The sequence below is a fragment of the Macrosteles quadrilineatus genome, unplaced genomic scaffold, assembly GCF_028750875.1.
Source record: "Macrosteles quadrilineatus isolate MER2022 unplaced genomic scaffold, UCM_ALF_1.0 Scaffold_3__2_contigs__length_128488019, whole genome shotgun sequence".
In the NCBI taxonomy this organism is placed as follows: Eukaryota; Metazoa; Arthropoda; class Insecta; order Hemiptera; family Cicadellidae; genus Macrosteles; species Macrosteles quadrilineatus.
In genome coordinates this window covers 98,973,700-99,096,316 of record NW_026542596.1, presented here as the reverse complement: position 1 = coordinate 99,096,316, position 122,617 = coordinate 98,973,700, and the positions used below count along the sequence as shown (strand labels likewise).

Here is a 122,617-nt window from a genome sequence, read left to right as displayed (position 1 = left end):
TTATAACTAGGAGACAAGTTATTATTTTTAAAGGAGGTTTTAAATTACTGAAATAACAAAAAACAAGTTGTAAACAAAACACGACCTCTACAGTGCACCGGACAGAACTAACAATAAAACTGGCCTCAGCTGTTCCTTAAGGATGAGAAATTTACTAAGGGAGTATGCTTTATCTATGCTAATACTGTAGGTCCAAATTACCTGCGTCAAATTAGGTAATAACATTTAGACTTCCCATGTAATGTAAACATTTGAAGCAAAAAAAAAACGTCGTGCAATCTGTTGAGATGGCTGTATTAAGTAATCAATCAATCAGCTGGTTGCTATGATTCTGCATTGGTTTTAATTAATACTACTGTACATCTTGCTCGAAATCGAGCAATCACAAAGAAGTAAAGGAGTTATTTAAAAACAAATAACTTATTTAAGAACAAAAATATAAGTCATGAATTCCGATGAGTTTAAAAGAGTCAACTCAAAGATTACGTAACTAATGAATTTTTCAAAAGCTGATCTGGCTTTTAGTGTATTGCAGAAATGTTTCCCACTTATAGCCCAATAGGCTGTCCATGTTGGTCTTTGTCAATGATAATGTAGTCTGCATGGTATCACCCATTGTCGCCAGTTCGTTTAAAAATTTCAGTTTTTATTTTAATAGCACCAAATAACCATTAACAACCTGATTTTCTGCATAACCTCTCTGTCACAATTTATCAATTAACATATGTTCTTCTTCTCACTTTTTCTGACAACAGCTGGAGTTTTATAACAATGGTTGTTTCCCATGTTAATTTTACGGAGAAATACGAAACTTTCAAGGGCCCCAGGGCCTCACTGTCTAATTATTTCTCTAAAAAGAAAGTTTCCTGCACAACTTCACGTTACGCGCTTTCCAATGACACCAAAAACATGTCAATCGGTTCAGTAGTTTCGGAGGAGTAATCGTCACAAAAAACCTGCATAGATTTAACCCAATACACTAGTAAATTCTGGTGAGATGGTCCTAAACTTCATCTATTTTCTTGGCTTCAAACTTTTATATCACACGGGGAGTCTATTTTGTGTATAGTCGTAATACTATAATCAATTTCATTTATTTTTTTATTTTGATGAGCTAAATTTACGTCTAATTTAAATGTAGAATTTTCAACGCCATCGGTATTTTTAGTTAATAAGCGTATTGTCCAACACGGTTGTGTTGCCAAACTATTCATTAATCAACCAAATTACAAATTGCATCCGAGTTTAAAACCAATCCCACTTAGTGTGGAACCAAGCACTTAAAGATTTGAACAATAATCACTAACCAGCCAATGACAATCACCTCATTTCACAGAGCCATAAAGGAACCAAGCTATCAAAACACTGCTTCACTTTACGCAGACCAGTCAATCCGAGGAACCTGAAAGACTACAATCGTCTAAACTTGCTCCATAGCTTGACACTATGCTTCACAAACCTACGCCCGATAATCTACCATTTCCCAATTACCTTTCAACGAAAACACCAACCTACATACAACCAAAGCCTATTGAGTACGATTTTCAAAAATGAAATCCAAATAAAACTGATACACAAAACCATGATCCTCCTACTCTTTAATACTTTCCTAGGAATGGCGAATAGTACATTTAAATTACTTTGTATGGACAAAGTAGGTATAAAGCCAAGTATGAATGGAGATGATTGTACAGTAGAATCAGAGGCGCGATCTTGTAGTCTTGTTAGTGACCAAGGCCGACATCCCTTAGACACAGCTGTCAATTAATAGCCCATCTAATGGCAAATGAACTTGAAAAACAACTTCGTCAAAATCGTGAATCTCCTAAAACAAGCGTTGAAGAACGGATATTTATTTAGGAGGAACGAACAAATAATGAAGGAGAACGTAATGGTTTATTTAATGCAATTTAACGAAGGTAAACACTTTCTTGAGTCAGGAGGAGAGTGACAGAAGGTTATATTCAGTGTACAGTACGACTCAGCCCGTCGGACGGTTCGATACAGTGATGCGCGGAGGAATTGTGGCAGTATACTGCGCGGCTACCCAGCTGATAAGGTACCATCTACTATGCTCTACTTCACGACATTCTAGTAAACTACACACGTACTCACAAGTATTTAGATATTCACTAGTGAGTGCACTATGTAAAAAGTCCATTGTTCAAGGTTGAAAATATATTTCTCGAAGTTCTCTAAGTATATTATGATCTTGCTAATTTGATGAATGTGAAAGTTTGTGTGTATGTATGTTTGTTTGAAGTTCAACCACGCATTAACTACTGGCCGGATTGAGCTGAAATTTGGTACGATAGCTTACGTTCCCGATTAACATATAGACATACAGCTGTGTCAAAGATCCTTTCGGGCTCCACCTCAATGGCTCTGGAGATTCCCACGTTAACCTTATCAGTATTCATTTTTTTAAATTAAGAATTTTGCCAGCTGTTTCAACTAGAAAGGATGGTTCTATGATATTCAATAGCATTAAACATTAATAGGGTTTACCAATAGGGTTCAGCACTATTATTTTTTACTTTCTTCCCCTATGCATAGTTTGATACATAGTATAATATAGAGAAAGTATTGTCTTCGTCAACATTTTCGAGTTTAAGTTTTGAGTGGATATCCATTTTGACAACATCCATTCGGACAACCACACCTGTTGTCCGATTTTGATGAAATTTAGTTTGTAGGTACTAATCCATGGTACCTCCGGGCGTTTTTTTTCATTTTTTTAAAATTGTGATTTTTAATGGGGATTTCCCCATAAATAACGGAAAATTCAGATTTTCTCGAAAATGCCCGAACGATTTTGATAAAAATTCAGTGTGTTATAGTAATTTAGATTCTGAAAAAAATTGTACAAATCCCATTTCCGTAAAAATTACGGTTCAAAACTTATTGTAACTTATGTTATTTTCCCATTAAAAATACCATAAAATTACGAAAAAATCGCACGTTGGAAAACCTCGGTTCTGATTAAAATTAATGAGTAATAGTCCTTATAATTCTAAATAAAATCATGCAACCCCCATTACTGTAACGATTACGGTTCAAAAGATATCGCAACTTTTGTGATTTTTCCTACAAAATTGTCATAGTTACTCCCACCCATGATAAAGGTTGTTGACAAGCTTATGGGTGAAAGTATGTGTCAGATTACTGATACCATTTATTTCCTTTATGACAACAGCTAATTGGAACCAGGCAGCAACAAAAAGCTGTGATACACAATGGGAACTGACAAAAAAGGAGTTTTTATAGTTATGCTTTTGTTTTTGATTTATAAATAAGTTGTAATAGGCCTATTGTGAGAATATTTGGTAATTTACTTTTTTCTGTTGTTTAGGTTCAGTGGTAGGGCAGTATTATGGCTATGGTAGATGTTTTATACTATAGCATACAGCAAATTAAAAGAACCAAATTTTATCAATCTGTGTCCTCCCCCATTGCAAACACAAAGCACGAGTATAACTGCAATAAGCATTTTATACTTACACGCCAACCCCGTACGAAGGACGGGTACTCTGCTAGTATTACTAATATTGTAAATGTGAAAGTTTGTGTGTTTGTTTGTTTGTATGTTTGTTGTTTATGTTTGTGAGCTATGTTTCAAGTATCTAGCTCATCGGGAAGTTAGTTTAAAATTGATTGCAAAATGTGTACCGGATTAAGAAAGCTAGCTAATAAAATCGTTTAAAAAAGTAGCATATTAAAATTCATTTATCTATACTGTTTATATTAGCCTTTTGTTAAACATTAAACTGTAGGCCGAGGAACAGCTGTTAAATTACAATTCACATGTAACCGATTTTTAGAAAGTTGTTCAGCAAAGCTGATCTTTGAAAATGGACTTTAGAAACAAATTAAACATGAGGTGCAAAGCATTAAGGGAAATCACTTTTTGAACCACTAGGTGAGCTAGATCATAAGCTTTAAAATTATACCTCAGTCGTAAAAATTGGTTAAGTAGATCGGCTGGGAAAGGAATGTAACAAGGAAACCCCTGATTGTATTAGGTATACGGTATACTGTACAGTTTAGGTATTTAGGTATTGATACGCATATCGGTCCTCCAGAAAGCATGAATCAGCCGGTAAACCCACAATGGTAGGGGACAATACACAAATGTAGCAGTAGCGTGAGTTGTTCAGTTTATAGTTGGGGGAAAGTTATGTATTTTTGCTGTGTGTTACATCCTTTGTCAGTTTTATAGCCTAATAACCTTTTTTCAGCCCCTTTCTATGATTATTATTGTAGCAAAATATTACAGTTTATTCGATTTTTAATCATAATAATACCATTTCGTGGGATATTTTAATCAGTAGAGTTTTTATTTTATTTTTAAATCTTTTCTATATACAGTAGTTTAGGTTTTTGTGTTTTCTATGTATTATTTTGTTTGACAACAGTAAAAAAGTTTGAATTACTTCGATAAAAAATCATTCTGTGTCGCTTCTGTGTTCATATTTGTTTTAATTGTGAACACACCAGCCAGTACTACTTTTTAACTTTGAACGAACCACATCCCATAACTAGTAAGAATATTAAATATTTAAATCATCAACTGGACGACTAATTTCCAATAAAAAAATCCATCTGATTTATGGACATTTTACAAACGAACACACAAACTATTATTGTAAGAAAGTACAAAATCCTTGTGTTTGCAACCACAAATGCGAACTCTCACAAGAATCGATCATCGCGATGACGTCAAACGGGGTCGGTTACATTATAAAGTATTTGTTTGATAATTCGCGTTCGTGACGATCGCTGTGTCGTTTTCATTTGAATGCAGTAGGCACAATCGATGTGGGACATAAAGGAACCAGCGGCAGTGATTCGGGCTTTACGTGGGTATCGCACGCGAACCGATCAATCCGGTGGGTTGGTAGACCTGCTCTGGACAATGCCTCATCAACAGAACAGCATAGAGATATAAGATTAATAGGACTAACAGGTTGGTAGACGTGCTCTGGACAATGCCTCATCAACAGACCAGCGAAGAGATATAAGATTAATAGGACTAACAGGTTGGTAGACGTGCTCTGGACAATACCTCATCAACAGACCAGCATTGAGATATAAGATTAATAGGACTAACAGGTTGGTAGACGTGCTCTGGACAATACCTCATCAACAGACCAGCAAAGAGATATAAGATTAATAGGAGTAACAGGTTGGTAGACGTGCTCTGAACAATACCTCATCAACAGACCAGCATAGAGATATAAGATTAATAGGACTAACAGGTTGGTAGACGTGCTCTGGACAATACCTCATCAACAGACCAGCAAAGAGATATAAGATTAATAGGACTAACAGGTTGGTAGACGTGCTCTGGACAATACCTCATCAACATACCAGCATAGAGATATAAGATTAATAGGACTAACAGGTTGGTAGACGTGCTCTGGACAATACCTCATCAACAGAACAGCATAGAGATATAAGATTAATAGGACTAACAGGTTGGTAGACGTGCTCTGGACAATACCTCATCAACAGAACATCATAGAGATATAAGATTAATGGGACTAAAGGTTGGTAGACGTGCTCTGGACAATACCTCATCAACAGACCACCATAGAGATATAAGATTAATAGGACTAACAGGTTGGTAGACGTGCTCTGGACAATACCTCATCAACAGAACATCATAGAGATATAAGATTAATGGGACTAAAGGTTGGTAGACGTGCTCTGGACAATACCTCATCAACAGAACAGCATAGAGATATAAGATTAATAGGACTAACAGGTTGGTAGACGTGCTCTGGACAATACCTCATCAACAGAACATCATAGAGATATAAGATTAATGGGACTAAAGGTTGGTAGACGTGCTCTGGACAATACCTCATCAACAGAACAGCATAGAGATATAAGATTAATAGGACTAACAGGTTGGTAGACGTGCTCTGGACAATACCTCATCAACAGAACAGCATAGAGATATAAGATTAATAGGACTAACAGGTTGGTAGACGTGCTCTGGACAATACCTCATCAACAGAACATCATAGAGATATAAGATTAATGGGACTAAAGGTTGGTAGACGTGCTCTGGACAATGCCTCATCAACAGACCACCATAGAGATATAAGATTAATGGGACTAACAGGTTGGTAGACGTGCTCTGGGCAATACCTCATCAACAGACCAGCAGAGATAATAGATTAATGGGACTAACAGGTTGGTAGACGTGACAACTCAATACCTCATCAACAGACCAGCATTTAGATATAAGATTAATGGGACTAACAGGTTGGTAGACGTGACAACTCAATACCTCATCAACAGACCAGCATTTAGATATAAGATTAATGGGACTAAGAGGTTGGTAGACGTGCTCTGGACAATACTTTATCAACAGACCAGCATAGAGATACAGGGTGGGGCAATGAGAACGCCACAATTTGTTTTAGCTGTCACATGTTAATTGTTGCAACAACGAATGATCAGCTGTGCTTAAAACATCAATTAAACTATGCCATTTTAGTAAATATTATGCCCGAGGCTATTAACACTGAGATTTTTATGTGCAAACCTATTTTTAAAATAGTGGTTCTTGTGTAAAACCCCAGAGATTGTTTGGACCACATTTCATCCTTGGTCAACATGGCACTGTTCCAGATTGGAAAACAATGGCGAACTGGGTAAAATTATTTAGGATAAACGCTTAAACCTTAAAAATAATCGGTGGGTGCCGCAAAACTCTTTGTACACCAGCAAATGTTGAAAGAGTGCGAGTCGCAGTAACTCAAAGTCCAAAGAGATTTGCCAGTAAGCTGTTGTTGTTGAAAGCTTTACGTTGGCTCCTTTTTTTGGAAGGGGGGGGGGTTCTAATAAGCTACTTGAAGTTCGAGGTTTTTCAATGTCACCCCACAGATTTCCTTGAACCGAAGCTAAGAATTGTCCAAAAACTAAAGTGATTCCTGAAGAAATGCTGGAGGAGTATTTGATGGAGTTTGTAAGTGCCTAATGTCAAGTACGACAAGGACGTCACTTGCAGGATTACGTTCTCAGAAAATGGAAAAATGACTTTGTTAAGTTAAAATGGCAAAAGATAAGCTGTGTTTTGATGTGCTATTTATATCCATAGGGTGAATATTATTGAGTTTGTACTGCTTATAAATTGGGGCGCTTTCATTGCCCCACCCTGTATAACATTAATGGGACTAGCAGGTTAGTAAATCAGCAATTTGTCATATGAATCTACAGCAAGTAAATAAGTACACATACATCTGAACACCCCGTATGCAAATTTGACTGATTCGTCATATAGCTGTCTCACTGAAATAAACTTGCATGGTATCGTATTGTACTCATCAACTCAAAACATTGAACTGCTCTGTAGTGTAAAAAACAAATCCAGAACATGTGAACAAGATTCAAAAGTATATTTAGAACTACTCCAGTTTATTTTGTTAAAGTAAAACATAGCTACGCGATTCTTACAGCAAGCTCTCAATAATTTTCTTTACAAATAAGTTCTTGGCAAACACAAACTGTAATCACCTTAACCCTATTCGAACATGCAAACTGTGTTGATTGATTTCAGCACAATCAAACGACCTTGAGGCGTTTTGAGAACCAATTTGTTGTCAGTTTTTCTATTCATTACTATACAGGCTTACTTTATTACATTACAGCTTAAATGTCACTTTAGACATGATGCAAACTCACTCATGTCATATTTTATATTTATCACACCATAAAGCTTTCTATAGACTTTCATTAACTTAGGCCCACAAAATTCCTTCGGCTATTAAGTTAGCCCACATTGAACTCCAAGTCATTTCTTTCTTAATAAAGATAATTCCTAATTTGTGTTTTATTTCTGTCTAATGAGGTAAGTCTTTATCTTAAATTTATAAAATATGAATAATTTTAACAATAAATAGATTTAGTAGGTTACAATATAAAATGTATTAATGAAATACAAGATAAGTTATTGGTTGAATTAGCTACAGGGTAAGTTAACAATGGTAAATTTTCAAAATGGTGGGGTTTCCAAAGTGGATGATATTATTCTAGGCTTATATTGGGTTGGATTCTTCTGAAGTACTAATTAATATTTAAATAGGCTATGAGCTCTTAATCTCAGGGAGGGGTGGTCGTGCCGGTTCGAATGATATATTAGGCTTATTTAAAATGTAGATAATTTAATTAAGTTATTGTTCTGAAATGCTAGGTTCGTGATGCTATTAATATAATATGTTGAAGTCCAAAGAAAGATTCCAAATGGTTTCACTGAATTTAATGAAATAAAATAGAATTTGAAGATTAAATTTTGAATAAAAGTTCAATTTGAAATATGTATTTCTTGATGAGTTAAGTTAATTGGGCCTATTAGGCTATGCTGATTAAATGTCCAATGAAGATTAAATTTGTCCTTAGTTAAATAAGATGGATGATGGTTACCAAATCTGTAGTGTCTGTCATCTTAAAATTTGTTACTCTTCAAGGCACTTGTACTGAATACTTTTAGATGATAAGAAATTTAAAATTTAGATTAAGTTCATACTTTTGGATTATTAATTTAGTTCAAATCAAACACAATGTCCAATAAAATGATGTTCACACTGTGAAGAGTTGGCAGGATCTGGGGAGAGGCAATGGTAGAAGCTCAGGAAGTCCATGTCCATTGTTGAAATGATGCACAGCTGGTTAATTCACATAAATGACACTTGCCACAGTAATTTTGATTTTCTTTGGATAATTTTGAAAAGTGATACTATATTTAAGATAATATTAATATATTGCAATTTTCTTACAATTATATATTATTCTAAATAAATGGTTATTGTTGGTTTTTGATAAGTACAGGGTAGATATGGTGAAAATTGGCATAAATATTATATTGTAACATAAAATAGGATGATGTTTCTGTGGGGTGATGGGATATTATATAACATTGAACAAAATTGGATAAAATAACACATTAACAAGGAGAAACATATTAAATAACTGATAATACATTATCAGTGGCATTAACAGACATTATGAGAGAAAATATACAAAATAAAAGAGAAATTAATGTTAATGATGAATGAATGACATGTAATATTACAAATTCATACATACAAATAGATTTTCCCTCGTAGAAACGATTGGAAATACAAAAAAAAAAAAAAAAAACAGTATTGAATACGTTACTCAGTAACGGATTAGTTTAATTTTGCGTAAAATAAGTTACTAGCTTTCTAAATGGGTTCGAGTGAACCAATGTAATATTATGTGGTAGTGTACTGATGAGTCTCAAATCAAAAATTAAAGGGCCATAGAAGTTCTGATGAATTGAAGTAAAAAAGAAAAAAACGGCGACTCCAGACGTGGAACGACTGACATATAAGATAGTTATAACCTATAACAGCGATAAGATCTCGGGTAGCATCAGCATAATCTCGTGTTCCTCGCTAGCACCAACTCTCCCAGGTCAACTTCGTTACCAGTACATCCTACTGAATCTTAAATCTCTTCATTTTGAACAGATCCATAAATTTAAAATGATGCGTATGTAAACCAACGAAATAATTTTAAAAAACTTTGGAGAAATTAAATTACAAAACAAAGCAACCAATTAGCAACCCCAAAGCCAATCTAAGGCACGTGTTGCATTACACTCCTCCCCTCGGTTTAACGTCTTGTTATGACGTGTAAATTCATTGTTTGGCGCAATAAATAACACAAAAGTTTCTCTATCACTTTGCACACGCGACCGACCCAACACTCGGCCGGACCTCACGCAAACTACGGTGCTATCATACCCCTTTAATTGTTTAATGTCCATTGATCGTGTGGAGAATCGATGATATAAGTTATCAAAGGTGGAATTAATAATACTTTTAAATGAAATGGCGACCATACAAAGTATAGGTATTTTAAGCCAAATTGACGTCGAGGCCAAATAATACGACTTAAAAATACACACACTCCTTTCAGTAGTTTGGTAGGTAGCTGGTTGTAGTGCATAGCAATTAGAAGGTCACCTTAGGTTAAAGCCATACATAGGTCCAGCTGTCCTTGACCATTACGATTGTTTAATAAATGGCCCACGCTAAGGGAACAGCTGGTCTATTTTTTTAAAATAGTAATGTAGTCAGTAACATACGTTTTTCGATGGTCAGTGAAATAAACGGTATCAGCATTCTGACACATACTTTCTCCCATAAGATTGTCAACAACCATTCTCATGAGTAAGCGGTGAGAGTAAATATACGGAAATGGGATTTGTACAATTTTCTTCAGAATTTAAAGGACTATAACATACTAAATTTTTATCAAAATCGTTCTAGCCAATTTTGGGAAAATCCGATTTTCCGTTATTTTATGGGGATTTTTATGGGAAAATAACATAATTTACCATAACTTTTAAACCGTAATTTTTGCAGAAATGGGATTTATACCATTTTGTTTAGAATATAAAGGACTATTACATACTAAATTTTTATCAAAATCGTTCGGGCCATTTTTGGGAAAATCCTATTTTTCCAGTTTTTTATGGGGTTTTATGGGAAAATCCCCATTAAAAATAAAATTTTCTAAAAAATGACAAAAACTATCAAAATTGTAAGGATCATAACATACTCTGTTAAATCAAAACCGGATTTTTGTCTAAAATCCTATTTTTTGTTATTTTATGGGGGTTTTATGGGAAAATAACATAATTTACCATAACTTTTGAACCATAATTTTTACAGAAATGGGATTTGTACCATTTTGTTCAGAATTTAAAGGGCTACAGCATACTAAATTTTTTATCGAAATCGTTCGGGCCATTTTTAAAAAATTACGATTTTTCAAGTTTTTTATGTGTTTTTATGGGAAAATCCCCATAAAAAATCAAAATTTCAAAAAAAAGAAAAAAAACGCCTGGAGATACCACGGATTAGAACCTACATACCAAATTTCATTGAAATCGGACCACAGGTGTAGTCCCTAGCTCTGTACACATCCAGACACACAGACACACACACACAGACATCACTTCGAAAACCACTTTTTTGGGTCCAGGGGGACTAAAAACGAATATATCCACTCAAAACTCAAACTCGAAAATTTTGACGAAAACAATACTTTCTCCATACTATGGTATAGGGGGAGAAAGTAAAAATAGATCATCTCACTCACTGTGCATTCATACTTACTTAGCAACATAGCTAATTATAAAGCGAATGTGTCAACAAGGACTTCAGCAGCTTCTAGAGGTTTAATATTTTCTTATCTTTTCCCAACTAACTTAATTTAGGCGTTAGTATTTTTACCAAAATATATGTATTTTTACCAAATTGATCTAATTAGGCCCATTCAGGCTCTCATGGATTGTCACTCATCTCACGTTTCCTTCACAAACTCAACCCCTTTTTAAGAGTCTGCATGTATGAGTTAATCATTAGACATCAATATTCATAACAAGAGTAGAAAGTGAGTCATTACACATTTGAGACCATGTTTGAAGAGCGAGATTTATCGAGCACTTTAAATATGGCCGAGAATATGTATAGACCCACCTTCACTCGTGTTTTGAACGTTATTTTTCGTTACTTTACAAAGACAAGCTATTTTCTTGATTAAAACAGACATTGGATATTTCTATTTTACAGTTAGATACATTAATAACAGCATTGTTTAGGTTATGCCTTCAATTTAGAGGTTAATATTTACATTGGTTGTACTACAGTTTTGGTTTTTGCAAATTGGAACAGTTGACAAAACAATAACAAATGTTTTTTTGTTTACGTCGGCAAAATAAAAAAGATGGTAAACAATATTGAATATCATCACTATTAATATTAACCGGTTACAAAGTCTGCTTATTTCTAAACGTCATGGTATTTTAGGTGAGGTCAATACTTCAGTATGATAAATGTTTTTGGGCATCACTCACCTTATTGAAATCAGGAGAACACAGTCCTTGTCACAGTTCATTACACGTACACACTGATAAAAATACAAAAAAAAAAAAAAAATAAAATAAAACTAAATATAAAATTACAGACTAAAGTTCTCAACTCCGACGTTTCGCCGCACCAATAAAAACGTGACAAGTCGTGGTAGGCGCTCACAACGTTACGTGAGAAGACAAAATAACTTTGAAAACACCGCACGTTTTTATTGGTGTGGCGAAACGTCGGAGTTGAGAACTTTAGTCTGTGATTTTATATTTAGTTTTATTTTTAATTTTATATTTTTATCAGTGTGTATATGCAATGAACTGTGATATGACAAGGACTGTGATTCTCCTGATTTCAATAAGGTGAGTGATGCCCAAAACATTTATCATACTAGTCTGCTTACTCGGTATCAATTAGTAATTAAAAACAGCGCTATCTGTTGTTCAACTGCGTCAAAACTGACGACAACTTCATGGAGATGGAATGTTCCATCAAAAGTAAACAACTAGTGCACCTGTTGCTCGAATTCGAGCAATTGAAAAGTATTATACAGGTGTTATTTCAAAACGAATAACAGTCATAATTTCCGATGTAAAAGAGTCAACTCCAAGATAATGCAATCAATCACTCCACTCCAGTTATTGAAACTGAAAACGAATGCTTTTGTGTGTATCATGTGTTTACTATGAACAGCTGTAATTAATACAAATTATTCGTCAGTTTAATTATACAAAATATCCTATACTCTAATACGAGCAATGTTTGCTTGTATGTATGTATGCTTGCTTGCACAAAGATCTCGAAAACGGTTCCGACGATTTTCTTCAAATGTTGTAAATAGTTTAATTCTGGCCTAAAAACGAGTTTATTGCAGTTAGAACTGCCAACAAAAATCTAATTACGTAGAAAAATGAAACTGAAAATCACATTTTTTTAACATTAGTCTTATGGGTTGCTAGGTAACCTTGTTGGCTGAATTAAATAACAAGGAAAAAGTAAACAAAAGACTTGAAGTTGTAGCATGTGTTCATAATAAGCCAACTACCCACAGTATACTAGCAAATTACAAATACAGTACAAAAGGAAAAACACCATTTAGCAAAGATTATACTGAAGATTACTCGATACATTGTCTATGATTGTAGTCAAGGGTAGCAGTGAGAAGTCTGGGATCTGTTTATGACGATTAGATAAGGGTATGGGCAATCCAAAAATGCTATGGGAAGGGAGGGAAACAGGTCAGTGACGTAGGAAGTGGTGAAGGAAGTAGTCAAGGCGAGCTGTCCGGAGTGTGGGAACTGTTTATGACGATTAGATAAGGGTATGGGCAATCCTAAAATGCTATGGGAAGGGAGGGAAACAGGTCCGTGACGTAGGAAGTGGTGAAGGAAATAGTCAAGGCGAGTAGTCCGGAGCGTGGGAACTGTTCATGACGATTAGATAAGGGTATGGGCAATCCTAAAATGCTATGGGAAGGGAGGGAAACAGGTCCGTGACGAAGGAAGGTGTTAAGGAAGTCAAGGCGAGCTGTCCGGAGTGTGGGAACTGTTCATGATGATTGGATAAGGGTATGGGCAATCCTAAAATGCTATGGGAATGGAGGGAAACAGGTCCGTGACGTAGGAAGTGATGAAGGAAGTAGTAAAGGCGACCAGTCCGGAGTGTGGGGACTGTTTATTACGATAAGATCAGGGTATCTGCAATCCTAAAATGCTATGGGAAGGGAGGGAAACAGATCCGCGACGTAGGAAGTGGTGAAGGAAGTAGTCAAGGCGAGTAGTCCGGAGTGTGGGAACTGTTTATGACGATTAGATTAAGGTATCAGCAATCCTAAAATGCTATGGGAAGGAAGGAAAACAGGTCCGCGACGTAGGAAGGTGTTGAGGAAGTAGTCAAGGCGAGCTGTCCGGAGTGTGGGAACTGTTTATGACGATTAGATAAAGGTATGGGCAATCCTAAAATGCTATGGGAAGGGCGGGAAACAGGTCCGTGACGTAGGACGTGGTGAAGGAAGTAGTCAAGGCGAGCTGTCCGGAGTGTGGGAACTGTTTATGACGATTAGATTAAGGTTTCTACAATCCTAAAATGCTATGGGAAGGGAGGAAAACAGGTCCGCGACGTAGGAAGTGGTGAAGGAAGTAGTCAAGGCGAGTAGTCCGGAGCGTGGGAACTGTTTATGACGATTAGATAAGGGTATGGGCAATCCTAAAATGCTATGGGAAGGGAGGGAAACAGGTCCGTGACGAAGGAAGTGGTAAAGGAAGTAGTCAAGGTGAGCTGTCTGGAGCGTGGGAACTGTTTATGATGATTGGATTAAGGTATTTGCAATCCAAAAATGCTATGGAAAGGGAGGAAAACAGGTCCGCGACGTAGGAAGTGGTGAAGGAAGTAGTCAAGGCTAGTAGCCGGAGTGTTGGAACTGTTTATGATGATTAGATCAAAGTATTTGCAATCCAAAAATGCTATGGAAAGGGAGGAAAACAGGTCCGCGACGTAGGAAGTGGTGAAGGAAGTAGTCAAGGCGAGTAGTCCGGAGTGTGGGAACTGTTTATGCGATTAGATTAAGGTTTCTACAGTCCTAAAATGCTATGGGAGGGAGGAAAACGGGTCCGCGACGTAGGAAGTGGTGAAGGATGTAGTCAAAGGCGAGCTGTCCGGAGTGTGGGAACTGTTTATGACGATTAGATTAAGGTATCTATAATCCTAAAATGCTATGGGAAGGGAGGAAAACAGGTCCGCGACGTAGGAAGTGGCGAAGGAAGTAGTCAAGGCGAGCTGTCCGTAGTGTGGGAACTGTTTATGACGATTAGATTAAGGTATCTGCAATTCTGAAATGCTATGGGAAGGGAGGGAAACAGGTCAATGACGTAGGAAATGGTGTAGGACGTAGTAAAGACGAGCTGTCCGGAGTGTGGGAACTGTTAATAACGATTAGATTAATTTATCTACAATCCTAAAGTGCTATGGAAATGGAGGGAAACAGGTCCATGACGTAGGAAATGGTGTAGGACGTAGTAAAGGCAAGCCGTGTGGAGTTTGGGAATGGATCTATGTGTCTCCAATACAGTACTAAGACTGCTTTCAGAGTGGACTAATGATTTCCCCCGAGTAAAGCTCGGTCCCCAGGTACTTTTCTTTAATAAGAAGAAATACATTGGGATTTTGATGGCCTGTAGGGCAAACCCCGAGGACTTTTATTACAGGAATTGGTGAAAGGGGCATCTACACAAAAAATACTTTATTTTGACACGTAGTTTGTAAAAATCTCTTCATTATCAACGGAGGAGTAGTGTTTCGTAGAAATCGCCTTCACGTATTATATATAAGGATTCTACACTCTCACCGTGCATAATATTTACAAAAGTACACAGCTGTCTTACTGTAGGCGAAGTTGGTGTTTTACGTATGTTTTATTCATGATAGCTATTACAGCCTCTATTTGTACGTATATAAAGGTATTTAACAAACCGCTGCTACAAGAAGAGAGCAGCTGCCTAGGCACCGTACACTATACAGTAGTCTCAGCACGATACACTCCCACGACCACAATCAATATACCGATATCCGCGACCTCAGCATAAATTATCAACGCTGCCTCGCCTTTTACCCATTGACCGGAATAAAAATAGAGAGCCTCAGCTGACATACGTCGCCATCTTGACAGCTGACGAGTTAGGAAATATCGAGCTTGAATCAAGGTTAGCTTGTTGCGCTGCAAAACTGAATCTTTGGTAAATATTTTTACGATTAAGGTAGAATCAATGTCACAAGTTGACTAAAGTTTGGAAGGTAGTCCCAGAACTTAAAACATATAGTTATAATACCATCAGTGATTATAGAATTCTAATTTTGTATGCTATCCTTGACGTCATCATCGATTAAACAACCTTTTACACAGTTTTACAAAATATCCTATACATTATAGTAAAACTGTACAAGTCAAACTGTTCCTGTACATGTAAACATTAGTAATCTGGTAAAAGGGAGTCGCCTTCCCGAACAGGAACTGATTGACACTCTACAGACATTTTTCGGGTGCTTGGGTGTTTAGGATATTTGGGGTAAGCAATAAATCGACAAATGAAAAGCTTTGTGGCTTCGTTCGGTCCACACCTGCCAGATAGGATAAGACAAGATAATGGAAACAACACGTACATACTTATTACATACTAAGTACACATTTCTTATTATTATAACCTATTATTATTCTTGTTTTTGGTTTTACTAGGTACGTATAGGTTTTGTGAGTGGTTTTATTGTTTTTCCGGCCTCAGCTGGGGTTGTTTACTGTTCTTATAGCCCTATTTTTTAAACCCTGTCTCATCTCAACAGAATCAGATTAAGCTGTGAAAATTTTGTATATTACTGATCTTGATGGGAAATGTCCGTAAATATTCTCTTGGATGACGTTTTGTTGCCAATCAGTTATTATGACGACGTGGCTAAGGTAGAGAGAGTGCAGAGTGCGTGTAGCTCTGGCCCGTGGTCAGTCACCCCTGTGTTGTTGTTGTGGTCAGTAGTTCCTAGCAGCGCTAGAGACGGTGGCCGAGGTAGAGAGAGTGCAGAGTGCGTGTAGCTCTGGCCCGTGGTCAGTCACCCCTGTGTTGTTGTTGTGGTCAGTAGCTCCTAGCAGCGCTAGAGACGGTGGCCGAGGTAGAGAGAGTGCAGAGTGCGTGTAGCTCTGGCCCGTGGTCAGTCACCCCTGTGTTGTTGTTGTGGTCAGTAGTTCCTAGCAGCGCTAGAGACGGTGGCCGAGGTAGAGAGAGTGCAGAGTGCGTGTAGCTCTGGCCCGTGGTCAGTCACCCCTGTGTTGTTGTTGTGGTCAGTAGTTCCTAGCAGCGCTAGAGACGGTGGCCGAGGTAGAGAGAGTGCAGAGTGCGTGTAGCTCTGGCCCGTGGTCAGTCACCCCTGTGTTGTTGTTGTGGTCAGTAGTTCCTAGCAGCGCTAGAGACGGTGGCCGAGGTAGAGAGAGTGCAGAGTGCGTGTAGCTCTGGCCCGTGGTCAGTCACCCCTGTGTTGTTGTTGTGGTCAGTAGTTCCTAGCAGCGCTAGAGACGGTGGCCGAGGTAGAGAGAGTGCAGAGTGCGTGTAGCTTTGACCTGTGGTCAGTCATCCCTGTGTTGTTGTGGTCAGTAGTTCCTAGCAGCGCTAGAGACGGTGGCCGAGGTAGAGAGAGTGCAGAGTGCGTGTAGCTTTGACCTGTGGTCAGTCACCCCTGTGTTGTTGTGGTCAGTAGTTCCTAGCAGCGCTAGAGACGGTGGCCGAGGTAGAGAGAGTGCAGAGTGCGTGTAGCTCTGGCCCGTGGTCAGTCACCCCTGTGTTGTTGTTGTGGTCAGTCACGGTGGCCGAGGTAGAGAGAGTGCAGAGTGCGTGTAGCTTTGACCTGTGGTCAGTCACCCCTGTGTTGTTGTGGTCAGTAGTTCCTAGCAGCGCTAGAGACGGTGGCCGAGGTAGAGAGAGTGCAGAGTGCGTGTAGCTCTGGCCCGTGGTCAGTCACCCCTGTGTTGTTGTTGTGGTCAGTCACGGTGGCCGAGGTAGAGAGAGTGCAGAGTGCGTGTAGCTTTGACCTGTGGTCAGTCACCCCTGTGTTGTTGTGGTCAGTCACCCCTGTGTTGTTGTGGTCAGTAGTTCCTAGCAGCGCTAGAGACGGTGGCCGAGGTAGAGAGAGTGCAGAGTGCGTGTAGCTTTGACCTGTGGTCAGTCACCCCTGTGTTGTTGTGGTTAGTAGTTCCTAGCAGCGCTAGAGACGGTGGCCGAGGTAGAGAGAGTGCAGAGTGCGTGTAGCTCTGGCCCGTGGTCAGTCACCCCTGTGTTGTTGTTGTGGTCAGTAGTTCCTAGCAGCGCTAGAGACGGTGGCCGAGGTAGAGAGAGTGCAGAGTGCGTGTAGCTCTGGCCCGTGGTCAGTCACCCCTGTGTTGTTGTTGTGGTCAGTAGTTCCTAGCAGCGCTAGAGACGGTGGCCGAGGTAGAGAGAGTGCAGAGTGCGTGTAGCTCTGACCTGTGGTCAGTCACCCCTGTGTTGTTGTTGTGGTCAGTAGTTCCTAGCAGCGCTAGAGACGGTGGCCGAGGTAGAGAGAGTGCAGAGTGCGTGTAGCTCTGGCCCGTGGTCAGTCACCCCTGTGTTGTTGTTGTGGTCAGTAGTTCCTAGCAGCGCTAGAGACGGTGGCCGAGGTAGAGAGAGTGCAGAGTGCGTGTAGCTCTGGCCCGTGGTCGGTCACCCCTGTGTTGTTGTTGTGGTCAGTAGTTCCTAGCAGCGCTAGAGACGGTGGCCGAGGTAGAGAGAGTGCAGAGTGCGTGTAGCTTTGACCTGTGGTCAGTCACCCCTGTGTTGTTGTGGTCAGTAGTTCCTAGCAGCGCTAGAGACGGTGGCCGAGGTAGAGAGAGTGCAGAGTGCGTGTAGCTTTGACCTGTGGTCAGTTACCCCTGTGTTGTTGTGGTCAGTAGTTCCTAGCAGCGCTAGAGACGGTGGCCGAGGTAGAGAGAGTGCAGAGTGCGTGTAGCTCTGGCCCGTGGTCAGTCACCCCTGTGTTGTTGTTGTGGTCAGTCACGGTGGCCGAGGTAGAGAGAGTGCAGAGTGCGTGTAGCTTTGACCTGTGGTCAGTCACCCCTGTGTTGTTGTGGTCAGTAGTTCCTAGCAGCGCTAGAGACGGTGGCCGAGGTAGAGAGAGTGCAGAGTGCGTGTAGCTCTGGCCCGTGGTCAGTCACCCCTGTGTTGTTGTTGTGGTCAGTCACGGTGGCCGAGGTAGAGAGAGTGCAGAGTGCGTGTAGCTTTGACCTGTGGTCAGTCACCCCTGTGTTGTTGTGGTTAGTAGTTCCTAGCAGCGCTAGAGACGGTGGCCGAGGTAGAGAGAGTGCAGAGTGCGTGTAGCTTTGACCTGTGGTCAGTCACCCCTGTGTTGTTGTGGTCAGTAGTTCCTAGCAGCGCTAGAGACGGTGGCCGAGGTAGAGAGAGTGCAGAGTGCGTGTAGCTTTGACCTGTGGTCAGTCACCCCTGTGTTGTTGTGGTCAGTAGTTCCTAGCAGCGCTAGAGACGGTGGCCGAGGTAGAGAGAGTGCAGAGTGCGTGTAGCTCTAATCTGTGGTCAGTTACCCCTGTGTTGTTGTTGTGGTCAGTCACGGTGGCCGAGGTAGAGAGAGTGCAGAGTGCGTATAGCTCTGGCCTGTGGTCAGTTACCCCTGTGTTGTTGTTGTGGTCAGTCACGGTGGCCGAGGTAGAGAGAGTGCAGAGTGCGTGTAGCTCTAACCTGTGGTCAGTTACCCCTGTGTTGTTGTTGTGGTCAGTCACGGTGGCCGAGGTAGAGAGAGTGCAGAGTGCGTGTAGCTCTGACCTGTGGTCAGTCACCCCTGTGGTGTTGTTGTGGTCAGTCACGGTGGCCGAGGTAGAGAGAGTGCAGAGTGCGTGTAGCTCTGACCTGTGGTCAGTCACCCCTGTGTTGTTGTTGTGGTCAGTCACGGTGGCCGAGGTAGAGAGAGTGCAGAGTGCGTGTAGCTCTGGCCCGTGGTCAGTCACCCCTGTGTTGTTGTTGTGGTCAGTCACTGTGGCCGAGGTAGAGAGAGTGCAGAGTGCGTATAGCTCTAACCTGTGGTCAGTCACCCCTGTGTTGTTGTTGTGGTCAGTCACGGTGGCCGAGGTAGAGAGAGTGCAGAGTGCGTATAGCTCTGGCCTGTGGTCAGTCACCCCTGTGTTGTTGTTGTGGTCAGTCACGGTGGCCGAGGTAGAGAGAGTGCAGAGTGCGTGTAGCTCTGACCTGTGGTCAGTCACCCCTGTGTTGTTGTTGTGGTCAGTCACGGTGGCCGAGGTAGAGAGAGTGCAGAGTGCGTGTAGCTCTGACCTGTGGTCAGTCACCCCTGTGTTGTTGTTGTGGTCAGTCACGGTGGCCGAGGTAGAGAGAGTGCAGAGTGCGTGTAGCTCTAACCTGTGGTCAGTCACCCCTGTGTTGTTGTTGTGGTCAGTCACGGTGGCCGAGGTAGAGAGAGTGCAGAGTGCGTGTAGCTCTGACCTGTGGTCAGTCACCCCTGTGTTGTTGTTGTGGTCAGTCACGGTGGCCGAGGTAGAGAGAGTGCAGAGTGCGTGTAGCTCTGACCTGTGGTCAGTTACCCCTGTGTTGTTGTTGTGGTCAGTCACGGTGGCCGAGGTAGAGAGAGTGCAGAGTGCGTGTAGCTCTAACCTGTGGTCAGTCACCCCTGTGTTGTTGTTGTGGTCAGTCACGGTGGCCGAGGTAGAGAGAGTGCAGAGGTGGCTGTGGCAGAGTGCGTGTAGCTCTGACCTGTGGTCAGTCACCCCTGTGTTGTTGTTGTGGTCAGTAGTTCCTAGCAACCTCCTCCCCACACAACACTCGTGCATCTCGGTAGCCTAGGACTATTGGCGATGGAGGTGTTCAGTGACATGGGTAGGTTTATAGCTTGTAGAATTGAACAATAATGATATGATTACGTGTTAGTTCAAATAATTTAATTTATCAAATTACTAAAATGAATTTAGGAATACGTTGGCACTCGATGATCCGTTGATAGTCTGATACACTGGGTAATCTGACGCTGTAATAAATTGGTCACTAACCGATTTTTTTGTTCAATACTTAACTTCTTGCATTTTTTTTGTCGCCGTTCCCAGTTCGGTGCGGCGGTCAATACAGTAAAATATGTTCATCACTACTGTATATAGTTCGTTTGGTTGTTTCTCAGTTCAGTTTTAGCAGTAGGCCTACTCAAAGACCTTTTGTAACAGTTAAATCTATATAATACAGGTAGGCCTAGTTGGATTTAAATTATATAGGTAATACCAAACCTTATTTAGGCCAACGTGGTCAGGACATCACATTTAATAATCAGATTACTATGTTAGAGATAAAATTTAGTATCAATTTTGCAATCTATTCGTTTTTGTACTCCAGCATCCTTCTCGGTCACGTAAATATCACATAACTTCCCGATCACGTACGTGCCAGATTACCAATCACTCTCTTGGTCACGAGAGAAAAGAATTAATTAATTAAATAAATACGTCTGCCTTAAAAAATAAGGTTTTTAATGACACACAAAAATATACACTTAAAATAATGAATGATTATAGACATAAACAGCTATAAGACTGATTAAGTTTGATGTTTGCCATATAAATTATCCGATCACGTAAATAATGCATTATCAACTTTCCGATTACATAAATATCAGATTACAACTCCCTGATCACGTAAATGTTGGATTATCAATAAACCCTTGAGGTCACGTAAATGTCAGAAAAAGGCTATTGGTTGTTTGGCAGGCGTTAGACTAAAAACTACCTTCAAAATTTGTCTAATTATACCTTATTTCGGATTTAATCGAAAAAATACAGTACTTATTAATGAAGAATGTGTTCTGTAATCAATATTCTCGTTCTTATAATCTGTCAAATAAATCATCTGGACTTGACACACAAGCTCAAATAATTATGTACAATTATTTTACTTGTTTTTGTTACAAAATAGTAGGACAGAAACGTCAATGTTTGTTTTATCAGAAAGAAAAATAAACAAAGATTGAAAACTAAACCTTACGAAAGTTCATGAATCTGAAGTTTACAGTTCTGGTTTTTCATTTGATAAGTGAAGTGAGTAAAGTGTTTGATATAAAACAATACATCCCATCTATTGCCTTTCACAGGTAAATTAACTTTGAAAATATGCTTCTGAGTTTAGATGATAGCCTCAAGAAATTAGATTATCACAAATCTAAAGAATTACAAGTTTAAAAAATCCTAAATATCTTTAAAAAACTGTTGTTTAATGACTGTTCTACATTTATTTGTTTGTCGTCAGAAGTTGATGGGGATTAATTATTGAACAAAAGAGAGCAACACCTAGTGAACTTAAAACGAAAGCATGAAAATTAATCAATCTACTAATCTACTATTTAGTCAGATTCCAATTGCACTTTTGAAATGATCTATAGTTATTTAAGTTTTGATTTCTACAGCATAATGAAAGTAGCAGTTGGAAAATACTACTTCCTTATTGTTAAAGGAGGTAAATTCTCTAGGGGCCTACATCTAAATAGCTTTAATGGTCTTTATTTGGTACATTTTGCAGCTTAATAATTAGTTTCATTAGGCTATATTATTTGTAAGGCATCGTATTCGAGAAATAATATAAACTATAACTCAATAACTCAATAACTCATTTATTTAGCAAGATTAACATTACAAATGCATTAGCCAAGTCAAATTTACTAAAAATAACTATTAACTAACTTTTAAAATAATTAAAATTAAAATTCATGAGGACTGTCCGTCAGCGAGAAAGGCGCGGACACTGTAGTAGCCTTTACCCACGAGAAATGACCTCAAGTGCCTTTTGAAGCATCCCGGATCTGATGTGGACTTGATTTGAAGTGGGAGAGCATTGAACAGTTTGATGGCATTATAGTTTAGATGTCTTTCAAAGAATGTGGTTGAATGGGCTGGAATTCTCAGATTGAAAGTATTGCGAAGCAGATACGAGTGGGTGGATGTGGTGTGGAAATGAGAATAATTTGACTTCAGAAAAGTGAGGACTTCTAGAATGTATATACAGGGAAAAGTTAGAATTGCGGATGATTTAAATACAGCTCTACAAGTTTGTTTGTAGGGAAGGCCGTGAATTATTCTGATAGCTCTCCTTTGAAGGCGAAAAAGGAAATGGGTTCTTGTGCTTTCACCTCCCCATAGTGCAACTGCATATATCATGTGTGGATAAAGTACACCGTAGTAAGCAGTAAGAAGTACATCTTTGTTTGAAAATTTTGCTAGTTGGCGCAGAAGAAAAATTCCTGAACTGATCTTTCTACAGACAGAATCAATGTGGGGTTTGAAACACAAGTTCTCGTCCAACAACAAACCCAGGAATTTTACTTGAGCAGTGGTTTCAGTTTCAGTGTCGTCCAAAATAAAATTTTGTTTGTTTTTGGTTTTCCTAATTGAGAATTCAACGAGCTGAGTTTTTGTTGGATTGATTTTGAGGAGATTTTCGTCGAACCACTGCAACAAGCAACTGGCTTGTATAAAGGCACACATGTCTAGTTCGAGTCGGTTTGGGCTGGAGACAGCGAGAGAGGTGTCGTCAGCAAAAAGACATATTTCACCCTTTTGAACAACTGATGGGAGGTCGTTAATAAAGAGGAGGAACAGTACCGGACCAAGAACCGACCCCTGAGGCACTCCACTGACGATCGTGCCAGTAGAGGATCTGTGAGGGCGTAGACACCCAGTGCTATCCACTGCTTTCACCTCCACATATTGACTTTGGTTGGCAAGGTAAGACGAGATCCATTGTAGTGACAGCCCTCTAATTCCATAAGAGTGTAACTTCTGCTTGAGAAGGTCATGATCCACTGTGTCGAATGCTTTGGTCAGGTCGAAGAAAAATCCCAAAGCTTTCTCACCTCTATCCAGTGCACTGACCACAGTCGATACAAGGTGATAAATTGCGTCTGTTGTCGACCTGTTTTTTACGAACCCAAACTGTTTACTGGTGAGTATGTTATTTTTATGTAGAAATTCCAGCAATCTTTTTAGGAATAATCTTTCAAAAAGTTTGGAAAACGTTGACACAATTGATATTGGCCTGTAGTTATCGCACAGACGATCATCCCCCTTTTTATATATAGGCTTAACAACAGAGAGCTTTAGAGTATCAGGAAACTGACCAGAAATAAAAGACGAATTAATTAAATGAGTTAGAGGTGTCAAGATTACATCTCCTATTTCTTTTAATAGCCTTGGGGATATTTCATCTGTGCCGGCTGAACTCTTATTTTTCATCAACCTTATCTCAGTTGCAACTTCTTTTTCAGTTGTTGGGACAAAGGAAGAGGGAATTTGACACATGCCTTGTACAGCTGTTAGTACCCTTTTTATTTGACTGGCTGCCAATCTCAACAAAGAAATTATTAAATCGATCAGCTACTAATTGTGGATCTGTGATTAAATAACCTTTCTCATCGAGGAGGTGGGGTTCCTTAAATTGTTTGTTTGTTCCATTTTTATTTTCATTAATTGTATCCCATATAGCCTTGCTTTTATTTTCTGCCTGGTTTATTTTACATAAATACAGTTCAGATTTCTTTTGCCTCACAAGTTTTCTAAAATTGGATTTTATTCTTAAATAATATTGTCTCATGTAATGTTCGGAGGGAAGATCTTTTGTTCTGTTGTATAGGTCAATCATTTCTGTCCTTTTTTGGCACATTTCTTTGTCTAAAACTACACGACCTGTGTTTTTCCTTTCTTTTACTTTCTTTCTTTTCAATGGAAATGCTTTTTCAAATATGTGGCGTAACTGGCTTTCAAAATTGGAAAATTTGTCATTCATTGTTGTTGCGTTGTACACTGATATCCAGTTCTGTTGCTTAAGTAATAGCTTAAAGTATTGCTTTGTATTATTATTAAATTCTCTGGAAAATTTATATTTTATTAGATTATCTCTGTCATTCAGTGAACAGTTTATGGAAGCTAACTGGGCGTGGTGGTGGTGGACTAGTGTCCATGTTGCTCGAAATCGAGCAATTGCTAAGTATTACAGGCGTTATTTTAAAACAAATAACAGTAATAATTTTTGATGACTTAAAAAGATTCGACTCAAAGATTATGGAATACTCAAGATGTACATAACAGATCGATATAATCAACATTTTTTGTAAGTACCTTATCATTTTTCAAAAGATTTTTTTAGTGTTTTCTACATATAACCTTACTCATAGCCGCATTAGGTAGAGAAATGCAAAACTTTAAAGGGCCCCAGGGCCTCACCCTCTAATTATTTCCCTAAAAAGAAAGTTTTCTGCACAACTTCACAATACGCTCTTTCCAATGACACCAAGAACATGTAAATCGGTTCAGTAGTTTCGGAGGAGTAATTGTCACAAAAAACCTGCTTGCGTATTAAATAAGTATATATAGATTATTAGTAAAAACCATGTATTTTAAGTTATATAAGTTACTTTAAGATACAGCTATGTATTGTCCACGCAGGAACACATAAAGTTTAGGTACTTGTCCAGGCTAACGAATCACTGGGTTTATCCAACATGGAAATGCATGTAAATAGACTCATGAGTTGAGGGTGAATGTACGGAACCATGTGATGCTACGCTACCATTAGGCTGAGAAATAAAGAGTCTGCTGATAACCGTGGCGTGTGGCTAACAGATGTCGTTTGTCAGAGCAATTGCAACAAACGTACGGTTGTGTTGAATACAAACAATGTACTTTTTCCTACAGTTACCTAACAACAATGCACATGTTCTGTCACTGATTTGAGAAAGCAAAGTGGCCAATTCGCTCATCAGTGAGACAATGTTAACATTGTCTCACTCTAATTACTTTGTCTCACTTCACATTTCCAACGTGAAGGCACGAAATAGTGAGCGCGTAAACATGTAGACAAGGTCGTATGCGCGCGGAATACGTTGGCAGCACCGGCTGTAAATCAGCTGGTCAGCTGTTGTCCTGTTCACATTAAATGTCATTATAAAAGTTCACTTCTGTGTAAAAATATGTTACGTTTATTTACCAATTTTTTAGTTTTATAGTAACTGTAGGTACCTGTAACAGTAGGTAGGTAGGTAATATAATGTGCAACTCGAGTGCAAAGTGCAATTATTGCCTCAATCGAGAGGAATCCTTACTAATTGTTTCTCTCGATTGAGGCAATTGCTCACTAGTTGCACATATAACTAAATGTATTTTGCTATGCACAGTTCAGCTTATTATACGAAAACTGGACCCAGCAGTATTGATCATTGGGCTATTAATAATTTTTTTATTCAACCCTGGTGTGACTTATCATGAATATAGGACTAGGCCTACTCTAATCCATCGTAAAAAAGTAAAAATTTAAAAACTATTATGTAGTCTACTGAGGGTATCTTTAAAAGGTGGTTTTAGAATAGCTCAATTAATGTATGGTTTCAAACTAAATAACTTACTGCAGCCATGCATCTATTCCAGAAACCATTCTTAGTATGAAGATATATTTTCTACAACTAAATAGTTCAAATACAATCAAGTGTGACATTTTGGGCACAGTAAAATTTTTGTTAAACTATATTGTGCAGTAAACATACAATATTAAATAAGAAATATATAATTCATAGTCTACTACAAGTTTCAGCGTCTGTAAAACCCCCCATAGAAATATTTAAGTCCCGGTAGTTCATACATTGTTGCCCCTTCAATTCCAAACACGCAATTTACATGCTGTACCCAGATTGCCTATCCCAACTGTGCGTTGTTGATTGAAGGGGTAGGAAAATCCCGGTGGGGAAAAATACAATTTTGATAATGTTTTGTAACACCAAACAAAATATCAAACATAATATTGTGTTAACTAATGTAGGACAGATGCCAAAGAAATTAAAGGAGTATGACTACAACATGATTTCAGTGTAATAAAATAGGTATAGTAAAATTAAATTTATTATTTTCAATCTTTTATACCTAAAACCTTTTCTTGTATTATTTTACTGTTCGTAAAAACACTTAAAATGGAACCAATCAAGATTTGTTTAGTAGTTTCCAGAACCTAAAATAATTTCCTGAGAAGACCTAAAATTACAACTGTCCTGGTGATTCAATGACCAAACTGGTATTAAAATAGCCTAAGTAACAAATATTACAACTTATTAGACTTCAAACAAAATTTGACAAAAACTGTAAAAAGTTTAAAATTCATTCCCTGGTACAGCCTTGTGATTTATTTTCTCCTCAATGGCCTACACATTTCGATGCTGTAGACACATCATCATCACGTCACACAAAACTTGAAGAAATTGAACCATTATTGAGAAGGTTACGCCAAGACTCGACACCTGTTATGTACATGCTAGTTAATGTAAGCCAACAGGGTTTCATTCTTTTTTTCAATAAAATTTTTTGGTGCATTTTTATATGTTTATATGTGTTTCTTTCAACGTAGCCATCTCTACAATGTTTTAATTTCTTCAAGCTTTCCTCAGCATCAAAACGCGTTGTCTATTTGAGGAGAAAATAAGGAATCACAAGGCAGTACCAGCAATTTTAACCTTTTTTCAGTTTTGACAACGGAATTTAGGATGAAGAACACAATATGAATATTTAACATTTTATATTCTTTCAACGTAGCCATCTCTACAATGTTTTAATTTCTTCAAGCTTTCCTCAGCATCAAAATACGTTGTCTATTTGAGGAGCAAATAAGGAATCACAAGGCAGTACCAGCTATTTTAACCTTTTTACAGCTTTGACAACGGAATTTAGGATGAAGAACACAATATGAAAATTTAACATTTTATATTCAAACATTGCATTAGATATCATTGCTCATTCGTTTCCGGTATGTTGCAGGTCACATTGAAGTCAGAGAGTGAGGGACAATATGACGAGGCTCGCAGGAGATGGAAAAGTATGAAAGCATCGGCGTGGTCGGGGAAGGATCTTATGGCATCGTGATGAAATGTCGGCACAAAGAGAGTGGAACCATCGTGGCCATCAAGAAGTTCATAGAGACAGAGGACGACCACAATGTGAGGAAGATGGCGCTGAGGGAGATACGCATGCTCAAGGTAACTTTTGAAAATATAGCTTCAGGTATTGTAACCTTTTATCTTTGAATTTGGGATACCAAAGTAAACTTCCCATCTTTAAGGAACTGAGTTAAAATATGTTTTTTGTACACAAAATACTACCGTATATGTCACTGACAATACTCGCAGAATGATTCAAAACCGAGGGAGAATTTTACAGTAGACCCCCTGTTAACCACAAAAAAAGGGTGGAGAGCCATTTTGGATAACCAATTTTTCAGTTAACCCGTCATATGCTAAAAAAGGTCTATATAATACAGTGTTTTATTTCGGTTACAAAAATGTTACAATGGGTTAGAAAATACTTTAAACTAAACAACTGAAGGTACCAAAGCATTTTACATTACGTATTATAGAAACGGACTTATATTTTAGCCCATTATTATTTTATAGAACCGTTTCGAGTTCTACCAAGGTTCTACTGTATATTGTTGTTTTTAGAAGCTGCATCACGATAACCTGGTGAACATGATCGAGGTGTTCCGCCGCAAGCGACGGTTCTACCTGGTGTTCGAGTTCATGGACCACACAGTGCTGGACGAACTGGAGGAGAACCCTAAAGGTCTGGGAGACAGAGTCACTCGGCAACATATGTTCCAGGTCATCCGAGGCATCGACTTCTGCCACAAGAACAATGTAATTAGTAGAAAAAGTCGTAGAACCCTACTAGTTAGACTTTTTGGAATACCCTACTTGTAATGACCATCCCCTGTGCTTCTGCTTTCCATCTAACTGTAAAAGTCCCAACAATAGTCATTCATGCTCATAATTCATAGTACTAATAGTTGTTTAATATTAGCGGGTAGATTTCACAGTTCCTTAATGTCATAAAGTCATAGTTTCTTGTTCAAGTTAGGGACTCCACCTTCAAACTTTTCTTCATCCAAAAATGTAATACCCCATTAATTGTATAAAGATCCATACTTAACTTGTTTAATCTATAAATAAAAAAATTAAACAAATATTTGTTTGTGAAGGGTTAGTGCTTAAGCAATTAAAAATATTCATTAAAAATTAACTGGATTTTGACCTTAACAATAAATCTAATAATTTATGATACAGATGTTAATATTGTTTCTCTAATTTACTAGATTGTACATAGAGATGTGAAGCCAGAAAACATCCTAGTGTCTAACCAAGGTGTGATCAAACTCTGTGACTTTGGTTTCGCTCGCCTTGTATCGTCAGGAGGAGAAACTTATACAGACTACGTTGCTACAAGGTATATTAGTTCTGTTCCAGTAATATTATATTATTTAATATAAGCTCAATTATAAGATTCTGAATAGCAAGAGCTTCTTTTTTTTAACTTAAGTTTTGTACACCTTCAAATCTAAATAAGATAGGTTTTGTCTATTAGTTATGAAGTGATGGTAAAAAATGTGTTTGCTAGGAAGGAATATTTCCCCAAAAATATTTCATATTGTTACAGCACATTCTGACCATGTAACCTGGAGAAACTGGAGGCTTGGGATCCTTCCTTATATAAAATCAAATTTAAAATGTGCCAAGCTCTGAAAGGTTTTTGAAGATTGCCTGGACAAATAAGGCCATTGTAAACTTTTTAAAGAATTCTTTTTTTTACTGTCATACATTGCAAATGTTTGTGAAGGATTGTCTTTTATTCTGACCCCTGGAACAAGATACCGGTTTACCCCTTATTGAAAAAATCTCATGGGAGAGAGGAAGACTTAGTGTTGAAAAGAATAACGTCAGTAGAGGACCTTTGGGACGACGGAAACTCTGCTAGCGAGACCAGGTGGAGAAGGTAGAATGATATGAGGAAGAAGAAGTAGGTAGTGGAACAGTGAATCCAGCTTGTTGGCAAAACCAAAAACCTTTCATGGTTCAGTTGGACATCTAAGTTAAGTAGGTAGGTAAAAGAATATTGAAAATTTTATGTAATTTACTCCACAGATGGTACCGAGCCCCTGAGCTGCTCGTTGGGGACACGAGGTACGGTAGACCTGTAGATATCTGGGCCATCGGCTGTCTGTTTGCCGAGCTGATGAGTGGCGACCCTTTGTTTCCAGGGGAGAGCGACATTGACCAACTCTACCAGATAATGAAATTGCTCGGTTAGTAATGTAAATTTTCCATCATCATAAAATCATTACGATTTTAATAATTAGGTTAATTCTTCATCATCACATGTTGATATTACACAACAAGTAATCATGCTATCTGTAAGAAGGTGTTAAATTATAGTGGCCAACAAAACTCAATGGTATTTTCTTTCAGTCCCTTTCAAACAATAAAAAACTATTGAAGCACTGTAAAGTGTTAAAAAAGAGGGTAAACTATAGGTGACAAATTTCAAATTAGCTGTACAAAATAGTTCCTAGCTGTTATTTAATGGCTGGCCATAATAAACAAAGTCCGTACTGATGTGATCTGGATTAACAAGGACTGACTGTACAAGTTTAATGTATCCTTTCTTGATGTATGTCTTTCAGGTAAACTATGCACAAGACATCAACAGCTGATTGCGAAGAATCCTCTGTTGAAGGAAATGAGAAAATCCAACATAGAATACGCAGATGAGTTGAACCCTTCCAGGTGCCTTTATAAACTCTTCCCTTCGTGGCCTAGTTTGACTTTGGAAATTGTTGCATTGTGCCTTAGGTAAGTGTAATTTATCAAGCTTTTGAAATCCACAATGCAATTCACATGACTTTCTTGGGTTCAAATATTATTATGAATGAAGTGTTGATCCTATTTCACATTTCCTGCTAGTAGTGAATGCAATTTAGATAGGATACAGAAAAAAATATTTAAAGAGAATTTTTAGAAAGATAATTCAATTGTTTTTTTACCATCTCTTTGTAGATATTGTTTATAATTCATTTATTATTTCATCAACACAATGTCACGTTCTGTGGGTAAAAAAACCTAGTTGTGCCCTCATCCCAATTGGTAATATACTGGTAATTAAACTAAAGGTGAGTTTATTCTACCAGGTTGGACCCATCCCAGCGCCCGACCAGCTCTCAGCTACTGCAGCACTCGTACTTCACTCACGATAGGTTCGCAGAGTTCTTTGCTCCTGAACTGCGAAAAAAAGTGGAACAGGAGTTTCAAGGGAACCCTCTGCTGAGTAAAATTTACCTGCAACTTGTGGACACAAGCCTGGAAAAGAAAGGTGATGCATGAAAAATCATTTAACAGTTGTTAATTTTGTTAGCTGATTTTCTAGATAGCTAAAGGTAAATACATTTTGGTGTATAGGGGTACTCTCTCATGCCAAAATATTGTGGATTAATGATAAAAAAAACAAACTATTTAAAAACTTGTGTTGGTGGATGGATACTGATAAGTGGATACACAAGCATAATGTATAAGCAAAATGCCTGATTTTATGGGCAACATACATGGAATCCACCCACATGCCAACTTCCAACCTAGCCAACCATGACACGGAGTGAGCTCTTCATGAGGTGGATATCAGACCTAACCATATAAGTAACTTGATCTACATTGATCACTCATAACACCTAATGGTTTAACTCACTATAGTTCGGCCGCTTAGAAAGCGACCTCCTCCAGCATTGGTTTAGCATTAGCGCGCAGGTCGTTTTCTAAGCGGCCGAACAATAAAAACACTGATCAACCAAAAGCCCAGACACAGCTGTTCTAAACTAGACTCTTAGATCACAGCATATGTCAAAAGTAGATTTTAACACGTTCGTGGCGGCACGTCAAATGGTGGGCGTATCCCAGTGCGGCGCAGCCCTCAGCGTCAAACAAACCCGATTGCCGCGTGTGATTGGCTTTGCAATTTTGGTCTGACCAATAGCAAATAACGTGCGAGGATGTCCTGCTTTACAACAAGAGTCGACGTAGTTTGCTAAACACCCACAGATAGCAGCACTGCTTGGAACATAGCCGGTCCCATTGGAATTGTATTGCCAAATGGAGGGAAAAAGACGGGACAAAAAGTAGATTTTTGAGATTGCCAGACGGGGATTTTACGGGGAAATTTACTACCAACCTACTCCACAACAAAATACAGTATACTATTGAGCAGTGCTGTGCGAGGTTTCAAGTTTCTAGCTCTAATCCTGGCTTAAAAATAAATCATTTCGTACTGCATTGCAGCTTGGGAGCAATGGCACCCACCAGGATGGCATTAGGGTTTCATATGGGAGCGATCGCTCCCATGCCGCCGCGAACGTGTTAACATTGTTTAGTCATTCTTGCATAGATAAGTGGGAGTGCCTAGGTAAATGGGAATTTGCTCATGTTACTCTAGTGGCCAATATAATTTTAGGGTCTTTGTTTATAGGGTTGAAGAGGGGCTTGCTTGGAGTAACGTTGCATGTGATTAAGTTTCATACAGTAACAATTTTTGATGTTACTTCTATAACACAAATTAATAATTACACATACAATTTTGAACTAACCCGTAATATGTTGTCAGGTTCCGCAGAACTCGGTCCTCCCAGACGCTCTAGCCAGGTGGAGCCTCCTAGATGGAAGATGAACTACGGAGGAAACACATCCATGGTGGAGAGACAGCAGACACTGGTAAGTTGCATTGGATGTTTCATTAGATCAGATTTCTACAACCAACACATCAGGGTGTGTATATTAAGAAGATGACTAAAGGGAGCGTTTTCAATTAACGATATGACATGCACAGCTTTGTTACTGACTCAGATTAGCTGGTTTTTTAGAATTTTTTTAGAAAATTTTATAATGGTTTCAGTTAACCAGGGTTTTGGTTTATCAGGGTGCTAAAAGGGGTTTTACTATACCTGTGCTGTAGCCTGAATACAATAACAATACCTTAACCACTGTTTCCACAGAGAGATCTAGACGGCATTTCCATGGGTAAGCGGCTCACCCTGGACTGTGGGTCTCCTATGGAAATCGGTGGAGATGATGACGTCGGTGAGAACAACAACAACGTCAAATTCCTCAACAAGTACTCTCCATTGTTGGGATCTCTGAAGCCTCTCCATGACAATAACCCACAACATCACTCTCTCACCCCCACCACTCTCTCGCTCCACACCGAGCCACAGTTGCCAACCCCGCAACACTCGCTGCATCCGGCCGTCACTGTCAGCAACATTAGCCTCAGCTACAGGTGGGGTTCGATGTGACTATTCTCCTTTTTATGTAGGGAAATGTATTATGCATGTATCTACCCATGATAGGTGTGTTAGACACCCATTAAATCCTTTATGGGTCATGAGGAACCAAGCAGAACTCTTAATCAGATGTCGTCATCTAAAATGTGTTCTAATATAACACAGAACTTACATAAAGTAACTCAGGGGTCATTTAGGCAATCCTTATCTCGCTTTTAACTGTCTGCGCTGATAGATTTTCCTAAGAAAAATCACAAACACTCCAAATGAAAAGTGTTCCACGCAGCCATAAAATTTTTATGGATATTATTGAACTTGTCATTGTCAAATTTAATATGGGGTAAAATGAGACAATTGATATTCCCTCTTGTTTTTTTTTATTTATTTTTTTTTTAATTCTTGTCTGTACGAGCATGGCAGTGTCTTGAACAAAACAGCTTTTAGATGTAGTAATGTTCCAAAGTAAGTTGCAATACTACAATGTAAGAAACTATGGTGTCCAAAATGATTATAGGGGTTGGTTGCAAGCCTAGAGTGATTATCGTCTGACACTTTGGTTCAAGTGGTGTGGATTTGATCTCTTACATATCCCTAAACATTTAAGATGTATGAACCCTTAAAGGTTTGTGCGACAAAATTAGAAAATTTCATTGCGGCTGACATAAGACAAAATCAAATTTGTGAATGTTGTTTGATTTCAAACATAGATATACGTTCTCCTTTTTTTCAGATAAATAGAGAAAATTATTACACTACTGTATACTGTATAACTAGTAACACCTAGTTAACAAAATCATGTGTTTTCCCAGGAATGACAACAATAGCAAGAAGTCTATCGGACCTCCCAAGCCAGGGATGGGAGTCGTACCTCGGGCTCCCGTCGTCCGCAAGCTGGAACAGAGACTCACCATGGACATGGAGCCTAGGCCCGCGTGGAGACCTCGAGGACCTCTCGATGACTTCTCCCTGCCCAACCTACCTGGAGGTAAAGAAATTATCTCTTAAAAATTTGTTTTTGTTGGAAAGATCACTTGGCTTAGGAACACACCCAGAAGGAAAGAATGGATACATAACTAAATAACCCAATAAATAAGTTCAAGGGGATGGTTCCATTCTACTGCTTCCTTCAGATGAAGCCATTTGCCTCAGGGGTACAAATTAATCAGAGGGGTACTTTTGGAGTTGTAGACAGAAATTTTTGAGTATTTTTCTTGTGAACTTTTTAGGTGATATCAAGTGCTTGGAACTTTGTAGTTGGACAGTTTGGATGTGTATCCACTTCTTCCTTAAACATTTTGTCATATAACAGATAAAGACAGTACCAATTATATTTCTGTTTGTCTTATAAAAAGGGTCTTTTGTTGTTTACTTTGTGTTTGTTGCCATTTGACCAACATGAAAATGGTGTTAACTTTACAGTATGATAAGGTATATTTGTTAACTATTGTTTGTCCTCCGGTATTATGAACAAAGAGTAAACTACAAAATAGTAAAATCTACCTTAAAATAAGAGAAAAAGGAAATGCTTGCAAAGGTATAGTACAATAGGGAAAAAAGTTGACTTGATCTTCATTCATCATTTTAAGTCAATTGTACAACATCTGCTGTAGTTTTTATGCAGGAATATCAACAAGCTGTTGTTTCAATCTTGAGGTCATGATCTGTGTGTTATATTTTTTTTATTTTAACCTAGCTATCTTTCTTCATTATGTAGAAAACAATTAAAAACACGTGATTGTATTGAGGTACTCACACTGACAGAGAAATCATGGCTCTCATTCCTGTATTTTTCAAACCTGTAGTCTCTAACTTTACTCGTTTTAAAAATAAACTACCATTATGAGAGCAATGGTTACTCCTGTCAAAGTCCATATTTGTAAAAAATGAATAATTTTATGTTTCACAGTTCTTGTTCCTGTCATCTTGCTGAAGGTGTAGTTTTGGTTTACCACCTATTGTAGGAAAATTATCACTCTCGAATTGCTAAAGAAAAATTATCTATTGTTATACTTTTTATACTCATTGTCTTAAGATTCATGTCTTGTTTCAGCTTCTCTCAGTCCACATAAAATAAACAAGAAGAAATTGAATCCAGTCCATTCCCATGGAAATGTGGATTCGTTCATTTCGCCTGTAAGTCCGTAATGGTTTTAAATATGTAAGAATGCAGAGATAATTAGATTCTAGTAAAAAAATACCCCCGTCGCAGCAAACCTGCAGACAAAGCAAATTTCCAGATGGAATTCCACTAAATTATTCCCTTCAAATTGTCAGATTTATTTCATCTTTAAATGAGAGTACTTAGGTTTGCTGCTACAGGTAAGATAATAATTAAGGTGTTTTTTAAAAATTGAAATATTGATGTTTACTTCCATGTCTTAAAGTCAATAGTTTTTTCTACACTTTACAGAATAAAACATTACAAATCAAATAATCCAAAGAATAATGTTTACAATATTGATTTGAATGTAGAAAATTATATTTTTAGTGTGAACAATTATTAACTTGGGTATTACTTCCAACACTAAAAGAGATTTTTATGCAACATTAACCTTAAGTAATCTGACATTGACATTGACATACCGATAATTTAAATGATACCTTGGTACGCTCTTTTTACAGCACAGCAAAATGCAAGCTTCTCAATAAAGTAAACAAATCATCCCTTTCCCACGAGATTTTTATGCTTAATATTGTTTTGTTGTTTCCATTTAACATTGATTTGATTTAACAAACAACAGTTTTCAATAGCTTTAGCACTCAAATCACAAAATATCATTTGCACCAGCAGTTTTCAGGATGGAAAACCAATAAAATAAACTGAGCTAGCTAAATTTTTGTAAACACTTTTATTTATACCTGAACCTTAAAATATTTAATGATAGTGTAGGATACATTTAAGTTAAGTTTAATGTATATTGTGCATTTGTATAATAAAGGATGTATATCTGAATTTGCATTTGAACTAAAATGTTTATTCATGATTGTAAAATTTGCTGAGGAAGCTGCATGAATCGCTATGTATAATTTATGTCTATGATGGTTCAGTAAAAAGTTTGTGCTCACACTTGTTGTCTTGCATGTATTTCTTTTCCTTCTTCAAATGCTTAACAATTTGTAAACATATTTATGAAGGAATACCTAATCAAAACTGTAGTTGTAGCCTAACGATTCCCAAAACATCAATGATCACGTGTGCCAATAAACTAAGAGTAAAAATTTAAAAGAAATTTAAAAAGTAAGTAACCTTTTTAAAGCTTTAGACGGATTAATATGTTAAAAAAATCGGTGTAATCTATTTAAACTATAATTCCAGTACCTGTGTAATCACTATTAATGGAAAAAAGAACGAAAAGTTTAAATGACTAAAAAGGAACCTCAAACATTTTAAGTTCTGGTAGAGAGACCAACTGTTAGAAAGGCGTCAAATGATTGCCTTTGCAGAGCCTAAGTTTTTACACTAAAACATAACCAAACAAAAAAACAACACAATTACACTTGCAACGGGTGAACAAGTGGAAATTTTTTAAAATAATAATCTTTTTTAATGGGAAACTGATATTTCGGCACATACATCATCAATGATGGTAGTGATAAGTACAAAATATTGATAAGTTTTACCGTTTAGAAACAAAAGTTTGATTGTAAACGTTTTTGGAAGAGAAATCCATTTTTAGATAGCTCCAAATTTAAAAAAACACATTTAAATAGTTTTAGTTGGAGGACGTTCCCCTGAACGAACCAAGACACTGGTTTTCCCCCGAAAACATTTCCTGCAGACTTTCTTATTGGCTTTGTAAATTATACTATGGCAATTAACACTATTTTTGGGCTATTAATAATTGTCAAACTCTAAGTAAGTGTAAAAATAAAAGATAACCTCTTTCAGGCAATTTTACATGCCAATCCCAACAAGATGAGGTACTGGATAAGGCCAGCTAAATGACATCAAAGCACTCTGACCTAGGTATTCTAAGATTATGTACCTGCATGTATCCCATGCGCCTTAGCTACGCTTGTGTCAAGCTGCATGCTACTATATCATAGTGCATGTTCAAAGAAAATTGTAAATTACCTTGATTTTTTGTTTTTCCAAATAAATACATATATGTGATGTTTTATATTTTTTTAATAACACTTAGGCCCCTATTAGCCGTGAGCAACATGTGGCGCAGCTAGTGGAGCCGCCGGTGGAGCCGCCGGTGGCCCACAGCGTTTTGGAACCTAAAACGGACACTAGTCGCGCAACACATTCGTAGCTCGCTCAAACAACAGAATTCGCCACAACACTCTAGTGTCAAACATGACGTTGAGTGACTGCATCCACAATTTGCACGTCACTATTAGCACTGGACATTGTTTATCTAAACTAAAGACAACTAAAAACGCTAATGACACAAAAAGGAAAGAATACACGGTTAAAAAGGTCACTGGTAAACAAAGTGAACCGAAGTCACTAATGAATATAACAGCAATATGGCGAGGCACGTCTCAATCGCTCAAACCACGATGTAGACTGTGTGACAGGCTTCGTTTTCACGTTAAAAGTGCATGCGAGCGCAGTCAGTGGCGTCGCATGTTGCCCACGGCTAATAGGCTCCATATACTGCAATGCCCCCCGACTGCCTGGACACTAAAACGGTCGCGACACATGTTGCCGGGCAAAATCACTCCCGGCAACACCTCGGGCAGCTTTTTCGGTGGCGCCACCGGTCTCCCCGCGGCTAATAGGCACCATTTGACTCCATGCCCCTCTACACGTCCAACACCGGCGGCTCCACTAGCTGCGCCACATGTTGCTCACGGCTAATAGGGGCCTTAATGTTATGTGCATTTGAACTCTTGTCTACTAAAACATTCCCATTACCTGTTCGGATATTTTGTTTGGCAAAGGGATATAAATAGTATTTATTATATGAACCTTATTGAGATATGAGATGTTTGAATTTTAACAAGTTTAAAGATTTACTATGTAATAGGGTAATAGTGATTACAAATTGTCAAGTAAACAAGGTAAAAACAATTTAAATACTTAAAAAGCACTAATTTAATATTTTTTTACCTTAACACTTTTAGGAATAATATAGCTTCAAACTTTTAGAAACTACAACTGCACCGATATATTTCTAGTACTTCAGATCTGGATATATTACAGTACTTCAGATCTGGACTACGTAGGAGATTTTTTTCTTTAGAGTTTATAGAATGTTTATTAGTATCTGATATTGTGACATTTTATGTTTTCAGATGCAGAAATCAAGATCTCCCTCCATAAGCCCACACTCCAGAGTGGTCAATAACCTACCATTTGTGTAAATACTATTGGCCACTTAATGTTGAAATTATTTGTAAATAAGCCATTGTTGTTGCCCTATTTCGACTTAAATTGTAAATATAGCTTAGTGTTTGTGATAAAACTATTTAATAAAGCTAAATTGTTGTGTTACCAAATTGTTCAATGTTACTCCACCTTTCATTATAAGTTACTGTTTATGCCTTACTTCTTCTATGGTGCATTTCAAAGTCGCAATGTAATTACGAACCTTTTGCAATCAATAATAACAATTTTTGGCCTCTTAACCTTGCATTTGCCCATCCATATAGATTATTTGTCCGTGCGTAGAATGTATACAGCAAAGCAAGGGGTGAGCCGGTACAATACAAAGATGATCTGTGGAGGCCAAATCAGGAGTGTGTCATTATTCGACCCGACCCATCTCTCAGGCAACATATTGTTAAGTTCAGTCCTACTAAGAGTAACATTCAAATGAAACCATTTTTCTAAAAATTCAAGCACCACTTGCCAATAGAGTGGATACTTGAAGGATCATCGTTAAACCTGGTTCTAAAGTGTCGTTGTACACTAATAACATATTGGTGATAATCCAGCATACATAAAGCTTTCTTGTCTACAAACTCAGCCATTACACAACACTTACAACAATTGACATGATAAACAGCTGATATGCACACAAATCAATCTAAATGGAACTTTATAAGTTTTCGTTTCCACTTGTACCAACTAAAACAGTCTTAAAACAAATTATCCCAGTAATATTTACTAGGTGGCGTTCGCAGATGCATCCACAAAATTGAGCGGAGTCATCAAGGGTTCATATTAGCCTATATTGTTTTTGTCATACTACAGTAAAAACAGTCGTCATTGATGCATGCGTTGCGGGTCTAAAGTAGCTCTTTTACTCTTTAGGGAATAAAATTCGTTTTTAGCCTCTATGGAGTAAAACTCAGCTGTTGTCAATTCAGTTGTAAATTTCTATTGTAAACGATTGAATACGTATCGAATTATTTAACGATTCGTGCTTCATAATCATTTGAACCTACAGTCTACAGTCTCTTCCCATAGCATTTTAGGATTGCAGATACATTAATGTAATTGCCAAAGACAGTTTCTACACTCTGCACTGCAAGCCTTACTAATTCTTTCACCATTTCCTACGTCATAGACCTGTTTCCTTCCCTTCTCATAGCATTTAAGTATTAGATACATTTATCTAACTGCCCAAACGGTTCCCTCACTCTGCACTGCCAGCCTTTACTACTTCCTTCACCACTTCCTACATCTTAGGGCCTGTTTCCTTCCCTTCTCATAGCATTTTAGGGTTGATGATACATTAATCTAACTGCCACAGACGGTTCTCACAATGGGTTGCCGGAATTTTACCCCCAGGGCAAAGCTGACGTCACTATGACGTAGTAACCTGAGTGGCCAAAAGTTTGTTCGCGGCCGGAATTTTAACCCCGCGGATTTGGAAGTCTAATGAAAATAGCCAGAGCGTGATTAATTAGATTAGCGATAAAAACCGGAATTTTACCCCCTGTCCATATAACTAGCGTTTAGGCAACTGAAGATGTACGGGCCGGATTTTTACCCCCGGAATTTTACCCCCGGATTTTTACCCCCCGGAATTTTACCCCCTGGCCGATTTAAGAAATAGAATGATGGATTTTCTTATTTACGATTTAATTAATTGTAAACATTTCATTATTTAGGAGCCTATCTTTATTTATTTTTTAATCTCAACTAAGTAAACAGAATTCGCTGTTTTATTTTGATCATATTAACCATCAGTTGGCTTCAAAGATTGAATCCTCATACTCGAATCTCAAAATAGTTAATGTTACAAAAAAATTAAGATAGGCTACAGTACTTAATAATAAAATGTTTACTATTAAATTAAAACTGAATGAAGTTAATTAATAATTCTCACTTATTTATATATCTGGCCAGGGGGTAAAATTCCGGGGGTAAAAATCCGGGGGGTAAAATTCCGGGGGTAAAATTCCGGGGGTAAAATTCCGGGGGTAAAAATCCGGGGGGGTAAAATTCCGGGGGTAAAATTCCGGGGGTAAAAATCCGGGCCGTACATTCTAGGTTTTTATAATTTGATGTGTTCTGATTAAATTCACAACCGTGAAAATATATGTTTAATTCCGCGTGTAATCCATCGAGCTGATGTCGCGAAACTCAAAAGTTCGCGGCCGGAATTTTACCCCCTGGTTTGTGACGTCACGTTTGCCCAGGGGGTAAAATTCCAGGGGGATAAAAATCCGCTACCCCCTCACAATATGTTCATACTTTACTATAAAAATCTGTTTCCTTCCCTTCTCATAGCATTTAAGTATTAGATACATTTATCTAACTGCCCAAACGGTTCCCTCACTCTGCACTGCTAGCCTTTACGACTTTCTTCATCTCTTCCTACGTCACGTACCTGTTTACCACCCTTCCCTTAGCATTATTGGATTGCAAATACCTTAATCTATTGGTCATAAACAGATCCCACATTCCGGACAATTTGAGTTTACTACTTCCTTCACCACTTCCTACGTCACGGACCTGTTTCCCTCTATTCCCATAGCATTTTAGGATTGGAGATACCTTAATCTAATCGTCATGAACAGTTCCCACACTCCAAAAAACTCGCCTTTACTGCTTCCTTCATCACTTCCTACGTCACGGACGGAATGATAATGTTCCCTTAGCATTATTGGAATGCAAATACCTTAATCTATTGGTCATAAACAGATCCCACAATCCGGACAGCTTGCCTTGACTACTTCCTTCTCCACTTCGTACATCGCGGACCTGTTTTAATCCCGTCCCATAGCATTTTAGGATTGTAGATCGATACCTTAATCTAATGGTCATAAACAGTTCCCATACCGGACAGCTCGCATTGACTATTTCCTTCGCCACTTCCTACGTCGCAGACCTGTTTTCCTCCCTTCCCACAGCATTTTAGGATTGCAAATACCTTAATCTAATGGTCATAAACAGATCCCATACCCCGAACAGCTCGCCCTTACTACTTCCTTCACCACTTCCTACGTCACGGACCTGTTTCCTTCCCTTCCAATAGCATTTTAGGATTGCAGATACCTTAATCTAATTGTCATAAACAGTTCCCACACTCCGGACAGCTCGCCTTGACTACTTCTTCACCACATCCTATGTCGCGGACCCTTTTTCCTCCCTTCCCAATAGAATTTTAGGAATGCAGATACCTAAATCTAATCGTCATAAACACTTTCCACACTCCGGACAGCTCACCTTGACTACTTCCTTCACCACTTCCTACGTCGCGGACCCGTTTTCCTCCCTTCCCATAGAATTTTAGGAATGCAGATACCTTAATCTAATCGTCATAAACAGTTCAAACACTCCGGGCAGCTCGCCTTGACTACTTCTTTCACCACTTCCTACGTCACGGACCTCAAGCTAGTGTCGTCATTTGATTATATTTATGATCCATACCACCGTTTATGTTCTAATATCTGTGGAATAATGCTATCAGCTATTTATTTATCTACTGCATTCAAAAGTCAACAGCTGATCATATGTCTTTGTTTATGTGTCAAATACTGCTTCCATAAGGATTACATTGAAACTTTGAGACCCAGTGGGGCGGATTCCTGAGAGACTTTTTTAACGCCATATAGATGTTGGTACTCACCGATATGGTCTTTATCACCATGCAAAATTTGAAAACTATTGATTCAGCCGTCTAGGAGGAGTTTGCGTATTACGAAATGCATAAAAGTCAACGTATAAGAGCTTCGCTCGCTCCGCTCAATAATCAAAATCAGGAACATCATTTGTAATAACCCTGTATATTTCGGCTTTAGCCTTCTTCAGGCACAAAACAAAACAAATAATGTGTTTACCACTCTGTATCAGTTTTGTTTTGTTTTGTTCCTTGTGCAAAAATATATTGAACTTTTTCTTGTTAACAGTGTGTGAATAGTTTATTTTGTATAAATATAGTAACACTTCAATATTGTTGGCTTTGTAATTCAAATATTGTAAATCTTTTATTGTTTTGTCGTTGACTGAACGATTCACACCTCTAATAAACAAAGGTGTTGTTAATTAAGAGGAAATATAGGAAAACATTTTCGGTTGAGCTCTGGCCGATACGACAAAAGAATCCCAAGTATCCTCATAGTATGGAATCGCGCCAATTCACACCTCAGATTGAGAGTTTCAGTTATATCTAATCTAAAATATCCAGAAATAATCCAGAACAGTAATAGGACTTCTTACGAGTTCATCCCTAAATAAAACGTGTACAGTTCTGATAATAAATATCAGTTAACATAATACAGTTCAAGTAATCAAATAAAGTTACATAAATTAACAAAACAACTTTCAAACAAAAAAACTATACAGGATAAAATGGAGATAAATTAAAACAATATTGTAGAAACCAATTTTTTGTCTACATTAAGAAATCGACTATGGCATATTTTAAACTGTATTTTCAGTGACACAAATTCAACAACTTCAACAAATTGTTTACCACTCTTATATCTGCAGGGTAGTTTGACACGATACCAAAAAAAACGCGAGAACACGTGGTCCAAATGCATGCCTCAACACTACACCAAATAAGGATGTTCTAGCAATAACATTGTGAGTTTTGGATTTTGATTCGAATAAGCTTTAATTATGATTTCAATATATAGGTCGGCCGCTTAGAAAACAACCTCCTCCAGCATTGGTTTAGCATTAGCGCGCAGGTCGTTTTCTAAGCGGCCGAACTATAGTACATTCCCTTTAATTGAAAAATAAGTTTATAGCAGAAATTATTTGACTACTCGGCCAAACCTACACGTAACCGTGTTCTAAACATTGTAAAGATAATAGTAAAAAAATCCTGCAGATTTGGAATACCAGAAAACTGAGCAACACAAGTTCAACAGTCAAACAAAATACTCTATTGTAAGATTACATTTTATTGTTAAACAACTTTGGGCGTTTATTTTTTTCTGTTGATAGTAATCAGTTACAAGATCACTGAAACACAAAACGGATACATATCAGAAATAATGCAAAACCTATACCTATATAGGCTATATATCTGCCAAACCCCTGTGGACGTATAAAGACGAACCAGGTTACACATCTAAACCCGGAGACAACAACTTGTAAAAATAACGATAAAAATCGCACTTGAAATCTCTGAAAACTATGCAAACGCAAACACAACAATCAGAGGAAGTCCATTTGTAAACGCTGCATTTGCTGTCAGACCACGCGGAAACTATTTTTTGACAGATGCAAAGTTTATAAATAAGAAGCGGGCGTGCGCGACTGCTGGCCGGGTCAGTCTAGTTGAGTCAGTTCGCTCGCTAACCGTACGACCGACATGCCGTCCCATCGCCTGCTGAAGGGGCCGACCCTAGCCCTGGATCTCCCCACCGACCACTACCAGCCCCTGGTCAACTGGATGTACCTGATGCCTGAACACGAACCTATGCCGGTCAGTGCCCAGTGATAACCGCACAGCATGCAGCAATATGTGTAGGATAAGATGTGTGCAAAATATCGGTAATGGATACTAATAAATTAAAATAAAAGGTTAAAAAAGGCAGTCATATATTTAGCGCTGTATGACAGATGGTTCCGACCTGCAGGTCTTTTTAAGTTGTACACCAAGTTGTAAAAAAATCCTCTTTTTGATTTTTATTTTCCGATATTTTAACGTTTTGTAAGGGAATGATCCAAAACCTGGTCTTGAAGACTAACAGCATTATTAATTGATACCCCAATGGCAAAATGACACCCAGGTCCAGAATACATCTAATTTGGAATCTAACCAGCACCAGCCCCCTTCAAATTTGATAGCTAGCACTACTCGACTACACTACAACAATAGTGTCATTGAATATCAATAATTTAAATTAAAAGTTGAAATACCTGTAGTATGATCCCATTTTCACTCTGTTTAGAACACCAAATTGTTTTTACAATTTCTTCTTCATATCTGGGACTGTAAAGATGAGTTAAATACAAACACAGACACGAAAACAGCAATAAAAATTTTGCCAAATTATGTATGCATTCGTGATGACTTTTTACAAATTAAGTGATCTATTTGCTATTTGCGATGAATATGAACTTATAAAATCATTTGCTGTTCAGCCTGACGAACACTTAGGTTCAAAACCATTGATTGTCTAGCATAGAAATAGAATCAAACAGTAATTTTAGTCAATTAATTTCATCAAAGTGATCCAGAGGCAAAAATATCATAATACATTATTTTTGAAAAATAAAAATGTAGGATTGAAGTTGTTATTTGGCGTTTAGGCCTAACATTAGATTTCGTTAAAACACAAATCTACCCTAGATTTAATTCACGATAAGTCTGCGGGAATTTTGTATCACTACTGGTAAAAACGTCTCCACGAAGATTCGGAACAGAATCAAATCCCGTCCTCGAATGGAATAGCCTACCAGATGATCTGTATCAGATAAACACAAGTGAGCCACAACTGGGAATCAACACATATCAGTCCTAGAAAGTAATTTCTATTAGCCATTGTATGGACCAGTAACATTAGATGTTTATACGAAAGTCAAACTACATTATGTAATACTGATGAGCAAATAATATAAATGAATAAGAAAAACCAGTAAAATCACACCTAGATCAACAACAACGGCCATGAGAAAAAAAGATAAACAAGAAATGTAACATATAAAACATCAGCATGGATAAATATTATGAAGTATGTACATAAAAAGTAATAAATTAATTAATAACGTATTGCTAAGGAATGTAAAGTGATACGGGCCAAATACAACAATGAGAAATGGGAAACGTGTTCTAAACTATGTGTACGAATGCAAAAGGATGAATAAAAAGGTAAATGCATTGCCAAAGTCATGTAAAATTACACTGAAATAATACGACTATGACGATACAAAAGTAACCTGTTCCAAAGTTGTATATGAATTCAATGCAATAATAAATTGAAGAAACGTATTTCCATGTCACAGACAAAAAAACGACGACAGTACATAAAACCCGTGTACTCAAGTTTGTACTCATGCAGGTAAAAACAAGGGATACAAACAAGGTAAATCAATAACCAATGACATTAAAGTCATACAGGCCAGCGAACACCATAAATGCAAAAGATACATGTTTTACATGGGTAAAAGAGGCCAACTTGCAACGATGATTCATATGAAGTAGGTTGTAAATTTTGCAAAGGGATGAATACTAAAAGGTCTCTGTTGTCCAACAACTACTGTTAATAATGCATTCTAAGCTCCTTAGATTTGGGACATGATTCTGCCAATTGAAAGATACTGTTGTAACAGGGGTTTGGCAGCCAGTGTAGTATTTTAATTTGCAAGGACCAAATTGATAGTTAATACCAAGGGAATTGATGCCAAACTATACACCAGCCACGTTTTAAAGCTTATTTCTCAAGAAGCGTTGAAAATAATCCCAATCAATTGTTGGCCTAATTTTGATAAAGTAGAGTTTGTTCAAAAAATCTGTTCCTTATAGTACCTATGTGTTCAAATAAATTCTCTAATTAATTTCGATGTAAAAATATACAGTTTTGTCAGTACATTGCCACTTACCAAAACGAGAATACTTTCTATTTCTGTCTGTCTGTTGGTAAAATACCAAGTACCTAATTTGTTCATACGGGAAATTGTTGACGTCACCTTTTTCAGTGTTCTCTTTATATACACGAAAACTTGGTTTATATTTGTTTGCAACACACAACGAAGGGACTTCATTGTATTATACTTGTATAGGAAGGTTTTAGGATACTTTCATTTTCAAATCCATACTATAGAACTTGACATCCATAAGTTAAACATTTTTCACGCTATCCTTTTACAGTAGTGACAACTTTTTAGCTTTAGCCATTTATTTTGTATTCAAACTGAACTTAGTTGAAAGAGTATCATTTAGTCAAACCTATACCACTGTCAAAGTATTATTTTTACTTCCCCCCCCCCCATTTGGATAAAGTATTGGTTTCTTCCAAATTTACGAGTTTGAGTTTTGAGTGGATATATCCGTTTTGGGTCTCTCTGAACCCAAAAAAGTGGTTTTCGAAGTGATGTCTGTGTGTGTGTGTGTGTGTGTGTGTGTGTGGATGTATGTGTACAGACCACACCTGTAGTCCAATTTTGATGAAATTTGGTATGTAGGTACTAATCCATGGTATCTCCAGGCGTTACTTTTTCATATTTTAGAAATTTTTATTTTTAATGGGGATTTTCCCATAAAAACCCATAAAATACCGGAACAATAGGATTTTCTCGAAAATGGCCCAAACGATTTAAAAAACTATTTATTTTATTATAGTCCTTTAGATCTAGAACAAAATGGTACAAATCCCATTTCCGTAAAAATTACGGTTCCAAATTTATTGCAACATAGGTTATTTTCCCATAAAATAACTACAAATTTGATAAAAAAAACTGGTTTGATTAAAATCAATGTGTTATAGCCCTTAAAATTCTAAACAATAGTGCAAACCCCCATTGCTGTAACAATTACGGTTCAAAGGTTATTGCAGCTTTTATGATTTTTCCTTATGAAATGTCATAGTTACTCCCACCGCTTAATCCATGATAAAGGTTGTTGACAAGCTTATGGAAGAAAGTATTTGTAAGATTGCTGATACCGTTTTTTCCTAAGTGTTTAACACTTATGACATTAAAAAATGCTTTTATTTCCAGTGAGTTGTTATTTTAGTTCACCATGATTGATATATGACTGATACCAGTAATAGTCGTCAGCTAGCTATGTTGGTGGTTGAATTCAGCTTATTATTCCGTTTATTATTCTAAATCTAGCTACATCTTCAAAATAGGAATGTAATGTCTAGTTATATCAATATTTAGAGGCGCAGTACTGTAATCACAAGTGTTCGCAGGCGTTTTTACGGTGAATATTTTATAAGTATGCTCATATACTGCTGCAAAGCCAGGTAAAGTTAAAGCTAATACCGCAGTACTGGACTAACTTACTTGTGATTGGTTCTCAAAGTTTGTGGAAAACAGATTCAATTGTTATCTTATTTTTGTCCCATATACAAGAGTGAGAGGGCGAAATGCCAGACTAGTGTTCGTCGTCGCCAAATAATGTGGCGTGCCGCGAAGAGCATGTTTTCTCCTACAGCTTATTGTGTTTAGCGAATTACAAAAACCTTATTAACAATAACATGTTGTGAAATTGTCTTATAAATTGTACGACTGCGTGCTAGTTAGCCAACTATAGGCTGAAAATGAGTGTTTACTATTTTACGCATTCAATCTAGCTGGGTTTGAGATTGAGTACTTCAACAAGGTCATCAATTCGATCTTTAGAAAATTCAGTAAATTTTGATGGTGAAAAAAGGCCCAGCTGTTTTTGATGGCTGGGATTTTAATAAGCGATTTTGACTAAAGAAACAGCTGACTAAGTAACAAAGCTATGCGAGACATATGCTTACCAGCCTTGCATCCATATCCAAGGCTTCATATTTATAGTTCTGTACAGTACATGAAATGAGATTAACATCTTTGTCTGTTTGAAATCATTGACTTTGTGTATAAAGTCAATGTTGAAATGTATCCATCTCAACTTTGTGAAATAAAAAAAAACCACGTCACAGTCTTGAAGGACATCGAATGAAAAGGTTTTTTTAAGTTTATTCTTAAAAATGAAGATAATAACGAAAATAACATACCTTTGATGGTATAACATGTTAAACTGTGCCACAGCAAAATAGTAGTACGTTGTAACATTTCACGAAAACAAAATTATTGCAATAGGCCTAATTGCATCACTATACTTCAAGTAACCTCATAGCTCTTATCATTATGATACCTATATGTTTTGCTTAGTTACATTTGGTTAATATGTGGTTTTGTATTTTAGTTTGTTTGCTGGTAAACTGCATGAACTATTGAACCTAGGAGTTGAAATTTCACACTAAGGGACAAGAATCTAGAATATTTAACCAACATACCATTACATTGTCTTCATATATCACTACTCTCGTGAAGGTCCATGAAGTTGGAACTTTTGAAAAGTATATTTTTGTTTCAATAGTGGTAAACAAATGACTAAATAATCATATGATACTTCAATAATTTGATCATAGAATACTAGCAGCCTGCATCACTTCGTGACTTCAAAATCCATTATATATGTTTTATATATGGTTAATAAGGCTGAAACCGATTTTTTCTCATCATATCCCTATATTTGCATTGCGTGCCCTATTATATTAATTGCGTGCACGATCTCTTCGAGGCATCTTAGTAAAACTACAAATGCTAATGAAACATAATGAAAACACAAAATCTCTTCTTTACATTTTAAACAAATAACATTAATTCCAACGTAGGGCCTAAGTCATTTTCTTCTTTACATTTTATACAAATAGAATTACAATATTTCACTTGAATTCACTGAAACATCACCATCTACAGAAAACCCATTTTTTCTATGGATGTAAACAAAATTGTACTAGCGATCTGTTTTGATGTAAACAAATGAAAAAACTTGAAACAGTTCAGATGATTGACAACAGAATTCAGCACATACTCTGAAATTTTTAAAGCCAGGACGAAGGGCTTTCACGAGATATCATCCTAACCCGAAAAAGGCACATCTAGAGGATAAGAGCTTTAAATTGATACCTAATATGCCTATAAAAATAAATATTTAGGGGTCGATTTGCTGCACAAAAATCCAACAAATTCTTTTAATAATATAGACTAAAAAATAGTTTCGAAAGTAACTTTAAGCTTTGTCGTTAGAGGGAGAAAAGATCACTACGTATCACCTGACTTATCATAGGAGTACACAACAGTAACATCCTGTCGTTTTAGGAACATTCTTTCCAAGAATGCTTCGTCGCGCGGTTTGTGGCAGCACTCGACAATTTTTACTTTCAGCGTATGTCTTGGTCATATAGCTTGGCCAATAAGTCATGTGCTTCAATAATTGCTGAGAGTGTGTTTTTAACGAATGAATTAAAAATAACTAAAATTTGCGTTTCTGTTACACGTGAGATTTTCAGATCAAAACTGTCAACCGAGAACAAAATTTCAACCGGCCAAATGTTCTACTAAACTTTTGCCAAAAACTTGAACTAAACAAAAACAAAATACTTTAAATTAAACTACATTTATGACCTTTATGAATGCTATTCAATGTATAGTAGAGAAGTGGTTGTGTAGGTTTGTAAATTTATTTTTGACTTAGAAGTGTATACAAAATATAATGTATCTGTGAGGTTAAGGAGTAAAAAAAAAACTAGAACTTTTCTGTCTAATCAAAGGATTTTTACTCATTTATAGAAACAAAAATGATATTTTTACAGTTTGAAGCTAATTGTTGACACCTAATTGAATTAACCTATGAATGTGCTATGAAAAATAAGCTGTAAAACTTATACTTTATTTATAACTACAACTATATTTATTTTGCTTTCCAATTTAGATTTAAAGAACATTCTTTACTGCGTCCTTGTTATATCAATAACCAATGACAGATTCAGTCTAACTATAGGTTGACGTTACAGTCTCGGGTTTATAAGCCCGTTCTAAAAAGTCAAGACAAAAGTAAAAGGTGTTAATAGCGTATTCAAGTTACCGGAGATTAGTTAATACAAACCAACGCCTGATGTGCACTACGATGCCAAATATACATCAAACAAAACCTTCGTAAACCAATGGAAAAGAAGGTAAATATTTATAGCTGGATATAGTGGTATGGTAATCAGTTGGTGGCCGATTCCATCGTGAGAAAAGTCAGTGACTGTTTTGATTTTTCAATACTGGACTCTAGCTACATTTGATTGGGCTTTTAATAAATGTTTCTGACCTAAGAAACAGCTGGTGTAGTGACTAAAAACCCCACACAAGACATCTCACTGCGCCCAGTTTCGAATACATTTTAAAGTGCAACAACAATTTGGAACTAAAACTGAATAAGGGGGAAATGTGAAGTGAGCTATAACAGTTTTCAACTTTCGCACGTGTGGTAGCCTCTGGTCTAGTGAGGTATGCCAATATCTGAGTCATTTAGTCACTACGATCACGGCGGCATCGTGCCAACTGAGCTGCCTCAACACTAAATAACACAGCTCAACTACCAGCATATCGTGGTTATTAGTAGGACTATCGTGGCAGACCGTCTGGAGCAAGGTTAATATAAGATTAGGAAATGCAAATATGATTTCCTATGAAAGGCATTAAACATTTAAATTTTAGATTCGGTGGTGTTTCATTTGCAAAACTATACAGTCAAACAGACAATATCAGTTCACAATAAATTATTGCAATTTTGTTACAAATAATTGAAATTTATTAAACGCTGTTAAAAATATGTGATCACTTAAACCAATATACTAACCCACTACACATGTAAATACCTTTTTACAAAGCAATCCTTAGAGGATAATTTTAATTTACTTTGGCAAATATGTATTTAACCTCTTAGGCTATTTATAAATTAAGTATTGAAGTGATCTGGATAACAACGCTTAACAATTATGAATAAGCGTAACTAAAATAGTTTTTTTTCAAACCAAAATTCATAAATCTTTTCTATAATCGCTTGGTTAGTTTTAACATGGAAATCTTTAGAGACCGAAGTGGAATGGATTAAAATGTCCTATTTAAATAAGTATCTTCTGTTAAATAAAATATTAGCACTATGAGAAATTTGAAACCCAGAAGAAAAATTAGACAGTTCTCATTGCGAATCGGCTCAAGACAATATCTACACTGGCCGCTAGCAACCGCAGAGGTTAACTATTTAGACATTTGTGTAACAATTTGCTCATGGGCCGCAGCTGCGTCGCTTGTGTTTGGAGACACTTCACAGCTGACTGATAACTTGTTGATATAAACAGCTGATAACTGATAAGTGTCCCACGCTCGAGTGTGGCGTTAAGTGACAAGATGTTTTGGTAAAGAATCCTTATCACACAGTGTGTTGCTGCTAAGGCAAGGAAGAAAGGGAGATATTTTTGATAGATACATTGTTGAGACAAACAATTGAGGAGAATAATATACAAAGGGTTACAATGTTGATCAATAAACTTGTTGTATTAACGGATTTCTATTGACTCTGGACTCAACAGAATTTCTTTTTATCAAGAACTAAGCCGCATAATTTGAGCTCATTTGCAGACAGTGGTAAAACAATTGGTTAACTAAAACAACAAAGGACCTAGCTAGAGGTATTATTGTATTAAGGGGAGAAGTATAACATATTTTTCATTTTTGAGACTCTTGCTTATTTAAAAAAAATTGAGATAGTGGAAAACATTGCTAAATTTATGACTCAGGCCTATTTGTATAGTCGGGTTGACAGGATTAAACAATTACTATACAGTACATTTACAATTCAAGCTCTTTTACAGTTATAAGGATAGTGTTAAAAAAATGTATACCTCTATGATTCAGGCTCAAAAATATGTTTTTCAGCACATTTAGGTCTCAGGCGTATTTATAGTATTTTCATCAGTGCTAAAATATTTATTTGTTAACTTTATGACTCAGTGTTGTAGCACAGCATTTCAGGAGGGGTAAATATTAAATTAGCTCTACTTCTCAGGTTTTTTGTGGTTCTTTCATTAGGGGTAAAATACCTGTTAACTCAGTCTTATCAATAGTACAGTAGTTTTATCAGGGGTGAAATATTATGGATTATCTTTATGACAAAGGTCTCCTGTGTTTATTTTGATTCTAGTTAAATTGGAGTGGTTTTGGCTCATTTAACAGCAATCATCATACCATCATCATAATCATTATCAAAACGTGACAGGGGTTTTTTATTTCACAATTAATTCTGAATCACCACTGAGGGATTTTCATGATTTGTGTGTTGAAAGAAAGATAATTTTGTAAACAAGGGAATGTAAAACTATAATTTGAGTTGTAATTTTTTTAAGTCTAGCAGCTGACGCTAACATTCTAGACTAGCCTTTGGTATAAAACCATTTGCTTAACGTAACCGCTGTAAACTCAGCGTTTGTGACAAAAACTTAGCATTTGGATAAAAATGAAATTACATAAGCAGGGTTGACTTATTTATATTATTTGTAATGCTATAATCATTTATAAGTTCATTTATTCAGTAAGGGGATGATAGATAATCTAAATACACATAGTAAAATACTAGATGTTCTAATTTATTTTTAGAGCAGTCTTAAAAATCTTGGATTCGTTTTAGTGCAATATAATTTGTTTGAACTAAAAGCTGGATGAATATAAAAATATTCTATTGAACTGCGAGGTTATTTGATTTAGTCATTGGAAATAAGTAAGATTAGTAGAGATGAGTAGACAACAGAGATAAGTATACCATTGCTGTATACAAATCGAGGCTCTGCCCAGGAGTCTTCAAAGAAAATCCAGTGATAAAGGATGGATGACATGGATCATATATATTTATTAATATACAATGTTATCATGGATATAGGATACTGCAAGTAGACTTTTAAACATTTATTTGAGAGGGTGACTTATGATTAGTGCAACAATAGTTATTATAGGCATACAATTTAATTAGGACCAGTCAATTTCTATGGCTGATCTTCCTACAGGGCTTGCATTAGTATGAGAGTATTAAAGTATTAGTTTTTTTATTTAATTGCTGTCAGCCGACATTACTCACTCATTTATTTTCTATCCAAGTCAGAGTCTTACTACTTTAAATCCATAAGATATATTTTTAGTTCACATCCTTTGGGAAGAAGAGGATTTTTTTCTTACACTTACATAAAAATAAATATTTTTAGAATGAATGTTATTTAAAGCAAAATTATAACTGTAGCGAATAATAATAAAACCTTTTTAACTAAAACTTAGAACCAATTTAACTATGTTGTATTCCAAACATCCTGCAACAAAATATAACTTTTGAAACTTGGTCTAGTCTATGGAAACCCTTTGGAAATATTTAGACCATCTTATTAATGAAATATTCAAAAAATTACATTTCTAAAATTTCTATACGTAAAAACTGTGTAAATCATTACGTTCAGTAAAATAAGATGCATTTGCCTTAGCACACAACAAGTCTTGAAACATGAAGATCTTATTAGAATACTGGAATACATCATTATTCTGCAAATAATAAAATAATTTTTACTAGTGATTCTGCAGGAAATTAGTCTTGCATATACTCCACTTTAGTTATTTCAATTTTGCAAAGATTTATGTAGCACAGACTAATCTCTGGTTTCAGACAGTTAAAAGTTTAAACAAATCTGTGTGGCGTATTTTCAAAAGAAAACGTTTTTCCTTCCAATTTCTATTTTCTTGTGATTACTAAATCTTGTATAATCCTGAAAACATAAACTTATACAATAAGTTTAGATATATGTTATATATTATTGTTTATTTTACAGTTTAAAAATACAAACAAGTTTTACAATAATTACAATGACTATAAATTAATTGTAACATTTGACTTGATCATTTAATTTGAAATTTGTTAAAATCTGCAATCTCCAAACTATTTTTTTGAGTCTTTGGGTAACAGAGAAGCTGCTGTCTTATCAGAGGAAACAGTAGTTGGGACACAACTGCAGACAGACAGTTGCCGAACTAAACGCTGAGTTTTTAATTTTGCTGATAACTGACAGGAAACACGTGTGGTTCTTGGAGCTGAAGCATCACAGGAGCGACACCGCCATGACACTGCATCAGCATTCGCCCTCCAACATCCTGTCCTGCCTCAGTCCTCAGTCTGTCTTCAGCAGTCAACTATTCTGGTTGCTCCTCGGTAGCTTAAGTCTTTTTGCGGTTTTGAAATGGTGTACGTCAAAAAAGGTCCAAAAAAGAAGCAAGGGGTGCATATCGTGATGAAGGGCTTGGAGGAAGAGATCCACGATGTTGTGATAGATCACTGGTATCAGTGGAACGGGTGGAAAAATAATGTAAGATTACTCTTGATGTTAAATTTTGTCAGTTAAAAATGCATTTAAAATAAGTTAACTGGTAATTTGTTATTCTTCGTTCCGTACAATTTTTTTATTTGCAGATTAAAGGAAAAACTAGAAAACATTTTTTGAGCTAAGCACTTAAACATTTGTAATTATAACACATTAATCATCCATTCCATTTCACTCTGCTTATTCAGCTTAAAATATTAACATTTAAACATTTTTTACCGTGTATTTTACTGTGCGGTTATAATATTAGCACTGACTATTTTATACTGAAGTAGACCATCGAATATGGGTTGACAAAATATTTCATTAAACAAGAACTCTGTGAGCCAGTCACATAGTGCGCTAGTTTCAAAAAATTCGTTTTCTATATAATTTGTTTTACAGTTGCATAAGTTATTCCTTGGTAAAAAGTTTGTGTATTCGACAGAAATTTAGATTAGAAATTTAGATCAGCTCAATCTGTTCGATGCTCACATAAAGTACGGCGATTTTTATAAAAAAACTGGTGACAACTTTAACATGGGGATGGAATGTCTAGTTGTATCAATATTTAAAGGTATTAGTCAGTAATGTTTTGATGGTTTGTAACTGGCCAAACTATTCATGACCATTGGGCTTTTAATAAATGTTCATGATGAAATAAACATCAGCTAGTTGTAGTCAGGAACTCACTCCATTATACACAATTCTTTATTCATATTTGGATTACAATACACCCAATTGTATCCTCACCTTAATTATAATTTTATACAGGGTGGCGCAAAAAGGATGGTCGGATTCGAACTGCGTAGTATTAGTAGTTGGGGGAGGTTCGGGTCCACTACCTGCCATCTGTAAGTCGACCATCGTACCCAATTTGCAGCGATATGGTGCAGTGGACGGTCGAACACTGCATTTTAGCTGTGGAACAGTTTTTTTTTTTTCAGAAACAGTGAATCGTTTTTTCTTTGTAACGGCTGTTTCGACAACATATCACGTCGGGTGACTGCATCTCGGACAACAGGGTCCGTCATGGTAAATCTACTGGATGGCAGTTACTCCACAAAACATGGAGACCGTATGAGCGTCAGTACTTAAAAGTCCGTTACGTTCTATTTATAAATTAAAAAAAAAATTTTTTATGGTTTTATTGACATAGCCTACTAGCAAATTTGCAACTTACAAGGTTATTTTTTGTAATAAGGAGTTTGAAAGTGTCCAGAAACGTAAGTCAGTAAAATTTATGCGAAAATCATTTGTGTTATGTTAATTTTAAAACCGACCATCCTTTTTGCGCCACCCTGTATGACCTATCTTCACATTCTAGGATGCTTGGCTTTGGTCCAGAACCATTTTACACTTCAAGCTGAGAGGGTTGTGGTCTTGGTATCATCAAATTAGCTGAAATTCATTGGTGATTGACGGAATTTAAACACAGAACCTTGGGAACCATAAGCTCTACCCCAAGACCAGAATTGATAATAATAATATTGTTTGTTCACAGTCGAAGGTGATCCCCAACCTGTGGGGCCCGTACCCCTCTACTGGCTATTCCGCCCCCGCTTACCAGCCCATTCCACCCACCAAGTGGCCATCACAGCCTGATCCCATTGGTTAGTAATACAGCTATTATTATTAGCTAATAAGTAGCTAGTAGGGCTAAGTATATTTCTGTTTTGTTTTAGTAGTAAGAGTATTAATGTTTTTGTTTGTTCACATAGTATATAATAAGATATTTTTATAATCGATGCTAAGTGAGCAATGCTTTTTAGAAGTAAGATCACATGTTTCTTTTCATTCAAACCGTAATATTAACCACATGTTGTAAATTATTGTTTGTCTATGTTTGATTTTATCATTTAAAAGTAAGTAAAAGCTTTGAGTTTTTTTATTTGTTTTATTGTTTTAAAATGCTTTTTATGTAATGGTAAGTTAAAAGTTTTTGATTGGTACATTTATTGGAATTGAATCTTATTTTACACTGTTTTTAATTTCAGATTTCAAAAAGCACCATTTAAACATACATCAACCCCGGCGACGGGTACTCTGCTAGTTACTTCTAAAAATGACAGGATAAAGTAGGACAATTCCACACTACAGACTTTATAATTAAATCAACAAATAAATTCTGATTAAAATTGTAATTATGTTTTAATCTTTTTAGTTGAGCTGACAGAAAACTTGGCGGAACTGAGCTTAAAACAGAAGTCGACCAAACAACCTCCTGCAACATACCTGTGCCATCTGTGCTTTGTGACGGGGCATTACATCAAAGACTGTCCGATGGTAAGTTACAAGCAATGAGTCTGGTTTTGTATACAAGGAAGGTAGAATGGCTTGAGAAATTAAGATTTTGATTTCATACTAACATTATGAAACCATTCAGCATTTCTTAAGTCCTAGTTTTATTCGAGGTTCTATGTATCAACAACGGACTTGCTGTCCACTGAGTGAAATAATTATTCGTTAATGTTCTGCAACTGTTGCATACACTTATCATTGCATAAGGTTCTTCTGATTTTATTTGATACTCACTATAAGTGCTGAGCACACTATGTTACAATAACTATTACAGGATCGTTATAATAAAAACTTGAGTAAATGACCACTGTTCATGTATTACTTAATAGCTGTTATTTTAAAGGTAAGGGTTAAGTGGAGGGGATCTATTTCTTCCCCTAAAACCGCCTAAATATTGTGAACAAATTATAGTGCACTCACCCTAGTTTAATTTAGCTACAGCTGTTTCTTGACTTAAACTTACATCTAACCTTCCTCTTAACTACTATTGCAGAAAGTTGTGTACATCTTCAGGTCAGGATGTCAAGCTAAACAAAAACCCCTCATTCATTGAGTTAGTCAGAATTCTCAAATTAAAAGTATCATCACAATACAGCACGAGGGAGTTTTAATCAGCTTAGTCTGATCTGAAGATGAGCTTAATTTAATTTCTGTATCACAAAACAGCTGGGATTATATTATTACCAGATCATTCTGTTAGCTACAGGTAACCTAAAAATGTGTTTGTTCTTTCTATTGATACAAAGATGAATACACTAAATAATTCCTTGAACAGCATTGTACATGGAATTAAATTTTTCCAAGGGTTACGGTGTTAGACATATTTTTATTTACTTTCTGTAAAGACAAATCCATCAAGAAATAACATTGTTCCATCGTTTTAAACATTTTAATAACACAAAATACTTGGTTTTCAGGCGAGGCCTAAGGGAGAAGGCCTCACACCATACCAGGGGAAGAAGAGATGTTTTGGTGAATACAAATGTCCAAAGTGCAAAAGAAAATGGATGTCCGGGAACAGTTGGGCAAACATGGGACAGCAGTGTATCAAATGTCACATCAATGTGTATCCACACAAACAGGTAAAAATACCAAGTCTTCCAAAACTTGAATAATGAGGTTTTAAAACATTACAACATTAATTGAAAATAGTGTTTAAAATGTATTATTATTTATTGCCTTATCACCAAACAACAATCCTTTGCTAGATGATTTGGAAAAATCTAGTACTTCCATACTTCACATTCACCCACAAAGAAAATATATAAATGTTTCCATACAAATTTAAATTGTGATGCAGGGAAGCTAAGGCAACACATAAGTGTTATAAACCTAAGATTTGGACTTCAAAGAATCCTTTATGAGAGTACAAACTTTTCTTAAAATCCAGTTGGTCAGTCTCTTTTTCAACGGGGTTTGACGGAAAATTACATACTTCAACCGGGGGCCTGTTGATAATTTTACAGGCCAATACTGGATAACGGTTCTCAGCTTAACTTAAGCGACATCATGGGATGTTTAGGATGGTTTGAATGCCAAGCTGATCAAAAAGTGGATGACAATGTACTCTCAAGTCATCATTCTCACAGCTTTCTTCTGCATAGAAAGTAAAATGAAAATGAAAATACTTCTTTATTGAGGCGAACAAATTATCCTCATGATCCTTTCTCACAGTTAGCCTCTAGAAAACGAACAATAAAAAAAAACATTACAAAATGAAATTAAAACAACAAAGTTTGTCATAAAAAAATATCGCAAATAACATAGCATTTTGTTTACTTCCCTAACATACACACACACCCTCTGATGCACCCAGGCCTAATGCAAGCCCTCCTACCAAGCCACGGCCATCTGGTTAAGGTAATATTAATTCAGCACCACCATCAGTCGGGCGCTCTTGTTTCGGGGCAAACAGGGAACCGGTGTCTTCAGGATTTGCATGGACATCTATTATGTTTTATCAAATTATTGTTGACATTTTCCATAACGATTATGGAAAATTAAAAATAAAGTTTTGACAAATGTTAGAACTTGATCCGTTACTATTTGATGGTTCGAATTTGGAAATAGCTGTCCTTGATCATTGGGCTTTTAATAAATGGTCATGGCTAAGAAAGAGCTAGTCCTAGTCAGAAAAAAAAAACTACACACATTATATCTCACTTTATTCAATTTCTACCCCATAAAACCCCCTACCAAAATCGGACAAAAATTACTCAAGTTATCGTGTTCAGGGACCTATATACATATATACAAATTTTAACGTATATTGTTTTTGGCCTCTAGGGATATCAAAATGAAAAAGTATATCAGTCCGGGCTCTAGGTCTTATCAACTACTTTCCTATAAAGAAATTTGCTAAAATGTGATGGATGTCATGATGTGCCATTTGTGATATTATGGTAACAAAGAACCTCTGATTCCTTGGAGTTTCAGAGACCTCTGGAGAAGCCTGACGGCCTGGACGTGTCTGACCAGTCCAAAGTCCATCCTCAGCACCTGTGTCAGAAGTGCAAGTATGTGGGATACTACTGCAGGAGGGAACTGCCTCTACAATCCGCTAGACCAAGCGGATAGACACTGGCTTCCTCCTTAATGTAAGTTTCATGCTTGATCAGTTATCCAAATATTAATCTCTGAGTGGATTTGAACCACTAATGTTTTGGTAACATAAATCTCATCTTTAAGGACCAGCTATAGCCAATTTTTACTTTATCGGGGCTGTTACATATAGAGAAAGTATTGTTTTCTCCAAAATCTTCGAGTGGATATATAACCGCTTTTGGGTTCCCCTGAACCCGAAAAAAGTTTTCAAAGTGATGTCTGTATGTGTGTGAAGGTGGATGTGTACAAAGCTACGGACCACACCTGTGGTCCGATTTTGATGCCATTTGGAATGTGGGTGGGTAGGCTACTAATCTATTGTATTCAATATATATTTTTTTAAATAGTAATTTCCTCATAAAACCCATAAAATAAACGGAAAATAAGATAAAAAAACAACTTTAACGATTTTGATTACAAAATTATAGTCCTTTTAACTCTAAAATGTTACAGCCCCCCAATTGATGTAAAAATTAGATTAAAAAGTTATTGCAACTTTAGTGATTTTCTCCATAACATAGTATAACTCCCACTGCTTACATAAGGATTGTTGACAAGCTAATCGGAGAAAGCATGTGTCAGATTGATGATACAATTTTTAATTTGTTGTGTATTTACATAATTTTCATTTCTTACATTTTAATATAAGTGATGTTCACATCTGCAACTGTGGTCCTGTCAATTAATGACCCAATGACAAATATCATCTGGGTCCAGAATTGACTTGATTGGAATAAAACCAGCAACCTTCATATTTGAAGGCTAACATTGACAACCACTCGGCTACCCAGGCAATAATATTTTCTAATTTCCTAGACAATTCAAATTTAACCAAGTTTAACAAGCCACAGACTTTAAACATATTACATTGTCAAAATCATAGTTTCTCCCTTAGGTTTTGATACTATTATATTTTATTTTACACTAAAGATGCTACAGTTCACAATTCATGGACTTTCGGCTTTGTCCAAAAGGTGTACTCAATGTAAATCGTCAATTGCATAAATTTGTTTATGATCGTTATTATCTCAAAACTGACTATCATTCTTTAAATGGCTCATTCAAATATTTTCTATTCGGAAAAAAAACATTAGCTACTACTGGTATCCGAAAGTCAATAGATCTGGTGTTAAGTTTTATTTTACAAATATACGATTACAAAATACCAACTATATTATATTGTTTTCATGTTAGGTTGTGCTTACTGTTCACTACTGATGTTTAGTTGGCAGACTATTAAAAATACCATATTTTATCCTCAACAGTTTCCAATTGACTAAAGCGTTCCACACGCGAGGACACTTGTCTAGGCCCAACTTGCAGCTATTAATATCCGGCTCAGTCCCACTTTCTGTGTCAAACCTCATTATTGACATGAAGCTTTTGTTGATGTGAGAGTAGAGAAATTTATGTAGTGGGCACAAATCATAGACATAAAGCATTTGGATATTAATTTTTGTAAATTGTTGTTTATACGCTAAATGTTGTTAGAAATAGAAAATTTGTTTTACAATAAAATTATTATTATTGCTACTATTGTAATAATAAATAACAGTATTTTAAAGTTCACTACCCATTTTAAATTACATTTTTTATTCCGAAGTATACATGATGTCTTTAATATTATTGATATATACATAATTAATAATCGTAAATTAATATAAATAATCTGAATGAATTTCAACTTTGTTTGATTTTTATTTCTTCTTGTTTAAATTTTCTAAACACTATGTTTATTATTTATTTTTTAGTTTAACTTTTTTAAATATTGAGTTTAGACTATTAATGCTCATGTTAAGTATATTTTTAGGAAGTTCCTAGTAGTTAGTGTTTAAATTTAAATTAGATCTTTCTCATGCTCTTCCATTTCCAAAATGTTATTTATTCATGTTTATTTGTTCATGATTTTTTTCATGTAATGTTCAAACTAATTTTCAGTTATTAATTTTTGTATACCTACAATTTGAATGTAAAATAGGCTACTGGTATTTTACTGTAGTTAACTCAATAACTTTTTATCCTAACTGGCTACAACGTAACATGGAATGAGAATGTAAATTCAATCTATATCATTAGTTAAATTTAGTAATATTATGTACATTATACAATACGTAAACCCACAAATAATTTTCCTCTGCATCTCTAATAATAAGACCCTAGCCATTAAAATGTGTATGAATACCAAATCCAATAATTATACCATTTGTGCAGCACGGAAAATTACAAAATAAACAAAGACAAAATACTAACAACTGATGGTTTATTACACGGTTTTTATATTTTTTGTAGGTTCGGATTTTTGTCTACAACAGTGTTCTAACCTACTATTTCCTCTACTCAATTTGTATTATAGTTTTTATCCATTTTAAATTTCCAATTACTACCTGTGTATGTTGTAACAGTGTGACCACTATTCACCAATGACTTGTCTACCAGTATGCTGCTGTTACAATAGCGGCCTGAGCTCCAATACAACAACAAAGTTTACAATCGAATCTTGGTTCCCAGATGGACATAATTAATTGTCGCTATAATAATAGACGTAGGGTAGAGTGAGAGAATGCGGCTATTCTCCCAGCTTGTTTTATATTTAGTCTCCAACAGGTGATTCATACATTCCTGCTAATCTGGACCCTCCTGCCTTCAATTTTAATTTCTCAATATTGATTATTATTTTCTTTTTCAGATGCGATCAAGAAAAGACATCGACGCAGCTGGACTGCTCTTTTTTACACATTTTTTTACTCGATAAGTTTTACAATTCCATCCATTATACATTTTATTTTTTACAGATTTTTTATTTTGTTTAGTGTTAAACAATTTTATTTCTTGTATGTGGCGCATAATGCGTTCAAGAGAAATCTACTTTTATATTTTATGTACGGTGATAAACCCGTCTAAAAGTGTATACCTTATTTGATTTAATAAATATTTAAAAAGGTATTTAATGAGTATTTTTACATGGTCCTTATGTACAAAAATTATGTAGATAATTTAAACCTATATTAGAAACCACATCGATGATCTCAGGAAAAATTTTGATTTTAAAACAATCATTGAAGAGAAAATATCTATTGGATTCTGTTTCATTGCCATCATTCTTTTCTTTCAATAATGGTGGTACTTGTATTTTTGACTACAAATTGGAATTTAGAACCAAAATATAGACATTACCGAGGAGGAAATAATAACACAATTTTTGGTACAGGCTCGTTTATAGAGTTTACTTTACAAATATACTCCTTTATGTTTACTATAACTGCTATAAAGAAGTCTATACCATTATGTACAACATTCTTGAATAGTAAATTTTGGTTTATCTTGTTATACAAGAACATAATATACCGTATATAGGGACAAACAATCTAAATCATTAATATTTACATTCATTAAATGGAATGGTACCACCATTAACAACAAATAAAACAAAAACTACAGTAAACACATACCACAGTAACAATAATCTTTTGGCCAATTCATAAGTAGTTTTTTTTTTTTTTTTTTTTTTTTTGTCCTAGGACGCTAGGCACGAGCCCGGAATTGTTTTTCACATTACTTCAGGCTAGACCTAGGGGTTGCGGCATTATCACATAGATAAAATCCATTGGTGATTTGGCGGGATTTGAACCCGGGACCTCTGGAACCGAAGTCCCGTGCTCTAACCACTAGACCAGCTCGCTCCCCGATTCATAAGTAGTTTATTGGAATGTATTGTGTTAGTAGGGAAGTACTGAGGAAAACACTTGAACAAAAGTAGGGCTATAAACATCCTTGGCTAAAAAATTCTAAATTAAATATAAAATTTTAAAATTTTGACTTTGTAATTTAAGTAAGTCATAATACTCATAGTGGTTTTTTTTTTATTAAAAAGGACGAATATACACGCTAAAACGTATAAAATTCAATATAAAATATAAAAGACAACCGTTTTATACCAAGTAAAACAACCTCGTATTTAAAACACTAATGCCATTCAAAGAATATAGGTAGGTACAATTAAGTGACGCTAGTATATGTATTTTCATAAATGTGATTAGGTACAATAATATTCAATATAATATACATTATTATTAATGGCAAGCCATGAATTTCAAAATAACATTTTTCTATAACATTCCTCACATGAAATGTTAGAAAACCAACATTTCAAGTTCAAGCTTAGTCAGGTACACTGTGAATTTCAAAACTGGTCTTTTGATAACTATTGTAATTGACATTCTTCTTTTCATATACAGCGTAAACAGCTTATTTGGTATCCACCAAAGGTATCTAGGAATTATTAGGTTCATAAAAAAACTTGTTGTGAACTTAACCCTATTCTCATGTATATTTTGTAATATGGAGATTTACTAGGGAGTTCTTACAAAAATTCCAATTTAATGAGATGGTTTCAGACTTTATATGCTGTTCATCTGTCCTTTATTTAAATTACAAATCTATCAATTTCAAAGATACAAGCTGTGAAAATTCAATATTTTCTCTATAAGAAACCAGGGGAGAGAAATGATATATTTTGATGGTAGACTTGTATAACTTCCTAGGTAAAAATTTTTGAAAAAGTTGACCGCCACATTTACGCACATATTTTTACAAACATTAAGAAGGAAAAGTTCCTAATTTAAAGCTATTGCTAAATCTAATAGTTTCTAAGATACCAATGGTGGCTCACTCAAGCGGTTTACTTTGTATAACACTATATATTTCACAGAGTGGGGGTGAGAATTTGACTAGAAGATTGTGCTTTACATAATGTTAGACATATTTTACCGTATTTCAAATGCAATCAACAATAACAGAGTAACCAATAACAACATTAACCTACAGAGTTGCTCACAATTAAGAATCCGGAGGAGATATTATGGGCAGAGAAGATATCACTGTGTTTTCTAAAAGTAGACCTCCACCTACGACAAAGATGATAAGTGTAAACTATATAAAACTACAATAAAAATAATTTCAGTGTATTTCTTTAATAGGATTTAAATCTTTTTTGCCACAAGCTGAAGCTAAACGACCGATGCCAAGGTCGGAAAATTATCAATAGTTGAAAAGACAGTTTACCCCATGTGACGGAAAATTCTATCATGCTATACCATTCTTTAGCTAACTAATTCCCATGAAAAACCTTTATATATTAGATTGTTTGTCACCAGTTAGCTCCAAAGTTGGCTCCCACCTTGTTTTGCTATACAGTATTCATAGTCGTTGCGTTACTCATAATACCATCAATGCAATAAAAAATTAAAATCGCTGAAATATTTTTATATTATAATTAGTGTATATGGAACTCAAATTTGTACCTTCCCATAGGCTTCATGTTTTAATGTTAACCTAATGGAACAGTATTTTATGGAATAGTTTCATTATGTGTACCGGTAAATAATTAATGTGTTATAGTAAAAATTAAAAGAATAATAACTAAGAACTAATTTATTAGTTTTGCTGCAGTGACTCACCAGAGCTAGATGGAGGGGAGGAACTTTGCGTCGTACCTTGAGGTTGTACCTGGAAACAAACTTTCATTTAACACTATCATGTGCTTGTATACACTGCAACCTACTAGAGTTTTGAGAGTGGTATTATTAAGAACTCTGATACTGCACTGAGGGGTGATTGTGATGATCAAAGGTTGAAATGAGGGATTACAAGCCATCATGGTGGAGAGATTCACATAGTTAGAAACCTCGCTACAGTAATTTTAACTTAACTAATAATAAAAAATAAAAAAATAAAAAAAAACGGCTATACCTGTAAGTTAATTTAAAAAACTAACAGATTAGTAAAAAAACTTTTCATTAGATGTGCACAGTTAGTAAAATACAATGGTTTCCAAACAATGAAGAAATACAGAAATAACATCTGTATGCAGTAAATGGCACTATACCTTATCACTATGCTAGTTGCTCATTCAATACAATATTCTATTTGAGTAAAAAATAATTACAGCTGATAATAGATGGAATGTATACTTTAGTATCCATAAGTCAAAGGCTAGAGAACATGTGGACAAAAACTAGGTTATGTCGTGAATAATTGAATTATATTGAAAAAGTGGTGAATGTGAGTCATATGATTGAGGCAATCCAAACGATTTAAAGTAAGAAGCAAATGGATCCGGATGAAAGGGAGTCTACTGTACTACATATTATGCAGTCGACTATTGTACTTTGATAGCTCTTCCTGCTGGATTAAGTAAGTACAGTAGAATCCCTCTCATCCGGACACCTTTTATCCGGACATCGGTTTAACCGGACTACACTCGACGGAAATGACATCTCTTTAACCGGACAATTATTACCAGCACATTGGTTTAACCGGACTAGATCGGCAGGAAGTGGGCGGTACTGTAACGACTGTTCTCGTGGGAAAGATTTGAGACCAGTGATCACATGTCTAAATACAATGCTCTCCTAAATTTAAGTCGAGTATCACCGTAAACGGTCCATTTTATTGAGTTTTTGGGGACGTCGGCTTAACCGGAAAAACCGTTATCCGGACTGGCCTCGGTCCCGAGGAGTCCGGATAAGAGGGAGTCTACTGTAGATCCAAATAGTGGTACTGAAATAGCGCTAACATTCTTCATATTATAAAGTTTATTTATTTTGACCACAAACCTGGACAGATTGGATGTTCAGTTATTCCACATTAATGATGGGTTACTTAATGTAAGTTTTATGTACAAAGCCCCACTCACCACATCTTGGTAGAAGAACTGAGCGGAAGGTGGAATAGCAGGTTCAGATGGAATGGTGGCAAACCCATCATACACTGGCAGACTGGAGGATTGATCATCAGTGATCTCCGCTCTGGCCTGGGGTACTGGTGGTACTGGGGGTACTGGGGGTACTGGGGGTACAGGGGTTGCACAGGGCAAGGGAGGGATGGGGTACAGGGGGGAGGGAGGTAGAATAACAGGGGATGTGGAGGAGTGTGGAGGATTAGGTGGACCAATAGGAGTGGAGACAAGCTGAAAACATCAAAGCTGAGTTTAACTTAAATCGCAGTTTGGCAATAAGCGGCAAAACAAATTCATTACACTAAGCTAATTCCTAATAAAGATAAGTTTTTTCAACAAATGGCCCTAGGACAGGATTATGATTTTTATATTAGAGCATTAGAGGAATAGCAGCTTGCTTACTTAGTAAAGCCCAGGTAAGTTATTAAACACTATTGTCAGTATTTAACCATGCATCTTCGCAGAGACCATAGAAAGTCTCTGCGAAGATGCATGGTTAAATACTGACAATTTTGCCCTAGGAGATGATCGTGAATTTGCCGAGATTGTAGGTGGCGATGATAATGTCGCTATGACCGCTTAAGATGTTCACAATTTTGCTGTGACTGCAGAAGACATTCATGATTTTTCCGTGACCGGGGAAGATGTTCAAAATTTTGCAGGAACCACAGAAGACATTTATGATTTTGTAGTGACCGTCGTAGATGTTCCTGATTTTACAGTGGCCATAGAAGTTCACAATTTTGTCGTGAACGGGGAAGACATTGACGATTTAGCCGCGGTGGCGGGTAATTTTCATGGTTTTGCCGCTATTATTGGAAACAATAATGATGTTGCTGTGCCCGCAGAGGAATTTCAAGATTTTACTGTGACCGCAGAAGGCGTTAATGATTTAGCAGAGACTTCAGTGGAGAAAAACCATGTACATTATATATAAACAAACTTACTTATACAAATATTTATTGGAGAAAAATTACTCCGTCCCGATCTGATTTTGGCTTGAGGATCGAGGGCCATAACTATTTACCATACTCAAACCCAACCTAAATTAAAAAAGTTTGACCTACAGATCGCTATATAGAAGATTCTGAAAATACACAATATTTAAGCAAAATGTTTGCCGTCTTGCCTGTAGACTCCTATTACAATATTTACAACTTATAAATGTAATCAATTCCAGAACTACCACCAACCTCAACCTAAGATAAACACATCCTGGAAACTAGCTGAATTTGTATCAGGTTTAGGATGTGTAATGTTGACTTAATAAGACTATCCGATATTGATAACTTGAATGTACCTGTCCCATGTGGGGGAAGATGGTGGTAGAGGTATTTTGTCTATTGGCGGAGACTGGGGCTGCAGGCGGGGGGCCCATCACTCTCTCTGTTCTGCAGAACCAACAATAAACATTAGCCTATACAATTTAACCTGAAATAAATGTTGTTACTATTGGGTAAGACGCACATTTCTAGCTTTTTAGTATTTTATTTAGAAGGACTTATTTAATCATGGGGGGGAGATGTGATTCAGTTACATTGAGGTTTTAACCACCTTCCCCCCTCATTAGAGTCCTGAGGACCAAGATTTCTGTGTTCATTCATTGTTAGGTTTATCCTATTTTAACATTTCATTTAGCTAAAACCCTGATGATATGTGTCCAGAAGAAGAGTATTTGAATTAGAATAGTTTGCTTGGAGAGTTAAGTTTGAGGCAACGACATTAGGTATCAGAATTTGGTGCCACTTATGTGAACAACACACGATGGGCAATTGAGTTAGGTAGCGGGAGTAAAGGGTGAAAATTTTGAATGACGACTTTGTTATCCCCTCCTTCTTAATTGAATTATTTTAAATTGTAACCAATAGGGTTTTGTTCAAATTCCAACCAGGTACATTTTTTCAAGAATTAGTCACAATGACACCAGCAAATTTCTCATTTCTTTCCTAAAAAAAAAATATTGCTCTATCAATTCCTTGCGATACAAATTTAGATTAGGATTTTACCCCTAATTTTAAAATTCTTTCCGTAGTCTTCTTTTTTGTAGTCGAATTGTGCCATTGACGAGTCAAAGACTTCATACAACCTTCTCGTCAAACAGCATCTTCAATACCGCTTTCTTTTGGTTTTTCAATATTTTACAAGAACATATTTCCTGACTCTTTCCTCACATTCACTTGAGTAGAGAGAGATACAGAGCAACAGTGCCACTCACCTAGGCACAGTGACTGATGGGGTTGCTGGAGCTGGTACAGGTACAGGTATAGATGCTGATGCTGGTGTTTGTGTGACAGAAGGAGTTGGTGGATTAGACAGCTGGTCTGGAGACACTGGCTTGGTTTGTTCTCCAACTGAACATTAAATCATTATTATTCATTTTGTATTCAAATCATTAAAACTCAAATTATTACTCTTTCTTTAGCCAATAGTTTTATGTAGTTACTACAGCCCGCCAGAGGTGGTTGCTGAAGCATGCATCAGATGTATAAGACATATAATGAGGACAGGGTTTAACAAGAACAATGTGCCAAAAAAAAACTGAATTTAAATGTTGCAAAGAGTTGCACTAATACCTAACGCTACACATTACTGTCCCCAAGAGTTAAGAAGTCCCCCGAGCTCTGACCTATTCACAGGTTGAATGCGTTACACACTAACGCTTCGCGCGACAATCAGAGCTGCCGTTCACTTAGCTCTCTTGGTTACAACTCATGATTTTTTATTTTATATCTGTATATGATAACTATTCATAACTGTTATAACTGTATGGCCTATTGCTACTTTTTGGTATCCGTTTAGTTTAAATGTGATAGTAGTTTCCCCTAGTAGTATAGACCCCGCTCTCTACCAGCTAACTTTTTTTGTACAGTACTGTCCATTAATGATTATACACAGTGAACCTATACACATCGTAAAATAGCACTGTCATTTTTTCGGTTTCAAATTTGTATTAAGTGTTTGCATAACTTGAACTTATAAAATCAAGCCAAAATGTCGCCATCAATGCTCAGGCTACAAACCTTGAATCTTGCTGAAACAAATTGCAGGAATTTAATAATTAATAACTCCTATAAATACTGCATACATATTTTTCTGGTTTTCAGAAAGTATAGCTTTTTGATTTTTAAGCTCTTCAATACAAAATCAGGGTGTCCACAGAAATGTTGTCATTAATTTCCCTGACTTTCCATGACTATCCATGACCATTAACCATTGATTTCCATGACTCACGAACTTTACTCGAAAATTATTAACACTTGAATAATACTGCCTAGACAGAAAATACTGAAATATGTATTGACAGATAACAATGGCGTACAACAGGTACAACAATGAACTAAATACAAACTCAAAACCTTTAAACTAAGACAACTGTATAAATTGAATTGTCGTACATTTATGAAAAATTAAGAAAAATGCTACAATAGTCGGCCGACTAGATCATTGAAAGGACCCCTGAAATCCACCCATCATTGGGGATTTCCATGACTTTTTGCCTATTTCCATGACTTTCAATGACCAGAATTTTTTTCCATGACTTTCCATGACTATCCCTGACTTTCCAGAATGTGGACACCCTGTTAAAGCCTGTATAATAGCAGGGTGTCCACAAAAAATTTGTCATTAATTTCCATGACTATCCATGAGCATTTACCATTGATTTCCATGACTCACGAACTTTACACGCAAATTATAATATAATATACATACACAAATAATACTGCCTGGACATGTTATTTTGCAGAAAATACTGAAATATGTAATAACAGATAACAATGGAGTACAATAGGTACAACAATAAACTAAAACAAACCGAAAACTCATAAAATAATACAACTGTAATAAATTGAATTGTCGAACATCTTTGAAAAATCCTGAAAAATGATACAACAGTCCGGGTTACAGCTGACTAGAGCATTGAATGGTCCCCTCAAATCCATCCATAATTGGAAATTTCCATGACTTTCCATGACTTCTTGCCTATTTCCCTGACTTTCCATGACCAAAATTTTTTTCCATGACTATCCCTGACTTTCCAGAATGTGGACACCCTGAAAATTTAGCTTATTCAATTTTTGTTTAGGCCTACTGGTTCATTGGTGTTTGACTGATCCAAGTTTATTTCACCACAATGTTTCTACACCATACCTTGCGTGTCCTGTGAGGGTGGTGGAGGGTGACTCTTGATCAGTTCCTGGTGCAGGTTAGGCAGGAAGGAGTTGATCCTGTCCCACGTGAGACTCCACAGCTGGGAGTGACTCTGGTCTGCCGTGGAGAACACTCCCGCGGAGTCCATCACTAGCAACATGTTCTTCAGCGACTCTGGGATAGCCTCATACTGCACAACCACCATCACCACATCAGTCTTTCACACAAATAGGATATTTTTCTGTTTCTTACAAAACGAACAGCAGCGATGCCTAGACCGCAAGATATGCTCACAGGTATTACCGTGATCGCGAGAAATGATCAGGGGTGGGGCTGAGACTACAAGTTATGCTCATGATGTGCCGCCATTGTAAGAAAAGATCAGCGGTATCGTTTTTGTTACTATTCTACTAGTTCCTTCTAAAGAATCACCCTTGGACGGTTAAAACATTAGTTTAATTGTGTTGTGAGGTTTTTGTGTGCTATCGACAGTCTAGATCTATTTTACAACATGAGATAGTAGTGTATTCATTTGTTCTTCCTTCTTGTACAATATAATAAGTATACTTACCAACAGATCACTCTTGTCCACATGCATGTACTTGTCCATGTAGTCTAGTATCCTCATCCACAGCGCTGTGAAGGTAGGCAGGGACTGTAGAGGGGTCAGGTGATGTAGGAACACCTGCAAAGTCATGTCATGGTTGAGAGTAGTAAATCGATTCAAACATAAAATGCTGTGTTTACACGACACAGTGCTATTGCTCAAAGTGTAGCACTGAGGGTACACTTTAAAGTCCCCCTATTACCCTGGATAATTGAGGTTCCACTGTATAGCCTATGAATAAAACTTATTAGGTTTTTTATTTTACTTTTTGTTACAGTCACTACAGACTTTTAGAAGTTGTAAAGTGTCATTTTTAAACAAGTCTACTTTGTCGAGGCCAACAGCTTATAGTAGATGATGCGGCATAAACTATTCATCTATCAAGGTAGAGACTTGTTACTCCACTCACCTTAGACAACAGTGTGGCTGCTCTCATTCTTGTCTCCTCCAGTCCCGAGTGGTCGTTGTTGGGCATCGGCTCTAGTAGTTTGGACAGTAGAGGGAACAACACTTTGTTGAAACAAGACTCCCACTCATCCCCGTTGAGTGTCTGTAGGTCGTGGACCAACAACGCTCTCTGCAGATAGGTAATGGCACTCATACGCACCTGGATGTGTGTCAGATTATAGTGTTACATCGTTACATCCTTTCAGTTATATCATTGACTATGATTAAAACTGGATATTCCACTCATGTTAAAATTGTAACCAGTTTTAGAGCAGAAAGGAATTTAGAGCCATCTACAGAATGTGATTATGTAAATAACTGATTTCTGTAGAGTACACTGAGTACCTATAATTAAAGTGTTTTAAACATTTTAAAATTTACTTGAAATAATCAGATGGCTTTTTGTCTCCATGTTTTAGTTTTTTGTGTGGTTAGTATAAAAAACAAGAACAGCATCTACATTCTCTTACTACTGGGTCTCTTAAACTATGTAAGACGCTATTGTTACTTGGACAACAGTGAAAACTGATGCCTCTAGATTCCAACAAAAATTTAATTCAACCAACCAGTTTTAAATTTTTGGTTGTGTAAACTAAAGTATATTTTTGCTTGGGCTGAGTGCATAGTGGTCTACTATAGTTGGTCTTACCTGTTTCCTGGTGTCGCAGCAAAGTCTGCTAATACCCTGCAGAAGCGGACACCAGCCTTGCGCCCACAGTGAGGTGAGCTCAGTCTCTGCGTTCTCCTCAGCCCACCACCTGTAGATCTGAGCTGTACGAGTGTGTAGAGTGTGCATCAGGTCCAGCAACTGTCACAACCATACAAGACAACAGTAAAACAATTAGTATAGAAGAGAAATGCCAAAAAGGAACTGTAGCAAAAGAAGTCATCTTGACGTCTCATGGTGCTCTAGAACTAGTCTAATACACGCTCCACAGAAGGAAACAAATCCAGAGAAAATAACAGACCACATAGGCACATTCGACAATTCAGATTTCTGAAAATTTGGATTGATGAGTTTCGTCTAAAATATCCGTTATTTTACTGTAGCAGATATACTACTAAAACAAAAGGTTAAAGAAAAAGAAACCATATTTTATTGTTCTGATTTTATTTCAAGTCTATCATTGGCCAACTGCCCATTAGTTCTGCCCACTCAGATGGCTCATTCAGTTTTGAAAAAATCACAAGAATGATGATGATTTATACATTTATTCTTAACTTCACAATATGCCAATCAATATGTTATAGTCTAGAGGTATCAAAACAAAAATTTATGTAAAACGATTAATGAACAATAATTGTTTTAAATTATCAATATTAAATTGTAACAGTGTTAAATAAATAAATAATTTTAAAATACCAGCAAAAAAGGGAACCATCTATCCACACCTCTAAATAAGTTTTAAATTTAATTAAGATTCAATTTGTTAAGTACAGCGGCAGTTTATTGTAAATTTTAGGTCCCATGTGCTGTGGTGAAACAAGCCTATGTTTGAATGAAATTATAACTCTTGTGTATCATAATTGTGGTCAGATTGGTTCAACATGATGTATATCTTTTCCTTAACCATTAAAGCAATTTGATAAATATATTATGAGCTGTAGAAGGTAGGAATTTTGAACGGAATGAAATATAGACTGTGTAGCTATAAGTCTGATGGATATCTTTGGGGAGAGAAGGTTTGGCTAGCTTATTGTTGAGTGTATACAACTATAAGATCCGAACAGCATAACTGTTAAGTTTTTAATAATCAAGGTATAAATTGTGTACCAACAACATTGATATCCAACAGCAGGCCAGCTCACCTGAATAGGCACCTGGTGATACCCACTAGGCACTTCCTCAGAGTCACTCTCATCAGCGTCGTAGGCTGATGTAGGACTGCGAGCTCTTGTTTCCTCCTTCTTACGACCAGCCACTCGCCTCCTTTGCTTCCCACCTGCTTCCTTGTTTGTCTTCCGACTTTTGCTGCCTGCAATTTCAAATAATTTGTAAAAAAAAAATCCACAGGCCCAAAAAATATTTTTTTTTTAACTCCAACTTTTCTATGTCAAATAACAGTGATGATTATATTTTTGATATATTTAATTGTGGTGTTTTCTTTGTGGTAGGACGGATTACATCCCATTTATAAAAGCCTGTTACCCAATTTTGTTTGGGAATGTAAGTAAACAATTAAGTTCACAAGATAACAAACAGTACTCACTGGACTCCAGGCTAGCCTCGACGAAGGTACGGATGCAATGTACACAGTTCTCAAAGTTGTACGGAGTGATGTGCGCGACATCACGTACCAGGAACGCTAGACTCTCACAACACTTGACCAGAGAGAAGGGATCATGGGATGCAAGGTCTCTCTCCCCCCCTCCGCTGAACATATGGGAGAGCGGACGATTCAGAGGCTGGATGTCCCCTTCACGGCCAACCTGCAGCAAATAGGAAGAGAACATTAGCTCATTGAAAAAATAGGTGTCATATTTATCACATAACTTTTAAAGCGTGTTATTTTATAACACATCACTGATACAAAAGTCCTAAAGTTGCTCCATTTTACATCCAACTACAATCTGCAACATTTCCCCCTCTCATCACATATACCAAAGTTCTCTACTTCCACGTGAGACATAGACATACCATTATCCACCCTCCGCCAGTGTTGGGGGACAGCTCTGGACTGGTGGTGTTAGGACTAGAGGGGATATTCTGGTTGAGACTAAGCTCTGAGTCAGAAGTGCAGCCTCGCTCGTTCCCCAAGCCGCTGTCTTCCTCAATACCAAACTTGGGGTTGAGTCCCACCTCCCCGTCTGACTTGGCTCCTAGACATAAAACGTTAACCAAATTCAGAAAAATGACATACGATTGACTCAAATCAATATTACCTTGGTAGCTTCTAGAAAATTAGTGTAGAAAATTCTTTTTCTATATTTTCCTGAGATTAAGTACAGAGGGACAGTATAGAGTAGTGTTGCCCCTCTTGGAAATAGCACTTGGCTGTACTTTTGTCTATTAATTCATATTTTTCCCGTTTAATGTCAGTTTGTGTGTTTAAATACAATAGGTTAATCGTGTGTTTGAATATAGTAAAGTAGTTCATACAGAATCATTCCTCCCACCATAACATTATTTTGTTATTTTCCAAGATAAAAAAAGACAAGTCACTTTTTGTCAATACTCAATTAAACACCTTTTTTGAAAACCAGCAATTAAATTTAGTTAACAAGAAACAACTGCAATTTATTTTATTGTGACAAAATAAAAATAGAAAGAACAATAGTGAATATAGAAAAAAAAAACTAAGAGAATTCGAATTGTATGAGAATTGTTTAAGGAAGTAGATACAGAAGCAGCAGAAAAATCAAGACAACTCAGATTGGATGTACAAGTACATAGGATGGAAAGGAACTCAGCATTGAAAATAAAAAGGAAGAAGATCTCTACGGTGACCTGGATTGAGATAGAGGGGCCATGTGAAGAGGGATACAAGGTAGATGGGAATAAAAGGAAAATCCATGCAAGACGAGACGAGGTGAAGGTAAATTATTGGCAGACCAAAAATCATTCATGGTTTGATTGTCCAAAAGAAGTAATACAACTATGACAATAGTGATGCAATCCTAACCTGTCTCATGATGGGAAGGTTTGCCAACCACCCGAGGAGGAGGGGCTCCAGCACCAACACACTCCAGTAGAGTGAAAATGATAGCCCAGTCTGTGGCCGAGTGTATGTTGGCAGCACTCGTCTTCAGCAGCTCGTACAGTCCATACGACACCTGTCTGGCGACCCTGGCTAGTGTAGAGGCCTTCAGCAGCAGTAACATCCTCAGAGACTGAAGTACCTAGACACGGCGATATACCAGGTACTCGGCAAAATTCATCAGGCGAAGTGTATGCACACAGAGTGTATATGTCAAGTGATACTAGTCACCAATGGACTCACACAGATGTTAACGACCTGTGGGCCAGACTCTCTTACTTAAGATCGAGTTGGATCAAGTAAAAAAGTTTGGATCATTGGGTTTTAGCCTCTCTGGTCCTTTGGAAAGTAATAATTTTAAAAAAATATTAATTGCGATCGCAGCTAATTAAATTATGAAGCTTGGCTCGGCTACACCGAACCCGAGCTTGACCCTAAAACAATTTCTAGCTAAAACCGATCCCTCAGACCAACCGCATGCTAGACACAAACAAAAAATATTGGGGAACCCCTAGAGTATATCGAGTGCTCCTGCTCACCCCTGAACTCACCCAGATCGTATGTATATCGAGTGCTACTACTCACCACTGGGCTCATATCCTCACGCCGCATGAGTCGTATCGCAAGTCGCAGCAGCCCTACCACCGACCTCTCTACCAGGAAGTGATGGTCACAAGCAGCTGCTCCCATCAGCAGTGTGTATATGTGGTCCCTCACACTCTGCCATATACTGCTCACTCTGTCTCTGTGTGCAACATCACTGTTACTGTAGTAACCATTGTAAATTACTACTTCACTACATATTTGACCAATAAGCCTCTGGATCTCTCAATTAATCAAACATCGTTTAGATTACCTGATCAGTCAAGAGATCCATGTTTAGTGGTGCACTGCTATAGTTTTAGACTTCAGGTGTAACAGGAATACAGGACAAAAGTGCAATCTGGCTGATGCAGGTAGATCCTTTTAAACCTTATTTGTCAAACAGCACGTTCCAATCGGACCACTTTAAAATTTTAAACATACAAGTCTTATATTCCATCAGGTTCACTTCCGAGTAACAACACAACATAGTCCAAAGACTCCGTTTTTAGTAGGTTACGCAGCGATCGCGTAAAGATAGTTTTAACGACACGAGTAGAAAATTTAAGGTACGAGTGCCTTAAAACTTCTACGAGTGTCGTTAACGCGAGTTGCGTACGCTATTTTACCTACAATCGGTTTTTGTTTTTAATTACTAATAATCACTAATTGCACCACTCAACAATTCAATTGGTAAACAGCCGATTAGCTGAAGTTCGAAGCATTACAATCTTACTTCTTCTCTCTCAATTCTTAAACCTCATTGGTCCGTTACCCGTGTTGTTAAGTAAAACTATGCTGTTATGTAAGTAAACAATGCTGTTATGTGAAAGTTTTAAATTCTAAGAACTAAACTGAAACTGCTACTTTAAAAAAATGTCGTATACAAAACTATTGAACTAAATGTTTAATACAATCGCCTTTTCAAGAGAAAAAATTGTAATTGTGATATATTAATATTAAATCCTACCTGTTTTGTATCACAACCTTCAGAAGTAACTCGAGGAAAAACACGGCAGTGTCTTCATTGTATGACGTACCAAGAGAAACGTGACCTTCAGGGCCGTATGATGCGTGTATCAGTGCCTGGAAAAAGTTAATTGAGTTATTTTGAATTACATATTCCAAGAGGATACATAAGTTATTCGATTAAAACAATTATGTCATTAATTTAATACTATGAATGGGTTTTTCCAATTCTTGTGATATGATGTAAAGTAAGTGTTTTTTATTAGTCAGTACCAGTAGAGACAAAAACTAGTTTATAAAACACCATCTTAATCATTAAATGTCGACATAGCACACAAACAAAACTCAAAACTGTCAAAAAAGACAACGACAAATAACAATGATTCCCCGATTATGTCTTGTCTTGTCTTCCAATCCCACACAACCAAGTCTCAAGTCTAACAGCAAACTCACTTAACAATGCTAAACAATCCCTTTTTACAATATGAACCCTCCAATAACTACAGATACGATCTTAAAATTTAACATCAAAATTTAACAATACAATTTATCTAAGACAGGGTGTATACTATTTTATTAAAGTGAAATTCCAGGTTTTTTCCAGGTTTTTTCCTGGTTTTTCGAAGTTTTTCCAGGTTCCCGCGTATTTGTTGGTTCCACTTAAACTATAATCAATTTAAGACTTGCAGCTTAAGTATACAATATAAACTTAGGCCTACATCAAAAGTCCAGTGAGCTAGTGTTTAAAAAGTAATAATCCTTATTATAGTAATAATTTTCACTATCATCATTACTTAAGGCCACGGAAAAATCGTCTCTCTCGATAGCAGCAAAATCCTGAATATTATCTTCATTTTTTATGAACACATTATCAACGGCGGCAAAATCCTGAATATTTCCTGCGGTCGTGTGGTCGCTTCCCACAGTGACGTACACGTCATCACAGTCTTACGTTATCATAGAAAAATCCTGGACATCTCCCGCGGTATGTATACATGATCGCCGTCTCTCGCGATCACGGAAACATAATCATCGTCATCCACGATCGCGGCAAAATCACGAAAATCTTCCGCGGCCGTGTGGACACCATCATTGACTCCCGCGGTCACGAAAACGTCATCGTTGTCGTCCGCGATCGCGGCAAAATCACGAAAATCTTCAGCGGCCGTGTAGACACCATCATTGACTTCCGCGGTCACATAAACGTCATCGTCATCGACCGCGATCACGGCAAAATCACGAAAATCTTCCGAGGCCGTCTAGACACCATCATTGACTCCCGCGGTCACGAAAACGTCATCGTTGTAGTCCGCGATCACGGCTAAATCATGAACATCGGCGGCCGTGTAAACATAATCATCGTCGTCTTTCGCGGTCACGGCAAATCACGAATATCTTCCGCGGCCGTGTGGACATCATCATAGCCTCCCGCAGTCACGGAAACGTCATCGTCGTCATCGTCCGCAATCTCGGCGAAATCATGAATATTTCCCGCGGCCGTGTCTGCATCATCGTCGTCATCCACGATTTCGGCAAAATAATGAATATTTCCCGTGGCAGTGTAAACATCATCGTCGTTTCCCGCGGTCACGGAAACGTCATCGTCGTCGGCCGCAATCACGGTAAAATCATGAGCATATCACGCGGCCGTGTAGAAATCATCATCGTCGTTTTTCGCGGTCACGGCAAATCACGAAAATCTTCCGCGGCCGTGTAGACATCATCATTGCCTCTCGCAGATATGGAAACGTCATCGCCGTCGTCCCGATCTCGGCCAAATCATAAACATCTGCGGCCGTGTAGACATAATCATCGTCGTCTCCCGCGGTCACGAAAACGTCATCGTGGTCGTCCGCGATCTCGGCAAAATCATGAATATTTCCCGCGGCAGTGTATACATCATCGTTGATCCCGCGGTCACGGAAACGTCATAGTCGTCTCCCGCGGTCACGGAAACGTCATCGTCGTCTCCCGAGGTCACGGAAACGTCATCGTCGTCTCCCGCGGTCACGAAAACGTCATCGTGGTCGTCCGCGATCTCGGCAAAATCATGAATATTTCCCGCGGCAGTGTATACATCATCGTTGATCCCGCGGTCACGGAAACGTCATAGTCGTCTCCCGCGGTCACGGAAACGTCATCGTCGTCTCCCGAGGTCACGGAAACGTCATCGTCGTCTCCCGCGGTCACGAAAACGTCATCGTCGTCTCCCGCGGTCACGGAAACGTCATCACCGTCTCCCGCGGTCACGGAAACGTCATCGTCGTCTCCCGCGGTCACGAAAACGTCATCGTCGTCGCCCGCAATCGCGGCAAGACGCATTTTACGACTACAATCTTCTACCGGGGCTTAAATAAAAATCCCGGAATCGGTCCAAAAATCCCGGCTTTTTCCCAGTTTTTTCCAGGTCCCTTCAAATTCAAGGTTTTTTCCCGGTTCTCCCGGTTTTCCCGGTTGGTATACACCCTGTAAGAGGTAAAACGTTTGATTTAACTGGAATGATATACCTTGATGAGTTCATGGAGAGAATCAGATCTTAGAAACTTGGACTCTGTGATTAGCTGTTCCAAATGACAATCCCTGATACAGGCTTGGGCTTGTCTGATGTGATCCTGATCTTCAGGAGAAGGGACTCGGTGACTGGACATTTCTGAAACATCATGCAACTTAATAACACTTTGAGTTTAAGTGAGTAAAAAAAAAAAAACTTTAATCCGAAATATTTGGTTATCTGAAATGGGTCCGGTCCCAACCATTTTGGACTTTTGGGAACTCTACTGTATTAAGGAGAAGAGATGAAATTGTAATAAAACTATCATGGAAGTAAAACCTGGATGGAAGAAAACTGCCTGAGCATTAAAAAAGGTGGAGGAATAAAGTAGCCAGACATGAGAACGTTGAGAGCCAGTGGAGAAGACCCACAAGGGTCAAAATAAATGGAGAAAGTTAATTGATCACCAATTAACATAGTTTTTGTTCAACTTTTTGTGAGAAGACAATATAAGTTTAAATACATCTTTGAAATACCATAAAATGTTTTGGATTCCGTATGGAAATAACAAAAACTAACAAACAGGATTTGTTCGAAATCTAGAATAGTTTTCTAGCCCTTATTCTTGGTACAATCTGAAATTAAATTTTCTATTTAAACTGATAAATTTTCTAAGTGGTAAAAAAATAACAACAACCAAAAAATTTTAAATCTCAACAAATTTCCCAAACACTAAAAGTAATGTAATTCATAAAATGTTGCATTGTATATCTTACCTGAGCCTAATGAAATGTATGAATAGATTGAACTTAGAAGGCCCGTCTCAGCTTTTTGACTAAGCTGTATTTCTTCACGCATAAGTGAGATTTTCCCACTGAGCTCAATAAAATCTTCTGCCTGAAAACAAGTCACAAACTTTCATCAGCCGCTGTAAAAAATGTTGGTCACATGTATTTTGTTGATAATCTTAATATTGATGGAGTGATCTAACTACTTACTTCTAGTTACTTAATCTTCTAGAATAACACAAGATAATATTATTATAAGCTCATAAAAACAACGGCTTGCTTTTGTCTCCAGATAGTTCCGATGATTGTCGAGGGAGCGTTGCACCTCCCAAACAGAGAGAATCGAAAAAAAAAAAACTACAATTCTATATATTATGAAGAGAAACAGGGGGCCACTATGGGGTGGACAGCTGAGCTGAACAGGACCACTACATGTAGCCACGAGTTACAGGGCTACCTTCAGCGGCCTTCCCGATCCATAGGGAAGGAAAAGAGAACAATAAATACATACGCAAAGAGTTAAACTCTAAATCCTTTTCAAAACACTTCATTTGGCCATTTGGCTTTCTCTTAAAATATGACAGTTGCATTTAATTTTCACAATATTTAGCCTGGTTACCTCCACGAGTATTTTCGGCAGCAGTTTGCACCTGTACAGCTGTAGTATACAGTCCAGCACATTCTTCCACCCTTCTCGTATTATGTCTCCGTGTCTGTGAGCCAGGTTGAACACAGTGCTGGCTGCCAACAGGGCCTTGGGGTTGCCACCAAAGGATATCGTCAAACTGTCTGGCGACTGGCAGAAACAATACACATTCAATGACTTTAGTATAAATGGGTTGTTTAGATAAGAACCCCGGTTAACCAAAATCGGGTTAACCAAAACCCGGGTTAACCAAAACTGTTCCATAAATTATAAGTTAAATGAGTACAAGGCTACAATAAAAGTACAATACTTAATATATGTAAATAGTGAGGCGTAGCGCCGAGCTCCTCTCTCTAGAAAGGGGCTTTCCTTACACAATGTAACATTTTTGTAGCTGAAATAAAACACTGCATTGTATAGACATAGACATAGTTTTAAAATCATTTTTCCTTAACCGTGGTAATACATAGGCTATTTTCAGCATACGAAGGGTTAACCGAAAAATTGGTTATCCGAAACAGCTCTCCCCCCTTTATTTCGATTAACCGAGGTTCTACTGTATTTTAAATACAACCAACAAAAAACAATCATATTTTTACTGAAGAGATGTCGAATTGGAATCTCAAAACAGAAAGATATTTCACTTTGAGCTTCTATTGGCTGAATCTGAGTCAAATATCAATATTATGTTACTTAAACTACTACAACCTGTGTTTATTCAAGAAAGTAAACATAATGTGGTCAGAAAGGTATGTTTGAGACCTGAATATTGAGGATTCTTTTAGAAAATCATTAACGTTTTTCTGGAGGGATTAAAATAATCTAGAATATTTTCAGGGCGAGAATCTTGCAAAATTATTGCAACTAGTTGTTCTACGCATGCTTCACAACGGGGCAAGATTACTTAAGAGAATAATTTGGGTCTCTAAATCTACTGTAAAAAAAACCAAAAAAACCACACAGAAATAATTATAAAATAGTGATAGAAGAATACATGTGCATTGTGCAATCCTTTAAAATATTAGAAGAAACTCAATTCCAAATAATTGTTCCTTTAACATTGCTATTCTGAACACATTAAATATCGGTAATATACTTTTATTTAGTTACTGAGAACAGATCTTAAAAACATCAACAAATGTATACATATTTGGATTTTTTAAAATTCATTTAACTATTACAAAAAGTTTCATGCAGTAAAACACTAATTTTTAGGCCACAAAATAATGTAAACTAGAGGTTGTCCAGTGGTTAAAAACTCAACAAAAAATATGTAGGCCTACAGTTGGATTTTTTTTAGCTAGAAGCTGTTGAGGTGTGTTTGAATGTCTTTGAGGATGAACCTTTTTGGCTGTAGTGAGTGTGATCATGAGTTTAATGTTCACATGTCAATTTTTTAGGTTAAATCAAAACAAACAAACTGGCATGTTGACTCATAACGTTAGTCTATAAAGGTTTATCTCGTCATCTCAAGAGTATATAATTTTAACCCTTAACTTGAAACCCTTAAAAGGTGAGTCTGGATCTTAAGATATTTCCAAACAAAACGTAAATCATCATTATGTCACAACAATTTATCATGTGTATACCAGCCACAGCAACTACATTATTCTATTAATACAATTTTCAACATTAATTTTGCAAGAAGATTCAGTATTTGAATATTTGCTCATATTAAATGAATTATTTTTAAAGCAACCATCACTTAATTTGAAGACAATGATTAAATAATAACTTATTCGCTAGTTGATTGATAGGTTCACGTCTCTATTTCTCAGTAAATATTCTCTAATGACCAAGTGATTTTATTAAAGTAGAGTAACGTAGATAAAGTAAAGTAGATCATATTAAAGCTAACAAAAGTTTTAAAATGGTTTTTACCTCATTTGAGTTGATGAGCATTGTGAATTTGCAGAGGGACACAATGAGATTGTCAAAATCATTGCTCATGCCATAGTGAGCAGAGATCATGGCGCACTTCCTGTTAATCAAAACAAGTTAGGCCTACCGTAAATTATGTTAAAATGCTATAACATAGCAGGATTTCACACTTTGGTACTTATTACTTAGCCCTACTGTCAAGACATGTATTACACTGTTGGTGTATCAGACAGTGTTGAGTTTGTGCAGTATTGGTATGATACTGCAACTGTAGTCTACAGTATGCCTATCATCACTGCTCTTAAAGGCTGTAAGTGTACAGCCATCTTATGACTGATTCCAGGAATTACAATTTATTGTTCCTACAGTAACCTGACAAAGTGGGCTTCCTTGCACTGATTATACTACAGAAAGCTGCTATTTGCTGCAATTACTTACTTTGCCGCACACTTTTTACTTTGTTGCACTTCACTCACTAGTTACACAAATACTGTAACTATTGGAATGCAGATAAGCCATCTTTGACATTATTCTGGACATTGTCTAGAGTCTGCAAAAGGAGTGATGAAATTGAAATTGATAGACCATGAACAGCTGTTGTTTCACTCCAACCAGCTATTGTTGGGTCATAATCAGTTATTGTCACAATCAAACAAAAGTTCATGAAGACACTTGCAAAAGCAATAAATATTTTAGAACTTTGATTGTCTCACCTAAATCCCGATATGGCCTTCTGATAGATGGCAGGGTCGTGGCTCTTGTCAAACATGAAGCTGAGGGCTGCCACTGTGGGTCCCCAGATGAGACTGAAGAGGTCGTGATCGAGGAGACCATTGGGAGCGTGGATGTAGACTCCGTCTTTACCCTCCCCTCTCCTCAGCAACACCTTCCACAAGTAGTTGTCTCTGACTAGACCAGTCTGCTCGGCTGGCATCACAATCTCCTCATTCCTACAAGAGATGAACAACAGTTAGACGAGCAGCAAGTCGATGTCTGCAGCTGTTTGTGGGCCGTTCAACATACGTGTACGTACAGCAGGCTGTGGAGTTTTAAACCCAAATAAATACTTTTTGACATTTTGGCACTGTATTGTTTGTTCTTGTTAACAACAAGTTCATTTCTTGGAGAACAGATACACTTCTTAAACCACCTAAGTTTTTACTTTTAACAAAAATAATAACTCAACATTTTGTACATGTGTGGTCCCTGCAACTACACACAATCTTTTGACTAGAGCACAGGTAAAAAGCTGCTATTTTTTAGTATCTTACACTTACACCTTAACAACATTTAATTTATAAACGCACATAATTCATGTATTAAATCTTGAAAGATAATTCTGGATTAAAAGAATGTCGACCAACTAAGTAGTTTAACTGTAACTAAGATCAATAAACAAAGGTCAACTTACTTGATAGCTATGTATATATCGTCCAGCAGATCCTGGTCGAAGTCTTGGCCTCCGTTGACTTTCTTCAGGTTGCGTTTGAACTCGTCCGCAGTCATCGGGTTGTTCTGTCTCTTGACGTTGTGGTTGTGTTGGTCCACGTTCAGCATTATCACAGCATACGCTAGAGTGAAGGCTGCGTCAGCGTTGGCAAATGGTTCTCCATTACATTTCTGTGGACAAACTTTCAGTTAAAGTCCTCTTTCATCTGAAAAATACATTACCGCCCGACACATTTTTATTTCATTGGCTATTATGAGTATTTGTACTGGGAAAATGTGTTTGTACTTAATAAACAGTTACAAAATTCAAATCTCGCTAAACGGGATGTTGCCCAATGCCCATGTGCAACTAAACTCTAAGATAGATTAAAGATAAAAAATTGCAAACCAAAAGAAACTCAATTTAGCAATAGTGCTTGGTGGTGAATTTAATTTGATTTTGGCATCAATAATGTCACAGGTAACAGAACTAACTGTAAAAATAAAAATTAAAACCCAAAGTAGTTGCAGTTGCGGATTGGTTAAATATACAAGAGTTAGACTTACATGCCAGTGTTCTGCAAAATGTTCCATCAGCAAGGATATTAAAGGGGACTCTCCGGGTAGACGGAAAGTTTCAAGATATAACCTCAGAGCTTCATCTATTCTCAGGTCTGTAAAATCAAAAGACCTGGAAAAGAAATAAAGTTAATGACCTATATCATGTCAAACTCCAACTTAATCATTAATTAAACTTCAGATTAATGTCAGAAATATGCTGGTATTTAGTTTGACTGGGCCCATAAGAACTATTGTGTCCTGAGAGCAAAAGTTTAAGACTACGTTTTAACTTTTAACTAATTATGTTTTTGGCTCAGAATGAATCTAATTCTACAGCAATACTGTATGAGCTGTAAATTATGGTCTTAAGATACGGAACTTTGGAGCTACTGCCACAGTCTCCTCAAACTTTCTTCTGTGCTGCAGCCAACCGGAAACAAGTATAGGAACTTGATAGGACTAAGCAATCGGGTAGAAATAACTTAAATGCTCTTGGTTTGGTATCTGGGATGACAGTATTAAATTGCATTTTATGCAGGTCAGAAACCCAGCCTGTCAACCGAGGCTTATTTCAGTAGACTTACTATCATTTTGCTTGGCCGGCTATTAGGTAATGTTTCCAATATTTGTTTTAATAAGTCCCTTTATTATTGTGTTTAATGTTCCTTGTGACAATATGAGTTTATGGCATTTAGTCTTATGAGAATTTAAAATGTAGCTATATTTCTTTGAAACTAGTAATTTAATGATAGTGGATTGCGGATTGACAGTGGCAAAAGATACGTAACTTATATTATCTTGTATCAATCTTGGAGACAAAATGATGAAATTCCTTACTTGACAAACGCGTCGAGCACAGCCAGGTTGTTGCGGCTACTGATGTATTCCCCGATCATCTTCTTGTCCAGGTGGGGGTTCTCCTTGAGGAACTGCACCACCTCATGTGGCTCTAGACCTCCGGACAGGATGTGATGCTCCTGCAGGAACTGTATCCCTTTCTTGGGCTTCACGTTAAAGTGTTCCGTGCCCGTCGCTAGTAACTGGTGAGAAGAACAGTTATTACAATTATTACAAACAGAAATTGTGTACCATAAATAAGTGACCTGTCCCAGATAATGGTATGGTAAAGATTGTATAACTTTTGATTGTGGTTTGGTTATGTGGTTGTTTAGATTGCTGTTGTTGTTTCTGGTTGGGTAGGTTTGACAGTAAAGGGGTTTTCTCACTTTCCTTAAATAAATCAAAATCTTTAAGTTCTCCAGACTTTTGTGATAAGGAATTATCTGCAATATGCGTAAATTATCAATTACAACAAGAAAAATGTTGCAAATTTCAAAGTCAATGAGTTGATTACTAAGTAAAATATAAGAATGTATAAATGCACTGTAAAACTACTTTTCCTTTTGACTAAACAAATATTTTATTTAAAAACTAAAAAAGTTGCTTATAATTCCAGAAGATTAAAAAATACAATTGTTTAACTGTTATAATTTCTGTGGCACTGAAACAAAATCTGTGTCTGTATCTGTTTACTTAAAATCGGTAACTTATGTGTCTTCAGTAACTGGTATAAACCCTGTTAATTCATGGAAGTAATTCTAAACATTTACTGTAACTGGACTCTTCAACTCGAGTCTCATTCATTTCCAAACCAAATTTCCAATTAACTTTGTTGTATATTCACCTTCTTCTTCCTCTTAATCGCCATCAGCTGTTCATGACTAGGAATGTTCTGAGAAACTTTCTGTCTGCTGACCATCACACACGAGGGAGTCACTATGTTGATGGTTCCGTCAGATACTGCGAGAACAAGACAGTGGAATGTCCTTTATTTAAACTTCTTTAATTCATGTTTTTTTTCTGTCCTTACAATTACCAAAACGATCAAATCAAAATAGTATAGGTAGTATAGGTACCTAATCCTACTAAACTAATATTATAAATGAGAAAGTTTGGACGTATGTATGTATGTATGTATGTATGTATGTATGTTTGTGACAAGTAAACAGGAAAAATACTGGTCGGATTGGGCTGAAATTTGAGGTGATGATAGCTCACATTCCCGATTAACATATAGGCATATTGTTATCTCAAAACTCCTTTCAGGCTTCGCCCCAGTGGCTCTAGAGTTTCCCATGTTAACCTTATGGGTATTCACATTAAAAAGGAATTAAAAAATTTGGCAGCTGATTTTACCAATAAAGTTATTCTATGATACTGTATTCAATAGCATTAAAAGTTATAAGGTTTACCAACAGGGTGCAGCAATATTATATATTTTTCCATTGTGATAGCAGCTAATTTGAAGTAAGCAGCATCAAAAAGCTGTGATACACAATGAGAACTGTCAAAGTAGGATTTTTACAGTAATGTTTATATTTTTAATTTCAAACATAATTAGTGATATTGTGTGAATGTTTGATAATTTACTTTTTTATATTGTTCAGGTGCAGGGGTAGAACAGAATGGCTATGGTAGATGTGTAATACTATACTGTATATACTATACCATATCTGTTATACTATAGCATACCGTAAATATAAAGAACCAAATTCTCTCAAGCCTTATCCTCCCCTATTGCAAACGCAAAGCTAGAGTATAACTGCAATATGCATTTTATACTTATAAGCCAACCCCGTACGAAGAACTGGTACTCTGCTAGTTTGAATATCATTGTGAATAGTGAATTTTTTTAAGTACGACAACTAGCTGTTTAACAAAATCAATGTGACAACAAATCGGCAATCAAATAACATTGTGTGAGCATGGTATTTTTTTTAATTTTGATTAAGTGAAGACATTTTTTATGTTTGCAAAGATCAAGCTTTATTAAAGCCAATCCTGTGTACAACTTATATGTATCTTGTGGTAAAAGTAGCAGAGAAATAAGCACTTAATAACTCTTATTGTTAGTTAATAATGACTAAATTATAACTAAATTTAAATGTTCAAAAAGGCTAATATATAATAATTATTATAAGTTGCACTTAAATTTACTAAATACATGTATCACCAGTAATTGTTGTGCAATCAATACTTTTTTTTATCTCTTTATTACCTTATCTAAACAGGTATTTTTTGATAATTGAAATTTTTATTAAATTTTTTTACTTTTTATAACTTATAATTTTTTTTGTCTTTTAGTGTAGAATTATTCTAGTTCCAAACATACTGTATGTAAAAAAAATGTATGTTAATAAACTATCAAACTAAAATTACCTACATCAAACTTTGCCGGATGGATTATTTCCTATTAAAAAATATTTTGCTACAATTGATTTCATTCAAAAACACCACCAGTTATGTATTTCATCAGAGGTATTGAGTGATTAGGCCTACCTGGAGATCTGCGGGAGTCTACTTGTTTCTCGTTGAGGATTCTGCTGTTGCAATGGTGTTCTATGGTGTCTATGATGGTGAGTAGTGCGTCTAGAGACAACAGATGCGTGCTGTATACTCCTGTCACGGGGAAAGCGTTCTGAAAAACATATACATGTTGTTAAAAACAAAAATACAATTTTTAACATTATAATTAAATTTTTAGTAAAATTCAGGTCTTGTACTGTAACCAGACCAAGAATCCTCCACATTCGGATATCAAACTCTGGATATTGTCAGCATACATACTCCTGATTAACCGAGGTTGTTGGGACTGAGACTGCCTCGGTTACCAAGGATCTCGGATAAAAGGGAGTTTACATTGATTTTGAGGTTAAGGATACTAGTTCCAAATTAGCAAAGTCAAACACTTGGAAAATATATGTTTTAACAATACATAGCAAATTAAAACTGATAAAATGTAATTGTCATGCAAGTATTTTGTTTAAATAAGGTAGTGTTATAGAAAATAAAAATAGAAACACACACAACCGCCTTTGTTTTAAAAACTTTAAATAAAGTACGTATTATTTATAATCATGTTGAACCAATAGACTACAGTATTGAAACCAAACAATAAGGCCTTTTAGTTTGAAAAGCATAATTTTTAGATTTTGTTTGAGTTTCACCTGAGCTAACTTGACACAATCAAGTCTACTTCGTCTACATCATAAAATCATTATTATTTCAGATTGACACTGCAATTGCTTACGTTCTCCAGACAGCTCGGCCAGGTTGCAAATGGCTGGCAGCTAACCTAGCTTGGCTTAAAATACCTACTTTGTATGGTTGCCATTTCATTGAAAAGTATTAAAGTAAAAGTAAAGTAGTATTGTGTCTTTTTCATTTTCTAGGTTGTTGTGGAACATTCTTACGTTAAAATAATACTTAATGGCTCTTTCAAATATTCTCAACAAATCACAAATTACTATCTATTTTTATTCAGGCCAATAACGGGAACGGCCTTGGATAAACGGGAGTGTACTACAGCTACATTTTCAAGCCATACCTTGGACAAGAGCTTGGTCAGGTCCTCGTAGACGTTGGGGCAGTAGAGGTCACAGTCGTAGTTGAGGTAGAGTTCTGTCACTAGACCAGGGATCCTCCACAGCTGAACCACACATTCTGCAATTTGAAATGGCAACTTCAACTTACTGAGAAATTAAGATAACTCAATATTTAAATACATTGAGAAATGTTTCTAAGGACAGGGAACCAACTGTAAGACCAAAAGTAAGATTGTGGGTTCAGGTCTGAAGGGATATGAGAAAGTTGAGGCTTAATGAGCTTGGTGATCTAGAAGCTTTGATGATAAAGCCAAGTACTGACTGGGATACGAGTGGCCACTTCAGTAAGAAAGTACTATATTTTGAACATTTCAAGAGAAAATTATTGGATGTCAATGCTAGTATTAAATAAAAGTAAAACTCCAACTATCCAAATCAATTGGGACCACATTTGGGTAGTAAAAAATTCAAATAATTTGATTTTTACAAAAATTTACAATGTTTTACAGAAAATAGGCAGAGTCCAGCCGAGCTCTTACTATTGCCATCACAGGACGTGTCTGTGAGGATTTTGAGGTAGAAAAATTCAATTTCTTACTGTGAAAAAAATTCTTACTGTGCAAAAAAATATGACTTTTCCATGACCATGGGAGACGATTATGATGTCTACAAGACCGCGGAAGATGTTCAAGATTTGGCCGGAATCACATGAAACTATTACGGTGGTTGCATGATCAAAAGTTACAAATTAAAATAGTGTCAGTTTTTTTAAATTCAGATACCATTGTTTACATGTGGTTCTGACATCCAATGAGTTTTAAAATATAAATCAAACAGAACAGTTGATTGGAAAAAGTACCAATAATACTACTGGTACCTCATCGACGAAAACTACATTGCCAAAAAACTAATGGATACACTTAACTAGAACACTAGTGGGTACACTAATAAAAAACCTTTTTTACTTGATTTTTTGTTTGATTTTAATAGTTGAAAAAGTTGTTTTGTTGGAGGTCTAATTGCTTAAATGGTTTAACGTTGAGGAACAGTCTGGATCTTGATGATCCCTTGTACCTATCGACTTTTAGCTTGGAATTTATTGTCCCTGTGAAACAATGATAAATATGCTAAATTGCTGAGTTAAACTCCCTAAAGTAATATAATTTATTTGATAGAATAAGTCCTAAAATTAATAAACTTATTCTTAAATTAATAGGTAAATTTAAGAATGACCCAATCCTAAGGACTTACCCAATGCTAGTTCCTTTTGTTCAAAAGATATTTTGGAGTTGTCCGAGACAATTATCTCTGAGAGCCGTGACAAGAATAGCTCAAGTTGAAACTTTAAGTGAGTTCTGAGCGATTCAAAGAGTAAAAATGATACTTGAAGATTTGCTGCAAAGATGGACAACCTTTCGCTATTGAGCAACTGAAAAAATTAACAAAAATTATTACTTAATTGTAAAGAATTTAGGTAGTTAGGATAATTATTTGTGAATATTTCTTAGTCAAGGGGAAATTTTTTATTTGGCTCTCGGTTTCGATTACCACATATCCTAAAATTTACCCAGCACAGAAGGCTGAGCTGCCTTTTGTTGAAAATAATCAACAACTATTTTTCTTATCAGGGAAATTTATGTCACAACTAATTAACTACAATCCGTACTAATTCCTATTGAAGATATCTCCATCCTTAAATTCTGTTTGATATTTCATACACATTTTACCCAAACAATCTTTCTACACAAAAAAGATAACACCCTAAGTGTTTCAATGGCACCAGATCTAAGTCTACTGAAGATCATTACTCTCACCATGAACAGGTTGCGGCACAGATCGTCCTTGACTATTGTGAGCAGAGTGGCGTACTTGCCGATGGCGTCTGCGCCGACCTCGAGCGCCACAGTGAGCAACGTCAGTCCCGTGTGTATGATCACCTCGGAGTTCTCCTTGTTGAGAGGGTTACACAGTGACACCAGGAACCTGAACAGCTCTCTTACACACAGCACACCATATGGCACCAGTGGGCCTGCTCCTTGCAACACCACACAACATAATCACATGCTATATTGCTTCTAACAACATTAAGCTATTTATCCTATCACATAATTTATTCCATCCTAACTTAATCCTAATTAATGCTATTCAAGTTGTATTTGTTGAAAGGGTACAATTCCATTTGATTTTACCTGCCTGATCTTTAAGGGACTGCTTTCTTGCTACTTGCTACTTATAGCTTTCTTGTGGCTTTAAGGGGTGCTCCTCCGAATGAACTATTCTGACAACTGTATATATGTAACACATATTTTACTGTTATAACAAATTTTACTATAAAGAATAGACCACAAGAAAAAGGAACAGTTCCAATTGAAATGACTTAAGTGGTCACATATTAGCTTTAAAATTAAAATAAATAAATTGTAATAGTTTGAATGCTATAAGTATTTTTGTGCATCAAACTTCATAACAATAAACCCTTAGTTCTTGAATGCCTACGGTATTTTAAATAAAAAGCAAATGACAGTTTCTCCCTACCTTCCTCTTGAGGGGTGAACCTGACACCTTGAGAGTTGTACCACTCATGAGTATCAGATGACGGGGAGGTCGGGGATTGTGGGGCTGACTCTACAGGGGACTTTGGGGGCTCCACTGCAGGGGGCTCTACTACGGGGGTCTCGATTTGTAGAGTATCCACCTTGTCCTCTGGTGCTACATGTGTTTCACTAGATATATCCTCGGGCTGCTCTTCTGTATGCAGTTCTGTCTGTTCTGTTAATGCTAGTGCAGCTCCTCCCTACAACAAAATATGTTAGTTGACACTGAAAATGGCAATCTTATCTGGCATAACAGTAAAAATTTGCTTGTTTTAATTTAGTTAAAAGCTCTAAACTGTTCTGTCACTAAGTTTAAAGGTAAACATGGCCATGATGCTCAGCTTTATTCTGCAAATAGTCCTGCTATGCTACTCAGTTTGATGATACAAATTGCCTTGTCAATCTGTTTTTGCTACAAATTGTCCTACCACTCAGTTAGACGCTGCAAATTGTCCTACCACTCAGATAGACACTGCACATTGTCCTGCCACTCAGCTAGATGTTGAAAATTGTCCTACCACTCAGATAGACACTGCACATTGTCCTGCCACTCAGCTAGATGTTGAAAATTGTCCAACCACTCAGTTAAACCCTGCACATTGTCCTGCCACTCAGTTAGACGTTGAAAAATGTCCTGCCACTCAGTTAGACGCTTCAAATTGTCCTGCCACTCAGTTAGACACTGCAAATTGTCCTACCTACAACGTCTGTGTACATAGATGTTGCAAATTGTCCTACCTCTCAGTTAGACACTGCAAATTGTCCTACCACTCAGATAGACGTTGAAAATTGTCCTGCCACTCAGTTAGACACTGCAAATTGTCCTACCTACAACATCTGTGTACATAGATGTTAAAAATTGTCCTACCTCTCAGTTAGACACTGCAAATTGTCCTACCACTTAGTTTGGTTCTGCAAATGGCATTGTTACTCACTTTGATGATACATATTGTCTTGCCATTCAGATACTTAATATGGCTTTGTTACTGACTGCCAAACACTGTCTAGATCAAAACTATACTAAATCAAAACAATTTTTCTAAACCTTATGTATTTTGACAAAACTCACATCTTTACATTGGGGATCTTCACTGTCTGGGACAACCTCAACTTTGCTTTGTAATTCTCCATTGATCTGTGATTCTTCGTTTTGCGGTTGCTCTACTATCTCAGTCTCGCCACTAACTGTTTCCGTTTCATTTGCATTTTCATCTGAAAAGCACATCACATAAAATAAACAGTGCTACAACTTATGTGAAGTGAAATTTTTCCTTTGATAGCCTAATTGTTATATAAACCAAATTGTCAGACAAAATTTATCTATTTATATAGTATACACAATAGCCTACTAGAATAAGTAGTATTTTCAAACACAAGGAAAAAATGAATCAGCTTTCCTGAATATAAAAATGAGTTTAATAAAACTATACAACAGCACAAAACCTAGCTATAAATGTGGAAATGTACTCAGCATAAAATGATCAAACAATGTATTGCCTTCTCTGTGAAGAAGGAAGTAAAAATTGACAGTAAGTAATGGAGATACATTGTAAAATTTCTTGTGTTTTGCGGACATCTGATATCTGAAACAATTTTGTGGCCCAACTAAAATACCAGTGACTTTTCCAGGAAATTGGATATGACAGGGAGCTATGTACACTCAGACCCATTTAAGCAGTGTTTTATTATTTACTTAACAATTATAATATCAGCTCACCAAGATACAACCTAATCATGCTTATAGGATTTGGATGGCCTGTATCACAACCACCAACCTACAATAACAAACACATAACTAAATAGACGTTATAAAGCTAGTTAAATAATTTATATTACCACTAATGGGCGTCTGCACAGTGGGAGTTTCACTTTCAAGCTTCACCTCCGCCTCTTTACTTCCTTCAAACTCTACAGGGGTTGTAGCCAGTGGAAGACTTGTGCTCACTTTGTCTTGTGGAAAATTATCTGAAAAATTTAATTGGTTACAGTACAGTACATCGTTGTCATATAACTTAAAACTAAGGATTCTATGTGTTCAATCAATCAATGTATTTCTTTATTGAGATTTCTATACAAAATACAGGGTGGGGCAATGAAAGCGCCCCAATTTATAAGCAGTACAAACTCAATAATATTCACCCCATGGATATAAATAGCATATCAAAACACAGCTTATCTTTTGCCATTTTAACTTAACAAAGTCATTTTTCCATTTCTTGAGAACGAAATCCTGCAAGTGACGTCCATGTCCTACTTGACATTAGGCACTTAAAAACTCCATCAAATACTCCTCCAGCATTTCTTCAGGAATCACTTTAGTTTTTGGACAATTCTTAGCTTCGGTTCAAGCAAATCTGTGGGGTGACTTTGAAAAACCTCGAACTTCAAGTAGCTTATTAGAAACCCCCCCTGTCCAAAAAAAGGAGCCAACGTAAAGCTTTCAACAACAACAGCTTCCTGGCAAATCTCTTTGGACTTTGAGTTACTGCGACTCGCACTCTTTCAACATTTGCTGGTGTACAAAGAGTTTTGCGGCACCCACCGATAATTTTTTAGGTTTAAGCGTTTATCCTAAATAGTTTTACCCAGTTCACCATTGTTTTCCAATCTGGAACAATGCCATGTTGACCAAGGATGGAATGTGGTCCAAACAATCTCTGGGTTTTTGCACAAGAACCACTATTTTAAAAATAGGTTTGCACATCAAAATCTCAGTGTTAATAGCCTTGGGCATAATATTTACTAAAATGGCATAGTTTAATTGATGTTTTAAGCACAGCTGATCATTCGTTGTTGCAACAATTAACACGTGACAGCTAAAACAAATTGTGGCGTTCTCATTGCCCCACCCTGTACAATAGTGTCATACATAGATTGTAATTTGAATTTTCATATTGCTTAACAATTTTGATTGAAGAATTCCATTACTGAATAGCATGGTTGATCTATTAGCCAGTCTTTAAGTTTCCTCTTCAGATATTGATTTCTTAAGATCCTCAAGTGGTTGGGCAGGCTACTGAAGATCTTTCGTCCCATGCATGAAGGATTCCTGCTGTTGTATGGTGAGCTGAAATAAGGTAGTCTGTAGCTCTTCGAGTGTTGTGGGACTGAAAATCTTCTCGTCCTGTAAGTTCCCTCTGTGCTGTAGGCCTATATTTAATCACTGCAAGGATGTATAGTGATATCACAGTCATGATTTTAGTGATTAAGCTTCCCTGCAACTTTCCGTAGGGCTGAGGTCAGCTAGCGTTCTTAGAGCTTTCTTTTGGAGACGCGGTATTCTAGTTCAGTGGTTCCACCCCAGACCACTAATCCCTATCTTATGTATCCCTATCTTAACTTTACTATACATAGTTTTTCTTACTTGCAACCGATTATAATATTATGTCCAACATTATAACTAGTCAATCTATAAAGTATTGTATTTTTCACTAAACTGACCACTTTTTATAAATGTTTTAGTTTGCTTCATGTATTATTAAAAAAATTATTAAGCTCAGTATTTCATTGTTATATAGTTTTTTAAAGAAATAATTTCAAATAATAAAATAGTCTTTATTCACCAGAATATTAGGAGTCTCAGAAAAAATTTTGATATGTTTATAGCTGAATTATCAACGCACACATATACCCCAGATGTAATTGTTCTATCAGAGATATGGATAAATTCAAGTGAAACTGGTCTTTATGAAATATCAAATTATAAAATGTATGTGAAATGTAGTGATGATTACCGTGCTGGAGGAATTGTTGTATATTTAAAAGACTCGTTAGTGGATATTAATAATCATCAATTTGAATCACAAACTTCTGATGCTGTGCTTGTATCTTTCAGGATATTTGATCAACATTTTTATTTATTAGCTTTATACAGATTTAGTTTTTATCCTATTGATTTATTTAATAATGAACTTAGGATGATTTTCAGTAACAAGGATAACGTTTTTAATACATTTAATAATTTCTTTTTAGTAGGGGACTTAAATATTAATTTACTCAACGATTGTAGAAATACTGATATTTATAAAACATTTTTAGCAGGTAATGGTTTTGAAAGTCTGGTAAATGAGCCAACACGTATCACAGAACAATCTGAAACATGTATAGATCACGTTTTTGCCAGAGTTAAGGAAAAGAGCAAAGTATTGGTAGAAGCATCAGTTGACCAAGCTGATATCAGCGATCACTGTCTGATAAGAGTTGTGGTCAGTGTGGCGGGTGAGGGCAGTGGAGGTTCCCCTCCCTCCCCCGCGCCACGCTGGAGTACTGACTACTTGAGACTGAAACAGCTGTTAGCTGACGCCGATTGGACTACTGTATACGAAGCTATAAATGCTTCAATAGCGTTTGAGAATTTTTTTGTTTTGTTACAGAGTTTTTTAGATCAAAGTAAAGTTGAAATAAATTCAAACAAACAAGTTTTTAATAAAATAAAACCTTGGATGAATGATTTTATATGTTCTAAGATCAAAAAAAGAAATCATATTTTTAAGCTTATGAAGTGTCATCCAAACAATGAAAATCTAAAAAGATTTTACAAAAAATATAGGAATTCTCTTCAAAATAAAATAAGGAATTTAAAAGAGGATTACTACAAAAAAAGGTTTGAAAAATGCAGTGGTAATTCGAGGGAAACGTGGAAAATAGTAAATGAGTTAACAGGTCAGTCAAAGAAAAAAGATGACGCTCTTAGATTAGAAATAAATGGTGTACTGACTGATGATTCATTGGCAGTTGCGAATGAATTTAATAACTATTTTTTAGAAATTGTTGAAAATCTGAAAATGAACGATCATACATCTCAGGTTGATCTACGTTTATTAGAGTATAGAAACAAGTTCCCCAGTTCTTTTCAAGTCAAAACAATGTTCATTGACCCTGTTTTCCCTGCAGATCTTTTAGCTGTAATTAACACATTAAAAAATAATACATCTCCTGGAATTGATGGCATAAATGCAAGCTTGATAAAGGAAATTTTTCCGGAAATTACTAATGTTCTTTTATTTGTCATTAATTTTAGTTTAACAACTGGAGTTTTTCCAACAAATTTAAAAAATGCAGTAATAATTCCAATTTTTAAGAGTGGATCAAAGTCGAAATGTAGTAACTATCGTCCGATATCTTTGTTGTCATGTTTCTCAAAGATATATGAAAAAGTTATGAAGAACAAATTATTAGTATTTTTAGATAAAACAAATTTTTTTAGTGAAAATCAATTTGGATTTAGAGCTGCTATGAACACTGAACATGCTTTGCTAAATTTTATGACAAATGTTAATGAAGGTGTAAATGAGGGGAAAAAAGTGAGTGGGCTTTTCCTCGACATAAAAAAAGCGTTTGACACAGTTGACCACACCATTCTGCTGGACAAGCTGTTTAATATTGGTGTTAGAGGTGTTTCCCATGAGTGGTTTAAAAGTTATCTTTCTGACAGGAAACAATGTGTTCGAATTAATTCTATTCTTAGTGAAATGGGAACTGTTAAGAGTGGGGTGCCTCAAGGATCTGTATTAGGGGCAACATTATTTATTATATTTATTAATGATCTTTGTGAAGGTAAATTTAATGGTAAGCTAACCTCTTTTGCTGATGATACAGCTTTATGTTACTCTGAACGCGATTGGCAGTCAGTTCAACATGCGATGAATGGAGACCTTGAGGCACTGAAATGGTGGTTCACTGTCAATCGTCTTTTACTGAGTGCTGAGAAAACCAAATACATTAATTTTAGCCTCATAAAACCCTTTAATTTTACAGATCCTATTACATTTAAATGTACACTTTGCTTGAGTAGACAGACAACCTGCATGTTAAACTGTGCTACTGTAGATCAGACTGATAGTATTAAGTATTTGGGACTTCATGTAGATGCAGAACTTTGCTGGAAAATTCATATCAAAAAGCTCAAAGACAAAGTCAACAATTCAATAAGATATTTTTATTTTTTAAGAAATCTAAGTAATACTCAAATTTTGCGTATGTTATATTTTGCTTTGATTCAAAGTAGGCTAGAATACGGCTTGGTTTTCTGGGGTAATACTTATGACTCTTATACAAAACCATTATTTATTCAACAGAAACATGCTTTGAGATTAATTTCATATAAAAATAGATTTGAACCTTCAAAACCTCTTTTCATTCAGCACAAAATCTTTCCTTTAAAATATTTGTATGTTTTTAAAGCTTTGAATCTCTTTTGTTCAGTTTACAAAAAAATACCCAGGAATGAAAATGAATATATACTTAAGCTCAGAAATCCTAACCAGTTTTTAGTTTCCAAGCCCAACAACACCTTTTTTACAAAAACATTTGGTTTTATAGTGCTAAAATTTTTTAAGAAACTCCCTGAAAATGTACAAATGTTAATAAACAACAAAAAAGTGTTTTTAAATAAGGTAAAGAAATGGCTTTCACAATTGGAAGATATTGATGAATTATTTATATTATTAAATTAGAATCTTAAATGAGAATCTTATTTTGTATTTTTAGCAGTTAAGGACGCACTTTGGCGGGCTATGCCACTCAGGGTCTAAACATTGTATGTAGTGTGCTATGACGGCCCTTGGGTTGGGGCTATCAGCCGCCTGGTGGCACTAGTGCAGTGCGTGGTTTCGAGTTATCAAACCAGAGATAACAAACATGATAGATAAGAATCAAACATATGTGGCAGGTGTTTTGAATAATCATTTGTCTTTCTCATTTATTGTTTTTAGGTTAAGATTTCGAATGAGACCTTTGTGTTTTTTACTAGTATTGTTTTTATATCTATCTGATCGCTCTGTGTATACATTAAATTTTGCAAGTAAAGGAACCTCAACCACAGGCTTTGCCTAATGAGGCCCTAATTATTTTCTCAAATTCAAATGTTAGGTCACCTTTATTGTACATACAGTATGGTTGTTTTTGTGCTTCAGATTACTGTAACTTGTCTTTTGTCAGCCTGGTGAGAACAACGGACTTTTTATTTCATTTCAAGTCTATTTTTATTATAACCAAGTTGTTTTTTTGTTTTACTTCAAGTGAAAATTAATGTACAATAATTGTGAAAGATGTACAATGTATTGTAAGTTCTTTGAGAAAATAAATATATATTCTATTCTATTCTATTCTATTCTATTGACACGTATTCACAAAATAACATAGATTATAGGCTTGGTACACACTATTACAACTTAACTCAATTAGAAAATTGAACAGTCATTAAATAGTTTAAAAAAGTAAATAATGAGATTTTTGGGTAGTGGTCAGCTAGCTCATAAAATTTTTTTTTGTCTACTGTCTGGACAAATCCTATACCCTTAGCAATAAGGGGGTGCCGCTGAACGTAAGTATTTCGTCTGGTGTTCAGGGTCACTCCCATATTACTAAGGGTATGTTAAAATGAAATAACAGTAACGTTAAGTGTTCTTTTCTGGTGTATCTATTAACTCCTGAACTCTAATTTTGTTAAGAAATATAGTCAAACTTTATCCCATTAAAAAAACCTCAACCAACCACTTGGCTTCCATTTAATACGTAATGAATGATTTTTTGAATTTTTGAATTATTTTTTTAGTGATGACTTTTAAGACAGGAACACACACCTCAGGTGCACATTTAAATGTAATCGAGTGGATAATCAGTGTGGCTTTGTTGTCAATCAATATCAGCTCTTTCTAGCCAGTACCATTTATTTAAACCCAATAATCATGGACAACTATGCCCAGTTTCAAACAGTCAAAATACAAAACTGATTTTTTTCTCAGGAATTAAACTGGTGACCTTTTTATCATCATGAGAGCTCTTTAACTCTTACTCACAGCTACCCAGCAATAAAGTATCCTATACAGTCAAACCTCAGTCAAATAAATTTCTCGATGAGACAAATTTTTTTTAAATCCCTTTGAAATTTTCTTCACGGTCAATAGTCAATGCTAAAAACACCTCAACATAGTAATTAGGTTAAAAACCTCCATAAGATGAAACAAATTTCTCATGATCTTAACATCTATAGTACATACCGGTAGTTAGTCTAAACATGATACCCATCCCTCTTCCTTCATCAGTTATTGTTGTCAGAGCGAGGAAAAAATAAGACTAATGACTGCAGTATTAAACCTCTACAAAACTAATATCTTTTAGCGAATTTCCCCTATAGGGAATAAGCTATTACCGTAGTACTCATGGTAAGACTTGGACCCGGGACCGATTTACTTTTTCGTTTTGAGGTCCCTAGAGACCAAAAACACCATCCGTTCAAATTCATATATATATATATTTATATATGTGTCCGTTAGCGCGATAACTCGAACAAAAATCATCCGATTTTGATGAAATTTGGTACAAACGTGTAAACCTACGTTTATTCGAACGAGTTCGCGAACCAGCATGATCGGACTATGGGAACAGGGGTTTATGGGGGGTTTTATGGGGTAAAAATAGGTTTTTCCCATTTTTGACCCTAAAAACTTAAAATTTAGCATTTTCTTTCCAAAACATTTAGTAGAACTTAAAAAAACAAATAATTTAGTATACTGAAGCGTTATTATGCGCCTAATGGTTACGGAGAAAATTCCAAAAAACTGTAAATTTAAAATTCCCATGTTATTCTTATGGAGAATGAGTAAACTGTTGTAGTTTGCTTGTTAATAATCATATTTTGATCAAATTTGGGAAATGCATTCATTTCATACTAAACTATTAACATTTTACAAAAAACCACCTTTTACCCTCCCTGTTGCAGCAAACCTAAGTACTCGTTAAACTAATGTTATTTAAATAGGGAATAAATGTGATATTTTTAAGGAGACATTTTAGTGTAAATCCAATCAGGCAAATGGAAATTCGCTTAGTCTGCAGGTTTGCTGCGACGGGGGTATTTTATTAAGAATACCTCGATAATACAAAATTTTCTGTCTTATAGAGGTTCAACTGTACTGAGTTACTTAATGGCGACTTTTAAAAACTAAAATATGGTTTGTAAGCACAAATTGACTTTCAAACTAAAATGATGCATTATCAAACGGTAAAAGCTACCTAAATTACTTACAAACTGCTTTACCTGCTGACAATTGAATGTGTGATGGTTTTTCCTTGTCCTCAGTCTTGATTTGTGGCCGACTAGTTTTTCTCATTGATGATTTCAATTTGCGTTTTCCCCTTGATTGGTCAATACTTCCAGATCTCATTTTTAACTTCTGTTAAACACAATTATTTATATTAAAGACATGTTTGCACAATTAGCTTTAAATATTATACTTCATAGACAAAAAATGTCCTGTCATTTTATGATGTAATGGCATTTTATAAATAAATAAATAAAAAAAAAATATTCGAGTTGGGATTCTTGGGAGAATTAATCATCCATGACAAACAGTTTCATACATTATGGTTTCATATTTGGCTTTACACAGAAATACCTAAGGCAAACTGCCTATCTACTGGCCATATGTAAACACAACTTTAGGTTTAAGGAGTAAATTAATACAAATTTTACAAAAGCAGATCATAAGTTGAATCCAAATACAGTACTAAAATATGGGCTACTGTCTAAATGTAAATTTTTCACAAACAATACCAAAAGTTAAATTTATTAAACATTTTCACTTTTCAGTTAATTTACCTACGAAGTTTCAAGTCAGTTTTCAACCTAACATTTAAATATTTTGATATTTTAATACCTTTAACAAATACTTTAACCCAAAAAATGACAACTTATTACTTTAAAATCCAGTTGTTACTATCTAATTTTGAACTTGTTGTTAGAAAGTTTCATTAATTAGAAGCTCAATGTGTCAAATATTATCTGAATACAAAATCATGATCCCACTTCTCTGTTTCCCTTCTCCCTTTTAATCGAATATGACTACATAATTTTCACCATAAAAAATAATTTAACTTTTAAAATATCACCAGATCACCTTCATATTGATGGGTTTCCTCAAGTCCTCGGAGAAGTAAGGCAGTCTTGTGAACAAAAGTTGCACCATGTCTTTGAGGTAGTGCTCGGCACACCGTCGCAGAAGCTCTACGATATCAAGATATGCAATGTTAATAATTGGGTCACTATGTTGAAATTTACTTGGAAAAGTCAGAGGATATGATAATAACCACCACACCTAAAATAGCATTGACAACCTATCGCCAAAGATGTTACATTAATTTAATCATGACAGATTTTACACTCTTATTAACAGAAAAATCTCAAGCTAATAAAACAAGGGTTCAATGGAGACACACAGCAATGGCGGATAAAGAGTAAAAAAAGCCTAAGTTAAGGTTAAATTAATAAATAATAAACCCGTCCTGTTAACTTCCACCTGAACCAGGTACACCATCTACTAACATCAAGCCCTGCTGTAGCAGATGTGAACCCTACATGAGTTGCATTCCATACCTGACCATTAGAGGATCAAAACCACAGTTTAAGTTGCTGTCTCCTGTTTGGGAAGACAAAACTGTGCGGGGAATCTAACCTCAACTCCCAGGATTTATCACAAGTCAGGTTTTTTGGACCATGCTCACTGATACTATTTTAAGTGAAGGTTTGGTATGTTACGCTTTCCATTATATCAGTGTTTTAGGTTAAAGGGGCTAATCAAAATAAACACTTACCGCTTAATCGAACTTCAAAACAGATCCTCAAACAGCTAAGCATGATCTCACAAACACTGTCATTGGTGAGCATCACTCCGAGAGGAGACAATACCAGCGAGCGTAGAACCTGAGACAGAGTGAAGTAGCTGTGAGGTTGTTGTACACATGTTGAGTAATAAATGAAACTGTTAATAGTAGTTTACGCAACGATCATGTACTGATAGTCTTTACGACACGAGCAGAAAGTTTTGAGGTACCAGCCTTTGCGAGAGCCTTAAAAACATCTACGAATGTCATAAAGGCTAATTACACAGTGCGTACACTAGTTTACCTACCACAGTTTCTTAATTACTAAAAATCACTAGGCCTACTCATAACTTCCAAGATGGGTTATTTTTTTTGTTTTTAACCTCTCGTTGCCACTGATTGTGATGCAATGACTTATTGTATTGACCACTCACTCATTGTTTAATCAATTAAATTGGTCTTAACAGCCGATAAGTTGGCATTCAAAGTATTAACATTTTACTTCCTTTTCTCTCAATTTTTGAACCTCATTGGTCCAAACTTTTACTGTAAAGTAACAAAACAATACTGTAAACTAAGTAAATAATACTGGAAAATAAATATTTTTTATTCCAAGTACTGAATCGAAAAGGCTAATCTAAAAATTGGTCGTAGGTAAAAGTTATGAAAAATATTATTTAACCAAAATTAACATTAAAAATAATAATACAAATGTTATAAGAAATACATCTTTTTCATACTTAAATTTTTTGAATTTTAAGGGCACCGCAGCTAGCTTACCTTTAAAATGCCTAGAGAATAACATTCCTAAACTATGTTCAACTATGTAATCTAGTAAAGTTATAAGTGTGTTGTGTGCTATGGTAAACACTTGCCCAATAAGTTATAACCTATTATTTAGACGGAAACCCTTATAGCCTACACTCTTTTGTCCTATTATTACCTGTAACTGAGTTTATTCACAGTTCTTTTACTTAACCTTGTCCTTACAATTTTCATCAGTAAAAAAAATGTTTGTAATTTATCCATCAATTATAAATTAAAATTAGCCTTCACAAACAACCGGTACAGTACTAGTTTATTAGTGTAAGATGAGTGACAGTAACTACATACCTGTAATATTTTCATGAGCACAACCCCATCGCTGGCTTGATCCGTCCCCACAAACCTAGCGTGAGTGACTGCGTCTGCGATCCTCTCTACAGCTGCTGGCACTGACTTGCCTCCAGGGTCTGTTAGAAAAACAACAAATATCATGCCGCGTTTACACCAGGCCAGTTAGCAGGCAGATTACAAGGCTTATTATCTAACTGTTAACGAGCCTAAGTTGAAAATTTTGTTTAAACACAAACCTTTGAAACTGTTACAATTAGTTGTAATACTTAAGTTATTTAATCAGATTAATTTTGGACATACTAAATTATTTATTGGTACAGTAAATTATTTAATCATCTGAATAGCAAAGGTGTAATATTAAAGAATTACATTAAAAGAAAGAATTGGACAAGTTTAACAGTGAACAAAGTGAATTTGACTTGCAAAGAAACAATTTTATAGGCTTTCGTTAATGAAATGGGCAAATGGTCCTATATTTACTAGTTTTTCCCCTAAATAAATAAAAATAAAAATTTTGAGTTGTGTTTATAAAAAAATTTATGATTGTTATTCAATAAAAGTGGAATTTGATTAATTCAAAAGGGTAATTCATCAAGCTATTTATACATTTTTGAAAACCAACAGGCACAATTACATATTTTAGGAATCTAGTTACTAGTACTGATGTAATCATTGTATTGATGAGGCAATGTTACGTCCAGTTGCTCACCAATGAGGCCATACGACAGAAACTTGCTGACAGAGGAGAGTGCGAGGCTAGTGACCGGTCCTGTAGTCTCTTCTGACTTAATCACTTCTAAAAATGGTTCTGGAACAGTATATCAAAGAATTGTAAAACCAATGAACACTACAGTTAATTTTAGCATTCAAACAACTTTAACTTTACACATTTTAAAATAGGCCTACAAAAAACTGATTTTTGTTCAATGTCTTCAAAATTACAGTATACTTCTGAATTAATAAACTAAATGTGTACTTTTGAAGTACCGTAGTACGAAATCTGTAATTGCTAAATTTGTAGGCTTACTATAAACTTTTACTACAACAGCTCAGACTTATTTGACTTCTCACAAAAGTTTAATAATTAGTTACAAGAGATGACCCAAAGAGAATATGTATACAGTAGACTCTCGCTCATCCGGACTAATGTGGCGGACGTCTGGTCCGGATTACGATAAATCCGGACTATCGAGAGTCGAGCAAATACAGTACTGTATATATCCGTTTTTTCAATTTTGTTCCAGGTCCACAGTATTGATAGCCGGGCAAATGCAATTCCACCGGTAATAATATTTTTACCGTCGTTTCATCCGAGTTTTTGATTATCCGAGGTAACATCGGTCCTGTTTAGCTCAGATAATTGGACTAGAGCGAGAGTCCACTGTACCTACTAAACTATTGTTCTTAAATTTATTTGTAACTTATGAAGTAACTTGCAGTAAAAGTTCATTTTATCAGGCAGTTAAGTAGGCCTATTAATGTTGTTGCCTTCACATTGTAAACTAAGCTAAGCTGGTACAGTAGACTCCCTCACATTTTGGACTGGGATCCAGTCTGGATAACAATTTTTTCGGTTAAACCAACGTCCCCAAAAACTTGTTATGTAACCCAAATATTTGACTTAAATTTAGGAGAGCATTGTATTTAGACACGTGATCACTGGTCTCAAATATTTCCCACGAGAACAGTTGTTTCAGTACCGCCCACTTCCTGCCGATCTAGTCCGGTTAAACCGATGTGCTGATAAAAATTGTCCGGTTAAAGAAATGTAATTTTTGCCGAGTGTAGTCCGGTTAAAAGGTGTCCGGATAAGAGGGAGTCTACTGTACTTTGGATCGTACTGACCACACCCATGTAGATTTGGTCAGGTTAGGTATAGTTGTGCAATAACTAGGTCTAGTCCAAAACAAAGTGTCAATTGAATTAATACAATGTTTTGATTTTGGTGGAAATTTTTTGTTCTGTAAAGACTACCACCTCTTCACCCTTGGGTAAATAGCAAATGATTATTTTACCATCCATCACTGCATCAAAACTTTAACAACACAAGAACATCAGCTGCAGCGGACGAGACTCTAGTGCTAAAATGCTATAAAAACTGTCTCATCAGACACTTGCACTGTCCAACAACAATAACATAACTAGATTTGTTTTGTATCGTAGGTACCTTGAAGAAGGGAAAGAAAGAGGTATTGTGATAAGCCAAAGCCTGATATTTTTGACTCAAGAGACTTCTGTAGAGAAATGGTAAACATACTAACCAAAATCTCATATTTATAGGTGTGGATGTTTTATATTACCAAAGTATAGCCTAATTGGGTGGTTGAGTGGTTTGAGGGCTTGCCGAAGGTTGTCGGTTTGATAAATGATAAACATACCATCCAAAATCTCATGTGGAACTATATTTATAGGTCTTATGGTTGTTATAATACCAAAGTATAATTAGATAGTTGAGTGGTTGAAGTGCTCGCCTTTAAGTAAGAAGGTCCCCAGTTTCATCAGCTATGAAAACTCCCAATTTTCTATAATTATTAGATTTCTGATAAACTATCCTGGCTAAAGAAACAGCTGATCTTTATCTGTAACAAATCTACACAAAGCATCCTCTTCATTAGACACTTGCCATTCACTCATAGTCCAGCTTAAAATGTGTAGGCCTACAAACAAAGTATGTTGCTGGCCAAGTAGTATAAAATTAGTAAAGAAAGCTTAACTTACCGAGAAAATGAAGTGGATCTATAGCTCTCAGATCACCGACGGAATTTAAGACGTCTTTAAGAGCTGAGAAACCTTTAATCAAGATGTCATTTTCTTCATCCTACAAGTAAAAGATATATTTAATTACATACTAGCTGTGTGCCCGTTCTACGCACGGGGATCTTATAGTAGGTAGTCAGTCGAAACCTTCTTATATTAAGATTAAGAACAGCAGCTAGTTTGCATATTTGCAGATATGCTGGCATAACTATTATAAAATAAACCTTCGCAAATACAGTATCTGATAGTTCAAGCCAAAATAAATGCTTCGCAATTAAATGTCACCCGGATCGTTATGGTCCATTTGTCCAATGATTAAACTAAAAACATTGACAGCTAGAAAAAATAATCTTGATCCGAACAGCTGTTCGTTATTTCATAGACGATTATGTGATAAAAATTGAACGAAAATTTGACAAAAATCGCACAAAACTGCATTTTTGAACGTCCGTAATTTTATTTACAAAGTAGTGAGGCTATATTTAAATCACTAAAGACACTCTCGCCAATCCAGTGAATAGGCCTACATTAAAATGACTTGGATCTTGATAGGTACTCTGGTTTTCACGGAGAAGATTGCGTAAAATGCCATCTTGAGTGTTACAGACAAAGGGAAAGACAGACAGACAGACAGAAATAGAGATAAGACTCGTTTCTGCTTCTTTAATGTATAAAACGTAAAAATAACCTAAAAGTATATAATTCTGAGCAAAGTACAGACAAAACTCTAATTTTATTTATATAGATTAAAAATGTGACCGGACCTTTATGGACTACTTTAAAAATAAAATTAGATGAATGAATAATAAGGCAGTTGATAATTAATTATTAAAAATACCACTTTGACTAGTACTGAGATTCTGTATAATAGCCTAGCTGAATTTCAGTACCTAATTAGTCAAAGATTGAATTTTGAATTCAATGAAATTTTGAAGTTTTAAGCTACTGTACTATACCGTCTACCATGGTTATTGAGAGTTAAAATAGCACAGGTTACACTTGCCGACTCCAGTTATATTTTGTTTGAAGGATCTGTACTTGAACTGAGTTTAATTTCATGATCAATTCTAAATTGTAGAGTACTATGAACAAAAGTAAAAAAAAATTAAAATACAATGGTTTCATCAAAATAGCCTCATTTTACTAGGACAAATTATATTAATGTTGAAACAAGCTCGACACAACTTTCTAGGTAAAAACTCTACTTGCCAGATGAGAGTGGGACGACCAGCGAGCACCTCTCCTCATGGCTGTCAAGAGGATCGACATTTCTCCCTGGACCACATAAACGCCATTCCCTGGTATGAACGACATTTTGCGTCGGAGCGGGAAAGCACTGGATCAGTTTGAGCTCATTGCAATTTAAATAAAAAGGCTTTTCCTAAAAAATATAATAAGTTCCATATTAAAACTAAAACTGAACAGTGGAATATATTTATAAAAGTGGATCAAATTTAGAATTATTGATTAAGTTTAACTTATAACCTGCAAAATGAAATTGGGAAGGAAATGCTTTGTTTATCGTTGACATGACAGCTATTGAACTAAACTATTGTAATATTTAAGTCATTAATTTGCAGGCTAGAAAAACCACAAACTTAGCTAGCTAGAAGCTTCAAGCTTTAAACTTAACCGAAAAAACTAAAGTTGCATAAAAGCTAGTTTAGTTAAGTAGTTATTGTGAGTTATACTTTGAGAGTACTTTAACAATCTTTTATACTTTGATTGGCTATTGAGCCTCAAAAGATCGAGAATCTTTGCCTGGATAAAGGTAACTTAGGCCAAATTAATTTAAACTCAATCAATTGAATTGCTAATAACTTCTGTTAGAATAACTTAGCCAGAACTTACAAGCAGGGTAGAAGTAAAATTAAAGTCTTGTAGATTAGCATTTAACAATTGGCTGCACTTTAGTAAAACTTTGGTAGGCCTAGTCACTTAGGTATCCGTCCTACACTCATTTGAATGAATATATCGATCGATATATCGATTAACTTATTTCATTCGATATATCAAGTTGGAATGAAACAATCGTTATATAGGCTATCGAATAATCTATACAGTATCGATATTTTTCATTTGAATGAGTGTAGGACAGATATTGGGTACAGTTTCTTAACTGGGCTACGTAAATATCGATTGAAGCTATCGAATTGAAAATAGGCCTATTGATTGATTATCGATATTTTAAAATATATCTTGGCCTATTATAAAATTAAACTGTCATAACCTAGCCTAACTAACCAAACTTGCTGATGGTGAAAAAATCGCATGAAGGTTTACTAATCGATCACAATAGTTTAAATCGATATTAGCGTAGCCCAGTTAAGAAACTGTACCCCAGATACTCAAGTGCAGCCTAACAATTTTCCACACAAATTCTAACCTTGGGATATTTATTTGCCGTATTTTAATTCTCAATGGTCAAAGCCAAATTCATATAAGTTAGACCTACAGTTTCTTAGAAGACAAGTGTTGCAATACTAGTCCTAAAAATAATAATTATCAACAACAGTAAAGATATTGACAGGGGCTGCGAAAATGACAATACGTTATTGTCATTACATTTTTATGATGTCACTAACTTAGGCCAAGAGGCATTCCAGCAATGCAATTATGTTTTTAGTTATGAACCTGTAAAATGGTTTGAGTATGTAAGATAGGGAATTTGGGTGGTTTGGAATGTATTACACGAGTTGTCAGGTTTGGAAAAACAAAATAAGGTTGAATTTTAAATTATAATTACCAACAAAATTAGTGCCGGAAATTGCTACAAAAATGGTTAAGTTACTGCAGTTACTGATGTTAGGAACTACTTTGATACATCCTAACTAAGTACAGTTACAAAATTATACAGATTAAAACAATTTACACACCTGTAAAACGTTGAATGTTAGTAGACACAACAAAAGCCAGTATTGATATTGACAGAGATGCGGTTTTGTGATTTTATTCAGTTTTTATTTTATTTGTGATTATGAAAGTGAGTGTGACTGACTGACAGATTAATTCACAATATCAAAACGCCAACACTCGCGTCTGCTACGTGTATGTATAAAACACCAGCTGATTAAGTTTTCAGTTACTTACTTACAGGCAAGTAGAGCACATGGCAGCCAACTAGACTTATGAGAGTTATCAGATTTCAACCTCAACTCAAACTAAAACCATTGGTTATGCGATTGTTTATTAAAAATTACCGTTGCCATATCAAATACCATTTACTTGTAAATGAGATTTTAATTTGTCTTTTTTTGTATCTGTCACACCACAAAAATACACTTCCGTAAAACTACAAAACAATGTTTACTATAAATAACATATTGATCAGCATTGTACATTTCATTTAATTTATTTCAACGGCAAAATTGCCAATTTATACATGGACAATTCAAAATATACATGATACTGTGCAACAAATTTCACAAGCAAAGGCAAAGAACAATAATTTAACAATCAACTAAAGAAACAATAACAGATCAGTCAACGAGAAATATATACCCAACCACAAACACATATACATATATATACATGTATATATACATATATATACATGTATATATACATATATATACACTAACTGTAACCCGCGGGCTTTGCCCCGTTTAACTTCTTAATTTTCAAGATTATCTCGTTCGCATGGCTCAATCACGTCCTGGGGCCCTATTTTTGAAATGGTTGACAGTTGAGTCAATCGTCAGCACTCAACTCAACCAACAACATGATTTGGTATTTTTGAAACCCAACAGTTGGGAAGCGAGTTGGGAATCACTAGTTGAGAGACTCGTGGTGGAAATGTAGAGCATACGACCGTCAAAAATTCAGATGACGTCATTTTGAACCAATCACAATGCAGAGTTCTTGCGGACTTCGATTTAACCTCTTCTTACTCTAAAATCTGGCAGCTAATCTCAATCTGCCATATTTCGAGACACTGAGGTAAACTGTCAACTCCGTTCTTGAGAGATTGAGATTGAGGTTATGTCTTGCTTAATCTTAGTGATTGCAAAGTACCTTAACTTAAGTAATTAACTAAAGTAAACTAAATAAAGTAATAAACTTAAGTATACAAAATAAAATTTACTATGGATGTTTGTTTTAGGGTGTAGCTAATTATAAGTTTAGGCATAGGCTGCACTTTACTTTAGGTCCTACACTCATCCTAAATACATTATTATTTGCTTTCTTCGTCTCTATTTCGGAACACATCACCTTATTTTAGTTTCCTTCATCGGTTTGTTTTATGTTATTTTTAATTGTTTTTTATTTAGGTTAAAGCGGCTATTTGCCATTGCACTGAAAGCATATCGTAACTTAAATTAATTTGATCCCTTTATTAGGCGAATGGTATTGAAACAAACTATGATATTGTTTCTCTCTACCACAATCTTTAATACCTTAAATCATAGGTCTAATAACAATAATTATCTTATAATAAGTTCAATTAGTATGCCTAGTCTATTTCATTCCAACAAGAATAAAACCCTCGATTAAATAGTCTAGTATTGACAAAGTAAATAAAATTAAAATGCGATTATTCAACAGAAAACAATCGCATAATTGGGTGCTAATACATTGACAACAAATACATAACCTCTAAATCGCAATTAGTAAATTAAAGCAATAACAAAACAATATGGCGTCGTCTCAAAAAGAGTAATTTTTTGCCGAAAGAGAGGAAGAAGAAAGTGCAGTCAACCTCCACTCAACAGCTCGATAGGTGTTGAGTAGTTTTGGTTGTATAAGTCCACCGTCAACCGTTTCAAAAATACGAAACGATTGGAAATAGAATGACTCGACACTCAATTCAACAGTCAACCATTTCAAAAATAGGGCCCCTGGTTGAAGTTTGTTCGCTACGCTCACTCACCTTTAGGTTGGAGCTCGTTCGCTGCGCTCACTTGCCTTCAGGTTAGCTCGTTCGCTACGCTAACTCGCCTCCAGGTTGAAGTTCGTTCGCTACGCTCACTCACCTTTTGGTTGCAAATTAGCTGTTGTCATAAATGTAAAAGAAATAATAGTGCTGCACCCTGTTGGTAATCCTTGTAACTTTAATGCTATTGAACATCATAGAACAGAACCAACTTGTTTAATTGAAACAGCTGTTAAGATTCAATACCATTTCTCATAAGGTTAACACGGGAAACTCCAGAGCCACTGGGGCGGAGCCCAAAAGGATTTTTGAAATAAGAATATGCCTATATGTTAATCGGGAATGTGAGCTATCATCATTCCAAATTTCAGCCCAATCCGACCAGTATTTTTCGCGTTCACTTGTCACAAACATACATCCATACATCCATACATCCAAACTTTCTCATTTATAATATTAGTAGGATACATATATATACACGCAACAACAATACAAAACAAGAACAAAGACAGAACAATAAATACAATAAATTAATTTACAATCACTAACAAGATCTAAGCAAACAGAAACAGTGAGTTTTTCCATACTAGACAGCAACAATATATAGTAAAGCAATATAGAACAAGTATAAACATGGGGGAGAAATTGCAAGTTTTGACTAGAAATACTTAAGTTACAAGGAAACAGATATTGCACGATCAAACAATGCCTTATAATTTGCGGTCTTGAGTAGTAAAGTACTATAGTAGCATTGCATCGCTTATATATCTCCTTTCTTGGGGATATGTATAATCAATGGTGTGGTACTCTGGTTCTGGTTGGTTGTGTAGTGAGTGTGAGTTTAGTTTAGAGTCAGAGATTTAGCTTATAATGCTATTACTTCTTCACTGTACATTTTTTGATAGAGTTTGAGGCATTTATAATTTTATTTTATGAACAGGACTATTTTTTACTTATTAGTTCTTCATTCAATTTTTATCTTATATCTTTTTTATATTATAAGCAAGTTTGGTTGGTTAGGTTATAATATGACGGTTTAATTTTATAATTCTTCTTAATTTGAAAATTTAGTAAAACTTATGACGTCATAGATCTACGGACCATCAATATGACGTCACGGATGGCTCCCGTGAGCCTGTCCGGAATGCAACTCGGAATGAGAGTAATGTAATGCCCTCCCTCAAACTTATTTGTCAGATTCAGATTCAGAATTGTTATTTTTTACTAGTGAAGTGAATTGAGATTGAGGTTATATTTTGAATTGCTTGCTTCCTAAATCCTGCCGAAATACATGTAATCAAGAAATGTCTCTACAAGATCGGGTTTTGATGCAGAAAATAAAAAGGAACGAAAAGCGGAAACTTAAGTTATTAAAACTAAAACAAGAAGCTTGTAAAAATGAAACAAGTACGTATACTGTAAACTAGGTGTTAACTGCTTACCATGTGCTTCCCTAGGTGTATCAATGTTGGAATTAAAAAGACCTAACTTTGTACAAAAAATATAAGATGAAAAATATTCTCTCGTGGTTTTCTGAGAGCTGATTACCAAAAATATATAAGTATTTAAGTATTTCATAAAGTAGGGTAGGCCTAGCTGAGTGTAGGGATGAACATCGATAGGTCAACCATCGATAGTAACTTTTCATCGCCGCGAAAACATTGATGTTTTCGGGGCTAAAATGTAGTTTTTATCAGTGTTTCGTCTGCTCTATGGACTGAAAAGCTATTAACTTAAATCTACTAAGTTACAATTCAGTCATGGAAAACATTTGACATTTCATTACTTGTCCAAAATCATCGATTCGGTAATCTACCATCGATGTACAAAACAACGAACATCGATGTTTCAAAAACATCGGCTATCGATGCGCATCCCTAGCTGAGTGGTTATAAATACAATAAATATAAAAAAATAAATAATAAATAAATAAATATAAAATATAGTAGGTACTAGGCCTACCCCCAGAAATCAAAAGGCCGCTGGTTCGATTTTGAGAAGAGTTTTAAAGCTCTTTTGATGGTTTGATACTGGATCCAGCTGACCTCATTTTAAAACCCTTAGAGTGCCAGGCGAGAAATAAAAGTAACGCTCAAAAAATGCCGATGATTTTTCCCGAAGGTCGCGCTAAAAATGCCGAGCGCGATCTGGCGATTTTTAGGTTAAAATTTCGTATAAATCGAATCGATGTATCGCATCTAGTAACTTTCGACTCAATGTTAATATGGGTTAAAAAATCCGAGTATCCATTCGGTTGTTATGACAACTGTTCGATCATTACGAAACGTCCGGTCAGCCGGACGTTGGCACTTTTGGCTCGTTCTAAAAACGTCCGGTCGGCCGGACGTCGGCACTTTTGGCTCGTTTTAAAAACGTCCGGTTCCCCGGACGTTGGCACTCAAAGGGTTAACTGGTAACTAAGTATGGTAATAGGCCTAGTTATAATTATTTATCGTTGAATCAACCAGGTAGCCTACTCCTACCTAATCAATCTTGTAAGTGTAGGCCTAGTCCAATCGTAAATATTGTAAGCAAATGCTTTCATATCAACATAACAAGATCGATAGTTTCTTATCTGGGTACCTTGCTGATTGTTTAATAGTGCCCGCCTAGCAATCAAAAGTTTGCTAGATCGTTCCAGAGAAGAGTCAGAAGCCTTTTGATGATTCAAAACTGGACCCAGCTGTTCCTATTGGCCTTCAAATAAAATATCCTGGCTAATTAAACAGCTGATCTTAGTCAGTAACATTCTAGGCCTACATTGACTATTGTTACAACTATTTCATCCCCGTCTTAAAGTTGTTGCCAGTTTAAGGCCGGCCACACACAGAACCGGGCGGGGCAGGGCATGATGAGACGCCTGACTTGCCCTGTCCCGCTGCTGTCACACACGGAACGAGGCAGGGCATGTAAAGTAAAAAGTTTAGCCCCCATAAAATGTGTAATATTTGGTTGTATAAATTGCTACAGTCATATAATGTAAATTATTTTAGTTGCAAAATAATCCTTATCAAAATTAGCCCATTAGGGAATAAATCACATGACCGTGCATGCCGGCAGCGACTTTCCTCTGAGCCTAATTTTGGAGAACTTCTCATTTTGCCCTGCGGGTGCCCAGGGGCGTCTTTTTGACGTGCCCTGCCTCACCCAGTCCTGTGTGTGGCGCTTCATAAACGCCAAGGAATTCCCGTCGCTCAAGACGCCCCAGGGCAAAATCCCTGTCGCCCCCCACCCTATTACCTGATGTGAGCCACCGACAGATTACCAAAGTTACCAAGTTAAACTAAGTTATTCAAATGACCTAAGTTATTGTGAGCTAGGCCCCTAGCAACTGTTACAACCCATCAACTTAGTAAGCAACAAAAAATAAGGCAGAAATAGAATTTTAGACACTAGGGCATTAACTATTTTCTTTTTTAATAAAAAAATTGGTGGCAGCTGGTCCCTAGGCCTATAGATGGGATGTCTCTACTTTCAGTATCGAATATTCAATGATTCTACACTCGTCCTCAACTCATATTTGGGTTAAAATACACAAACAGCTCAGGCGGTGTCCCCATCTCAACTTTTAATGATAATAAGTAAATTTTAAAAGTGTAGTGAATGTGCCAGGAATGGAACCTGTCCCTTCCGCACACAACTTCTTTTTTTATTTTACTAGACATTAAAGTAGGCTAATGCTGAATTAAGGCTTCAGAGGTAAAGCATATTAAAACATTAATTATCCTATAGCCTATGTATGTAATGTAAATCATGGTTGCATCCTGTTGGTGGTGGGAAAACCTTTGAAATGATGTGGTTTGTAAACTCAATGCATCTGTGTCAATGTTATAAAATATCTATATTCAGTGATTTCTGACTGTAATCTAAACCCTAGGAGTGGCCTTTTTAGGAGCTTTCAAGGAGGTGAGAGACCAGGAATCAGTGTGTAGCCTAATAATATTGTAAAAGTTTCTTAAGCCTAAGTTAGTTGATTTTGCTGCTTTGCTATTATTTAAAATTTCTTCTTTAAAATTTTGTTTTACAGATGTACAAAATGGTGTGATTGGTGTGAAGTCAGATGCAGTCGTGGGAGGAAAAAGTCAAATCACATCACCTAAAATTGAAAATAGCAACAAAAGAAAGGGAGACCAAGTTCAAGGTGTAAAAAGTAAATAGAACCGTATTTTACTGTAGGCCTATTTCTAAAGGTTAGATGATATAAAAAAAAAATCATTTTATCTTTTATAATTTTCACACTAGTAGCAATGTAGGTAAATGAAGGAATTAAAACTAGGTACTGGTAAGTTTTCACGGTAAGTTCACGTCTGACAAAAATGGAAATTTGAAATTGTCTTAAAATTAAGTTATATCTTTGACTAAATAAGGTATGCGATAGTCCGGTAATACTTGAGAAGAAGACAAATTTCAAAAATTGTAATAAACTTGTCACATTGAAATAAAAGTTAACATACCGTACTAAGTAACTAATTCAGTTTGAGCATCAAAATTATGTAATTTTTGAGAGTTTTGATACTACTTGAGCATATTTGTTGCATTTTTTCCAAGTTCATATCTTATTTCCCTTGACCAGAAGATAGGTAGGCCTAAGTTACCTTTATTTTTTTAGATTGCCTTCAGTGTAGGAATAGGCCAGTCCACACCATGCCCCACATATTAATCACCATGTTAGAAGCGACAGTGGCAACTGCGATTTGGGGAATTACTGAGCTCATTACCAGATTTCCTTCCTCCCTAACCGCCTTAGGGAAACCTCTCAAACCTTTTGGATATTCCTGGAATTAAAACTGCTCATCTAACAACGAAGTTGTGCATAGAACTAATACAAAGAAGAATGATATATGCAATACAAGTTTGTCTACTCTTATAATAGGCCTAGTTAGAGCTGAAACAAGAAGAAATAGATTGACAATTAAGAGGGAAATCATGCACTTGGTTGATGGTTTTAACTGCTAATTTCTAATCAAAAATCTAGAATTGTCTGGGCTTTTATTTTATTCACAGTGTAACGCTAATTGACTACCAAAATTTTCAGAAAAAAAGAAGAAGAAGCTTAAAATTAGTTCAAGCAACCAAAATGATGTTAGTGACGAAGAAGACAGTGAAAGTATTCCAGAAAACTCCCTTAATGGTTCAGTCGAGAGCAGCAGTGGTCCAGGTAGATATTATAACAATTGGCTACTTGAATTCAACTGTATATAAATATAAGGTTATTAAACTTGCTTTGACAAATTTTAAACTTTAAAGCTAGTCAACTCTTTCACGTTAATTTGAAACTGAATATCCTAACAAATTGGTGACTGGTTATATTGCTTGTATTACAATCAAACACTGGAGATTTGGTAAAACGGACACATTTTTGTAGCTTTTTGATGGTTTAAAAAAACTTGGATCCAGCGGACCATGATCATTGGGCTTGTAATAAATATGGTCCTGACTAAATAAACTGAAAAGACAGAATCGAGACATTGATTATCTCATCCCATTACATACCATATAATAATATAATGTGATAGACAACTATATGGGTTTTAGCAGCGATTGGTTGTTAATTTTCTTGGGTATTCTATGTACAGTAGGTATAGTTTCTTCATCTATCAGAGTGATCATGTCCATTATTTCATAGAGAACATTAGAACAATCATGCCTAAGATAAATTCTAACCTAAAAAGAAGTTCCCTTTTGATGAGGGGTCCTCATATAACTGAGTAGTAGGAATATTAATTTGTTTATAATATCAATCAATCTGTTATGAATAGGTCACTTACTTGTAACAGATAGGTCTAGTTTGTAACCACAATTAGAACTAAAAATTTGCAACTAAATATTGAGCTAAAATACAGTTTCAGCCTGATCATATACCTTGTAATTCGGTCAGTGTTTTACCTTAAGTAATTTAAGTGCTAAGATTCAACAATCAAATGTAATGAAAAATTAATTATTCAGACAAGCAAAGTCATGTGGTATACACACACGATAATCCGTTCTAACATATATTCTAACCTATATTGCAATAAATACAATTAATATTAATCTACTTTCCAAACAATTTACCATATGATTTCAGATTCTAAACAGATGAAAAATAAAAAGAAAAAGAAGAAGAAAACTCTCTCGGAAAGTGATGCAAGTATCAGTAGAGAAAGTCAACCACAAGAAAGTTCCAGTAAAAAAGAAAAGGCCGATGAAAACAATTTGCTGTGTAAGTACTCAAAGCTAAACATTATAAATAACATTGCATATTTTTTTAAACTCTGTGTTGATACTCTAAATTGTTTAATGTTTATATTAGATTATGATTCCAAAATGTTAAATGTTGCAATTTCATCAGTACAGATTTTCTAATACTATATGTAGGCTACCTAAACATTTTGGGGACATTCAACAGAGTTGGAATGCGTTCGGTAGATTTTTTGAATGGTTGCCTGAGATCAGGCGTGCAACCACGACAGGCAAACGCAGAAAAATGGCCTGATACCCAAAGTGATAGCTTACTTCTTTAGTGGTCATTTTTGTTCTCGTAATAATTTCTATGTTTAGCTCTTGGTAATTCTGTACTGTTGAGGATCAAAAAATTAGGTTAGTAGGCCTAAGTCTAAAAATTAATGAATGTTTCTTGCAAGTGTAGAGAGCTCCCAAGACCAACGAGCTTCAAGTGTTATTTTTCTCAGCAGTGTAAAATGAAATGCCAAATATTATACATACAATGCAAATACAATCACTAGGTTTAATGTTTACCTGATGTCCAGTGCCTGGCTCATCGCTGTCCTTGGATCTACTGAAGGACAGCTCCTTCTCTACACTGCAAGGCCATGTATGTGAGCAGACTCTCAAGGCTGTGGAGGAGATGGGGTTCACCAACATGACTGAGATACAAGCCAAGTCCATCCCCCCGCTGCTGGAGGGCCGAGACATAGTCGCACGCGCCAAGACTGGCTCCGGCAAGACACTGGCGTTCCTCATACCCGCCATAGAACTCATCTACAAGCTCAAGTTCATGCCGAGGAATGGTGAGTGAAACTGCCTCTTCTTGTATTTTTATAATTTTTTTTATCAACTTAGGTGGTCACCAATCGATACAGGTACAATTAAGGGTGATAAAAATGTGCATTCTTTAAATAGAATAATTTTGTCAGTTTGATCCTCAACCACAACAAATTTTTTATAGGCTAGTTAGGTCTATTTACTTTTTTAAAATTATTTCTCAGCTCTAACAATATTTTGTTAGTAAATCTATTACCGAACATAAATTATCAATTATAGTTTGAGCTGAAATTTTTCAGAGCCACAACTTTTGATATCACATGTCAAGTTATTTTCATCAAGTCCAGCAAAACCTACTGTATATTTCTGGTTTTGTTTTGATGCCAACGACCTACAGCTACAATGCAAGTTGGTACTGAATAGACCTAAAGTAACTTGTTAATGCTGAAGTTAGCATTTAGTTTATATTGTTTCCAGGTGTGGGTTGTCTGATTATCTCACCCACTAGGGAGTTGTCCATGCAGACATTTGGAGTGTTGAAGGAGTTGATGGCTCATCACTACCACACTTATGGTCTCATCATGGGAGGAGCCAACAGAGCCACCGAGGCACAGAAACTGGCCAAAGGTATAAACATAATTGTGGCAACTCCTGGCAGACTGTTGGATCACCTACAGAACACTCCAGACTTCCTGTACAAGAATCTGCAATGTCTGGTGATAGACGAGGCTGACAGAATATTGCAGATCGGATTTGAGGAGGACATGAAACAGATCATCAATCTGTTACCAAGTGAGTACCTACCCTAGTTAAACATTTTTAATAGATATTGGTTTTGCACTTAGTTTGGTTTTCGTATCAGCTTCACCTATTTTAGTTTTATGAAATATACATAGAGAAAAAGTGTAGATATTTGAAACCCTCTTAATAATGTTTCTAACATCATTAGTTTTACGTATCAATAGTCAAAGGTTTTACTATAATGCAGTTTTTTAAAAGCCTAATGAGTTTTGCTGTTGTTATGTCTTTTGGTGGACAGAAAAGTCAAAACACGTTAAAATTAAGGGATTAATAAAGAGTATAAAAGATGTTTTTGTGTACATCCACCATAGGCATTCAATTTGATAGAAATTGGCTAAAATTTAAGCAGGGTCTGCAAGATTTATTTCTAGTCAGAATCAATCCCTCAGGTCAATTGTTTGTCCAACCGATTCTGAAAATATTAGGAACTCGCAGACCTGTAAACTGAAGACAGATTTTTTTTTAAAATTGTGTATGGATCACTATTTGATTAGTTTAAACAACTATACAACAACTTTAAACTTTTTTGCTAAACTAATTCATGATTGTTGTACAGAGAGACGACAGACGATGCTGTTCAGTGCCACGACCACAGACAAGACAGAGGCCCTCACCAGACTGGCCCTCAAGAAGGAGCCTGTGTACGTGGGAGTGGAGGACAAAACTGACATGGCTACTGTGGATGGGCTGGAGCAAGGTGGGCCTGTACTCTAGCAAAATGTTCTGTCCTAATTTTTACATTGGTCTAACTTTAGGTTTTAAATAACACTCAACATTCTATTCATCTAATAGGTTACAAACTATTTAATTAACTTCAATTTAAATATAGTTAAATTAAATAGCTGCATTGTAACGGTTAGTGATTTAAAAATCCACCCCAGTTTATTAAAAAATCTTGACAATCCGTAGGAAATTGAGCTGACCAAAGTAGAAGGGATAATCCCTAACAAATAAGGGCAAGTCAGAAGGGGTGTTATCTAGTCTCTCTACAGCTATATTTGTTTGGTTTAGGCTACGTCATCTGCCCCTCAGAGAAGCGATTCCTCCTCCTCTTCACCTTCTTGAAGAAGAACCGCAAGAAGAAAGTGATGGTTTTCTTCAGCTCTTGCCTCTCAGTGCAGTTCCACCACGAGCTGCTTAACTTCATAGATCTAAACTGCATGTGTATCCATGTAAGCGAACAATTATGTAAAATAGGGCACATAAGCATAGGTGTTGAGGAGTGTTGTTGGTATACCAGGCTTACCTAAGTGGGAAAGACTTCATCTTGAACAAGAAACACTTTAATATGCACAAACATCACCAATAAGTAGGAACGTGTCAATTAAAAAAATTTAAAAATTTTGACAACACCAGTATACTGTAAAATTGAATTCTCGAGTCTGATTACATTACCAGTACCTGAATCTATTCTTGATACCTATTTGAATGTAACTGGAATTTAAGCCATACCCATCTGAGACCACAGATGTACACAATTACACCACAGATTCATAATTTCATAAATAGATACCTGCTACTACTGTAGTTTGTTTATAGATTCGCTAATATATTTTTACTTAAAAGAGTTATCTTACTGTTATTAGACAAAAAATCAATTGAAACTACTCAGTGGACAATCATAATGTCTGCAATATTGCTTACTTTATTTTTTCTTCTCTGCTATAAAAACGTCTTTCAACAAACAATTTAGATTTTTTATACATGTGGTTCCTTTGGCACACTGGTTCCTCCGAGGAATTAACAGGAAACGTAACTGTGGAGATTACCTAATTAAATAGAAAATTATTTAACAAAATGTTTATGTCTTAGTATTAGAGGTTTCGAGAAACCAGGATTGTCAATCTAAGTAGAATAATTTGTTGTCATTGGCAGCATTTTTCAACAGAGGAAGAAATTTGAGCTAAGAAGAAATTCCATTTTTGAAAACAATGGAAAGACATCCTTCCTTGGTTGGAAATGCCATCAGTTTCTGCCAACTATCTTTGATTTACTTCTTGCCTCGATTGAGTCAAGTTTTATTAACAGTTTATTTATTCTAGTTAAACAATTTTGTAGGTAGATCAAGATTTTGGCACGGTTTGCCACAGTAGGATTTATTTTATTTATAGTTATTTCTTTGTTCTTTGCACCACTGATTCTGAATTTTAGACCAGTGAACTGTTGCCAACAGGGTAAGCAGAAGCAGATGAAACGTACGACGACATTCTTCCAGTTCTGCAATGCCTCGGAAGGTATTCTGCTGTGTACTGATGTAGCAGCAAGAGGTCTAGACATTCCTGATGTAGACTGGATCGTACAGTTTGACCCTCCTGACGACCCCAAGGTGAAGAAAACATCCATATACAGTTTACGATTTAATTTATAGTATGGATGGGCGGGATTGGATTTTTAGTTTGGGACGGGACAAGATTTTTATTTCCTTCCCGATTTTCAGGACGGGACGAGACCTGGATTTTTTCCTGTGCATTAAAAAATGTAGCCTATTGCAGTTGCCAAACAAGACAAACAAAATCAATTTTTAGCATTTGTGATATATGACTCGCGGTCACGGTGCGATGGTCGCAACGACTTCGCCTCCTACTTTCGCGTAACTGTCTTGAACATCTTTCGAGATAGCGGCGTCATCATCACTCGCAAAGAGACTATATCGCCAACGATCGGATCAAATCCCGCCCCGAATCTAATGTAATCCCGTTCCGAAAATCGGGAATATTTTTTTCCCCAAAATGTCCTGAAATTTCCCTAATTTTTCCCCTAATTCATCCCTAATTTATAGTTAGACATGAGAAAACTAGGGTTAAGAAGCTATTAGATACACCATAGGCATAAAAGGTCACATATCACGCATGAATTCAAGAATTCTTTAAAGAGTAAGAAAAAGTACTCTTTAACACTGAAAAAATAGCTGCATTATGTTTGTGACCTTTTGTGTATATGTTACCTGGTTTTATCTGTTCCTGGACTCAATTTTCTCAGAAAAACAAGCTCTCTAATGGTTTTCTATAAAACTCCCAATCAGTCACTTGATTTTCCTTCAACTTTAAGCAAAACATTTTTTCTACCTTCTTATATTAACTTAAGTTTCAGGATATTGATATTGGGCACAATTGCAAGGATTCTATCTGTTACTCTTCAAGCTCTATTTAATCTCTCAATGTACAAATAAAAGACTTCTTCCTTCTTTGTGAGTTACACATCAAATTAGGCAATTTGGTTATCTCTAGGCCTACTGTCATGTGTGTGTCTACAAATAAATTACTGTAGGATACTTTGTGCTAAGTGAAAGAAACAAATTAGAAAATAGTAATAAAATAACCGAATAATCCCTCGAGTTTAGAAGATTAATTAATTAACTACGTGTGATGTTTGCAGGAGTACATTCACCGTGTGGGTCGTACAGCCAGAGGACAGGGCGGTAAAGGTCACGCACTGTTGATACTCCGACCAGAGGAACTCGGATTCCTAAGGTACCTCAAACAGGCTCGGATACCTCTCAACGAGTTTGAGTTCTCATGGAAAAAGATTGCTGACATCCAGCTGCAGGTTAGTCCCACAATAGCTGTGTCAGAATTTGTTTACTTCTGGATATTGATTTATATTGATAGAAAGTGTTACTTTATCTTACAATATTCTTGGGTATAAGGTAGGGATGTACGAGACTGGATTTTAACACTACAGGGTGTCTACCAGTCGGGAATTCCGGGAAATTCGGGAAAAAGTCGGGGATTTTGAAAGGTCGGGAAAAGTCGTGAAAAAGTCATGGATTTCGGCCGAAAGTCGGGAATAATCTAACCTTTCAAAATTAGGGATGAACGGGTCCCAAAACTTTAAAAAAATGTTCTGGATCTTATATTCCTGATCATTGGGACGGGATTACATTTGAGGGGTGGGGGATGAAACGAAAATGCATCGGAATTCCAATTCGATTCAGTGATGATCAAAATAACGATTTGAATCATGGGCATTCAGTGTCCATAATATACGTTTTTGAATCAGCATCCATACGTTATGGAATCAGTATCTATATACGGTATTGAATCAGTATCCATATACGTTATTGAATCATTATCCAAATAACTTTTTGAATCAGTGTCTATACGTCATTGAATCAGTATCCATATACGTAGTTGACTGTTACATTGATAATGTTACTTTGACTATCAGTACCCATATAACTTATTGACATTATTCAAATGATTGACATTAATTATATAAGCTTTTCATTGAGATGAGACATTGCTTAGCCATACAAGTTATTACCATCCAAGTACATGGCATACACTGAGACATTGCTTAGCCATACAGGTTATTGCCATCCAAGTACATGGCATACACTGAGACATTGCTTAGCCATACAGGTTATTGCCATCCAAGTACATGGAATACACTGAGACATTGCTTAGCCTTAGCCATACAAGTTATTACCATCCAAGTACACGGCATACACTGAGACATTGCTTAGCCATACAGGTTATTGCCATCCAAGTACATGGCATACACTGAGACATTGCTTAGCCTTAGCCATACAAGTTATTACCATCCAAGTACACGGCATACACTGAGACATTGCTTAGCCATACAAGTTATTAACATCCAAGTACATGGCTTACACTGAGACATTGCTTAGCCATACAAGTTATTACCATCCAAGTACATGGCATACACTGAGACATTGCTTAGCCATACAAGTTATTACCATCCAAGTATATGGCATACACTGAGACATTGCTTAGCCATACAAGTTATTACCATCCAAGTACATGGCATACACTGAGACATTGCTTAGCCATACAAGTTATTACCATCCAAGTACA

The 122,617-nt window shown here is 36.2% G+C and overlaps 4 protein-coding genes across 8 annotated transcripts in view; 3 read left to right on the top strand and 1 right to left on the bottom strand.

The window, feature by feature from the left end:
* Window positions 1-1,992: 1,992 nt before the first annotated feature.
* LOC128991060 (cyclin-dependent kinase-like 4) lies at window positions 1,993-38,019 on the top strand. Of its 3 annotated transcripts, XM_054413786.1 has the most exons (13): window positions 21,426-21,548; window positions 27,244-27,461; window positions 27,924-28,118; window positions 28,574-28,704; window positions 29,400-29,560; window positions 29,939-30,107; window positions 30,443-30,624; window positions 31,903-32,009; window positions 32,291-32,574; window positions 33,388-33,563; window positions 34,629-34,711; window positions 36,468-36,545; window positions 37,826-37,906. In XM_054413786.1, exons 2-12 carry the CDS (start codon window positions 27,294-27,296, stop codon window positions 36,522-36,524), a joined length of 1,713 nt encoding a protein of 570 aa, XP_054269761.1. In that variant the 5' UTR covers window positions 21,426-21,548; window positions 27,244-27,293; the 3' UTR covers window positions 36,525-36,545; window positions 37,826-37,906. The 3 variants fall into 3 exon arrangements, with proteins under 3 accessions (XP_054269759.1, XP_054269761.1, XP_054269758.1); XM_054413784.1 differs by lacking the exons at window positions 21,426-21,548; window positions 36,468-36,545 and adding an exon at window positions 1,993-2,059 and having other exon boundaries at window positions 37,826-38,019; XM_054413783.1 differs by lacking the exon at window positions 36,468-36,545 and having other exon boundaries at window positions 37,826-38,019.
* Window positions 38,020-43,228: 5,209 nt separating this feature from the next.
* LOC128991061 (zinc finger CCHC domain-containing protein 24-like) lies at window positions 43,229-61,648 on the top strand. Of its 2 annotated transcripts, none has more exons than XM_054413788.1 (6): window positions 43,229-43,362; window positions 55,305-55,413; window positions 55,965-56,086; window positions 57,019-57,183; window positions 58,538-58,698; window positions 61,392-61,648. In XM_054413788.1, exons 1-5 carry the CDS (start codon window positions 43,249-43,251, stop codon window positions 58,676-58,678), a joined length of 651 nt encoding a protein of 216 aa, XP_054269763.1. In that variant the 5' UTR covers window positions 43,229-43,248; the 3' UTR covers window positions 58,679-58,698; window positions 61,392-61,648. The 2 variants fall into 2 exon arrangements, with proteins under 2 accessions (XP_054269763.1, XP_054269762.1); XM_054413787.1 differs by having other exon boundaries at window positions 58,532-58,698.
* Window positions 61,649-61,912: 264 nt separating this feature from the next.
* LOC128991059 (Golgi-specific brefeldin A-resistance guanine nucleotide exchange factor 1-like) lies at window positions 61,913-108,150 on the bottom strand. Of its 2 annotated transcripts, none has more exons than XM_054413781.1 (39): window positions 108,019-108,150; window positions 106,352-106,523; window positions 105,104-105,203; window positions 103,095-103,193; window positions 102,383-102,501; window positions 101,261-101,369; window positions 100,567-100,673; window positions 99,708-99,843; window positions 92,504-92,632; window positions 91,737-91,879; window positions 90,609-90,867; window positions 89,888-90,108; window positions 89,325-89,502; window positions 88,076-88,191; window positions 87,028-87,166; window positions 85,373-85,488; window positions 84,526-84,728; window positions 83,695-83,818; window positions 83,111-83,319; window positions 82,413-82,649; window positions 81,700-81,799; window positions 79,792-79,968; window positions 79,161-79,281; window positions 78,401-78,543; window positions 75,895-76,010; window positions 74,928-75,087; window positions 74,268-74,484; window positions 73,283-73,464; window positions 72,855-73,074; window positions 72,454-72,620; window positions 71,294-71,452; window positions 70,607-70,804; window positions 70,162-70,275; window positions 69,591-69,780; window positions 67,657-67,792; window positions 66,742-66,832; window positions 65,400-65,672; window positions 64,162-64,210; window positions 61,913-63,609 (listed from the first exon to the last, which is right to left on the bottom strand). In XM_054413781.1, exons 2-39 carry the CDS (start codon window positions 106,454-106,456, stop codon window positions 63,542-63,544), a joined length of 5,730 nt encoding a protein of 1,909 aa, XP_054269756.1. In that variant the 5' UTR covers window positions 106,457-106,523; window positions 108,019-108,150; the 3' UTR covers window positions 61,913-63,541. The 2 variants fall into 2 exon arrangements, with proteins under 2 accessions (XP_054269756.1, XP_054269757.1); XM_054413782.1 differs by having other exon boundaries at window positions 106,352-106,478.
* A 3,102-nt stretch (window positions 108,151-111,252) lies between these two features.
* The window catches only part of LOC128988953 (probable ATP-dependent RNA helicase pitchoune), a 25,751-nt gene continuing 14,386 nt past the window's right edge, over window positions 111,253-122,617 (top strand). The window contains exons 1-10 of the mRNA XM_054410746.1: window positions 111,253-111,422; window positions 114,043-114,165; window positions 115,051-115,173; window positions 116,083-116,217; window positions 116,765-117,025; window positions 117,477-117,791; window positions 118,357-118,497; window positions 118,812-118,972; window positions 119,974-120,126; window positions 121,176-121,346. Of these exons, the coding sequence (XP_054266721.1) occupies window positions 111,320-111,422; window positions 114,043-114,165; window positions 115,051-115,173; window positions 116,083-116,217; window positions 116,765-117,025; window positions 117,477-117,791; window positions 118,357-118,497; window positions 118,812-118,972; window positions 119,974-120,126; window positions 121,176-121,346 (1,686 nt within the window). The 5' untranslated portion in view covers window positions 111,253-111,319. The remainder of the gene's footprint in view (window positions 111,423-114,042; window positions 114,166-115,050; window positions 115,174-116,082; window positions 116,218-116,764; window positions 117,026-117,476; window positions 117,792-118,356; window positions 118,498-118,811; window positions 118,973-119,973; window positions 120,127-121,175; window positions 121,347-122,617) is intronic.

Bases quoted from the DNA above. Each gene is read 5' to 3' on its own strand.
- LOC128991060 (XM_054413784.1), top strand. From the start codon at position 27,294: ATGGAAAAGTATGAAAGCATCGGCGTGGTCGGGGAAGGATCTTATGGC. The intron at 27,462-27,923 runs GTAACTTTTGAA...TGTTGTTTTTAG, and splicing joins GGGAGATACGCATGCTCAAG to AAGCTGCATCACGATAACCT. The intron at 33,564-34,628 runs GTAAAGAAATTA...GTCTTGTTTCAG, and splicing joins CCTGCCCAACCTACCTGGAG to CTTCTCTCAGTCCACATAAA.
- LOC128991061 (XM_054413787.1), top strand. From the start codon at position 43,249: ATGCCGTCCCATCGCCTGCTGAAGGGGCCGACCCTAGCCCTGGATCTC. The intron at 55,414-55,964 runs GTTAGTAATACA...TAATCTTTTTAG, and splicing joins ATCACAGCCTGATCCCATTG to TTGAGCTGACAGAAAACTTG. The intron at 56,087-57,018 runs GTAAGTTACAAG...CTTGGTTTTCAG, and splicing joins ACATCAAAGACTGTCCGATG to GCGAGGCCTAAGGGAGAAGG.
- LOC128991059 (XM_054413781.1), bottom strand. From the start codon at position 106,456: ATGTCGTTCATACCAGGGAATGGCGTTTATGTGGTCCAGGGAGAAATG. The intron at 91,880-92,503 runs GTAATATAAATT...TGTGCTTTTCAG, and splicing joins TGTGCAGACGCCCATTAGTG to ATGAAAATGCAAATGAAACG. The intron at 81,800-82,412 runs GTGAGACAATCA...TTTGATTAACAG, and splicing joins AAGGCCATATCGGGATTTAG to GAAGTGCGCCATGATCTCTG.